Here is a 115,967-nt window from a genome sequence, read left to right on the forward strand (position 1 = left end):
ACAGGACACAGACATTCTGTTGTTTCGCTGAATGTGCAGCACCATTTGATATGGACGTCTTCATCTGCTCATCCACGGCAGAAAGAATAATGTGCATGCTGCTTTGACTAGAGTATTGTTTCAGGTAAACTTGAGTAAATGGAGAGAAGAGTTCAGGAAGATGAGCCCATAGAGGTTTATGAACTCTCGAGATCATCTCCCAGTTGTACATGCATGGATCTGACCCTAAATACTAGTAGCATACCATAGACTTAGAACTGCCCTAAGAAATAGATCATCACCCGGGTCCCAGGCTGGCCACTGGGTGGCACATATATGCAGTCGATCTGAATAGCACTACAAAGACTTTGAAGAGGGAACTGATGTTGAAAATAATCCACAGTAGGTTGTTCAGAACTTGGGACCTGAACCAAAACAAGTCAGTTGCCTCCTAACACAAAAATATCAACATTTTCCATAAGGTTTAAACAACAACCATGATCTCATATGTCCAAGACACAATCCAAAATTGCTTTGCATATGAAGAATCAGGAAATCTCAACTTACATGTGAAAAAAATAAGTCAACAAATACCAATGCCCAAATGCCACAGATGTTGGAAGTTATCGGAAAAAGACATTAAAGCAGCTATTCTAAAAATGTCATTGGTAAGTATGAACACTTGAAATTAATGAAAAGTCACAGTGATGAAATAGAAAATATGAAGAAATGAATGGAAATATTCGAACTGAAAAATATAACCCAACATTTTTAGACTACTGCTCTGAATTAATTTTCTATTGCTGCTGTAGCAAATTACTACAAATATTATGGCTTAACACAAAACAAATATAGTATGTTACTGTTCCAGGGTCAGAAGTCTGAAATAAAACAGAGTTAAAGTCAAGATGTCAGTGGCATTGCTTTTTTCTTGAGATTCCAGGGAAGAATCCATCTCCTTGCCTTTTCCAGCTTCTGCGTTCCTTGGCTCATGGTCCCTTCCTCCATCTTCAAAGCCCATCGCTCCAATCTCTGTTGTCGATCTCCTTTCTTTTGCCTCAGTCCTGTCTCCCTTCTATAAGGACCTTGTGATTATATTGGGCCCACTAAAATAATCCAGGGTAATCTCCCATCTCAAACCCTTAACTGAGCACCTGTTGTTCATGACAGGGAGAAAAAAAGATTGAAAAACTGAACAAAGTCATGGTGGGGGTGTCTATGGGAAAATACCAAAAAGCCTAAAATTTGTGTCATTTGAGACCAAGAAAAAGAAGAGAAGGAATATGGTGCAGGAAAAAATATCTGAAAAAATAATAGCTGAAATGCTCAAATTTGATGGAAAACATAAACCTGCAGAAAAAGCTCAGTGAATCCAAAACAAGATGAGTCTGAAGAACACCCAGCTTAGACTCACTGTAACTGCCAAAGACTAAAGATTTAACACACACACAAAAAAAAAACAAACAAAAAAAACTTGAAAGCAGCCAAGGAGAAATAATACATTATTTATAGGGAGGAAATGAATCAAATGACTGTGGATTTTGCATCAGAAACCATGAAAGCCAGACACATGTGCCAGAGTGAATCTCAGATTTTCAGACCTGTGCGGCACAGGCGCCTCCCCACCCCCCTTCACTCCCGGGGCTCGGAGGTCTCTCTGGATGGTAAAATTACCATCCTGCCTTCCCACCCAGGACTGGACTTACCAAGACTGATCTCACCCTAGCCGGTTTGGCTCAGTTCAGTGGATAGAGCGTCAGCCTATGGACTGAAGGGTTCTGGGTTCAATTCCAGTCAAGGGCACATCAATGTTTCTCTCTGTATGTTTCTCCCCCTCCCGTCTAGTCTCTCTAAAATTCAATGGAACATATATAATACTCTTTGTAATACTTTAAGCAATAAAACAATTTAATTTAAATAAAATTCAATGGAAAAATATCCTCAGGTGAGGATTAACAAAGTAATAATAATAATAAAATAAGACTGATCTTACCTGAGAAAGAAACAAAGAAGAAGAGAAAGCGGAGCCAGAAACCTAGAAGAGAAACCAAGGGGTGTGGCCATGGGGTTCTCTCAGGAGGAGTAGGCACTCCTGGACCCTGCTCAGAGAACCTTGTCCAGGGACATGATGTTGGAGAACAACAGGAACCTTCTCTCCTTGGATAACTTCCTTCCAGAAATCACAGGGATTCATCATCTTGCACTCATGGTCACCCCTTCATTCATTACTATATTCTTGGCCATTTCATTGCACCTGCACATGTATGGACAGAGTGAATTGATTCATTCATTCTCCTCTTGATGCCTCATAAGAACATTTTTTATACATGTTTCATGGAATATATATGTAGCACTCTCTTGAGTATATGCCTACAAGGATAGAAATCCAAGGATATTAAATTTGGTAAATTTCAGGGAAAATCCTATATAATAAAAGCCTAATATGCTAAGTGTCCGGTTGGCCTGTCGCCCATTCAATCAAAGCAGAATATGCTAATGATACGCTAAGCCCTCTCAACCGCTCACTATGATGTGCACTGACCACCAGGGGGCAGACGCTCCGACCGGTAGGTTAGGTTACTGCTGGCGTCTGGCCAACTGAGCGAGATGGGCTGGACATGCCCTGGAGCTCTCCTGCGGTCCCTCCCCGACTGGCCAACCTCCCGCGTCCCTTCCCAGCCCTGATTGTGCACCAGTGGGGGTCCCTTGGCCTGGCCTGGGCCCTCCCACAATCTGGGACCCCTCGGGGGATGTCGAAGCCAGTTTTGGCCCAATCCCACTAGTGCACGAATTTGTGCACCAGGCCTCTAGTATTATAATAAAGTTAGACCTATATTCCTTTAAAAGGAAGGAAGGGAGGGACGGAGGGAGGGAGGAAAAGGAAGAAACCATGAATGCCAGAAGGAGTGAAACAACATTTGCAAAGTACTACAAAGGCCATCTAATTTAACTCTTTCATTTTATTGACATGAAAACAAGTCTAGAAAGATGAGTCGTCTTGAATTCCTTTAATCCACATGAGGCCCTTTAATCCTATATCTTAAATAATAACCACTTTTCCACCATCACAGCTTCCTTGGCTTTTCTGAGCATGTGTCAACACACATTCCTTTAGCTGCAAATAACAGAAACATGGTCTCACTCCTTCAAGCAAAAAGAGAAATGATGAAAAGAAGTTGGGCTCTCTGATGGAATTCAAGATCAGGAGTGCGAATGAGCATCAGGAATAAAATAAAGTTAAAACAAGGACCTCCCTTCATGTTTGTTTCTGTTTCTGTCTACACTTTAGCTTCACTTTTCCTTTGAGCTCAGACCGTTTCTCCATTCTCATGACAGAAAACCAGTAGCTGCTGAGTTTTACATGTTGCGGGTCCAACTTCAGGCGCTCACTAGGTCCCTGTTACAAAATCGCTGCAGTTGGGGGGCTGGGTAACCTGTATGAGATGATTTCCACAGTAAACTGTAATTACGGGTAAAGGACAGTTTCTAGGAAGTGAGTCAGAAAATAAGTGGAGGGAAAAAAAGGAAAGAAGTGGAACATAAGCAGAAACAGGGGTTTCCAGTACACATACCTACTATTTTTTGCCCTTGACGCATTTGTAGGGCTTCTAACAAGGTGTTCAGAAATATTTTCTAGGTTTACTAATTTTAAAAAATTTATATATTTTGTCATTAGATAAATGTTTTCTTTTCAGCTTTCTCACTAGAATTTAAAATAAGTTTTGTTGTAATCACTGCATGGTGTTAGCTAGGAATGCTTATTCCTTTTTTTTTTTTTTTTTTTTTTCCCATTTCCACAGAGGGGAGGGAACTTCTGCTCCCCAGAGGAATATAGTCTCTATTCCCTCTCCTTTCCCCCAAGCAAAATGTGACTTATCTGACTGGGAAGACCAGGAGAATGAACTCTGGGTGCTCCCTCTTTTGAAGGGGCCAATCCTCTGGGCTCATTGTCAGCTCCCCCTTCCCCAAAAGGGAGGCCTGGAGGTGGCCCGCTGTGTCAGTGTCTGGGTGAGTAAATTCAGTTCAGGGTGGATGCCTGAGAGGTGCATCTGGCTGAGATTTAAACCACCTTCTCCTGCCCAGCTTTCCAGTAATGAAGCTGGTTTTGATCTCCAGCTGGCTGGCTCCAGCTTTCCCATTAGTGACCCTTTCTCAAACCTGAACCTGCAGTTCTTTGCTCATAGAAAAAAAAAAATCATGCTTCTTTCATGGAGTAATATTACCATTTTGTAGTCTTTTGTGATTTGTATAAGATCTCTCACATTCTTCATACTCGAAGCAGTCATCTTGTCCTACATATTTTCAGGATTTCATTTCATGCTTAGCTACGCCACCTTACACCTCCAAAATTATAAAACTATTTTAATAGATGGGTCTACATAGATAGAGGATGTTGCTTAACAGATACATTGTGGGGCATGGCTACAGTGTTTTGGCCAGGCTCAAGCCTCGAACTAATGAAAGGACAGGGTCCTCTCATTGCCACGTGCAAGTCCCAGCTGGAGGGCAGGGCGCCCCCAGCACAATCATAGCCAACGGCTGTGGTTGTAAGCTTGAACCTATGGTCCAAACACATAGCCCCACGTGCCTTGTGATAGGGTTTGGGTGCATGTAATTGAGTAAGGTTGGAGCTCACGAGAATGCTGTAAACAACGTGATCACGCCCCTACTTTGCCTCGTGGCATCTGCTATAAAATAAAGACACGGCTTGTGGGCGCTGGCGCTGTCTCCTCATCAGGGAGGCAGCGTCCCACCGAGGCCCAGCTATTATTCTCTTGTCTGTTTTTTCTCAATCCTTTCACCCCCCGCCCCCCGCCCTCCCCCACTTAGGATCACCTTTGGCCATAACAATACATAAGCTTATTAAGATTTTGACAGCCTGAATTATACATTAAAATCAGATAGGCCCCTGGTTTAGAGGATTTGAAATTATTGTACCTAGAAGAAAAAATTCTGTTCTACTCTCATGTCCTGGTCTTCCCCACATCTTGTAGGAGTCAAAGATAGCATCAGAAACTCCATGAGTTTCTTCAACTTCTCTAAGCTGTGCTTTGGGGCAAATACTTTAACATAAATGCTGAGGCAGGGTTTTCTGTACTATCCCAGACGGTGAGTATGGGGTCTCATTCTAGGATCCAGAGTTAGATGCTGAAGTCCTATGAGATCAGAAATTCTTACTACTTATCTGAATCGTTTTATACCACTTTTTTTTTTTTGAGAGTAGATTTATTAAAACTGGGTCAATAAAACAAGAGGGTTTAGGATAGAAGAAGCAACAGAAGTGCTGAGGTGGGGCTGCTTTGGTTCACTGGAAAGTCAGAGAAAAGAAGGCCTTGGAGACAGGTGCACGGATTTAGCTGCCGCTGCCCATCACGCCCCTGGTTGCAAGTCGGGTGGGAACCCTTAGAGTTGAGGAGGGAAGAAAGGTGTGTGCATGCTCTTGAGAGGCAGAGCACTTTAAATTCTTGATGTCATAAGTGTCATTTTTTATGAAGAGATATATAGCACCTGGCTTTGTGTTAATCCTTCTTATTGTCACATATTTCACAGATCATGCATTTCATGGCATCAAACAATTTTTTTTTCTTTTTCTCTCTTTGGCATCAAACAATCTTAAACAAGTACTTTCTATATTAGAACTTTCTCCCCCAGTGATTAGCTAATTAGCTGTTACTGTAATTGGGTAAACAGCTGTGTGCTCTCTGTTCCTCTGCACACTGTCAAAATACCATATTTCATAATGTCATGATCTCTGTGCCCAAATCATATTTTGGCAAATGCACCAAGATATATTCAGTTGTGGGGTCAGAAGTGTGTGTTAAGTGATACATGTGTGAGAGTTCTCTCTCCTAGCTTCCTGACTTTTTTAAAAATTGATCTTTATTGTTGAGATTATTTCAGATGTCCCTCTTTTTTCCTCCTATAGCTCCCCTCCATCCAGTTCCCATCCCATCCCAGGCCCTCGCCACCCTATTGTCTGTGTCCATAGGTAATGCATACATGTATATAAGATCTTTAATCTCTTCCCACACCCCCTTCCCTCTGAGAATCGTCAGTCTATTCCATTTCCCTGACTCTTTTTAAAATGAGGTTTTATTTGTTTTCACAAATACAATATGATCTTTTACCTATTGCTCTTATATCCTTGTAACTTTGCTGAACTTTAATTAGTAATAATAGTTTTTTGAGTGGATTTCATAGAATGTTCTAAATAATTTTACTTTTATTTTCCAATCTGGATGCCTTTTAGTTCTTTTTCTTGCCAAATGGATCCAGCTACACCCTTTCAGTACAATATCTCTATGGCCTTTGGTTCCTTGTAGATCTCAGCTGCATTCCAAATGGTCCATTTGCTGATTTAAGGACTTCTAGATAAGGTATTCATGAGGCGACTTTCCATAAAGCTTTTTTGAAGTACTGCCTTCCTTGAGAATGAAATTCTATCTTATATTATTTTTAATTAATTTTTGTAGCCAGAATTTTCTATTATTCTGTATTTAAATTGCTCTGTCTTAATTCCCTCCATCTAGATTCCCTAGACTCAAAGTCAGAAGACCTGGTCTTCAGTCTTTAAGTCCTGCCATTTACTAGCTGTGTGATATCTGACTAGTCAGTTTCCCCTCTTGGCTCCTCCTTTTCTGAAAAGGGAGAGTTGAAGTAGATGATATCTCAGCTAAAGTCCCTTCCCACTCTAACAACCGATCATTTAATATTCTAATAACTTAATGCCATAAATAAGAAGTTAGGATTCATATGGGATAAAGGTCTAAACAACTTTTATTAGTTAGTAACCTGTTAAGAGTTTACATAGTAAAGGAAGTTTTCAGATAACTTGTTGGGATCCAGATAAGAGAAGCCTGGATTGCAGACCTTTGTTATTAGAGACCCAGCTGGCGTGGCCTGAAGGATCAGAGCAGAGAGCAATAGAAAGGGAACTTTCTTTGACCAGCGTGCAACTCAGAGCTCAGAGAAGCTGTCAGCAGGGGGAACATTATTGGTTTCAAAAGATCATCCTGTCTGTAGAGAGACAAAGGTCAGTAGCCTTATGGTTGACCGTGGACTTGGGAGTAGGTAGGTGGCAGGAATAAGTACCTGTCTGAACCCCACCCTAGGCCTAAGACCTGATTCACCCCTGTGGGTGCTTCCTGACAACCGGTGACACCTGGGCATAACTGAAGGACTCTGAACTTGGTCGGTATATGAGAAAGAAGTTGAGGCTGTAAGATCTGATATTTTTATTGAGGTTTTTCCCATTATAGAACACAAAATTGAAAAATACAGAAAAGTGGAAAAGGATATAAATCCTACCATTTAGTTACAACCACTGTTAGTGTCTTGATGGGTTTCATTCATTTAATACAAATATTACTTAAGGCCTCTTACAGTTACTTCCCCCAATGTTCTTTGTTTGGAAATTCAATATTTACTTAACCTATCCCTTTGGAATGGAGAGAATTCACTTGCTGCCACAGACAACTCTGCCTTGAATATCCTTATACACATTTTTGTGCTCATGTGCAAGTACATTTTTGTCAACACTGAATATAATCAATATCTTGTCTTTTGATAATTGGTAGCTGACAGTATTTTCTTATTAATCTTTTTTATAATATATTTTTATTGATTTCAGAGAGGAAGGGAGAAGGAGAAAGAGATAGAAACATCAGTGATGGCCCTATTCGGCTTGACTCAGTGGATAGAGCGTCAGCCTGCGGACCGATGGTCCCAGGTTCGATTCCGGCCAAGGGCACATGCCGGGTTGTGGGCTCAATCCTCAGTAGGGGGTCTGCAGGAGGCAGCTGATCAATGATTCTCTCTCATCATTGATGTTTCTATCTCTCTCTCCTCCCTTCCTCTCTGAAATCAATAAAGAAATATATTTTTTTTAAAAAAGAAACATCAGTGATGATAGAGAATCATTGATTGGCTGCCTCCTGCACACCCCCTACTGTGGAATCTAAAAAACAAACAAAACAGACTGATAGATACAGAGAACAGGTTGCCAGGTGGGATGAGGGGCTGGGTAAAAAAGGTGAAGGGATTAAGAAGTACAACTTGGCAATTAGAAGCTAGACACATGGATGTAAATACAGCATAAGGAATATATTGTGCTGTGTATGGTGCCGCGTGTGTACTAAACTTATCAGGGAGATCACTTTGTAAGTTATATAAATGCCTAACCACTCTGCTGTACACCTGAAACTAATTACTATTGAATGTCAAGTGCAATTGAAAAATTAAAAAATAAGATTAGCCGTTATGTAATCATTATGCTAGAAATCTGTTGTTTTTTGCCTTTCTACCTTATCATCCTTCTCATCCCAAACTGAAATCTTGTTAGACAGTCTAATTTATTTCCATTCTGGCTTCTGGGCTTTGTGTCTTGTTTAGAAAAGGCTGATTCTTCACTTCAAAATCATTTTGTGAAATTACTTGATACTTTTTCCTAGTATTTTTCCAGATTTTTGATACACTTCTGTTTCTAGTCTATCTGGAAGTTATTTGAAGATAACAATCAGCTCTAACGTTTGTCTTTTCTAACCTTGACTCTGTGCTCAATGATCCCTCTTCCTGGGAGTTTCAGAACAACCCAGATCTCCTAGATCAGTAATGGTGAGCCTATGACACGCGTGTCAGCGGTGACACGCGAACTCATTTTTTTGGTTGATTTTTCTGTGTTAAATGGCATTTAAATATATAAAATAAATATCAAAAATATAAGTCTTTGTTTTACTATGGTTGCAAATATCAAAAAATTTCTATATGTGACACGGCACCAGAGTGAAGTTAGGGTTTTTCAAAATGCTGACACGCCGAGCTCAAAAGGTTCGCCATCACTGGCCTAGATCCTTGGAGACGTGACCAAACTTGACTTAGCGACACATTGCTGGCTGTGATCTAGGACCCCTAAGTCCTCTCCTGCTCGCCGAGTCCTTGGCCCAGACCCCAGGGGCAATCTGGACAGACTCCTCTCACGGGGGCACGGGGGCTCCAGGTGGCCCCACAGTGACCTGGATGCCCATTTGTCTCCGCCACGGGCGGCAGCACTTCCTCTGCACAGTCAGCCCTGGCTCCCTTCCACTCTTCCCTCCCTTCCCGTCTGCGCACCGTCGGGCCAGCTCTTCTCGGAGGAAATTTGCATCATGCAGCAGAGGGAGGGCTCTTGAGGACTGCTTCACTGAGCCATGGTCTGTTCGGCGGCCCCCGTGCTACTCCTGGCCGTGACTCTCCCCCTCGTGGGGCCACCAGTGGCCCGAGCAGCCCAACCTGTGAGTAAGACTGGGGTAAGGACCCTGGGAAAGTGCAGAGGCAACACTGGGGACCCCTGGGTGTGAGAGGCAGCGAGGAGTGGGGTGAAATGGCAGGTGGAGGGGAAAGGGCTGGCGATCTGGCTGGTTATCGGGTCTCCGGGACCTCCATCTTCCATTCCGGAGTGCGGGATGGCTGTGTTTCTCTGTTTGAGTCCCTGTGAACTCCAGTGATGCCTGCCCACTCTGGATAAAGGCTGTTCCAGTCAAGCTTACAATTTTGAAAATGAAAAGAAAAACTTTCCAGATTTGGGACCCACTGGCATAGAGGACAGGAGAGAACCTGGGAAAGATGGCTGAGTGTAGATTCGTACTTTCTCATCTTTGTTTGCTCCCAGGAGGTTTTCTCTCTCTCTCTCTCTCTCTCTCTCTCTCTCTCTCTCTCTCTCTCTCTCTCTCTCTGTGTGTGTGTGTGTGTCTCCTTGTCTCTATCCATATCTGTTTTTAGGTAGATATCCACATACATATAAAATTTTGAGCAAAGCAGGAGTCGGTGAGGAATAATTTACAGGAACCAGAGACTGAGGGAAGATGCTGCCTCTGCCACCCCAGTGGCAATTCTTAGGGAGGGAATGGAAGCCCGAGCCTCTGGGCCCAGCCAGCTCTGCCCAGCCCGCCCCCTGGAGCCCCAGACCCAGCCATTTCAGTTAGCCCAGAGGCCCAGGGACAGGCAAACTCAGGAAAGAATTAAGCAAAGCATGTTGACTCTCTGGGGTGTGCCTGGCTCCTGGGTTCCGGCCCTGGCAGGTCCCTGAGGCTGCATCCCTCGCACCTCCTGCCACAGCCTACTTTCTCCTCCCGATGTCCCGCTTAATTCCAGGAAAACGAGGACCCCCAAAGGGACTGTATCCTGCCAGCACAGCCAGGCGGCCCCTGAGCCACTTGGAGAAGGAAGTGTCCCTCAGAGAGGGGTCAGCCTCTCCTAGGAAGCCTCTCCTCTTTGCTCTGTCCTAGGGACCCAGTCAGGCAGGAGGGGAAACTGGGCAGCAGCTGGACCAAGAGAGCGGAGCAGGTGGTGAGTGGACGGAGGAGGAGGCAGCGAGGGAGCAGGAAATGAGGCGAGAGAGGCCTGGAAGAGGCCAGGAGGGGTTGGCAAGTGGGGTAAAGAGAGAGGACTGGGTCTGAGCTGGTCAGGTAGGTACCTACGCTGCCTCTCTAGCTGTGCGGCCTGGAGAAAATCATCTTTAAATGGGGTTGTTGGGAGGGTGACATAAAACATGTTTCATAGCTAAATGAGGCGGTATATCCCCGAGTCCTGGCTGTGCCTCGACGGGCTGTGGGAGGTGTGATCTGCTGCGGGTTCTTGGCAGAGACCAGCTCAGTGCGGGATGCAAAGGGGAGCTGGCCCCTGGCCTTGCTGCCTCCCTCTCCAGCCGCCCTGCTTCTCCTGCAGAATCAGCCCTGCTCTCGGTCCATGTCCAGCTGGTCTTCTCACATGGGGGCTGGCCAGCAGCACTCTCCAGGCCCCTGCCTCTGCCCCCTGCCTCTGCTTCCTCTTCCCCGGGAACTCTCGCTGGCCTCAGCCTCACGACAGGTAGGGGAAGTTCCCCCGCCTCCTGCCTCTGCCGGCCCTGCACCCCCTGCACGGGCAGGGCTCAGAGTGAAGGGGACGTGGGTGCCCACCCCTCCCGCAGCCCCTGGCCTGAGACGCTCCCTGTTTCCTGGAGGGTCTGCATGGCCCAGCTCCCCCTCACCTCCCACCAGACAGACCCTGCGCCTCCTGCTCCATCTTCTAAATGGGGGCCCAAGGCACAGACAGCGGTGGGCCTAGACTTCTCCACCCACCCCTGATGCTTTGAAACCTGGCTGAGGAGGCAGTCCCAGGTGGGTGGGTGTGGCTGAGGGGCCTGTGACTTGGGGATTATTCCGGACACCCAGCCCCAGAGCCTCTCAGGCATCAGGCAGTTGTGGATCCTGCCGAGCTGGCTTCCCCAGAAGCCTGCCCCCTTCTCCTTCCCCTCCCCTCTGTTGCAGAGTGTAATGTCAAGCCGGATGGGCTTACCTATTGTGCCTGCCTGTCTGGATACCAGTGGAACGCCAGCATCTGCTCCCGTCACCAGCTCTGCCAGCCCCCCCACAACCACCGGCCCTGCGGCTGCCTGGTCTTGAGCCCTCCTGAAGCTGGGTACTGCCAGGTGCTGCCACCTGGTGAGGAGAGTTGAGAACTTGAAGAGCAATGGGCCCAAGTGAAAGGAGCTTGCTCTGTGTGTTTTTCCTCTCTGACTCTGCATTTCTGCCAGCTGGCCCAAGCCCAGCGGCCCCTCGGGTTGGGAGAAGTCTCCAGCCATCACCGCAGATCAGGGGCCCGAGCTTGGGTCCTGAGGAGTGAGGCTCATGAACGGCAGGCAGGGCCCTGGAGACAAACCGACAAGGAGAGAAACCTTCCTCGCTGGGGGAGGGGCAGTCATCGGCCAACAAGGTTCCCTGTTTGGTTCCCAATGACAGATGGGGTCTTCCAGGCGGCAGCCACACTCCTCCAGGGACAAAGCAAAATAAAAAATGCTAGGTGGGCCCTAACCTGTTTGGCTCAATGGATAGAGCGTCGGCCTGCGGACTGAAGGGTCCCAGGTTCGATTCTAGTCAAGGGCATGTACCTTGGTTGCGGGCACATCCCCAGTGGGGGGTGTGCAGGAGGCAGCTGGTCGATGTTTCTCTCATCGATGTTTCTAACTCTCTACCCCTCTCCCTTCCTCTACCTCTCTGCCCCTCTCCCTTCCTCTCTGTAAAAAATCAATAAAATATATTTTTTAAAAAAATGCTAGGTGGGGAGGGAGAGAGGAGGGATGGGCTTCAGAAGCCGGAGAAGCCGGTAGGGGGAGGGGGACGGGACAGGAAGAGCTTAACCCAAGAACATATGTGTATATATGCATCACGTATGGAATAGACAATAGTATGGGGAAGGCCTGGGTGAGGCTGGGCTTGGGTGGAGGCGGGCAAAAAGGGAGAAAATAGGATACATCTGTAATACTGTCAACACAATCAATCAATCATTCAATAAAAATGATGGAGAAGCGTTTCAGCGTCGCTGCACGTCAGCCCACAAGTTCAAGTTCCTGCCGCAGACCCCTGTCTCTTGCCTCCCTGCAGTCCCGGGCAGCCTGAGCCTGGACTCCTGGCTGCAGGTGCCTGGCCACACGCTGAACCTGACCCTCCACACGAGCCAGGAGACCACCAGCCTGAACTGGTTCCTGCGGCGGCACACGGGGAGCCCCGGGCCCATCCCTCTGCAGCCGGGGACACAGGTGTCCCTGACGTCGAGCCAGGGCCAGGCTGTCCTCAGCATCCGCAACGTCTCACACGAGTGGGAAGGTAGCCAGCCTGTTCTTCCCTCCGCCTCTCTTCCCCTTCACTCCTCCTCCCTTCTCTTTCCTCCTCCTCTTCTCCCTTTCCGTCTATTCATTCTGGGACATAATGGGGAAGAGGCCCGTTGACATGGACATTTGTGAAGGAAGAGTGCTGAAAGTAGGGTCTCCGTTTTAACTGAGAACAGATGAGTGCTTTTCTTCCAGCTGGTGAAATGGCAGGGATGGTGCAGGAAGGGCATCTCCTGGAGGGAAGGAGGGAGGTGCACTTTGGAATTCATGGCGACCGGCTCATCAGAAAGGGTCAGGGGCCTCCTCTCCAGACCTCTTCCCGCCCAGGAATCCCTTTGCGGGCAGGGGTCTTTCTTGCTGACGTTAGCAGAAGCTAGTCCAAGATGGCCACCCTAGGTTGTAGCTTGGGAACAGCAGAGCTTCTGTGGTGCAGGTGGGGGCCGGAGGAGCCCGGAGCCACGGCAGGTGTGTGTATGTCTGCAGGTGAGTACATGTGCTGCTTCGAGGCCCAGGGATTCCGGTGGGAGCTGTACCAGTTGGTGAGGGTGCCCCTGCAGGCGACAGACGTGGCTCGGCTTCCAGACCGGCTCTCCGTCTCCTGTGCCACCTCCCCGCGCTTCCAGCTGAGCTGCTGCATCCCCTACACACCCCTGGGCTACATGGCTTCCTGGAGCCCTGGAGAGGGCAGCGAAGGTACGAAAGGGCCGGCTGGCAGGGGCAGGGGAGAGGGGCAGCGCTCCGCCAGGCAGCCGGCTCTCCAACTCAGCAGAAGCAGAGGCTGCAGTTCCACCTGGGAGTTCTAGGCCCAACTCCAGCACTGTGTTTGCCCGATAGGGCAGTCATTTCCAACCTTTTCCATCCCATGGCACATAAACTAGTCCCCAAAGTTCTGTGGCACACCAAAAAAATACAGGATATATTTTGCCGGTCTGATTTTAAAAAATAGGTATAATTTTTATTCATTCACACCCGGTGACTATGGTGTTGGTGGTTGTCATTTTTTTTATTTGACAGTCTAAGAGAAAAGAGGTCAGTGCCCCTGATTAAATAGTCGGGTATTGCATGTTTTAAAATCCCTGCGGCACACCAGTTGAAAATCTCGGCTACGGAGCAATGCCAGTTCTATGAATACAGCGGCAGCCACCACTACGAAATGCCCTTCTCCACACAAGCTCCTTAAACGCTCGCAATACACTCTGTGAGGGTCATCTGATGACAGTTCATTCTGTGGCTTCAAGTCCCCGGGCGAGTTAGCGGCCCCCAGTGTCCTTCCCCAGAATCTGAGCTCTGCCTTGGGCAATTGGGTGCCCTCGTACCCCTCTGCTCTTCCCCTGCTGCATCGACTTCTGAAATCGCTAGAAACGCTGACACGACAGATCTGGGCCTGCTGGGTCTGGGTCTCTTCCTGGCCTGTGACAGCTCCCTTCTCTCATCTCACCCTCAGCCTCCTTATTCAACACACCAGGCGACCAGTGCCTCGTGCTGGCCACTCAGCACTGCCCTGCAGCTGACATCACATACACTTGTGACCTGCAGAGCCCAGGACTGACTCCTCTCAGGGTCCCCGTCTCTGTCACCATCATCCAGGGTACGTGGGGCTTACGGTCCGGCTGGCCCACCCCTCACCTGCTTGCCCTGGGAGCGCCCCCTCGGCATTTCCCGACACGGGGCCAGCCTCCAGAGCCTGCGTGGTTTCTGCCCAAGGAAAGCCTTGGGAGAGACTGCGGTTGCTGAGCCGTCCCTGACATCATTCTTCAGATGGAGACACTACCTGCCCTGAGGACTCTGCAATTGTTGCCTGGAATGTCACCAAGGCTGGCCATGTGGCACAGGCCCCCTGTCCCGCGAACAGGACGGGCGTGGTGAAGAGGACTTGTGGGCCTGACGGGGCCTGGGGGCCCATCCACAGCAGCTGCACAGACACCAGGCTGCTGGCCTTGCTTCGGAGAGCCCAGGTACAGCTCTGGCCCTGCTGCCCACATGCCACGGCCTCCACGAACCGCCCTTCCTCACGCAGGACCAGCCCAGAGTCCCTCCTCCTGAGGCCCAGAGGTGGTTCAGCTTCTCTGAACGGGATCCCTAGCAGGGCCCGGAAGTGGGTGTGGGGGCTTAGAGTGGCCAGGACTCTCATGGCGGGAGTGTGCCAGTCTCAAACCTGAATCTGGCAAGGGCCCATCCCCTAACATTGGTGTCAGCTCCTTCCACATGGCTCACTCCGCTCTCTGCTTCCTGATCCCCTGGGAAGGGATGTGGCTACCTGGAGGAAGGACTGGATGGGGGGGAAGTGACCCCTTTCTCCTGAGGACTGGCATTCTTCACCCCCACCCCCATCCCACCCCACCCTGTCCTGTCTGGATCAGCTGCTGTGGGCCGGCCAGGGCTGGCCTGCCGAAGAGGTGCCACAGAGCCTGGCACAGCTGCTGGAGCAGACAGAGGTGGTGAGCTCACCCTCTGACTTATTGGCACTGCTGGGCACCATGACATTCCTGGCCAAGGTGGTGGCAGACACCGGAATACCACTTCGCCGCAGTGCCCTGGAGGTAAGCTCTCTGAGCCACAGCAGGAGCCAGCTGGGTGGAGGAGGTAGAAGCTCTTCGTCATTGGCACTCTGTCCTCTGACATCACCGTGGGCTGTCACATGACAGACCTCTCTAGAGTGCAGTGTCTGCTCCTGGGGTCCGTCTCTCCTCTTTGGACACCAGTCTCTAAGGCCATGGAATGTGGAGGTTCGATGCTGGTAGGAAGGGGTAGGTAGACATGAGTTCAGAGGCGTACATTGCATTCACATGCAGACATGTGGATGTGATGTGAATCCCCCGTGCACACATATGTGCACACACAATACCTACATGAAGAAACTCTAACACAGTTGGCTTTGCTTCACTCCCCAAGCCAGCTCTCAGTATAGGCATCAACTGGTGACCCGTAGGCCACAGACAAAAGAATAACTAGGAGTTATGACACTACACACTCTTCCATGTCTGGGAATATGTGTCACATGTTGGTATACAGACATGCACATGGCTCTGATTTGAACATGGTGCCTCTACCACCATTCCTAGCTTGCAGACGGGTAGGGGTCAAGAAATTGAAGAGGGGCCCCCTTAGGGCCTTGATGACCCCCAAGGGATGGAGGGGGAAGAAGGGTTGTCAGAGGGGTAGAATGTGCTTCAGGAGACCACAGTGTTGAAGATGTCCCAGTGGTTAGCTGAACAGCCCCCATTCTTCCGGTACAGAAACTCTCCCCTCATAGTCCTGTCTTCTCCCCTTTCTCTCTAACCTTGAGCCTTGCAGTGAACGAGGAAAGGTAGGTTTGGGGATCTGTAGTTCCCGGTGCCCCAGCTCAGTGCTGTGGGTACTAGCAGCGAGGCCTCATCTCTCTGTTGGGTGCCACAGGCTCTCCTGAAAACCACGGACAAGGTCCTAGACATGGACACCAGTTCTCTGTGGACCCCAGCCCAGGCCCAGAAGCCCTCGGCAGCCTCCGATCTCCTGCTGGCAGTGGAGACCCTGGCACACAGCCTGTGCCCACAGGATCACCCCTTCTCCTTCAGCCTGCCCAGTGTGCAGCTGCAGACCCAGCTCCTCACACCCACAGTTCCTGCTGACTACAGAGTCTCCTTCTCCACTCAGCCCCCACTCTGGGCACAGATTCCCAGACGCTCACTGGCCCCACTGGACACTAGCAATAGTAACATCACGATTACTAGCCTGGTGCTGCGAAAACTGGACCACCTCCTACCCTCAAACTATGGACAAGAGCTGGGGGACTCCCTCTACGCCACTCCCGGTCTGGTCCTCTCCATCTCCATCATGGCAGGTGGCCAGGCCTTCAACCAGGGAGAAGTCACCATGGACTTTGGGGACAGAGATAACCCCTTTCACTGTGTCTTCTGGGATCACCATCTTTTCCAGGGCAGCGGGGGCTGGTCAGGTGAAGGGTGCCAGGTGCAGGCAGCCAATGCCAGCGCCACCACTCAGTGCATCTGTCGGCATCTCACTGCCTTCTCCATCCTCATGTCCCGACACACTGTTCCAGGAAACCCCACCCTGGAGCTGCTGAGTCAGGTGGGCTTGGGGGCCTCCATTCTGGCGCTGCTTGTGTGCCTGGGCGTGTACAGGCTGGTGTGGAGAGTCGTAGTACGGAACAAACTTGCCTACTTGCGCCACGCAGCCCTGCTCAACGTGGTGCTCTGCCTGCTGGCCGCGGACACCTGCTTCCTGGGAGCCCCCCTGCTTCCTCCGGGGCCCCGCAGCCCACTCTGCCTGGCTGCTGCCTTCCTCTGTCATTTCCTCTACCTGGCCACCTTTTTCTGGATGCTGGCTCAGGCCCTGATGTTGGCCCACCAGTTGCTTTTTGTCTTCCATCAGCTGTCCAAGCGCCGAGTCCTCTCCCTGATGGTGGTTCTCGGCTACCTGTTCCCGATGGGGTTTGCAGGGGCCGCCCTGGGCCTCTACCTACCCCGAGGGCAATACCTGGAGGAGGGGGTGTGCTGGTTGGATGGGAAGGGAGGGGCGCGCTACACCTTCGTGGGGCCGGTGCTGGTCATCGTGGGCCTCAACGGGCTGGTACTAGCCATGGCCATGCTGAAGCTGTTGAGACCGTCGCTGTCAGAGGGACCCCAGGCGGAGAAGCGCCAGGCCCTTCTGGGGGTGATGAAAGCCCTGCTCATTCTCACACCCATCTTCGGCCTCACCTGGGGGCTGGGCCTGGCCACTCTGCTCGAGGAAGTCTCCGTGGTCCCTCACTACATCTTCACGATTCTCAACACCTGCCAGGTGAGTGGCTGTGCTCGCTGCCATTCTAGATGCTCTAAGTCACGGCCACTCCCTTCTCGGTGGCATCATGATGGGGCAGAAGAAACATAGCTGGGGAGTCTTAGAAGGCGGAGGTTTGGATCCCAGCTCCTCCTCGCTGGATAACTTGGGACAAACCTCTCTGAGCTTTGGTTTTCTTATCTGTAAAATAATGTCTGGTTTTGCCAGAGAAGTCGGGGGATTGTAGGTTCCCCATCCTCTGCACCGTGCGCAGTAAGAAAAGCACTGAACGGCCCCGCACAGCAATGGTGCTGAGGTACAGAGCCCGAGGGGGGCCTCAGCACCGATGGACAAGAGGAGGGAGGGGCACGAAGAGGAGAGGAACGGCTGATCCCTTCCTCGCTGACTCACTCATCCCCATATCCCTCTTTTCAGGGGGTCTTCATTTTGCTGTTTGGCTGCCTGATGGACAAGAAAGTGAGTCTGCCCACCGAATCCCCGCCTGACTCACATCCGAAGGCAGGGACTTTGGCTGCCATAGCCAGGCATTTCTCTCTCCTGCAGGTACAAGAGGCTTTACTCAAACGCTTCGGCTGTGCCCAGCCCCCCAACTCCACCATCTCCTTGGTGAGTCAAATCCTTAGTTCTAGCTGCCCCCACCTCCCCCCCCCCCCCCCCCCGCCGCACACCACCGCCCCGGAGAGCAGGTCAGAAGCAGGAGGCCCGCAGCCTACCTAGAGGAGATGGGCACAACTAGGAGCTGAGAGAAGATGGGGTTGTTTTCTAGATTGAGCATGGTTCCGGGTTCAAGCTCTCCACAATGCAGACAGCAGCCCTGTCAGAAAAGTCAGGTTCTTGGGCCCCTGATTATAACCTGGACGCCTGGTGACTCTCTCGTCCCTGGTTTCTCCATCTGAAAATCTGCCTCCCGTCGCTATGTGAAGGGAAAAGCTAGGATGGGTGTGCATGGGCATCACTGTCGCTGAGAGCAAAGTTCCTAGGATTACTGTGATCCCGGCAGGAGGGCAGGTGAGGGTGTGAAAAGGGACACAACCTTGTTAAAGGAGAGTCAGCAATCATAATCATCGCCCTGCAATTGGGCCTTTCCGCCCCTTCCCAGGCCACAAATGAAAGCCACCTCCCGGAACCCAGCAGAGGGAGAAGTGACAATGCCAGGTGAGGATGGAGTGTCTTGGGAACAGAGTAAGCGGCTTCCTGGCCAAGCTCTTGACAGAAAGCCCCCCACACCTGCTCCAGCCCAAAGGGAGGGGAACAGACTTTGCCAGGGTGGATGTTTCTAGACGAGCTAGGAAGGTGAAGGCCGTAGAGCAGAAATTGTGGCATCTACTATTGCTTTCCCAGAAAGCTCCAGGGAGTTTGACCACCAACAACCCCTGCCTCAGTTCACCCTGAAGATTCCCTCTCACACTATCAAATGTTTAATTATCCTGAAAAATCCTTGTTTTCAAGGAATTGCCATTGGTGAGCGTGGTGTCCAGAAGGGAGGGCAATCTGCAAAAGTGGGCAAGGTCTCCTCCCACCAGCCCTGGCGACAGGGCACGCTCTGGTGGGGAAGGCAAGAGCTTTGAGAGACCACACACAGGACCCGTGTTCCTCCAGGGGAGCGTAGGGTGTGTGCTTGAATCCACCAGGATGGGCCTTCGTCCAATGCCCTGCACCCTTCCCCGCTCCCAGAATTCAGCCCTCCCAAAAGACAGGCTATGCTCCCATTAGTCACACTCATTTCTCTTGTACTCATCTGTCCCCACCCCTACACTACCCAAGCAAGAAGAGCAGGAAAAACTAGTTGAAGCTATCAAATGAACAAAGCTGCCTTTGCTGGAAAAATAATGAAGATAACAAAGTTCAAAATAATTGCAAGTAAAACTGTCTCAACCAATTTTTAACTAGTCAACTGTTTATGTTACAGATATCGTTGATAAAAATGGTTTGAACTAGTCAGTGATTTCTGATTATTTCTTCTCTACAGTTATGAAGAAAAGATGACTTAATTGACAGGAACTCTGATCTTCCGAACATTAGAGGTGAAGGGCAGAATTTGGTTTGCTTATTTTCAAAGTTTAGGAAAAGTGAAGTTAATGAGACCTCCTTCTTTAACTTTTAAAAATATTAATATAAAATTTTTGTACATATACACATGTATACAAAAAGTCACTGATTTGAGCATATTTGTAAGAAAGCACAAGAAATTTTAGAGAGAAAGGTATCACAGACTGCCACAAATTACGAAGACAAGATGAAACACATTTAAAAGTGGCAGGATCAAGCTAAGACTAGACATAGAGAAGAAAGATTTCAGAAAAGCCTCTAGGAGACAACAAGACATCAAGCGGAATTAATGTATGGAATTCACAAGCGGTAATGACAGGATTCAGAAAAAATGTTAAACTAGGTAAATGAAAAAAAATGTTGATAAATGAATGTGTAAATTACAAATTTCATGAATATTTTTATAAAATGGAATAGGGACATTTTCTGCTGGGGAAAAAAATGAGTACCACATGCTGTTGAACACATTTTTAAATAAACATTATTTGTGTGCATGTTTTTTGCGTGCGTGAATGTTTTGTGTATAATCTGGCCAAAGTAGATTCGATTATTCTTCCAATAGAAGATACCAACTCACCAGGACAGTTGCGGTGTTTCTATGCCTCGGTTCTGTTTCAGCCCCCAGGGAGGCAGGCAGCCACTGAAACAGTGAAGACTTTGCCTTGCTGGTTTCCCGGTAACATGTCTCAATGTCACTATCACTTCATTAGTATTTACAATCTTGATTGAATTATAAATTTTTAAAATAATTCAAATATTACACTTTAAAAGCAGCAGAGACTCCTTTTCTGAGTATGCTTTGTAGAAATGTTTTCATTTTCCTTCTCAAACAATTGCACATACTCAATCTATGCTTTGCTGTAAAGTGTAAAAACATTTTAGAATCCATAAATGAAATGACATGAAGCCTTTGTTCACTTGGCTCTCTCATAAAAAAACAAACAAAAAAAACCCCCACAATGGACTTAAAAAGGCACTGGAAGTAACTCTGAGATTTAGAGGCAATTCCATTACTAGAAAGTTATCTTCTTAGAAGAAATGTCTATTCAAATTCCTTGCCCATTTGAAAATTGAGTTTTTTTTCAGGTTGTTAAATTGTAGGTTTTCTTTATATATTCTGGATATTAACCCCTTATTGAATATATGATTTGCAAATATTTTCTATTCCAAAGGTTGCCTTTTCACTCCATCCTTTGATGCAATTTTTAATTTTTATTTTCTTCCTTTCTTTCCCGTGTTTTTGGTGTCATGTCCAACAATTCTGATGTCATGTAGCTTTTCCCATTTTCTTTTAAGAGTTATATAAGTTTAACTCTTACATTTAGGTCTTTGATCCATTTTGAGCTAATTTTTGGATATGGTGAAAGGTGGGAGTCCAACTTCATTCTTTTGCAGGTGGATATACAACTTTCCCAGCATGACTTGTTGACAACTGTTCTTACCTCGTTAGTTTTGACCGTCTTGTCAAAAAATAATTTGACCATACATGTGAGGCTTTAAAAAAAAAACCCAAAAAAACTATTAACTCCAGATTTATTCAGATTTCATCAGCTTTTCCATTAATGTCCATTTTCTAGTTCAGAATACAGCCCAAGAAACTTCACATTTAATTGTCATGTCTCCTTAGCCCCCTCTGGTGTGTGACTGGTTCTCAGCATTCTTTCTTTTCATGACCTTGGGTTGTTCTGAGTAAGGTCAAGACGTTTTCTCATGATTCAACTGGGTTGGAGGTATTTGGAGAGAAGACCACTGAGGTGAAACAGCCCCTTGATTGCATCATACCAGGGGGTATGCCATAGCACATGACGGCGCTGATAATGTTGACCTAGGACAGTGATGGCGAACCTTTTGAGCTCGGCGTGTCAGCATTTTGAAAAACCCTAACTTAACTCTGGTGCCGTGTCACATATAGAAATTTTTTGATATTTGCAACCATAGTAAAACAAAGACTTATATTTTTGATATTTATTTTATATATTTAAATGCCATTTAACAAAGAAAAATCAACCAAAAAAATGAGTTTGCGTGTCACCGCTGACACGCGTGTCATAGGTTCACCATCGCTGACCTAGGCACTCAGTTAAGCTGGTGCTTGCCATGTTTCTCCACTATGGGGTAACTTGTTTTCCTTTTCACACTCTAGTCACTGGAATTGGGTGACTGAGTCCAGCCCACATTCAAGTAGGGAGAAACATGCTCCCTACTTGAGCATGGTGTCTGCATATATTATTTGGAATTCTTTACGAATTAATCCCAGGAATGTACTTAGTTTTGCTTGTTTTTGAAACTTGCCTGTCCGTGAACATTATTTACAATATTTTGCTGCTATCTCCTACTACTAGTCATGTGCGAAGTTCTGTAGGAAAGATACCTAAGAGTAGAAATGCTGGGTTATAGACGATGTGTTATAGTCAAATGTACAAGCCAGTGCCAGACTGTTTTCCCAAGTGTTGTATCGATTTGCATTCTCACCAGCAGTGTATAAAAGTTCCCATTGTTCCACATCCTCACCAACACTTGCTAGTCTTCGTCTTATTCATTTTTGCTGGTCTGGTAGGCATAAAATGATATCTTATTATGACCTTAATTTGGTTTTTCTAAATTACCAATGAGAATTTTTTCATGTTTATTCTCCATTTGTACATTTTCAAAAAATACCTGTTAATATCTTTTGTCATTTTTTACTGCGTTATCTTTCTTATTGATTATAAGAATTCTTTCTAGTGCTTGCTTCAGCAGCACATATACTAAAATTGGAACAATAGAGATTAACACGGCCCCTGAGCAAGGATGACACACACATTCATGAAGCGTTCCATAAAATAATTCTCTATATATCCTGTATCCTTTGTAAGCTACATCTGTATCATATATGACATATATATATATATATATATATATATATATATATATGAGATATATCTTTCATAAGATACATCTTTCATAAGGTACATCATTATCTTTGCCCCATTTCTGGCTTGTCTTTCCACTCCATCTTATACAATACGAAAGTTTTGATTTGACATTTATAGCTCTTTTATGATAGCACTTGAATGTCTTAAGAAATCCTCCAGGGGTGGGAGGGCCGAGGGGGTTAATGAGGAAAATATCACTAATACTTTCAACAATAAAGATAAATTTTAAAAATAAAAGAGGTCCAATTGTTTTAAACAGAAAAAAAAAATCCCAATCTAAGGTCATAATGGTATTTTTTTTCTAAATTTTAATACGTTTTTTATATTTAACTTATTTATAGTTGATTTTTGCAATATGTATGTAAATATAAAGGTTTTCAGTAATAAAATTTCACATTATGTTGAAATTACCAATGAAATCACAGGGGGAATGATGCTGGAACTCTTAAATGCTCTTTTTTTTTAAAATATATTTTATTGATTTTTTTTACAGAGAGTAAGGAGAGGGATAGAGAGTTAGAAACATCAATGAGAGAGAAACATTGATCAGCTGCCTCTTGCACACTCCCTACTGGGTATGTGCCTGCAAGCAAGGTACACATGCCCTTGACCAGAATCGAACCTGGGTCCCTTCAGTCCACTGGCTGACGCTCTATCCACTGAGCCAAACCGGTTAGGGCTTAAATGCTCTTTTAAGAGGTCCGCACTTACTCCCTTGCCCAATCCGTCCCTGCACTAGAGGATGCCTCTGATTGCCAGTGACTTTCATAGACCTAAGCAACATTCACATAAAGGTTGCAATTTAGATTTTTGCTCCTTTAAAGCACTAGTATACATGTTATTTAGTGTAGTTTGGTTGTCAAAAAACAAAGGATTTTTAGGATGTTGATCGAAAATTTAAAATTTCTTTTCACTTTACTTAAATCCTGGCAAACAGAAGTATCTCCTAATAGTGAAATAAATTTACTTCAATTCAGCAATGGGGTGGGGGTGGGGGGTATTATTCTAAAGTAGAATCCTCTTTATGTTCCTAACAGCCTCATGGTTGACTGAAATAGTTAGAAGTTACAAATGAGGAATCAAAGGCAAAAATCTGCCCCTAAGCCAAGAAAACCAACTTTTTTCTCAATAAAAAATAAGGCAAACAGTTCTCCAATACCTCTCCACTTTATTAAGGTTAACCAACATAGTATTTAAAGTACCTGAACATTTACTGTAAGTTTTCAGTCATGTTTATATTCTGAATTATCTTTCCATAATTAAGTCAATATAGGCACATTGGTATTTTATAGAAAACACTTAGCTTTAGGAATAGGAATGAGTATAATTTGCAAATGTTACAAAAATGATTCCAAATCTTAACTAACCTCTTTTCCAAATTACCACTTGTTCAGTCTTTAATGAAAACACGGCCCAAAAACAAATGCTTAAATATATCCCGTGTTAGAGTCTGGTGATTAAGAAATCCCTGAAGGAGTATAAGCCATATTACTGGAAAGCTCAGAGCACTGGCAAGGCTTAATTGCAAAGCACTTAACAGAAGGCCACAAATTTTGTTTTCTTAAGAGGAGCTAGGAACTCTAGGTGTCATTCAGTAATGCATTGAAATGGCATTGCCTCATGTTGAGTGTCGCACAAAAACTCCAGGTCGCTGCTTCTTGATCTATTATTTTGGATAAGCTTCCACTATCATAGCATGGCCCTGTGAAGGAAGAATAAGTTCAGTTAGAGAAATGAACAATAAATCCAGCCGTACAGAGGCAGCAGAGAACGATGGGAAAAGTACAGGCTTTGGAGTTTGAGGTTGGCTCTGCCATTTAAATGCCGGGCAATCTTGGGATAGCCATTCTGAACCTCAAGTTCATCTATAGAATGGATCATGCTGTCTACTTCCTAGTGTTTTTGTAAGCATTAAATTAGATAGCATATAATACACACACACACACAATTCTGTACATACATACATATATACATGTACACATACACACATCAGAGTCTGTCTAGTAGAGTCTGATTCCTAGTAGATGCTCCATAAGTGACTGCTATTAAAATAAGAAGCCACAGAGGTTTTTAGCTGTATAAAAATAAACATAATACAATGAATGCCAACAACAGTAAATTTCTAGATTAGAAAACTGAGGCTTTGAAAGGTTAAGTTGCTCATCTAAATCTACAACACTGTCTGGCCGGCATGGCTCAGCGGTTGGGTGTCAATCTATGAACCAGGAGGTCAGGGTTTGGTTCCCGGTCAGGGCATGTGCCCAGGTTGCGGGCTCAATCCCCAGGGGATCATTGATGTTTCTCTCTCTCCTTCTCCCTTCCTCTCTGAAATAAATACAAATATATATTTTAAAAAATAAATAAATCTACAACACTATAAAATAATAGGGCCAGGATTTGAAACCAGTTCTAGATGGATCCAAAGACTCTTCGTCCCTGTCCTACTCAGGTGAAGGGCCCACAAGGTAAGAAGGTAGAAAACCCCTTCTCCAGCACTATGCATGGTGCTGTGCACTAGTTACCTCCCTAGTTGAAATCATGCATAGAAACTTATAATTTCATGAGTCTAAATCCTATCTGATAATCACAGCCAGTCTATTGTTGGACTGGGATCAAACCACTTAATAGCCTAACTACTGCTGGGCTACTTGGTTCAATCCCCATCAATACTTGTTAAGAAACTATTGTTTCTAAGCTGCACACGGTGTGTACAAGGCTTTGCTACAGGGTGCCTGTCCCCAATTTATTACACACTGTAATTCAAATCAAACCAAGTACCTTGATACAGGGACAAGGAAACAAAAAGGAACAGGGATGGAAAGATTTGACTAGCTGGCGTTACCCTTGAGGGGCTCATGATAAGGCAGAAATTTCCTTCTCCAGCTTTATTTAAAATGCACTGGTCTCACGTTCCCAATCTTTCAGATTGCTCTACATCAGTGGTTCTCGACTGGAGGCGTTTTGCTCCTTCCCTTCCCAGAGGACATTTAGCAATGTCTGGAGATGTTTTTGGTTGTCCCAACTGTGTGTACATGGGGCAGGGGATGTTGCTACTGCTATCTAGTGGGTAGAGACCATGCTAAACATCCTACAACACATAGCATACTTCCCACAACAAAGAATTATCTGGTCCACAATGTTTCTACATGCTGCTGAAGCTGAAACCCTGCTCTAGATTCACAAGGACGGATTCCTCCTCTGATCAAATCATGCTTATCTCACTCATTTGCTCTGGATGAAACAATGCCGAATTTAGTTTCTAAGATGCATCATCTTTCTCCTTATACTGTAAACTTCTAGAGGGTTTGTTCATCCACAAAAGCATCTAGTATTGTGTTATTCATACTCTACTTGTGAGATAAGAAGTTAGGGGACAGATACTGAAAACCAAAGGACACTTGAACTATGCACTCCACACAGTGCTGTGCACTAGTCTCTTCCTCAGGTAAGCCTGGCACAGAAAGATAAGAGGGAGGGCTCTGGTCCTAACTGACTATGGCTTTTGGTAAAAAAGTTACAGAATACAAAACGCTTTTGATCATGAAGTCTAAAATGTTCCAATCTATAAATAACTGACTCCTCGATTCTTCAAAGTCTCAGAGGAAAAGCCATAAATAAAGGCTTGCAAATGTAAAAAGTTTATACTTTAACATATCTTATTTCTTCATCTTGATCAGCAACAGGAAGTTTCTATAATCTGAAGGAAAAGCAAATCTGTTTCGATCATGTTTTTAAAAAAAGATTATAGGCAGCCTTCCTTTTGGATATTATTCCGAGTGAAATGCTATAGCAGATAGGAAGTTGCCTCTGTACTACAAGTAAAACAGGTAGAAAAAATCTGTAGAATAATATCATTTCCCCCAGCTAAATAGAATTAAGTTATCCAGAAGTAAATTAATTATCCAATTAAGGTATTATTCAGTTCTCAAGAAAGATAGTTTATCTTTGGAGAAACTTTATAGCTAAGTCTCATATAGAGAAGTGACTAGATAAATAAATAAAATTTTATTATTAAAGAAGAAAATCTATCAAAGTGTGAATAATGAATGTCTGGGGAGGGAATGACAAGTGATCTAATTTTTTTCTATATATATTTTATATTTTCCGTAATTGTCATAATGAGCACATACTACTTTTATACACAAAAAATGTAGACATTACTTTAGGGAAAAAATAGCTTCGATTTAAATAGCATCTTCTTTCCAAAGTACTGTCAGAATTAAAGCTTGCTTTTTTTCTGGTGGCCTATCATCAGAAATATTGTTCTAAGAGTGTTTCTAAATAAACTCAATCAGACAGTCTTAGATGAGCTTGTTTGGTTTTCAAGAAAAGGACTTTCTAGAAGCTCCTGTCAGGCTGCTGTGATATACCTGTCCTCCAGCGGCACACGCAGCCACCAAACCAAACTGGCCTCCTTCCTTCCGTAATCTGTTGGCAGCTGCCATGACCAACCGACAGCCAGTGGCTCCAAATGGGTGTCCCAGGGACAGCGATCCCCCCCAGTTATTGAACTTCTCCAAGGGGGGCGCTCCAACCTGGTCATATGAAAACAGACACAGATATAACAAAAATGAGTTTACTTAAGATAAGCATCAGGCCAGGCCCTTAGTAATAAGAAGCAACAGAACTAGAGGAAAATAACTAACAAGATGCATCACAAATTATTTTACTGCAAAAGAAAAATTCTAGGTCAATTGTGAAAGCCGAGGGTACATTTCTTTTTCTTTTTATTTTTTTGTGATGGAATGTCTTCATAGATTTCATCTCAGTACCCCCAAATTTATGTATTTCTTTTTTCATCTAACATCAGAATGGGAAGAATAAAAAAAAACAACGTAACATTTTGCTTTTTATTTTTTCTAAAGAATTTCCAGGAATATTTTACAGCTAAGAAACATTATTTAATGAAGCACTAAATTCTTCATCGGAGAAGCTATCCACCTCATACTTTTACTGTCAGGTAACTAAGCTCCAAATATTAAAGTGCTTTGGAAATTCAAGCATATTTTTATTTTTTAAATCTTTACTGTTAAAAGTATTACACATGTCCCCTTCAAGCATATTTTTAATCAGAAACTTACCTTGGTTTTTCTACCCATGTAGTTTTGTGCAAACCAATCAGAATCCATGGCTTTAAAATTAGCCAAAATCTGACCCTAGAAGGGAAAAGAATTCAATAAGGACCTTGTTATTAATGTCTCTCGAGGCTTTCTTTTACACATGAGTTATTTAAAACTGAGCAAATTGTTAAATCAGTTTTCACTGAAAATTTTCTAAAGAAAAAATTTGGTACTTTTGAAAGGCCTTTAAGGGATAGCCTCAAAAGGTAGGTCTTTCCACACTGTCCATGTGGCCCTGGATTCTCTGCCTGGCGCCCCTGCCAGCAGTGTAAGTTGGTACCGTAGAGATAAAGCTCCACTTCCGTTTTATTCATATTATAAACCACGCCTACTCTCTCCCACAATGACCATTATATTACTACGGTTTTTTAAATGACTTACTGAGAAAGCTTCATGAAATTCAAAAGCATCAATATCCTTCAGTGTTAATCCTGCCTTTTCTAGAACTTTTGGAGTAGCATATGTTGGTCTGAAAAGAAAAAATAAGCAGTATGTTAAAACTTTAACTTTTTTTTTTTTAAATATATTTTATTGATTTTTTACAGAGAGGAAGGGAGAGTGATTGAGAGTTAAAAACATCAATGAGAGACCAGCTGCCTCCTGCATACCCCCTACTGGGGATGTGCCCGCAACCAAGGTACATGCCCTTGACCGGAATCGAACCTGGGACCCTTCAGTCCGCAGGCCGACACTCTATCCGCTGAGCCAAACCGGTCAGGGCTAAAACTTTAACTTTTAACCTAAGAGCTCCTTCATAGTCCCCAAATTGAGTTTTACATAGGTATGAGCATGTCTCCACTGGTCCATGGATTCTACTGTACAAACAGTAATTAAGTGCTGGGGATATAACAGTGCACTAAATAGACTTGGCCTCTACCCCTATGCAGTTTATATTCCGGTCAGGGAAATGGCTAATAAACAAACAATGAAAGAGAAAGATGAACTAATAACGTGAAGAGCTAGAACAGAGTTCAAAAGGCAAAGCATAGAAAGGACATGGCTAGTTTGAAGGACATAATGGAGGCCAATTGGGTAGAGTCTTGTGAGAGAGGGGGTTTTCTAAAACAAGGAGGCTTTTCATGAAAGGCTCTTTTAAGATTACGCAGCACAGTATGTAGCAATATGAAAAAATACTTATACAGGTATATATAGCTATATATATAACTATAAGAAGAAATTATAGGAACAAGTAGAAAAGAATTCAAAACTATAAAGTGATATACCAACACTGCTTCTTGGCTTTTTGTTAAGATCAAGTATAAAATGATATACCAATATAGAGGATTATTATTGTTTTTTAAAATCTAACACACAGTCGGGGGAAGGGGGGGTGGTTAGAGAGTAACCAAAGGACTTGTATGCATGCATATTAGCATAGCCAATGGACACAGACACTGGGGCGGTGGGGGTTTGCCAGGGTGGGAATGGCTGGGGGGTAGGGGGGATCAATTGGGAAAAAAGGAGACATATGTAAAACTTTAGACAAAAAAAAAAAAAAAATCCAACACACAAACCAATTATGAACTCAGCGCTTCACATACTTTAAAATCTGTGTAATAAATATGGGTAATCAAATACTTTTGATTATAGTCCAAAGATTTATACACTGCCACCTACCCAAGTAACAGTTGATCTTTTGGATCTTGAGACACATACACAAAATCCCTAGATAAAAAACAGAGAGGTTAGCCCCAGTAATAAAATGAAGAAACCAGAGGTAATTTATTTAAACATTTCCTTTACCTCAAGTACGCCTTTGGCTTATAACCCATGGCCAGAGCTTTGTCCTCTGCCATAATCAGCATTGCAGATGCACCATCAGTCTAAAATGTTAATCAGAACAATAATGTTAAATTCTTCAGCCTGTCTGGAGGTCTTTCTATAGCTTCTTCTATGTCCTTTTCTGAATCTACCAACTAATTATAGTTATATGGTGATTCTACATAACAAAACCTTTTCATTTTATTCATCATTAATCACAATTCAAACATCCACATTACAGAGTGTTTGACCCATTTTTGGAAGATGTTCAAAAAGTACTATAATTACCAAAATAGGCAAAGAGAATAGGTATAAATATATACATATTTAGAAAAATGTATTCATAATAAACTTAAACCAAAAGTTTTTGCTTTGGGCACAGAATATGATAAATTTTATGCATTAAAACAATCTGATTTACTTATTTATTTTTACATTTTCTGGACTGTTTCTCAGCTGCTTCCTGCCTATAGCTTCTAGGTGATATTCTTCAACTAGTAGTTTCCAAAACAGGCAAACCAACAGGAGAACAGAAAGAGGCAGGCTAGGAGCATCAGAACCACGGCCTTCTCTCTATGAGCACACCCATGTGCCTTTTCCCAACTGCTAACGGAGAAGTTAAGGAACAAAGAGGAACCACTGAAAAAAGCCCTTCACCATGACTTTAAAAGAGCTAAAAAACAAAAACACCAAAATTCCAGAGAAAAAGAAACTACTCTGTAGAGCTTGCAAAATAAAAACAATTTCTACCACATTCTACCACCTATATCTATAGATATAACAGCCTGACAGAAAGCCACTCTATTGACACAGCGAAGCATAACAAATGCCGAGACAAAGGAACAGGACACAAATGACAGAAATGGAGAAAAGCAAACTACTGGATATAGAGTTCAAAACCACACTTTTAAGGTTTTTCAAGAATTTTCTAGAAACCGCCGATAAACTTAATGAGACCCTTAAGAAATCTAGTGAGACCCTCGATGTTGTGATAAAGGACCAACTAGAAATTAAGCATACACTGACTGAAATGAAGGATATTATACAGACTCCCAACGGCAGACCAGAGGATCGCAAGAATCAAGTCAAAGATTTGAAATACGAAGAAGCAAAAAACACCCAACCGGAAAAGCAAAATGTAAAAAGAATCCAAAAATATGAAGATAGTGTAAGGAGCCTCTGGGACAGCTTCAAGCGTACCAACATCAGAATTATAGGGGTGCCAGAAGATGAGAGAGACCAAGATATTGAAAACCTATTTGAAGAAATAATGACAGAAAACTTCCCCCACCTGGTGAAAGAAATAGACTTACAAGTCCAGGAAGCACAGAGAACCCCAAACAAAAGGAATCCAAAGAGGACCATACCAAGACACATCATAATTAAAATGCTAAGAGCAAAAGACAAAGAGAGAATCCTAAAAGCAGCAAGAGAAAGAAAGTCAGTTACCTAAAAAGGGAGTACCCATACGACTGTCAGCTGATTTCTCAACAGAAACTTTGCAGGCCAGAAGGGAATGGCAAGAAATATTCAAAGTGATGAATGCCAAGAACCTACAACCAAGATTACTTTATCCAGCAAAGCTATCATTCAGAATTGAAGGTCAGATAAAGAGCTTCACATATAAGAAAAGCTAAAGGAGTTCATCACCACCAAACCAGTATTATATGAAATGCTGAAAGGTATCTTTTAAAAAGAGGAAGAAGAAGAAAAAGGTAAAGATACAAATTATGAACAACAAATACACATCTATCAACAAGTGAATCTAAAAATCAAGTGAATAAATAATCTGATGAACAGAATGAACTGGTGATTATAATAGAATCAAGGACATAGAAAGGAAATGGACTGACTATTCTTGGGAGGGGAAAGGGGTGTGTGGATGCGGGAAGAGACTGGACGGAAGTCGTATACCTATGGATGAGGACAGTGGGTGGGGAGTGAGGGCGGAGGGTGGGGTGGGAACTGGGTGGAAGGGAGTTGGGGGGGGGGGGAAAGAGGAACAAATGTAATAATCTGAACAATAAAGATTTAATTTAAAAAATAAAAATAATAATAAAAATAAAAGCCTAAGCGATTGTTTGACCAGTAGCTAGGACATGCACTGACCACCAGGGGGCAGACGCTCAACGCACCGGCATGGAAACATGGAACAGACTGATGAATCTCAGAGGGAAGGGGGAAGTGGGAAGGGTGGGAAGAGATTAACCAAAGATCTTATATGCATACTAGAGGCCTGGTGCATACATTCATGCATCAGTGGGGTCCCTCAGTCTGGCCTGCGGGGATTGGGCGAGGGGTACCAGATTATGAGAGGGCGCAGGCCAGGCCGAGGGACCACACCAGTGCATGGATGCGTGCACCGGGTCTCTAGTATTGGTATAACTCTGAAGAGACTATGTAGGCACCATCAATAGGGTAGCCATAGAGTCTGGAAATATAGTTAACTATACATATATAGTTTTTGGACATTACATTAACAATATTTTCAATGCACCACTGGGCAAAATTACAATAAATGTATTACATTAACACATTTCCAGAAACCCATATATCTATGGTGTATTATCTCTGATGATTTGTGTTTCTGATTTTCAATAAAGAGAACAGCACACTCCAGAGTAATCAAGGGGAATCAGATCTGGCAATAGTGTAGCCCATGCCACATGGCCCTCTCATATCCAATTTGGTTTTGGAAATGACCACCTCACCAGCACTTCACCACTCAGGCTTAACGGGGTGGTACACCATCCTGTTGGAACTACCCTAGGCACTTTTCCAAGACCAAGCATGTCAAACTCACGGCCTGTGGCCCACATGTGGCCCACAATGAATATTTTTGCAGCCCAGCCAATATAACAGTGTGTAAGAAACGTTTTTATAAAAATTGTGTAACTTAATTTTTACAATCACCTGTTTTTTTATCTCCAGTGCCTAGCATAGGCATTCAACACTTTCTGACTGGTTAAGTGTTTGAAGAGAACAGCTTTTTGTATCAGAATGGTGGCTGGATCAGATAACTTCTAAGGCCTAAAAAATTCTGATTCCATTTTAACACAATCTTTTTAATGAATATCTCTTAAGCCTCTATTACTAATACTAGCAGATAGGCCTACTGTAGCCTTTTCTATTGAGAGCACACAAATATAAGCCCTGGCTGGGTAACTCTTGGTAGGAGCAACATCCCAATGTGCCAAGTTCAATCCCTGGTCAGGACACATACAGGACTCAACTGATGAATGCATAAATGGGATTGTTTGGAGATGATTTCTCTCTCTCTCCAAAAAAAAAAAAAAAAAGGGAGAGAGAGATACACAAATATAAAAGTTACTGCCAAACACATAAAACACATAGAGCACTCACTTACCAGGAAAGAGGAGTTTGCAGCTGTCACTGTGCCATAGGGCTTGACGAACGCAGGTTTTAGTTTGGCCATCTGCTCCAGAGAGGAAGGACGAATGCCATTATCTTTGGTAACTGTTTCTTTTCCTATAAAAATATAAACTTTTTAACTCTAAGAAACTACAAGCATTAATATCTTCTCTAGAGGAATATGCTTTAAAAAATTACAAGAATAAATGAAATGCAAACCATACCAATTCACTAAAAAGAAAGCCTTTTACTAGTATAGTTATCAAGATATCAAATTTTAAACTAAATTCTTCAGATATTTGGGAAAAAATCTAAATAATTTAACAAAAAGAGACACTCTATTTTCTTAAGATATTCATTCACATTTGGCTATTGTGTACAGAAATCATATGAACAAAGAATTTCAAAAATAGGTAGGTACATAAGAACTAAAATATATCAGGAAGATGTTGAAGGAAACTCTTATAAAAACTTCTCTTTAAAACATTTACCTACTCTTAAACATAAATTAAAACTTGAGTCCCTGCTTATGCATAAAAGGGTGAGTATTTTGGAAACAGAACCAAAATACTGAAAAGTCATTTGGGTTTTTGGAGTTTTAAAGCAATTCAGACCAGCCTAACAAGTATAATGAAGCAGTCCCTTTCACATGGAGTTTTAGGAGCCGTTCATACCACCCTGACAAGTAGCATGAAGCAGTCCCTTTCACATGGAGTTTTAGGAGCCGTTCACACCACCCTGACAAGTAGCATGAAGCAGTCCCTTTCACATGGAGTTTTAGGAGCCGTTCACACCACCCTGACAAGTAGCATGAAGCAGTCCCCTTCACATGGAGTTTTAGGAGCCGTTCACACCACCCTGACAAGTAGCATGAAGCAGTCCCCTTCACATGGAGTTTTCGGAGCCGTTCACACCACCCTGACAAGTAGCATGAAGCAGTCCCTTTCACATGGAGTTTTCGGAGCCGTTCACACCACCCTGAGAAGTATCATGAAGCAGTCCCCTTCACATGGAGTTTTAGGAACCATTCACACCACCCTGATAAGTATCATGAAGCAGTCCCTTTCACATGGAGTTTTCGGAGCCGTTCACACCCCCTGGCAAGTAGCATGAAGCAGTCCCCTTCACAAAGCAGAGCACACTGTCTTACCTGGTACTTTGAAGGGTACAACATCAGAAAGGAGCCCTTCATCCTGCGCCTTCTTGGCCAGCCTATGTGAGCGCAGGGCATACTCATCCTGTTCCAGCCGAGAAACAGCAAAGGAAGCAGCCAGTCTGTCTGCAGAGTGGCCCATGGTCTCACTGGTGGAGAACTCGGCCACCGCAGGGAGCTGGGAAAGGAGACACACAGAATCAGGTACAGTGGGGCCTTGACTTACGAGTTTAATTCATTCCATGACGGAGCTTGTAACTCAAATTACTCGTATGTCAAATCAAAATGAACAAGTGAGACACGTGATGCTGGGCTGATGTTGTGGCGTTCACTGTGACATTTGCTGCGTCAACTAGCGGTGGGGTATCTGAAGCTGGCTCGTAACCCGAATTTTAGCTCACAACTCAAAGCAAAAAATCGGCCGAGAGACGGCTCATATCTAGAAAAACTCATTAGTCGGGAGACTAGTAAGTCAAGGCCCCACTGTACACTGTTAACAGGTGTTATACCACATGGATGGTTATTTGAGAAAATTAAAATCTTTCAATCAAGACCAAGACAAAAGAAGCTCTATGGTTTCAGAGATCTCTAAAGAGGGCTTACAAATTCAAATTTTCCAATCACTGTCTTTTTTCCCTACCTTCTCCAAACAATTAGCCATGCCCTGTAACTACTAGAGCATAACTGAACCCATGCCGTCATACCTCATTCTAAATCTCTGCAGTGGGATGCTTTGGAAACACAAGTCTTTATGTAAAAGTTCACAAGTCTTACCTCGGGTGTTAGGAAATTCAACCTGAATTTAGAGATTAAAGATAGTCGTTGACCCAATGTCTTGGCTTTGTTGAGATCAAGCATCATTTTCCTCATGTTCCTTGAATGACGAATAGGGACATCGGACATTAACTCTACACCACCTGCCACAATCACATCAGACTGGCCAGAAGCAATCAAACCGACACCTACAGGGCACAGGTCAATGTACATGAACATATTTTGCAGAAATTAACAGGCCACTGATAAATTTAAACTTCCTGATTTAAAAGTTGTGTGACAGTCAACAGCACTGTACAACGTCTGTAATTGAGGTTTTTATCTTTTCAGAGGGATTAAGATGATTTAAATATATATATATTTGTATTGATTTTAGAGAGGAAGGGAGAGGGAGAGAGAGATAGAAATATCAATGAGAGAGAACCATTGATTGACTGCCTCCCACAAACCCCCCACCAGGAAATCAAGCCTGCAACCCAGGCATGTGCCCAATCATCAAATAAAAGACAAACCAGAATTACCATGGACCTTCTTCTTTCAGAAAAACGTACCTGTGGTCATGGCTTGATTGGCAGAGATGCAAGCCATGGTGACAGTGTGAGCAGGAGTCTTGTCAGAGAAGCCAGCTCCAAGGGCAGCCTTCAGAAAACAGTGAATGAAACCATGTTACAGTAAGTGACATTTTGAGTGTTACTTCTCTGTGTGGTGAATCAGGAAAGGGTTTGAGTTTAATATTCTACACAGTAATGTTTAAAATAAAATGAAGCCCATCACAGAAATGTTTTATTCGTTTTTCATCTAGCTATTAATTGACAATCACTCTGCAAAATTCTTGGTAGTGAATTTCTAGTATGATGTAAAAACCTACATCTCACCCAATTTCTTAACAATGCTTTTGCTCAGAACCCTTAAAGATATGAATACATAATTTGATTTCAATGTATTTAAATTTTCAAATAAACAAAGTAAACCTGTTAAAAACATATATATATATATATCTCATATGTATCATTGGGTGGGCTCCTCAAACACGAAAATAAGTTCTAAAGAACTGACCACTCATAAACAGTTCTCACTATATCCCTGCCCATTTTACACTTGTCTCCACTCATTGTCAGCCAGTCCCTCTCACTGATACTTCAGATGGCACTCTGTAGATTCAATGCAAAGTCAAATGGAAAAACTTGCCAAATATGCAGGAGTTCAAGTCGATTAAAGGAACTTTGAAAAACTGCCTTAGCCACAGTGAGCCTCTGACAAGTAAGGAGACCAGTTAACAACTGGAAAAGAGAAAACTGGCCAGGATGATGGCACAATTGAAAAGCAATTTGAGGAACCTTGAGAAAAACTGAGACCCTCTGTGAATTTTGAAAAAATGGCCTCTGTTATGATGGCACAGTAAAGTTAAACATGAAATGGACACATCATTTATTTTATCATACTATTTATTGGGGCTATTAGGCTGCCAATAAACCATCAATGCCAGATTCCACTGTTTATGTAAAGAATTAATGCATACGCGCAACAATAAAATACTATTATAATTAAAGTTTCATTATAAAAATAACACTCTCAACTCCCCCTGCTCTTCTTACCACTATTTACTATGAAATTCTGGTTCCCATTCAGGAAATTCATTTTTAGTGGTCTTTTTCTGAAACTATTTAAAGATCATCAGAATCCAAGCTCTCCTATAATTTGGTAAAATAAACATGTTCCCAAAGTCTAGATTAGAGGTTGAATATTACCTTCCTTTATATTTACACAATCTGTACAGAATTTACCATAATCTATCGAAATATAACTATGCCTCAGTAGTATACATGCCACACGATCTTACTCTGGTCTCCAGACAGGCCTGATACTGAGTGCCCAACCTATTTTGCTAAAAACTACTCCCTGCCAACTGCACATCAACCTCTCCATGTAAGCCAATCCAAATGAAGAGAGGCAACTCTTCAGGGGGCAGGGGAGAACGCCCTAGGCTAGTGATGGCAAACCTATGACACGCGTGTCAGAGGTGAAACACGAACTCTTTTTTTGGTTGATTTTTCTTTGTTAAATGGCATTTAAATATATAAAATAAATATCAAAAATATAAGTCTTTGTTTTACTATGGTTGCAAATATCAAAAAATTTCTATATGTGACACGGCACCAGAGTTAAGTTAGGGTTTTTCAAAATGCTGACACGCCGAGCTCAAAAGGTTCGCCATCACTGCCCTAGTCACTAGTGGGGCAAGTGTAAAGGGCACTCAGGTCATAACAGCCAATACTCACGAGGTCCTTTCTAGCATGTGTAATACCCTTGGCCCCAGCTGCCTCTCTGGACAGAAGGAGCTTTAAATAGAAGTGGCTGCTGGTGAACCTTGTCCACATGCTTCTTCTATTTAAAGTTTAAATAGCTCTGACAGCAAGCATAGGCTCTGGAATAGTACACTAAGGAGAAAGGGGAAAGGTGCCTCCTAGTTACGTTGGAGAGCAGGGAAATAGGCTTCAGTAAAGTCAGGCTCCTGTGAACTCAGCACAGAAGCTTTTTAGGATTTCATGTTAATTTTGTTAATACAGACAACAGGTCCTAAAGAAATTCTCTAGCTTGAGGTTATGTTAGCTGTTAGGTTACTATCTCAATCTTTCCCTGTATCCACTGCAAACATTACCCGCAGTGCAATGCAACTGATGTCAGTATAGGGCAGCGAAAGGGAATCTACCTCATGTTAACCAATAGCTGAGATCTGCATATGGAGATAAAATTTTCAGAAAAAATTTCAGGGAAAAACATTATGGCTTTAGAGTTAGGACAGAATAGAAATATACAGAAAATGGGAACAGTTTTAATATTTATTTCTGAAGTGCTCTTATAGGAGTCACCTTGTTTTTTCAGAATATAGAAGTTGAAATGTATTATGAATAGCTTGATGTACTAATGAAATTATCATATTCAATACATTTAAAATTGTGAAGGTTGGAAAAACATAAAAACCAGAGGAGGGGGAAAACAACAACCTCTTAACCTCTTCCTGTTCTTACTTCTCTCCTGACAACAAAGAGGTGATTTTTGTGGGCTGCAGTAACGCCAGGCCCTCCACAGTTACAGCTTTACTGACAGGCGAAAAGGTGAGGCAGAACAAATGCTGCAGTCCTGCCCATTTCCCCTTCTCTGGGCTGACAGTGATGGAGCAATTGGCCCTACAACTATACTGAACACAGTAACAGCAGGCAGAGCCTAGAAATAAAGAAAATGATTAGCACACTGAAATGTGCTTTGGAGCCAATGTTACCCAAATAATCACTTTCAAATTAGGGAGCTCAGCAGACCTGTTAGACATGACACAAATTCCATTATCTTGGTTACCCAATAAACACTACATGGAGTCATGCCAACTAGGGTAAAAGCAAACTCCTGTGAAATAGTTGTGTGTGTTTTTTTGTAAACACTCCTACGTATCATCTAGTCAATGGAAAAAAATGAATAAGCAAGGCTACCTCTAACAAAAACCATGTTATCAGATAAGTCATTTGCAAAATGTTATAATGTTAAGTTAATTAGAAGCCATGCTCTAACATTACTAAAACTCATATCAGCCACACTCTGCCATAATATGTATTCCCAAACCAGCTCAAATGACTTTTTGTATAGTATAAATATGTAGAGTACAGTGTACATCATTTGATTTATACAATAATTCTTTTAAATATTAAATAACATTCATTATTCAAGTTATAAAATCACATTATAAGTCAAATATAACTTTACTTAATGGATTTTAATAGCTTTTAAAGAGTAAATTTTATTAGTTGAAGTTCAAATTGACTCTAGTATCAATTTCTTAAACAACATAAAGTTTGTTTTACTCACCTCTCTAGCCACATTGCTTGTTTTCACTTCCTGTATAACTGTGCCAAAGATGATGTAATCAACAACTTCCTTTGGGACATTGGTCCGATGCAATAAACCCCTGAGAGCAGAAACAGTCCAAAGCAAAGAAATAGTTAACACATCAAGGTAGTGTGATAGATCATTTAAAACACTGCACTTCTTTCTAAAGATTAACCTTGAATTTAAAAGAGCAGAAACTGTATCTTTCCCTTAATTTGACAAGCATGTGGCTGGCACCTTATCAAAGAAGAAATGAACGAAAAGCGATTTAAAAAGTCAACATGTGCCCTGACCGGTTTGGCTCACTGGATAGAGCGTCGGCCTGGGGACTGAAGGGTCCCAGGTTCTATTCTGGTCAAGGGCATGTACCTAAGTTGCAGGCACCTCCCCAGTGGGGGGTGTGCAGGAGGCAGCTGATCAATGCTTCTCTCTCATCCATGTTTCTGACTCTCTATCCCTCTCCCTTCCTCTCTGTAAAAAATCAATAAAATATATTTTTTTAAAAAAAGTCAACATGTGATGCTCAACTGGCAATGAGAATTTATACAAAGAGAATAAAAAATAATATGGAATAAAATAAAACAGATAAGTAAACATAGTAATGTTGGGAACCAAGTTTTCAGTCAAAAGAGACAAATATAAAATAAAAAAGTAAAATCCAGATATGTTAAATTTAAATTTGAAATATCAACATAAATGCATGATTTAAATAATATATAATAATACAGTTCTTTTAATTTTATTGTGCATTTGACATTTTTTAAAATAAGAAGTTGAGGAAAAACTTACAAATTCCAGCCTGGGACCATAATAGAAATAGGAAAATAAGCTGGAAAAGATCATTTGATCATTTGAGGAAAAGACCATTTTTATTTTTGACATGTTGAGCCTGAGGTAGCAAAGAAAGGTCAAATTTAGAGACTTGTGAGTTCTCTACATAAAACAATAAAGATTAAATAGATGAGATATTTAAGAAAAAAACATGTACGCAGAGACATGCAAAGCTCTAAGAACTGAAATTTGCAAAACACTTTAAAAAAGAGAGAGGAAGAATTCTAGATTTAAAAAAAAAATAGAGAAGAATCTGTCAGGAGATGGAAGGGAAATCGTAAAGACATAATATTAAGAATATTCAAGTGGTAGGGTCAAATGCTACAGAATATAAAGAGAGTGATGCCTCAGAAAAGATTGGTGCACTTCATGATCACAAAGTCACTAGTACTAAGAGAAGCTTCCGAAGTATAATTACTGTAGAATAATGGGAATGGAAATGATTATTATGAGATCAAGGAGAATAAATGGAATAGTAGAAAAAGAGAAGCAACTGTTGCTTTCATTCATTCTTTTATTTTTTTTTAATATACTTTTATTGATTTCAGAGAGGAAGGAAGAGGGAGAGAGAGATAGAAACATCAATGACAGGGAACCATTGATCAGCTGCCTCTTGCACGCCCTACACTGAGGATCAAGCCTGCAACCCGGGCATGTGCCCTGACCGGGAACTGAACCCTGAATTCCTGGTACATAGGTCGATGCTCAACCGTTGAGCCACACCGACTGGGCGCTTTCATTCATCTTAAAATCTGGCAGGAAGAAAAGAATCAGAACAGATGGGCAGAAAGGTCAAATAAAGGGTGGCTGGCTGAAGACACAAAGGCAAAGAAAGCATCAATGGAAAATGAATGAGATAATGCCTTACATCCATCAGCTGCTTGAATTTGTGCAGCACATATGGCTAAAATCAAGAATAAATGAATCTTGTAAAAGCTAATAAGTGTTTTCTATTATGACCACATAAAAGTCAATATATCCTAGATATGGAAATTCTCTTAAACATGCTATTTCAAGTGTGAAAACGGGAGAAAAGTGCTTTAATGAAACTGCATTTACTTACGAAAGTGCTGCTCTAGCCAAATCATGTGGCATCAGGTCTTTATATCTGGGGAAAGAAAATAAATAATTTAAACCCAAAGCCTAGACATTTACTAATTTTTTTTTTCATTTTATTTGAAATATCTAAAGAAATCCTCTAACATATGCCATTGCAGATGCATTTAACTTTATTATCTTAGGTAGTCCATCATTTCAAAGGAAGAAATAGTGTGATTTTTTTTCCTACTTGTCATCCTTAAATATTTGGCGAGCCTTAACTTAGACTGAGCTGGCTAAGAATCTAACAAAATTTTACCCAATATCTTATTGTTCAGCATAACATATTGTTAAATATTCTTTAAATCCCATCTTTTGAGTTCTCCTTTTTTTTTCTTTTTTTTAATATATATTTTATTAATTTTTTTACAGAGAGGAAGGGACAGGGATAGAGAGTCAGAAACATCGATGAGAGGAAAACACCGATCAGCTGCCTCCCGGACACTCCCCACCAGGAATGTGCCCGCAACCAAGGTACATGCCCTTGGCTGGAATCGAACCTGGGACCCTTCAGTCCGCAGGCCGACGCTCTATCCACTGAGCCAAACCGGCCAGGGCTGAGTTCTCCTTTTTAAAAATATAGTATTTATTTATTGATGCCTAAAAGGACATGAAGGATATATTAGGATATTTTAAGAACCTTTTTGTTTTGAAGTAATTTAAAATTTACAAAAGGGGGGGGGTTAGGTTGGGGGTTAATGGGGGGGATGAGGACACATTTGTAATACCTTAATTAATAATAATAATAAAAAAAGATTTACAAAAGAAATGGAAAGACAGAACAGAGGTCCTGTATACCCTTTACTCCTCTTCCTCTAATGCTAATATCCTAAATATATAACCATGAAGTACTTGTCAAAACTAAAAAATTAACATTGGCACGATACAGTCACTAAGCTATAACGTTATCTGGCCCTCACTAGCACCTTCTACTGTTCTGTTCCAGAGTCTAATCCATGCATTTCGTTTTCATGCCTCCTTAGTCTCCTCCAATCTATGACAGTTTCTCAATCTTTCCTTATCTTTCATGACCTTGACACTTGAAGATTAGGGTTATGGATCTGGGGAAAGAATATCACAGAGGTAATGTGCTCTTTTCATTGCTTCATATCAGGGTGTACATACTATCAATATGACTTATTAATGGTGATGTTAACTCGATCACTTGGCTAACGGGGCCTTAGCCAGTTTTCGGGCTGGTCCAGTACCATTCTGGTTCTATATTCTTGGGGTTGTGCTATGCTGAGGTTTGGACCAGCCCATCAACTCCAATTCTGATAATTTCCAAGAGGCCAAAGCAGTGGATTAAAGGCCCTTCAGAATGCCCATGGTCCCACATCCTCAGTACCAAATTTCTGAAGAGGCACAGAAACAATGTACTAATCTCCAGACAGGAAAGGATATCTCTGCTGGAAGCAAGCTATCTGGACCCGCATTAGGTTTTCATAGGGCTAGTTCAATCTAACAATACACTAGGCCAGTGGTCGGCAAACTGCGGCTCGCGAGCCACACGCGGCTCTTTGGTCCCTTGAGTGTGACTCTTCCACAAAATACCGACTTCTGCGCATGGGCCACGAAGTTTCAATCGCACTGTATGTGTGCGCCCGCATGTGGTATTTTGTGGAAGAGCCACACTCAAGGGGCCAAAGAGCCGCATGTGGCTCGCGTGCTGCAGTTTGCCGACCACTGCACTAGGCTTGTTCATGAGAAAGGATGAAAAACAAATTCGCCATATTTTTTCACCAGTGGCTTGACTTATTCTGTATTAATTTCTGAAAATGTTATCCCTATATTAAGTAGTCCACTAACAACAATATTACCTACTGGGTTACATTTACAAAGACCAGTTTTTAAAATACATGTTTTTCTTACTGACTTCAGAGAGGAAGGGAGAGAGAAACATTGATGAGAGAATCACTGTTCAGCTGCCTCCTGCATGCCCCACACTGGGGATTGAGCCTGCAACCTGGGTATATGCCCTGACTGGGAATTAAACCATGACCTCCAGGTTCATAGGTCGACACTCAGCCACAGAGCCACACCGGCTGGGCAAAGACCACTTTTAAGGAATACATAAACTATGTGGAGTGATGGATGTGTTAACTTGATTGTGGTAATCATTTTACAATGTATATTAAATTGACTCATTGTATACCTTTTTAAAAATCACAACCTAAATTGATACAGTTTTTATGTGTCAGTAAAGATGGGGGTGACACACAATCATTTCATACTTACGAAGTGCCTGACAACAAAAATGGAATGCGAACACCATCCACCACCACGATATTTCTCACATTGGGTTTTGCCAAGGTTTTCTTCGTACTAGTCTGAGCAGCTTTAAAATAAAGTTCAAAGAACTATTACTTAACAAACATAAAGTCAGATGACTTTTTACATTTTTAAAGACAGACATTCTAAGAAGTACATCATTCAATGCCATTCACCAAACCACTTGTGTGTGTGTGTGTGTGTGTGTGTGTGTGTGTGTGTAAAGGCTAAGAAACTAACATTTATAATATATTTAAGGTAAATAATATAATTTTTATAATATAAATCCAAATATTTAAGGTAAATAGAGATTATACCTAATGATGTGGGTATTTGTGCCATTAATAAACTTGTTTATTTTTATCAAGTGTTTGACAATCTATTACAACTGACAGCAACCAATGTGACACATAGCCTGTCCTTAATATTAGAAGTCAAAATAAATGATGTTGTTTCTCTTTACACATCTTAATATTCTTGCTTTTCTATGTAGAAACAAAGGCCATTTGGTTGATGACTATTGCCACTCTGCAAAAACCTAAATGTTTGACTCAAAAAAAACCTGATTCTGTTTGACTCAAATTGTCTAATTATTTTCTATCATCAAAACAGTAACCTTCCTCTAAATTTTTAATTAAAAAAATAAAACATGAATATATGCTTGTGGTAAAAAAATAAATAAATAAACCATACTAAAATATGGATAGTAAAACCTCTTTATGCCCTCCTCCACCAAATTATTTCCTTCCCAGAGGTAAATACTATTAACTTGGTGTATATTTTTTCAAACTTTTGTGCTTTTAATTTATATACATGTACACACTTGTGTTTTATATACATTTTTCTAACCTAATATAGCTTGACAATCTTTTTGTGTTGATCTAAAGCTATCTCATTCTTTTGTTGTTATACTGAAATAACCATGTATAATCAACAAATTTTCTTCTTCATTTCATATTGACCAATCTTCTTTTATTAACACATTGCGTACCACATAGAAATCTCTAAGATATATGCCAGGGACCACACGTTTCTGGGCAAACTGCACGTTATTTAAATCATCATAATGCACTTTAGGTGTTATTTTTCAATAATTATAACATTTTTATTTACAAAAACAATTAAACAATTAAAACAATTAAAGTTCCTAGTACTTTTTTAACGTATGGTACTGCGTAAAACATTTTCCTCTATGAAGAGGGACCAAACAAAATTTGCATAAGTATCTAGATTAGCCGCTCCCTTTTCCACGGGCGTGAAAAACGAGAACACTCGTGAGCGGTCCTTAACAGATGGCACGCGAAACACGAGAAAACTCCTGAGCGGTACGAAATGTGTTAACTAGTTTCCCAGTTACCCTATTCCAGGAATGGTTCCTCTTGTATATGGGACAAGAAGACATCCAAAATAGAGAAGCCTGTCACTAACTGCAGATTTAAAATGTTAGCTTTTAGCTCTACAACAGTCTCAAGAGTGTTAGCTAATCACCTCTAGGACCGACAGCCAGTAGGTGAGTAAACCAACCAGCAAGGTTCATGGAATCTCCATGACTCCATTAGGCTCCGAACCCCAGAAAGCAGCCTCCTGTCAACATCCTTGAGCCCAACCCTACACCATGTAATAGCATTACTGACTGGCCTTATATTATTTGAATTGAAAGGCAATGGTGATAGCCATGTTGCTCATAAAAGAGGGAAATATAGGAAATTAATTTTGGTTTTCATTAAGAATTCACAAATCTCGAATCTAATATTTAAATCAAAAATTTTTACTTTATAAATTACTATACCTGGGGCAGCTCGTAGCTGGGAGGAGCAACTCAAAGGTCTTAGAGCTGGAAGACAAAATACAGTGTTTACAAAAAGCAATACAATTCTATGTCTGTATAAGATGCTTATAAATCCAAAGCTATTGTTAAAAAAGAAAGCACAAATTAAACTTACAAAATCTGAGGGCCCATGCTGATGTACTGGGAAGGTTTTTAAAAGTGTAAGTCAAGATGGAAGTCATTTTGAAATCTGAAAAAAAGGACAAAAATATATCCTGGGTTATTTGTATCTGTATAAAATATCCCTAAAAGTAGAAATAAAATGTTAAAATAAAGGATGGCTGGAAGGAAGGAAACTGAGTAAATGGGGATCAGGTGTAAGAAAGACTTGCCATCATATACTTCTCAATTTTGAAACATGTTTTAACCTAAAATAAGAAAAGAACTGGCAAGTTTTGCCTACGAAGGCTGTGGGAGCCAGCCTCTAAGATAGCATGCCCCATAAAACAATCTCCATGTTTTATAATTCAACCTTTGTGCAGTCACCTCCCACATAGTACCACAATCGGTCTGTGTAAACAAAGGAATGTGTCAGAAGGGGTGGGATGCCACTTCTGCGATGAGGCTATAGGCCATCCTGCAGCTTCAGCCTTGGTCACTCTCTGAGATCACTGGCTCGGGGGAAGCCAGCCGGCATGTCTCCCCTGCACTAGCCCTGTGGATGTGGAGAGGCTCACGTGGTGAGGAACTGCTGCCTCCTGCCAACAGCCATGTGAGTGCACTTGGAAGTGGATCCTCTAGCACAGGCAGCTTTCAGATGACAACAGCCGTGGCCAACATGCTGACTACAACCTCATGAGAAACTCTAAGTTAGAACAATGCAGTTAACTTGCCACCAGAAACTGTATGAGATAATACATTTTTATTGTTCTAAACTGCTAAATTATAGGGTAACTTGTACCCCATAATTACCCCAAATATAATAGATAACATAAAAGCCTTGTTTAACTTCCCTTGGTTAGACTAAAAAGAGGACACCGTATGGCTTCAAAAGAGAAAAAAATATATATTTTTCCAAATATGTGGATTGAAAAGAGATGAAGGAATCCAAGCTGTCGGCTCATCAGCCTAGGAATGGATATTCAAGGGACTCTGGCCGAGGAGACACAAATTGGCACCATTGTTTCCAGGAGCTACATATGATGCCACATGAGTCTGATATACAAATTTCCTTAAATAAAGTTCATCATGAAATAAAATTCATAAAAGATAGTCAAGAAAATGTCGATAGAGAAAAAGGGGGACTTTGCACTAATAGATATCAAAACTTTCTACAAAACACCAGTAATTCAGCAGTGCAATTCTGGCACAGGAATAAATAAAACTAATCAACAGAATAGGATGTAGCAAGTTCGGAAGCATACTCATGTGCATGAGGATTTAGTTAATAATAGGGATAACATTTCAATAAGTGGAAGATGAATTATTCAATAGATTTGTTGGGGAAATGGCTAACCATTTAGGAAAAAATTTAAGTTCATAAATCACACCTTAATAAATAAATTCCAGATGGACTAATCTAAATACCTATCTATCTATTTTAAACTATAAAAGTACTCAAAGCTAATAGAGAATACACACACACACACACACACACACACACATACACACAGTGGGGCCTTGACTTACGAGTTTAATTCGTTCCGAGACCGAACTCGTTAAGGAGCTCGTTAACTCAAATTACTCTGTCAACTCAAAACAAAAAATCAGCCGAGAGACAGCTGGTATCTCAAAAAACTCTCGTTAGTCGGGACACTCGTAAGTCAAGGCCCCACTGTGTGTGTGTGTGTGTGTGTGTGTGTGTGTGTGTGTGTGTGTGTATAAAAGCCTAAGCAACCGAACGACCGGTCAACCTGTCACTATGACATGCACTGACCACCAGGGGGAAGATGCTCAATGTAGGAGCTGCCCCCTGGTGGTCAGTGCACTCCCACAGTGGGAGCGCCGCTCAGCTGACTGATGGGTGCCAGACACCAGGCTCATGGATGGCAAGTGCAGCTGCAGCGCCGTGAGCTTCTCCTGCCTCCATAGCAGCACTACCGAACAGCGGCCACAGTAGGCACAGTGGGGCTGGGATGAGTGGGAGCAGTGCAACGTCCAGCCCAGTCTCGGGCTCCTCCCTGGCCACCTGCCGGTTTGCACACTACTACATCCCCCTAGGGGTCCGGGATTGCGAGAGGGCGCAGGCCAGGCTGAGGGACCCCACCAGTGCACAAATCTGTGCACCAGGCCTCTAGTATTCTTTATAATCTTAGATGGGGAAAGGCTTCCAATATATAGCATAAAGCCCAGAGACCATCATAGAGAAGACTAACTAATAGATCTGATTAGATACACATTTACAATATCTACAGAGCAAAAGACACTAAAAGGTAAAAGTAGAACAACAGATTCAGAGAAAATATTTGTAATATGTAAAACACACAAAGGGTTAATATTCATATTCATAAAGAACTTTTATAAATTATAGGAGAAACACTCTATAATGAAATCTGATTTTTCACCCCAACATCCCTTCACCCCATTATATAGTTGCCATATGTAGTTTCTATGGGATTGAATCCAGCCCAACTCCAGGGTTTAAACCAATCAGAATAATTTAATTCTCTTCGCCAAGGTCACTGGTTCAGGTGATGAAGGTCTAAAACAATCCTGCATGCTCAATCTCTCTCTCTCTCTGCCCCTTGCCCTCTGAAATCAATAAAAATTTTAAAAATATGTTAAAACAGCCCTGTATGTATTGCCTTGATCACTGGTATTGATTTGGGAATAGTTAACCTGACATTCAAGTCTTCCGCCTGGAATTCTGGAACACAAATCTTTCCTTCTGAGGCATCCAGCCATAGCAGTTAGAAAACATGAAAAAAAAAGCCATCCTACAGACAGAAGTGACCACAAAAGAAGACAGAACCAAGAATCTCAGAAAAAGAAACTAGAGCGCTGATTGAGTCACATCTGAAACTCATCCTCCCACTGTCAATAAATCCCTTTAATAAGTCAGTTTGAATAGAATTTACTCTTATTTACATGTGAAAAACCTCCTGATATATGACCAAAAGGAAAATGAGCAACTCACATAAAAAATAAAAATGTCAAATAAAAAAATGTTGGGGAGAACCAAGATGGCGGCATAGGTTAAGGCCGGAGTTTGCTGCTTTGAACAACTACTTCAAAAGTGAAACCAAAAAACGGAAGGGACATCACCCAGAACCACAGGAACGCTGGCTGAGTGGAAGTCCTACAACTAGGAGGAAAGAGAAACGCATACGGACACTCAGAGGAGGCGCAGTGCTGAAGTCAAATTCTGAGGTGCGGAGTGCGCGGAGCGGGCTGGCAGCGGAGGGCGCGGTTGGCGTTTTCAATCGGGAGGGAGTCGCAGACTCTGAGCTCCAGATCCGGGTGAGTCTTTAGGGACCCAGACTCAAACGGGAGAAGCGGGACTGTCTGGCTTCGGTCAGAGCGAGTGCAGCTTTCTCTCCGAGGTTTGCAGCCATTGCTGGGACTCAGAGAGGCAGAGCCCCTGGGGACAGGACTGAGAGCCGCCATCACTGCTCTCTCTGGCCCACCCTACCCGCCCCACCCAAGCCCTGCAGAGAGGCATTTGCCGGATAGCCTCAGGCAAAGGCTAGATTAGCACCTCCCTAGAGGACAGAAGTTCTCTCACTGCAGACACAGCTGATTCTCATAGCCACTTGGCCTGGAGGTCAAACCCTCCCTGGTATTAGCTACAACAATCAAGGTTTATAAGACTGCGCACAAAGACCACTAGGGGGTGCACCAAGGAAGCATAACAAAATGCGGAGACAAAGAAACAGGACAAAATTGTCAATGGAAGATATAGAGTTCAGAACCACACTTTTAAGGTCTCTCAAGAACTGTTTAGAAGCCGCCGATAAACTTAATGAGATCTACAAGAAAACTAATGAGACCCTCGATCGTATATTGGGGAACCACCTAGAAATTAAGCATACACGGACTGAAATAACGAATATTATACAGACTCCCGACAGCAGACCAGAGGAGCGCAAGAATCAAGTCAATGATTTGAAATGCGAGGAAGCAAAAAACACCCAACCAGAAAAGCAAAATGAAAAAAGAATCCAAAAATGCGAGGATAGTGTAAGGAGCCTCTGGGACAGCTTCAAGCGTACCAACATCAGAATTATAGGGGTGCCAGAAGATGAGAGAGAGCAAGATATTGAAAACCTATTTGAAGAAATAATGACAGAAAACTTCCCCCACCTGGTGAAAGAAATGGACTTACAGGTCCAAGAAGCGCGGAGAACCCCAAACAAAAGGAATCCAAAGAGGACCACACCAAGACACATCATAATTAAAATGCCAAGAGCAAAAGACAAAGAGAGAATCTTAAAAACAGCAAGAGAAAGAAACTCAGTTACCTACAAGGGAATACCCATACGACTGTCAGCTGATTTCTCAACAGAAACTTTGCAGGCCAGAAGGGAGTGGCAAGAAATATTCAAAGTGATGAATACCAAGAACCTACAACCAAGATTACTTTATCCAGCAAAGCTATCATTCAGAATTGAAGGTCAGATAAAGTGCTTCACAGATAAGGAAAAGCTAAAGGAGTTCATCACCACCAAACCAGGATTATATGAAATGCTGAAAGGTATCCTTTAAGAAGAGTAAGAGGAAGAAAAAGGTAAAGATACAAATTATGAACAACAAATATGCATCTATCAACAAGTGAATCTAAGAATCAAGTGAATAAATAATCTGATGAACAGAATGAACTGTTGATTATAATAGAATCAGGGACATAGAAAGGGAATGGACTGACTATTCTTGGGGGGGAAAGGGGTATGGGAGATGCAGGAAGAGACTGGACAAAAATCGTGCACCTATGGATGAGGACAGTGGGTGGGGAGTGAGGGCGGAGGGTGGGGTGGGAACTGGGAGGAGGGGAGTTATGGGGGGGAAAAAAGAGGAACAAATGTAATAATCTGAACAATAAAGATTTAATTAAAAGAAAAAAAAAAAAATGTTAAAAGTCCAACCTCACTAACAATAAAAAAGTTAATTAAAAAAAGGCTTCATTTTGAGTTTATCAGATTAGCAAAAATTTTAAATATGGTTAATATACAATTCTAGTAAGAATGGGTCTATTTGGGCACTTTTAAATTCAGCTGCTAGAAGTATAAACTGCTAAGGCCTTTTTGGGAGGCAATTTTCAGTTGTCTATCAAAATTTGAATTGTGATTTTCTGAGCCCAATAATTCCTCTTCTGGTCTTTAACTTACAGAAATATTCAAGATGTGGAGAAACTAAGATGGCGGCATAGATAAACACCGGGAAATAGTCGCCTCCCACAACAATTGAAAATTAGCCTAAAGGACGGAGCAAACATCGTCCAAAACAACAGGAAGGCTGGCTGAGTGTAATTTCTACAACTAGAAGAAAAGAAAAGCACGCTGAGAGCCAGAGGAGCTGCGGAGGCTGAGTGCAGAGGTACGGCGGCGGCTCGCGCGCGCGGAAAGGGGGTGGCACCTGAGGACGCGGCTGTCTTTTTGAATCACAAGCTCCCGACTGCTCTGAACTCCGGTTCCGGGAAGTCTCTGGGGACCCAGGTCTCATACGGGGAGAGGCGGCTCTCTCAGGCGGCAGCGGGCGAACTTGAGGGCCGCTTTCCCTCAGAGGTGCTTGCAGCCGTTACCGGGACACTGAGACGCGCGACTCCGGGCGCGGAGAATCAGCCATTGCTTCTTTCTACGCCCTTTGACTACCTGAGACCACGCCCCACCCGGGCTGCGGCAGAGGCTTTTGCATGTGAATGCCCCAGAACTTTGCAACCTGATAATTACCTAACTGCAGCCGGGCCAGCCAGACCCGGAACTTCCAAGAGAAGGCCCAAGGCCCCCGCAGCGGCTTGCATTGCTTCACAGCTGAGCCTCTTCATAGTTCCTGCTGTGTGGCCTCAGGCAGGGGCTGAATTAGCACCTCCTTAGATCCAGGAGCCACTGTACCCAGTGGTCAGAGGGGGACCATTCTCCCACTTCAGACACAGCTGCTTCCCACAGCCAATTAGCCTGGAGGTCAATTCCTCCCAGTGATCCTACAACTAGCGAGGCACCAAGAGTGCACCAAGAGTGTCCACCCCAGGTAACTGGGGAGGCTGAGCCACTGGGCCCTACAGGACACCTCGCGCGCAGGCCACTCTATCAACACAGGGAAGCAGCCAAAATGCGGAGACAAAGAAACAGGTCACAATTGGCAGAAACGGAGGAGGCCAGACGACTGGATTTAGAGTTCAAGGCCACGTTTATAAGGTTTGTCAAGAATTTTATGGAAACCGCCTATAAATTTAATGAATCCCTCAAGGAATATGGTGAGACCATGGAGGTCATGAAAAAGGACCAATTAGAAATTATGCATACACTGACTGAAATAAAGAATACTTTACAGAGATCCAACAGCAGACAAGAGGATCCCAAGAATCAAGTCAAAGATTTGAAATGCAAAGAAACAAAAAATACCCAACCGAAAAAGAAAAAAGAAAAGAGATTCAAAAAATATGAAGATAGTGTAAGGAACCTCTGGGACAACTTCAAGCGTACCAACATCAGAATTATAGGGGTACCAGAAGGAGAGAGAGGGCAAGATATTGAAAACCTTTTTGAAGAAATAATGACAGAAAACTTCCCCCACCTGGTGAAAGAAATGGACTTACAAGTCCAGGAAGCGCAGAGAACCCCAAACAAAAGGAATCCAAAGAGGACCACACCAAGACACATCATAATTAAAATGCCAAGAGCAAAAGATAAAGAGAGAATCTTAAAAGCAGCAAGAGAAAGACAGTCAGTTACCTACAAGGGAGTACCCATCCGACTGTCAGCTGATTTCTCAACAGAAACCATGCAGGCCAGAAGAGAGTGGCAAGAAATATTCAAAGAGATGAATAGCAAGAACCTGCAACCAAGATTACTTTATCCAGCAAAGCTATCATTCAGAATGGAAGGTCAGATAAAGAGCTTCACGGATAAGAAAAAGCTAAAGGAGTTCATCACCACCAAACCAGCATTATATGAAATGCTGAAAGGTATTCTTTAAGAAGAGGAAGAAGAAAAAGGAACTCTTACCATTTGCCACAGCATGGATGGAACTGGAGAGCGGATAAATACCACAAGATCTCACTTATTTGTGGAATATAATGAACAACATAAACTGATGAACAAGGACTGATCCAGAGACGGAGAGGCATTGATTGGACTGTCGGGCCTTGGAGGGAAGGTAGGGGAGGGTGGGGGCAAGGGGGAAAGATCAACCAAAGGACTTATGTGCAAGCATATAGGCCTAACCAATGGACACGGACAACGGGGGGGTGAGGGGGTGAGCGGGGAGAGGGGGGGTAGAGGGTACACATATGTAATATCTTAATCAATAAAAAATATTAAAAAAAAAGAAATATTCAAGATGTATGTGTAGCATACATGGATCTCTAACTATAGAAATACTTAAGATACTCATTGTAGCATTGTTTACATTTGTGGAAAACTGAAACTAATCTAAATGCACATCAGTAGGAAATGGTTAAATAAATTATAGTACTGAAACTAATACAAAATAATATTGAATGTAAACTGTAACAGAAAAATCAAATTTACAAAATTATAGTATAAACATAGTATGAAATACTGTGCAGCAGTTTGGAAAGAATTGAAACATACTGATATACATGTGTGTACTGATATCCATGTATATATCCACAACATATATTAATGAAAAAGCAAGCTGCAAAGTAGTATGTACAGTAAGACTCGATATGACACAGAGAGAGAGAAAAGAGAGCCCATAAAGCTGAGTCTAGCCAGACAGGCGTGGCTCAGTGGTTGAGCATTAACCTATGAACCAGGAGACCACGGTTCGGTTTGCAGCCAGGGCACATAGCCAGTTTTCAGTTTGTGGGCTCGATCCCCCAGTGTAGGGCGTGCAAGAGGCAGCAATGATTCTCTCTCATCATTGATGTTTCTACCTGTCTCTGAAATAAAAAAAAAATTTTTTTTTTTTAAAAAGCTGAGTCTATAAATGGAAGAGGTAGAGGCTTTCATTTTATATTCTTCTGTCTTCTTAACATTTTTAAATGAGAATTTTTATGTACAGTATAATTTTTATTTAAAATCTATGTATATTAATATTTATATAGATATGTAAAAATGTAGAAATGCATAAAAATGTTCAAAAAATACATATAAAAATGTGACTGTTATCTCTGAGTGGTGGAATTATAAGTGTATTTTTCTTTAGACTTTTCTGTAGTTTCTGAAAAAAAGTACATAGAATATATATTCCATCAATAATAAATAAGGAGATATTTTAAAAGAAAGAGGGACTAAGCAAACTACTCTATGGGAGGACTGACTCTTACTGTCACTTGCTCTAAGGTTTAGGAAATAAACATTTTGACCTAAGGATAAAGTAGGCTCTACTGAATGTGGACCTATGGAAAGATGCTTGAAGCTGCAGGGACCTGGGAACAAGGGAAAGAAGGGGCCTGGCAAGTAATGAAAATAAGATAAATTGGCTCCAACAGCTCATGATTACAATATCATTAAGACACAATGTTCCTGGCCTGTGGGGCTCAACTGGTTGAGTGTCCTTCCATGCACCAAAAGGTCACCAGTTCAATTCCCGGTCAAGGCACATGCCCTGGTTTGGGACTTGATCCCCAGGAGTGCAGGAGGCAGCAGATGGATGTTTTTCTCTCCCTCTCCCTTCCTCTCTCTAAAATCAATAAAAGTATATTTAATAATAATAAAGACACACTGTAATGCCCTGACCTTTAAGCAAGTTACTTAACCTTTCCTCTGCTTTAGAATTAAGATACAGAGCCCTAGCCGGTTTGGCTCAGTGGAGTACGTGCAGGAGGCAACCAATCCATGTTTCTGTTCTCTGTCTCTCTCCTCCTTCCTTCCCCTCTTTCTAGAAATCAATGGGAAAATATCCTCAGATGAGGAGTAACAAAAAACAAAAGATCTGTAAAATGGATCTATAAGATATAGGTAATTTCAGTACTTACCTCAGAGGATTGTTGAGGAATAACTAAATTAATATACATAAAGCACTTAGAACAGTGCCTGACACACAGTCAGGGGCATCCATGTATTTGCTACTAAAATCAGTGGGTGGGGTAGTTTCCCTCTAAGTACACCATAGTGAGAAACATAACATTTCCGCCTTACTATTTTGTTGCAAATACAGGGAACAAAAAAAGTCAAGAGCCAAACTACAACCCATGGGCCTCTAGCTAATAAGAGCTGTTACATTTTTAAAGAGATGCAGAACAAAACAAAAATATATATATGACAAGAGATCACTGTGGGTTTGCAAAGCTACTTACTATCTGGCCCTTTACAGAAAAAGCCTGCCACCCCTGATGTAAGCAATAGGTGCGACAAAAACCTTCTGAGTTGGAGGGCCTTTGGAGGTCACCAAGAATCCTTTCTGGAAATTAAATGACCACTGGTCATCCAGTTGCTGCTTAAAGGGCTCCGAATGATGGAGGACTGTTTGACCTGAGCTTTAAACGAAAACCTCTCTTCTTTCTTTCCACACTCATTTCAGTCTCAACCTCCCTGCCCCTTGCCCCTGCTCCTTCCTGCTTCCTCTGTGAGCTCAGATTTATGTCTCAAATCCTGGCTCTGCCGCAGAACCAGAAAATTGACATAAGCTCTGAGCCTCTCAACCTTCTGGCCCTTTAAATACAGTTCCTCATGTTGTGACCCAACCATGAAATTATTTTCGTTGCTACTTCATAACTGTAATGTTGCTACTGTTATGAATCGTAATGTAAATATCTGATATGCAGAATGGTCTCAGGCGACCCCTGTGAAAGGGTCGTTCGACCGCCAAAGGGGTTGCGACCCACAGGTTGAGAACCGCTGGTCTAGAACATGCAAATAACAATGTGGGGATTGTGAGGATTAAGTGAGATGGCGTGAAAGCGCCTAGAGCAGTGGTTCTCAACCTTGGCTGCACATTAGAATCACCTGGGAATCTTCTTAAAATCCTGATTTCTGGGCCTCATCCTCCGGAAATTCTGTTTCTTTGTTACTAATGTTGTGGCCCCACCCCATAACAAAGAAACAGAATTTCCGGAGGATGAGGCCCAGAAATCAGGATTTTAAAAAGATTCCCAGGTGATTCTAATGTGCAGCCAAGGTTGAGAACCACTGGCCTAGAGGACCCTCGATGTTACCAATCAGCTACTTTGAGGACTTAAGCCCATCTTTCCCGAACAAAAACAGCTACTGTCCAATGCAGAGCTCTTGGCGAGAAGTTAGTAGGACATACTACGCTCTAGTCCCGTTTCTTCCACCTGCGGCCGTGAGCAAAATTACTCACGCTGTGATTCACGGGCCTGTTTTCTCACCGATAAAATGAAGGGGATGAATGACCAGACAAACGGCCAGGTCCCTTCTGGGTTAGAAAACCCTCTGAAACACTGGCTTTCCGAACAGGATGGAGGAATGTCTCCTTCCACAATCGGAGTCACGAAGCTCAAAGGACCGAGAGTCACCCCTGGAAGCAGGATTCGGGGGAAACCCGTGGGCCCGTTCTGGCTACCCGCAACGTCGGTGAAACGGTAACAAATACTGCAACATAGCCCAGCGCTTTAAGCGCGCGCGAGCGCACGCACACACACACGCACGCACACACATACCCCACCCGCGAACAGTTGGTTCACGCGCGGTGATAAATTAACCCGTCCAAGTTACTGCACTAATTGCTTTGGTATAGGAGACCGCGTCCCGGAGCTTCCTTCCGCTGGCCGAGCTCCACTCCCCTAGGGAGGGGGCAGCCGCGGGCGGGAAAGAAGTGCGGGTCTCGCCGAGGGGGAAAGGGCCGGGCGAAGAGTCCAGCGCACCCGCCGTCTCACCTGCGTTCGCGTCCGCTAAGGCTCCCGCAGTTGGCAAGGTTCACACCCTAATGACAGAATCCAGAGGGGCCGGGGGCGGGGCCAGTCTGGAAAGGACCCCTCACGTCAGCCGGCGGTTCCGCGGGCTTCGCTGGTCTCGCGGCTGCCCGCTGGCCGCCTGACTGGAAAACTCGGCACGGTACCCTCTTCTCGATGGGCCGCCTTCCTTCCAGCAAGGAAAGGGTCCTTTTCGTCCCATTATCCGGGAACGAAGGGCAGGGTTAAGGGACCCGCGGCAACTCAGCGTCGGGATTTTAGTCAGGCAATGCGTCAGGCGCCTGCCTGGGGCCGGGCTGCGAGAAAGAAAAGTCTTGGGCCTGGCCCCCCAGCACTTGAAGCTCTTTCCACTTTCGTCCTCTTCTGCTCAAGATGGTGGCCTCCCGCGCAATCGGTTGCCTCAGACGCTTCACAAATGCCTCCAGGACGCTCCACTGCTCAGGTGAGGCCTGGCTGAGGCTGCCCCGGACCCCGGGTATAACGCCTGAGGAGAGTAGGGCGGCCTCGGACCCGCGTCCCCCACTCGCTGCCCCCTCCCTGACCCCGCCCGGGGCCCCAGCCCTGGGTTAGGGGGGGGCAGGGGAGATGCTGCCCTGCGACCCGGTCTCCCGTGTCCTTGGGAAAGGACTGCCACTTCCTCTCTCATGACTCCGAGCCGAGTACGGGTTTCAGGCTCCGTAACCTCTAACGTTCCCGAGTCCTGAGCACCGGCCTGGCACTTGCCGCGCTTCTCCCCGCCGCACGTCTGGGCTCACGCCCCTCTCACCTCCGGTAACGGCGGCCTTGAACCTGCCCTACCGGACCGGGGGGGGGGGGGGGGAGGGGGGGGTCCAGGACCGGGACACTCCGGTCGGTCACGCCTCTGTGTCTCCACGACAGCTTGCCCGTACCAAGAGCCACCCTAAAAGCTGCTTGGACAGAATTCACCAGCCTTTTTTACACTTTTTAATAGGGAGCTCAACCGTTGCCGTTCAATAATCCCAGCGTGTTGAATTTCAAGGGGAGGTTCTGCAACCGGCTATAAGAAACATTTTTAAAATAACGCCAACGCGTGTATTTTATGGGATAAAATGTGATAGATACCCTGTTAGCTTTCATGCGCTTTGCCTTTCTCTCTCCAAGCTGTCAGTGAAAGTGGGTAATTGTGGAAATTCAAGCGTTTTCCTTCCATGCCAGATCTGTAAGCTGAAATGTGACTAACTTTTCTCATTGTGTGTTCTCCTACATGCGGATGATTTCACGAGAGATTTCATTTGCATTGTGCCGTCCTCCCTAATCACAGGGGTAGAATGCTGATTTTAGACAGGTAGCTGGAGCTTCCCTTTATTTTAAGGGATTAATTTTGAATGATTGAACCTTTTATTTTTCTCTTCTATTTTCTTATTTCAGCCACCGTTTTTAGTCTGCACAGGACAGCTGTGTGTGTGTACATGTGTGTTGTGTATGTGTGTGCACATGCACACGCCTGTGTGGGTATGCGCCAATCACAATAACAAAATTGAAATATAAAGATTGGGGAAAGGGGTTAAGAGAAAAGAACCACACATTCTCTTAACTATTTACCACATAGCTACTGTTAATATTTGGCCATGTTACCTTACAGCTTTGTTTTCTGTTTTCCACATTTATTGCTTAACACTGTAGAAAAATTGAATGTATATTTTTTAACCTGCACTTGCATTGGTTTTAAGGTACTTCTTATGGATTAGCAGTGGGTATAACACTTGAGTTGATAATCAAGTCGTGTGTTTTCTAGTCACTACCTGTGTGACTGGCCAAATACCTTAATGTAATGGGTTTTATTTTCTTCAACTGTAAAATGAATGGTTGAGACTATGGATTTACTTTGAAATGAGAAAGTATGACAGAGGAGTTTGGATTTCATTCTGGCCCTGCCTTTTATGCTCTGATGACCTTGGGAGTAAAACAGAGAATAATCTCACCTTGTGAGCTTTAAAGGAGTTATTCTAGATGTAAAGCAGTTTTTTATGGAGAAAGTGCTCAGTAAATGTTAGCTATTAACTAACTTCTGCCCTGAGAAACTGTGATTCTGTATAACTGAGAATTCTTAAAATAATTTTTACATTTTACATGTGTAATTAAAAGTTACAAGCTTAGTTTTTTTATATTTTAATATAGAAATATATGCACATATAAATATTTGCATTATGTTTTCACAAGTAAGAAACTATGGCTCGCCCTAACCGGTTTGGCTCAGTAGATAGAGCATCAGCCTGCGGACCCAAGGGTCCCAGGTTTGATTCCGGCCAAGGGCATGTACCTTGGATGCGGGCACATGCCCAGTAGGGAGTGTGCAGGAGGCAGCTGATCGATGTTTCTCTCATCGATGTTTCTAACTCTCTATCCCTCTCCCTTCCTCTCTGTAAAAAATCAATAAAATATATTAAGAAGAAACAAGAAACTATGGCTCGTCCTATATAATAAAAGCTTAATATGCAAATCGACCTAACAGGGGAACGACTGGTGGAACGACCAGTCGCTATGATGTTCACTGACCACCAGGGGGCAGATGTTCAATGCAGGAGCTGCCCCCAGCCTGCTGGCCCCAGGCCAGCCAAGGCGGGTGCTAGCAGGGGACCCCCTCCCCCAGCCCCCCCAATTGTCCCGCAGTCACCCCACAGAGGGAAGCGACTGGCAGCAGCGGTGGTGGACAGGGCTAATGATCGGGCAGCGCCAGGCCAGCCAAGGTGGGTGTCAGCGCGGGCCCCCCTGGTTGTCCTGCTGGTTACCCCACTGATTGGCCCTGATTGCTGGCCAGGCCTAGGGACCCTACCCATGCACAAATTTCATGCACCGGGCCTCTAGTCATTTGAAAAAATGTCTAGAAAGTGAATTTAAATTTACCTACATAGTGGATTGCCATCTAGACTCAATAGAGTCCTTCATCCTACAAGTCTGTGCAAGTTGTAATGAGATTATGACATTTACTGGTAGGTGATTAAAATCTCTTGAAACTGATTTGTAATTCTAGGAGTTTTATTTTTTTATTTTTTTAAAAATTTTTTTTAATTGATTTCAGAGAGGAAGGGAGAAAGAGATCGAAACACCAACGATGAGAGAGAATCACTAATTGGCTGCCTCCTGCATGCCATGCTGGCTGCGTTAATTCTTGGAGTTTTAAACCATTCCTTCTCTACAAGTGCTATAATCCTATATAATAAAAGCCTAATATGTAAATTGACTGAACCTCAGAACACCAGTTGGCGGGGGGTGGGGCTGGCGAGTGGGTGACGCCAGGCCAGCCAAGTCGGGTGCCAGAGGGGTGATTGGGGGACAGGGCCAGCTGCTAGCAGAGGGAGGCCACTAGTGGTGGCGTGATGGTGGGAGGGGTCAGCCGCTTGCCAGCTGATCAGCCTGCTAGTCGCCTCTTGCAGAGGGAGGCCAGACTGCAGCTTAGGCCCGCTCCCCATGGGAAGCGTCAGTCGGACATTGCCTGAGGGTTCCCAGACTGCAAGAGGGCACAGGCCTGGCTGAGGGACAACTCCCCCCCCCCCCCCAGTGCACGAATTTTTGTGCACCAGGCCTCTAGTTCTGAATATAACTATCTAATGAAAAATCACATCTGGACCAAAGTATCTTGTTTAATTTCCACACCTACCCTAAATCTAAATTCCTAATTATGTAAATGGTCAAATAATTTCACAGGAAATGGATTAAAGGCAAATACTTTAGAAGATGGTGTATATTTAAATTTGACTCTCACATCCTTAGTTCTATCCCTTTTTTTTTCTGTCTCTTTCTTGACCCTCTCCCTTTGACTATTGAGAAAACCTGTTGTTACAACCAGTGTAACATTTTCATATTGAAATTTGTGTTAGCATAATCCAACTTTCTCCACTGCTATAGTTTCAGATCTTGTAGGTATCTTTTTGAGTTACATTATTAAAATGGTTAAAAAGTGGGACAAAGGTTTCGCTCTCTTTTGCTGGCTTAGTAGAATATAGGCTAAAGTTCACCCGGCGGCTCTGACATAAGCTCTGCTGATTAGGTAGTAGGTAAGGCTAGATTCCAGAAGCAAAGCTGCCTTGTACTCCAACTTGATTTCGTTGACTGTGGTTTGGAATTTTTTTCCAGATTTTTTTTTTTTTAACGTGTACTACTTTTTCTCAGCTTTTTGTCTGGGTTAATTTAGAGGAGGTTTTGTGTATATGCTTATAGGTGTGTGTGCAGCAAAGGTAGATTAGTGGGTAAGAGTTTAAAATGGTTTAATCTGTAAGCTAATGAGCACCACCTGTCTTATGTACATATTTGTTTCTTTTTTTGTTTCTTCTTCTTCTTTTTTTTTTTTTTGGTCTGTCTGTATTTATCCCTCCCACTGTGCGTTCCCAACCAGTTCGTTCCCCACTCTAATCCACTTTACCCTATTTAGCTAGACCTGCCTATTCCTTGGCTCCCCTCCCACTGGAATTTGTACTTTATAGGCAAACTCCTTTTTATACCAGCCTAATTCTCACCTCTTATTTATCTCTACTGAGAATTAATTCTTCCTAGATACCATTTCACCTGCTGCCATAGAATGTAAACTCCACAAAGACAGGGATTTTTGTCTTTGTTTACTCCAAGTGCCTAGAATGTGTGGCGTTTGGTAGGCCACAGTAAATTTTTTGCTGTATGAAAAATGACTGTGAGCTGATGGTGGAAGAGATTACGGTTTAGTTGGGGAAGCACCTGCTACAGATGCAATGATTAGACAACAAAACAATAGTTAAGAAAGAGAAAAATTTTAGCAGAGAAGAGAAAGATCGGTATAGATGGAATCTCAAAATAAGGCATTGTGGAAAAGGTTGGAGCCATATAAATATAAAGAAGGAAGAGTGATAAATACAGATTATACAGATTTCAAATGATGGAAAAGCAAAAAAGGGAAGTGTATCATTAGAGAAGTAGAAGCACAAGGAATTGAGGAGATAGCTGGCTTCTCTTAATTTACTTGTTGTAGCACTTTGACTTGAGAACACTGAAATGCACTAAAAGAGTTGTTCCTGGCCATTCAACTAGTAAGTTATAAACCTGATGATTCAGCCCAAGTCTTTTGTCTCCCTCTGTCTTTACACTAGGGGCTGACTTGGATTGCTTAAAGAAGAAATGCAAATGAAACCAGAGGTCACCCCATTGTGGTTCTGGCACCATCTACAGTTTTCTTTTCTTTTTCAATAATATATTGCTTTGCCTTCAAACCAGCAAGATCCTTGGCCACTATTTATGGTCCTCTCCTAACCCACTCCACCACCAGTGGGTTCACATCCCTGGTTCCCATGTGCCCATATGTTTGCTGTATACTTCGGTTACCTTTTTAAAAAATACAGATGCTGAAGCTCAGCCCCTTTAAATTCTGATTCCGTGATTCCAGGTTGTCTGTCACTCAGGAATTTGTGGGTATATTTGCGCCTCCCCACCTGATTCTAATACCTAACATAGTTCTGGAATCACTTTTCAATACTGCCAAGTGAATCCCATTTCGGCTGGATATTTGAATAGTCTTACGTGTAATAGTTCACTCCAGAAGGGTTGCTACCTTCTGGTCAAATATAGACCATTCTTACTTGGAAACTGGGCATGGTTCTAAAGTTTGTTTCTAAACCATGTAGAAAATATGTTATTTTTAAATCCAGATAAAACTTTTTCCTAAGATTATCGGACAAAACTTGGAAGATGTAGGTAGGGAGAAGAGTGAGGAGTTAGAGGTGCATAGGAAATATGGTTGGTCATTAATATGAAAACAAGGGAAGAAAGAGCAGGGTGTTGTGCGTTTTTTAATTGAAAGTGGTACCCTAGCTGGTTTGGCTCAGTGGGCTGAGTGTCAGCCTGCAGACCGAAGGGTCCCGGGTTCAGAGATTCTGGTCGAGGGCATGTACCTTGGTTGCCGGCTCCTCCCGGGCCCAGGCCCTGGTCTGGGCGTGTGCAGGAGGCAACCAATCACAGTGTTTCTCTCACATCGATATTTCTTTCTGTCTTTCCCTCTCTCTTCACTCTCTCTAAAAATCAGTGGAAAGATATCCTCAGGTGAGGATTAAAAAGAATAAATAAATTGGAAGTTATAATTATGGGCTGTTGACCCTATGCTAGACAACTTGGTTATAGCCTATAATAAGGTTTTTGGATAAGAGCAGGGCAAAGGTGAGTGTTTAATGCTAGAAAGGAGGCAGGGTAATGCCCAGAATAACTTGGAATTTTTGCCTAGAATTCCCCAATGTTCCTTATTTCTATCCAGAGTCCAAATTGAAAGACCCTCTGTTGGGACTTCTGTTGTGATGGCTTTTGCTCAAAAGATCATCTCATCACCATGCTGGAGAGCCTCAAGTAGTGAAGTGGCTGGGAAGGAGGAAGAATAGCTGGTCTTTGTTATCCCTAGGGTAGGGGTATTCTTGGCGGAGTGCGCTATAGACTTATTCTGTGAGAAAGGCTGAAAATAACGTGATGTGGACTCTTTTATTTATAACTAGAGGCCCAATGCACAAAAATTTGTGCAAGAGTAGACCTTCCTTCCTCCTGCTGCCGGCACCGGCTTCCCTTTGGCACCTGGGACCTGGGCTGCCGGCACCAGCTTCCCTCCTCCAGTCGCCAGCAGGCACCTGGGACTTGGGACCCAGGCTGGCTTCCCCTGGTCCACCTGCAGGCACCCGGGACCCCGGCTGGCTTCCCTCCAGCCCTGGCTTCATCAGGAAGGATGTCCGGAATGACGTCGGGTCTAATGAGCATATTACCCTTTTATTATTATAGATATACACTAGTGCCCCTTGATTTGATAACATTGGAAACTCCATCTCTCCATAGAAATGTAAGCAGATGTGGCTGAGGAACATGGCTGAGATATATTTGGAATACATTTGGAACTGACATTACGGATTGTTTTGTAGATAACTTATTTCTTAGTGTATGCATTTCCTATTGTTGCCATAACATATTTCCACAAACTTACAATACAAACACTAATTTATGCTCTTACAGTTGTTTCAGAAATGAGTCTCACTGGGCTAAAACCAATGGTGTTGGCAAGGCTGTTTCATTCTGGGTGCTGGAAGGGAGAATCTATTCTTTGCCTTTTCTAGAGGCTGCCTGCATTTCTCAACTTCTTCAAAGCCAGCAAAATGGGACCAAGTTCTTTTCATGCTGCCATCTCTCTGGTTCTCTTTGCCTCTCTCTTCCCTCTTGTGATTACATTGGGCCCAACTGGATAACCCAGGATAATCTTCTATGTTACGGTCAGCTCATTAGCAATCTTAGTTCCATGTGCAGCCTTTATTCCCCTTTGCCATGTAACCTAACATATTCATAGTTACTAGGGACGCGGGCATTTTTGAGGAGCTATTCTTCCACCTCCCACATTTAGTATCCAGATAATCATATGACCTGGTAATTGAAAAAAAAACATATGGTAGTGGTCACAATAATAGCCTAGAACATGTTGTTCTAATTTTGTTTTTTTGTTGTTATAAATTCCAGCTTTGTTATATATAACAGGTACTACAGAAATGCTGTTTTGTAAAATAATTAATTTTGAAATCCCTTTTTCTTATAGGTTATATTTCCCGCAACTTTACAGCGTCCTCTGCTTTGCTGGGTAAGTTTAATTTCTTGTTATCATGTTTACATCGCTTTTCAGATTTATTTTGCAATAAAACTGTTTACAAATAAATTTTTCTTCTCTTTTTAGCCAGAACTCATATTAACTATGGAATCAAAGAGGATGTGGCAGTTATTCGAATTAACTCACCCAATTCAAAGGTACCTACTTTAACTTGCTGCAGTTTATTTCTACTAACTACATTCATGAATCCAGTCTTGAATGGGAAAGAAATCCACCAATCTGGCAGTAATCTTATCATATAAATTTACACTTTTTTTTTTTAAATATATTTTATTGATTTTTCACAGAGAGGAAGGGAGAGAGATAGAAAGTTAGAAACATCGATGAGAGAGAAACATCGATCAGCTGCCTCCTGCACATCTCCCACTGGGGATGTGCCCGCAACCCAGGTACATGCCCTTGACCGGAATCGAACCTGGGACCTTTCAGTCCGCAGGCCGACGCTCTATCCACTGAGCCAAACCAGTTTCGGCTAAATTTACACTTTTGATAGTTAAATTAGTTAGTTGGACAAGTTGCCCAAGGAATGGAGTTTTCTGAAGCAGAGGTCCTTATTCAAGAATTCCTTCTCATTGCCCTAGCTGGTTTGGCTCAGTGGCTAGAGCATCGGCCTGCGAACTGAAGGGTCCCGGGTTTGATTCCAGTCAAGGCACATGCCCAGGTTGTGGGCTCAATCCCCAGTAGGGGGCATGTAGGAGGCAGCCGATCAACGATTCTCATCATTGATGTTTCTCTCTCTGTACCTCTCTCTCTTCCTCTCTCTCCCCTTTCCTCTTTGAAATCAATAAAAATATATATTTTTTTAAAAAGAATTCCTTCTAGTTAACCTAGGTGTCAGGTTACCATCAAGGATTAATAAAACTAGCCTTCTGTCATAGTGTAGAATGATGACTTATTAGATAAGGACCAAAATACAAGCTTTGTTTATAAGAATCAAACTACCCATCTTAACTATGAGGTTATTGAATCTGGTTTCTTCATTACCTGCTTGACATTAGTTATTATCTATAAGTTAGCTGGGTTAAATGTGGTTGTTAAGCTTCCTGAGGGATGTGAATGACTTCGTGCTAGTCACATATTGGAGGTCAAGTTCTGTTCGAAGTGGAGCTTTATTTGTTTTGGGCAACTTCAACAAAGCAGATAGCATTCATCCAGTCTTTTGCCAAGAGGAGCTTTATTGCAGGAGCTCATGGTTTTCCCCCATCTAAAATTGGTGTAAAGGTTTTTTATTCAGAAATCTTGTTACCAGAAGCCCAGGAAGACCTAGATGGAAGCAATCAACTATCACAAATTAAGGAAAACAGGAGATAGTTCCCATCTCTAGAGCCATCTCTAGAGTAAATCTTCGCACTCACTGACCAGTGATTCAAACTTAAGATATTTTTTCAGAATTTTCTAAGTTGAACATTTTTCATGAGCACAAAAAAAATAACATATGGCTATTGTAGGAATTTTTTCAAAAATATATTTTATTGATCTTTTTTACAGAGAGGAAGGGAGAGGAATAGAGAGTTAGAAACATTGATGCGAGAGAAACATCAACAGCTGCCTCCTGCACACCCCCCGCTGGGTATGTGCCCGCAACCAAGGTACATGCCCTTGACTGGAATCGAACCTGGGACCCTTCAGTCCGCAGGCCGATGCTCTATCCACTGAGCCAAACCAATCCGGCAAGCTATTGTAGGAAATTTTAAAACTACAGTAGGTCCTCGGGTTATGTCGGAGATCCGTTCCTACGGTGCAACATAAGGCGATTTTCGCCGTAAGTCGGAACCCACCCACATAAGCACCTACGTCACTCACGTGGGCACATACACAGCAGTAATGAAGTGAAACAGTAAAAAGAAATTTAAAAGAAAGATAACAATTCCTGACCTTTACTTGTGGTAAATAAATAATAAAAAACATAAAGCACATATGTTGAAATGCTGGAACTTTTTTTTTTATAAATGGAAAATGGCGATGTAACCACAAAATGACATATGTCGAATCGGACGTAACCCAAGGACTGTCTGTATAAAGAAAATATAATTATTTATATTCCAAACCCAAAAATAACTACTGTTAACATTTCATCCAGTTTCAACAGTGTTTATGAAATTAAGATCATACTATGTATCTAATTTTGATTCTTTTTTTCCTTAATGTTACATAAATTTTTTCCATGTCAGAAATGTTTGTAGACTTATCAACCAGGCTGAGTAGACCTATTTTTAAAGGGTGGTTTGCTTATAGCTGACTGAATAGAAAACTACAGGCATTTGGTTTTTTACAAGAAACCCCGCCTCCCTTTCTTGCTTCTAGCAGTGTATTTCTGGCGGATAAACATATTTTCTACCATCAGAATAGCACCTGATAGTGACTTGCACATCTGGTTCTTCAATTTACACCCTTGGATTTATACGTATTTCTCTTTGACAGGTAAATACACTGAATAAAGAACTACAGGCAGAGTTCATGGAAGTAATGAATGAAATCTGGGCTAGTGATCAAGTCAGAAGTGCTGTCCTTATCTCATCAAAGCCAGGCTGCTTTATTGCAGGTGCTGATATCAAGTAAGTTTTATTAGAGTTGATTTAAAAAGAGGGGCTTGTTGCGTAAGCCATGTAAGACTAAAAATAGCCTTTTCTTAAAGCAGTTGAAAACAGTTCAAATTCCTATCTCAGTAGAATAAAAATATTATAAAATTAAGCCAACAATGAGATGCTATTTAAAAGTTTGAAAATTATCATGTTAGCAAGCCCTTGGAGAAATGAGAAAGTTAATATATTACTAATTGGAATGCCAGTTGTACAGCCACTTTGGAGAGCAATTGGCAGCATTTAGTAAAATTGAAAATGCATGTACCATAAAATCCAGTGATGCCTCTTCTAGGTATATATGCTAGACAAATCCCACCCTTATGTTTAAGAACCCATGCGCAAGGATGTTCAGTTCTGTGTAGTTTAAAATAGAATTTGAAACAAGCTAAATGTCAGTCATTTGGAAAATGGATAATTAAAATGTGAAATATTCACATGATAAAATACTACAAAACAGTTCAAAGGAATTAACTAGATCCACAACATAACATTAGAGCTCAAAAACATAATGTGAAGTTAGAAATAAAAGGCAAGTTATTGAATGTTCCTGCAGAATGTAGTTTATGTAAATGTTTTTAAGCCATACGCGAAATATTCTTTATATTTTTTGTGGACACAGATAAGTAGTTGCTCTGGAAGGATACAATACAAACATGAAAATGGTTGTTTCAGGGTAAATGAAGTGGCTGGTAGGACTTGAGGTTGTCAAAGGGAACTTTATTGATGCAACTAAAACTTTCTTTTTTTAAGTGGTAGATTGTATACCTGTAAAACTTGTTTACAATTCTTTAAGACATATACAGTATAAGCAGAAGAAATTATATCTTAGTGTTAGTTTAATGGGTTAAAATGTGAACAGTTGCCGAAACCGGTTTGGCTCAGTGGATAGAGTGTCGGCCTGCGGACTGAAAGGTCCCAGGTTCGATTCTGTACCTGGGTTGCGGGCACATCCCCAGTAGTAGATGTGCAGGAGGCGGCTAATCGATGTTTCTCTCTCATCGATATTTCTAACTTTCTATCTCTCTCCCTTCCTCTCTGTAAAAAAATCAATAAAAAATATATATATTAAAAAAAAATGTGAACAGTTAATTCTGTCAAAATATGGGTATTTATTATTCTTTGTGCTTTGGGCAATGCTGGCCAATATTATAGGCTTAATAATTTGCACTTAAGGTGTTTGTATATTTTTAAACCTTGCTGTAACATTGTGTATCCATTTTTGTTTGTGTAACTAAAAATTTGTAAATATTCTGTTTAATGTTTATTTTTTAAGAAAAGATTATGTGTATTGAGTGCTTTGTTTCCTAGTTCAGTTATTTGAGACTAGTGAGACACTACTATACCTGGCAGTAGTTAGCTACATCCATAAGAAAATACTTTTGGCTTCCATAAGGCTAGTTGAGCAATTCCCAGCATATAAAATGACAGAAAAATAGTTGTCTTTGGTCAGAAGTACAGAATTCACAACTTAAATGTTATCAGAAACAAAGTAAGTAGGAAATGAAACAAACTAAAATTAAAGGGCATGGTTTACATTATTGCAGCAGACCTTTTTTGATCGTTAGGGGATCTATTTAAGATTTTAGATCCCTCTAAACAACTTGAAAGCTTTTTTCCCCCTGCCATTTTGACTGCTGTTTAATCTGAAAGCTACCTCATAGTGGAAATATTTACTAGAAGATGATTTTTCTCATGTTCAGAGCTTTTTAATCTAATAATTAGTTATTGAAGTGAAAATAAATTGTGCCACATGTTTTGTTTCATGTTCTCTGTATCCAGAAACTTAACACTCTTTTTAGAGAGACGATGTCACTGATATTAGTGCTATCTGAGGCAGATCCATACTTAAACTTGTATTTAAAGATTCACCACCACACATTGATATATGATAGGATCGAGGATATAGTAGATGAAGTATTTAACAAAGTGGGCTACAGTTTCATCTTTGATTTTTTTCTGTTCTCGGCTTTCATGTTTACTGCAGCATGATAGCCGCTTGCAAGACCCCTCAAGAGGTAACACGGCTTTCACAAGAAGGACAGAAAATGTTTGAGAAACTTGAGAAGTCTAATAAGCCTGTTGTGGCTGCCATCAGTGGATCCTGCTTAGGAGGAGGACTCGAGGTATGGGTTTATTACAGAGTCACTGTTTAGCCCAGTGTTAGGACTCGCCCACTGTAAACTTTTATAGGCTAGTTTTGCCTGGGAAAGTTCTCAAAAATCAGCTTTCTTTTTAGTTATCAAACTTCTGGATCTGTTTTAATCCTTAATCTCATGGCTCAGCATGTGAACCAAGTGTGATGTTTTCATTTATAAATTGAGAAGGTTTGAGCTAGATCTCTTAGCTGCCTTTCAGTTCTAAAAACCTGGTTAAAGTTTGCAGGGCAAAGATTCAGAAGTACAATGCATGTTCATGAGCTAAAGTCTAGTTGAGATACACAAAGCATAATTACAAGTGCTTTGTGAGTAGTAAAGGTGGTTAAAACTAAAAGATTTGAGAGAAGAGATGCTTATTAGAGTAGAGCGTGTGGGAAAGAAGAAAGGAAAAAGAAAATAATATTTATCGAGCATTTCTCACATGCTGGCTTCTATGCTAGCCACTTTCACAACAATTAATTAATTAAGGAAAGCTGTGCCTGGTCCTAAAAGATAGGCAGAATTTGATTAACCAGAACGGGGGACGTGGGGGGCATTCCACATATGGTGAGGTGTGAGCAAAATAAGAGAAGCCTATGAGGACATCACAGGTAGAACTGCTTGATTGAAAAGGAGTCTGTAGGGTAACGGGCTTCTTAAGCTGGGCTGCATGTACAATTGCGTGTGCATTTTTCTATGGAGAGCTCCCATAGCTTTCAGCAGATTTTTAAGGAAATCTTCAGCCCAGAAAGAAGTTATTAAATTAGGGGAAAGTATGAAATAAGGCTGGAAGGGTAAATTGTAGAAAGCATTAAATGCCAGCCTAAGAAATTACAGTTTATTCTGTGGGCACATTCCTGGTCTAAAGAAGTAATCTTTGGACCCTCACAGATCCTAAGCTGTTATAAGATTACATTTTCTAACATTCCAATTTTCTTTTCATTTGTTCGAAGCTTGCCATTTCATGCCAATACAGAATAGCAACAAAAGATAAAAAGACAGTATTAGGTGTCCCTGAAGTCTTGCTGGGGATCTTACCAGGAGCAGGAGGCACACAAAGGCTACCCCAAATGGTGAGTTAAGACCCCCCTCCCCCACTGTGAACTTCAGAACCTTGGTACTTATGTGCCCCTTTGGTAATACAAAAGGCGTAGTATTGGGTATTCATTGTAGGATTTAGAAATCAAATATTTAGGATCAATATTTAGGATCAATAGCAGATTTTTCCTGGTATTTATATTTTTCAATTTATTTTTTAATTTATTTTTTCAGTTTCTTGGGTTAAAATTATTAATCAAGGTTCTTTGTTAGTCCCTGAGGAAGGATAAAGATAAATAAGATACATGTCTTGCCTCTTTGAAGCTTATAATTTAATCAGCTCCTTCTCTGCATAGTAACATCTTACCAGTTTTGCAAATCCATGGGTCATATTTCATGATAAATATAAAGGCAGACCTTTCCCCTGATTTGGATGATCTCATTGTTGTATTGTATAGAACCAAAAGAGGCTGATTGCAGAAGTTACCTAAATGTGTATTAGTATGTAAAATATAAGATAAAATATAACAGATTGATAAATAGCAGGGGTTAGTCTTTCCTCACTTTATTATTTATTTTGCTCAGTTGAAGGATTTATAAACTGTAATTGTTACTCTGATATTTTTTCCCCTATGTTCTGATCCTTACTTGCATGTTAGGTGGGTATACCTGCTGCTTTTGACATGATGCTGACTGGTAGGAACATTCGTGCGGACAGAGCAAAGAAAATGGGATTGGTTGACCAATTGGTGGAACCGCTGGGTACGTGTTAGCATGTCTCAGAGTTGGGCCTTATGAAATTATTTATTTCCTTAAAGAGTTAATATCTTGCATATTGATTAGAGTGGAACTCATACTCTTAAGGAATGAGTCATCATTCTGAAGAGTGAAGTTTTCTAAAAATTATAATATTGCCCAGCCAACATAGCTCTGCAGTTGAGTGTTGACCTGTGAACCAGAAGATCATGGTTTGATCCCCGTCAGGGCACATGTCTGGGTTGCAGGCTCGATCCCCAGTAAAGGGGTGTACAAGAGGCAGCCGATCAATGATCCTCTCTTATCACTGATGTTTCTATCTCTCCTCCTCCCTTCTTTGAAATTAATAAAAAATATACTTAAGCCCTAACCGGTTTGGCTCAGTGGATAGAGCGTCAGCCTGCGGATTGAAGAGTCCCATGTTCGATTTCGGTCAAGGGCATATACCTTGGTTGCGGGCACATCCCCAGGAAGGGGTGTGCAGGAGGCAGCTGATCGATGTTTCTAAGTCTCTATTCCTCTCTGTAAAAAAAAAAAAATCAATAAAATATATATTAAAAAAAAAAATATATATATATATATATATATATACTTAAAGTGATAATAATAATAATAAACAAATAAACAGATATCCTCCTGTTGTGGATTTCTAGTTTAATTTTGTGGTCAGAGTACAATTAGTCCTATTTGCAGTTTCCCCATCTGTGAGTGCATAGGTCATGATTCCTCCACCCACCAGTGTCTGGTCTGACGTGGAGAGCTGTGCGGAAAGTGGGTGCTAGAGCCTTTGGCTTCGGCATGCCTAGGTTTTTGCCTACCTGGGACTCGTCTAAACCTGACTTGCATTCCAGTCTCTTGTGTTTGTTTTTGCAGGACCAGGAATCAAACCTCCAGAGGAACGGACCATTGAATACCTAGAAGAAATTGCAGTTACTTTTGCCAAAGGACTAGCTGATAAGAAAATATCTTTAAAGAGAAGCAAAGGATTGATGGAAAGTGAGTGTTGTTATTAAAGAATAAAGGCAAAGCTTCTTTCCAGGGAGTTTCATTTTATTTGCTGTAAATTTTAAGTGAGGATAGGGTAAATGCATTATTTTCTGGAAGCATAAAGTTAACCTTAAGGGATATAACAACTCTGCTCCAGGGTCAAGTTCTGAACCTTATACTCGTAAGTTAAAACTATTTTTTTTAACTTTTTATTTTGGAACATTTTAAACATTAATACAAAAGAATTCTGTAACAGTGTATATTATACTATTACAACGCCCAGCTGAAGCACTTATCACATAATGAAGCTGTTTGAAGCTGTGCTTAAGTTGAAATGTAGATTTTGTATATCAGAGTAAAGAGCAGTTCTTTCAGAACTATTGAATTTTTATGGAGTTTACAGAACAAACTAACAAGAAATGCTTATTGCCAATAAGTATCTAAAAGCTTTTTACCTTACAGGATTGACATCGTACGCCATGGGTATTCCATTTGTCAGGCAACAGGTTTACAAAAAGGTGGAAGAACAAGTACGAAAGCAGACCAAAGGCCTCTATCCTGCACCTCTGAAAATAATCGACGTGAGTCTTTTCCCCTCTCAGATTTCTTATATTTTCCTCCTTTGATTAGCACAGTACTCTTTAATAGCACAATACTCTTTATTGCCATTCTGGACTATATATGCCAGTACAGAAGTTTTTAATTCTGCTATTAAAGTGCTTACCAAAAATAAGGATTCATATAAATTGATATATTTGGGGATAATAGGTGCCAGGCATATTTATTAGTTGATGAGTTTAAAGCTGTCACTTATTATTTTTTTTAAAATATATTTTATTGATTTTTTTACAGAGAGGAAGGGAGAGAGATAGAGAGTCAGAAACATCAATGAGAGAGAAACATCGATCAGCCGCCTCCTGCACATCCCCCACCAGGGATGTGCCCGCAACCCAGGTACATGCCCTTGACCGGAATCGAACCTGGGGCCTTTCAGTCCGCAGGCCTACGCTCTATCCACTGAGCCAAACCGGTTTTGGCTAAAGCTGTCACTTATAAACCAGGATGGAACCTATGTCATATCAATATATCAAGGCCAGTAAAATATTGAGCATTTATAAAGAGTTGAAACAAAACTGATGGCTATATTCTATCCTTAGTTGAAACCATTGTCCGTACCTACAGTGTCTCACTGACTTCCCCATTGCCATAATTTAATTATACAAGAGATGTAATGATATAGGAAAGTTCCAAAAAGAACAAAGAATAGGTGAAATGATCAGAGGGTTAAAGAAACTTCTACCTAAAGATAGACTTTAAAACAGAACTCTCCGATCTGGAAAGTCTGAGATTAAGAGAGCGTATAATTAAAGACCTCAAAATTGGAGAATGGATTAGCCAACAGATATATTTTGGGCAGAAGACACCAAAGAACATAAAATATGAAACATAATCCCCTACCTCCATTCATCTCACAGTCGGGGCTGGGGAGATTAGACATGCATATGTGGTAAGGCAGATAACAGTGTGAGGGACATTATAAAGCAGCATAGGACTACTGCCAGATACATGGGACGGAGGAAAACTGCTGAGTGCTCAGAGGAGGGAATAATCACTGTGAACCAAAGAGGTCAGGAAGAGCAGGATTTGCCCTGAGCCCTGAGAAATGGGTAGAGAGTAGGTGAAAGGAAAGTGGGGCCAGGTCAGGTGGGCATTTTGAGTATAAAGTTTCAGAAGGTGGGAAGCACCAAGCTCTTCAAGGAACTTTATTGAGATTAGGTGTTGTAGGAGGACAGTGAGCTGTCTGCAGAAAGGCAGATCAAAGCTAGCTTGCAGAAGCTTGGTCAATAATGAGTTTAGAAATTTGTTCTGGCCCTGGCCGGTTGCTCAGTGGTTAGAGTGTCAGCCTGCACGCTGGAGGCCCATGGGTTCCATTCCTGGTTAATGGCACATACCTGGGTTACGAGTTCGCTCCAATCTAGTCTTTAAAAACTAACAACACTAGTCCTGGCCAGTGTGGCTCAATTGGTTGGGTGTCATCCTGGTCACTGAAAGGTTCCCTGTTAAATTCCAGGTTGGGTCACATGCCCGGGTTATGGGCTTAGTCCCTGGTAGGGGTTGTGCAGAAGGCAGCTGATAGATGTTTTGGCCTCACATCAATGTTTCTCTCTGTTACTCTCCCTTAAAAATCACATAAACTTTTCTTTAAAATAAGTGAAGAAAGAAGCGAAAAATAAAAATTAACAACACTAGGCTGGCTTGGCTCAGTGGTTGAGCGTCGACCTGTGAACCAGGAGGTTACAGTTTAATTCCCTGTCAGGGCACATGCCTGGGTTGCTGGCACAATCCCCAGTGAGGGGTGTGCAGGAGGCAGCCTATCAATGATTCTCTCTCATCCTTAATGTTTCTATCTCTCTCTCCCTCTCCCTTTCTCTCTGAAATCAATTTGAAATATTTATATATATATATGTGTGTGTGTGTGTGTGTGTTTAAACAAAAACTAACAACACTAGTAATTTTATTCAGCCTTCTCTGAATAAATCCACTCCAACAGTGAACAAGTATTTTGTATGTTTTTTAGGTGGTTAAGACTGGACTTGAGGAAGGAAAAGAAGCTGGCTATCTCTCTGAATCTCAGGTAAAGTTTTTTCTTGTGATTTTTGCTTATTAGATATAAGAAAACCAAAGATCTGAGAATGTACAAAACTGAAAAAAGAAAAAGTATTCAAAGCCTAGTAAAACATTTCCTCCGGTGGTTATCATTTTTTCTGATTAATCTCAGTAGGCAAGTAGATGCAAGAAAACCTGGTGGTCCCCAACTATTTGAACTTGCTCTCAATTACGAAGGTATAACAAGGAAGAGCAGGGGCAGAGTTACAATTCTTTCAAATGAATAGTTTGGACATTTTGTTCTGAAGTCAGTCTGATTGTATTGTGATAAAATGATACATTGATAGAAAAGTATAGTCCTTACTTGTTAGGGCCTAGCAATAAAACTTTGAATTAGAAAATGAAAGGAAATGTTTTTTTGCACCCACTAAGAAAAAAAAGAGAAAGAAAAAAAATAAATTAATTAAAAAAAAATAAATGAAAGAAGAGAAGGGATACAGGAACCAGCCTCGCTCCTTTTACTTTCTGAGTTGGTGATACGGCAAATTTTCAGTGGTTTGGGTTGTTTGTAAGTTCTAAGCAATCATTGAAGAATGATTGCTCTTTGGTAATAGGAAAAAAGGTATGGGAAGAGCTTAGGACAAGTTCCAAAGAAAACATGTCTGTATTTACTGCTTACTGCAGTGCACTTCTCATTTATTCTCTTCCATCAGTAAAATGGAAGCATATTTTATGCATCAATAATTGTCCACCCTGCATGTGTTGTACTAGGTATTTCCTGTCTATTCTACTTAGCACTACCCGTTAAATTCATGAACACTGATGGATTTCTACCCACACTTTTGAAAATCACTGGTTTATGGAATCACTGCTAAATCAAGATTAGTAAAGCATTGATTCTGTAGAGCAGTGTTTCATGTTTTATGAGGACATGATAGCAACTTCATTAGAGGGATTCCTTCTTTGGAATACTATTTGGAACCTTGTAATTATAACAATAAATTCTAGTAATATTGGTGATGACAATAGCTAACATTGAGACCCTAGTCATTTACTAGTGTTCTCATTTAATCCCCACAATACTGTTAAAAGAGGCATTGTTTTCCCATTTTAAGGATGAAGAAAGCTTCACAACTGAGAAATGCAGAGCCAGGATTCAAACCCCGTTCTGTCAGACCAGACTCTAAAGCCCGTGCTCCTCACCACTAAGTTGAGACTTGTTCTCCATAAGTGGTGATATACTTTTTAAAGTGGTAGGTCCCGTGTGGGCCACCTGCTACAGTGGCAAGAGAACTGGAGTTGAAAGTCATACTGCTTGGGTTCAGGTTCCATTTCTGCCACTCTGAGGCAGTGTGACTGTGAACAAGGCCATTTAATTTTTCTGGGCCTCCTCTTCCCTATCTTTAAGCCAAGAGGGTGGCTTGAGATGATCATGCAGATCCATTTTGGCTCTGACACACTAATGCTATGAAAAGGGTTACCATGACTCTAGAGAATGAGCTCAGTTCTATCCAGCACCTTTGAAAGCAGTAGTCGGAAAGTGCTGCAGATGAGAAGGGCAAAGAGAAGACACGTCCATAGGAGACAGATGCCAGCACAGGCACCGCTGAGACCCCGAGGACCTGTGGCTTTGCTTGTGTGACCTCTGTTCCCCAGAGAAACCACACGGAAGGAATCCATATCACGGATACCGTGAAGTTCTACTTTTCCTTGTTCTTTTGTACATTTCAGAAATTTGGAGAGCTTGCGATGACCAGAGAATCAAAGGCCTTGATAGGGCTGTACCATGGTCAGGTCCTGTGCAAGAAGAATAAATTTGGAATGCCACAGAAGGAGGTTAAGTAAGTTAAACTCTACCCAGGAAGCCCTGTGGACTTCCCCACGTGCTAAGCTTGTAGATGTCTTTGGAGAAGATCTACAGAGCTAGATTTATGTCTTCAGTCTTGCCATAAACTACCTCTGTCCTGGGCACGTTAGATCCCTATTCCTACCAAGAACTTTTTGGCTTTCTTTTCAGTGATCTCAGCATGATTGAAGATCAATATGATTCGATCTTCTTGGGTAGTCCAATTCTTATAGACCTAAAGGATTTTTGAATTTAACTTTGAAAATCAGTCATTTATTAAAGGTGTATTTTTATAAATAATTATTTGAAATACCTTATGATTGTGTCTGCTTTAGTTGGTTTATTGGATGATAACTTGGGCATTCTCCTGCTTTTACGGAAATGATTAAAAGTTGTTTACTAGAAGTCATTTTATCCTTGCCTTTCAGGCACATCGCTGTTCTTGGTGCAGGGCTGATGGGAGCTGGCATTGCCCAAGTCTCTGTGGACAAGGGCCTACAGACAATACTTAAAGATGCTACGCTAACCGGACTGGGCCGAGGACAGCAACAAGTGTTCAAAGGGTAAGCCTGCTTTCTGCCATTGCCAGGAGTTAGAATGGTTTTAGTGGTTTTTTGCCATCATTGATTCCTTTTTGCTGAACATGATGAGTACTAGATGCTCCATAGTTGAGCTATGTTTCCTTTGATCTTGTTGTTGTTAATCCTCACCTGAGGATATTTTTCCATTGACTTTTAAAGAGAGTGGAAGGGAGAGAGAAACATCAATGTGAGAGATGAATAAATTTGGAACACATTGATTGGTTGCCTCCTGCAGGGATCAGGCCTACAACCGAGGTACGTGCCCTTGACTGGAATTGAGCCTGTGACCCTTCAACTGTGGAGGCTCTATGCACTGAGCCAAACCGGCTAGGGCTGATTTTTTGAAATGCTAATTCCTTCCTTTATTTCATGTTGTCACAGATATTATAAACTATTAGTATTATTAGACTCTGTAGTCTTTGAGTGCAGAAGAAAAATCTTTATCTATTAGATATTTTTAAATGACATTTATTTATTTATTTTTTTAAATATATTTTATTGATTTTTTACAGAGAGGAAGGGAGAGAGATAGAGTCAGAAATATCGATGAGAGAGAAACATCGATCAGCTGCCTCCTGCACATCTCCCACTGGGGATATGCCCGCAACCCAGGCACAGGCCCTTGACCGGAATCGAACCTGGGACCTTTCAGTCCGCAGGCCAACGCTCTATCCACTGAGCCAAACCGGTTTCGGCAATGACATTTATTTTGTACTTTGGTATCAGACTGAAAATTGTGAATTTGATAGTTTCCATGTAATAGCTTATTGTTATGGCCTGTCTTTGTGGAGAGGTTAGGAATGAGGAAATGTGAGTCACTGCACATTGAAGGTAGCACTGGGACCAGAACTCTTGAGCCTTGTTGACTGGCGTGACTGTGGAGAAGCAGTTGATTGGTTTGGTTCCACAGTGCCTGAGGCTTTATAAGACTGTCTCCATCTTACCTCTGAATTAATAAAGAGTAAATATTATTCTCCCTCTGCTCACCTAACCCTCTCTCCACACACACTTGCTGCCTGTTTTTCAGAGGGGAGTAGTGGAGCAGCAGCTTCTCCAGATGGGAATTGGTTTCAGCTCAGTTCTCTGCTCCGCTGCAATGGACAGGCTGGCTGCACTTAGAATACCTGCATGTGACTTTTAGCTGAGTGAGCATTTTTTTGTTTCTCAAGTGGATTAGATAGCTTAAAGCATGTTTTTACCCCTTTTCTGCAGAGAAGCTCATCTATTGCCACCAGGGACCTGGCAGATTTAATCATTTTGGCAGATTATTTTAAAATAACAAGGAGTTGGAGCAAAAGAAAGCACGTGTGCTAGACATCAGCATCGCTCTTAGACTAGCCTGCAAGCGCCCCACAGCATTTCATAGTCACCTAGTGAGAAACTGCTACTCTAGAACAGCTTCCTCCCTGGATCTCTTTTGGGTCCAGGTGTCCTGGTTTCCCTTTTACCTTAGAAACACCAGGCTCTGGTGAATGCCCCTCACCAGACTGCTGGCTTGGGACCTACATGGATCCTGTCCTCCCTCAGAAATAGTTTCATTAGGCATTGGCATTAGAGCAACTGATTATATCTTGAACTCTGACAAGTTGTATTGTTTGCTGACATGGTTTTCAGAAACCAGGAGGTTTGAACCCATACTTTTAAGACTTGCATACTTCTTTGAACTTACCTTGTGGCTTTAATTTTTCTTTTTGGTAAAGGAAATTAGTGGAGGGGCTTTAGCTTCATTCTTCATTCAAAGGAAAACTCTAGGTCATTTATTCTGAAAGTATGGTCAGATGAAAACCTAAGAGAACCTGTTTTCCTTGGCAATCTATAATAATGAAAGTATAATATGCTAATTAGACTAGACAGCCAAACGACCTTCCAGACGACCTTCCCAACAAAGATGGGGCTGCAAGGGCCTAGCTCCTTGCACAAATTTCGTGCATCAGGCCTCTAGTAAAAAATAATCAGATAAATGTTTGAGTAGCAGAAATCCTTTTAGCTCTCAGTGGGAAAGAAGAAACCTTGAGTTAATATTTTATGTGATCAATACAATATGCTACTAGGTATTGACTGGAAAGTTGGTTAAGAATATAAGAAATAATTCTTGGTCTCTGTCCTCTAGAAAATTATAAATACAGAATAACCAAATGATTTTTAAGCAAGTATAAAGCCATATGGTCTAGGGACATGGGTTGGCTGAGAGCTGCTCTTAGTTTTGCCATTCTAGTATTTGTGTTTACTCCTCATGGCAAAACTGTTTTATGAATGATACAGTTTATGTAAATTGGGCTCTGAGAGGCATCTTGTAAGAGAAGAATGTGGACTTGGGGGTTAGCTGTCTTTGAATCCTTGTGCCCTAGGTACCCTGGTACCTAGCTCTTTGACCACAAGTCGCTCTGAGTCTTTTTGAGCAAGTCAGCTCCCTCAAAATGGGAATAAGACCTCACAGAGTTGGTGGAAAACATAATATACTCTCTGGCCCATGGACAGTCAATAAATGTTAGTTTCCTACTCTTCCCTTTTGACTAGAAATTTTTTTTTCTAGACTGAACGATAAAGTGAAGAAGAAAACTCTAACATCATTTGAAAGAGACTTCATTTTCAACAACTTGACTGGGCAGCTTGATTACCAGGGTTTTGAAAAGGCCGACATGGTGATTGAAGCTGTTTTTGAGGACATTAATCTTAAGCACAAAGTACTGAAGGAAGTAGAAGCGGTAAGTAAGGGGCCTGAGTACTTGAATCCTAGTATAGTGAGTGGAGGACACAGATATGGGGTTTAAGGAACTACAGGAAACTGATTGTTCTTTTTATGAAGAGCTCAAGCCTAAGTTTTTATGTGCGCTCATGCACGCTGTATGTTGTAAATGTCAAATGTAAGTCCTATGGGAGGAAAATCAAGTAGCTTATTATCCTAAGCACAGGTTTTGTTAGCCATATATGGGAGTTCAGTCACCCAAGCATACAAATAACCTCATGGAGTAGAGGCAGATTTCTCACCATTTTGGGTTGACCGTAAGCCATAACAGAAGTTCTTCAGGTCTAGGCAGCAAAGGAAATAGGGAGAAACAATTTCAACAGGCAGGATTCAAATGCCTGCTTTGTGGAAATACTGCTTTTTTAAACATACATACATACATATACATATATATATATATATATATATATATATGTATGTATATGTATGTATATACACACACACACACACACACACATATATATATGTTATTGATTTCAGAGAGGAAGAGAGAGGGAGAGAGAAATAGAAACATCAATGATGAGAGAGAAGCATTGATCGGTTGCCTCCTGCATGCCCCACACAGGGGATCGAGCCTGAAACCTGGGCATGTGCCCTGACCAGGAATTGAACCGTGACCTCCTGGTTCATAGGTCAACGCTCAACCACTGAGTCATGCCAGCTGGGCTGCTTTGGTCTTTATCCCAAATGCTCTTTGTCACAGTTCTTGAGATGGGATGACTGAAACAAAACAAGTACTTGTAATATAAAGAAAGAGCCCAGAAAAGAAGAAATGGCAGTAATCCAGGCATGAGATAGAGCTGATGCCTAGACTAGCCTACAGTTAGACAAACAGAGCGTGGGCTAATACATGATATAAATAACATGGTGCTGACTTGACAACACTCTAGGTGTTTTGAGTAGTGAGCATTGCTATTAGATGACCGTCTAACCCACTCCTTTGACATTCTTCACAATCCTTCTCTCCAAATTTCTCACTGTCTTGGTTGTCCCTTTAGTATCTTCATCATGTCTCAGTGCTCTGTTGCCATATGACAAACCACGTGAAAACAATTCACAGTTCTGCAGTTTGGATAGGGCTTACTGGAGGCGGCTGGTCCTTAACCATGTGGTTTCACTCAGCGTCACTCATATGACTGCATTCAGCAGAAAGCTTGGTTGGAGCGCCTCCCAGTGGCCTCCCTCTGCTGGTGGCCTCCCGCACTAGCAGTCAGACAGAACTTCTCTACAGCATGGCTGCTGCCTTCCTAGAGGGCAAACACAGAAGCTACTGGGCTTAAGGCTAGGCCTGGAACTGGCAGTCACTTCTGCTGCATTCCATTGGTCAAAGCAAGTCGCAGGCCAGCTCAGATTCAGGGGAGGGAAATAGACTCTTCTCCTGGATGGAGGACCAGCAGACATGTACAAGAGGGTAAGAGTTCTTGCCAGCCATCTTTGGAGACATTGGTTTGTTCTTCATAAAGAATTTTGCCACCAGCATTGGACACTGTACCACCGTATTGTAAGTGGAGACTGCGGTAGCTTTCTTACAGTCATGCTCTGCTGTCAACTCACATTATACTTTGATGAACTAAAATCCTGGGACCTTTATCAGGGGATCACTGCCAGTTCAGGTCTTGTTCATCAGGTGCCCGTTTAGTTCTTTTTTTCCCTTTTTAAAAAATCTTAGTGCAATACTTTATCCCCATTCTAATTTATCTTGTTTTACACTCAGCTTTCAGTGTGTTGAATATATCTTGAACCTCGATTTTCATCTTTGATGTTAGGCTTCTGCCTGTCCCAGATTTGCACAAATGCCACAGGTGTGCTTTCCATGTTTTCATCCAGGCATCTGAATTACAAACATGAATAATTTGGGATCATGGACAGAACGCTGAGAAGGGTCTACATTATAGCCTATTCTGCAGGTTGATAAAGCTGATAGTTAATAGTATTCATGTACTGTAGATATAATTATAGTGGTGTATCGCTTTTTAGTGGCACAGTGTATAAAATGAGGTAGGCATGCACTTTATGGCTTAGTCTTATAAAGGTGAAGGGCGGGGGTGTCATAAGCTTTCAGACTTGAGGGCAGATCCAAACAAGAAGAGGACTGACAGCCATGCTGGATACTGAAATGACTGAGTTTTGATTCAAGGTCACCTTTTTTCAGTGTTTATCTGAAGTGACTTATTTACGTAACTGTTGGGGTGTAGTCTCCAGGTTAGGATTAGGTGACCTTAGGATGGGCCGTAACTGGAAGGCAAATGGAAAAGAGAACAAGGCCGACACATTCCTCAACACATGCCCTGGAAGTCGGAAATGTCATGCCAGTGTGTGCAGCCCGCGCAGTTCTGGGTGAGAGGATGGCTGGGCCCGAGTGTCACTCATTAGCTTGACTTTGGACTCTAGTCACCTCCCAGGCCCACGTGACACATTCTTCAATGCTTTTCCCCTGCAGGTGATTCCAGCTCATTGTGTTTTTGCCAGTAACACATCGGCTCTCCCAATCAATGAAATTGCTTCTGTCAGCAAAAGACCTGAGAAGGTAAATTTTGAAGAGAAAAACCCTGAAATGTCTTATAGCCTCAGACTCATTGAGAAGGGACTGGTGTGGATTATGAAGTGGGTGGGGCTGACAACGTATTCCTCAAAACTGGGCACAAAAAAGCTAGTACTATGATCGGTGTGTTATGCAGGAACAAGTAAAGTACAACTAAAAATGCTTCTATAGGTGATTTGCATCCTCATGGGTATAATTATTCAGGTTCAGACTATGAAACCCACCTTTATTACAATTAGGTATTGAAAGATAGGCCCTAAGAAGGGATGCTCCAAAATATCACTTCATCTACATAGCAGACTCTGGTGACTGACTGTCCAGAACAGGTTTGGTTCCAGTTCCAGACTCAGGAATGAGGATCGGGGGGTGTGGTAGGATGTCTCTATCTGTGGGGGTTACTTAGACCTTTGACCCAGGACATGAAAGGGGTGGGTGTGGAAGGACTTTCAGCGATTTGAAATGAGGACCACAGATTGATCTTTGGGCTTCTGCTATCCACCAGAGTAAAATCAAGGGAAAGTGAAATGAAACACCTCACCTCTTAGGAGGACCCAGTTGGCCTCATCCAACCAGAACCAGCCAAAGGTAGGCAGGAAGTGGAAAAGACTTGAAGGATTTGAAAGGTTAACACATTATCCATGTACTAAAAACACAAAAGCCTCTTTATTCCTATTTTAATAGTTTGCTAGTTTCCTAGCACACAGCAGATTAGGGCCGGATAGAGGCCGGCTCAGTGATGCAGGAAAAAGTCACAGAAGTGGCAGCTGACAGTGTGACACGAGGGGAAGACACAACACAGTGCGAAGGCAGGTGGACAGTCTGGCATTGTCACCACACGCAGAGCAACTCCGCAGCATTTAAAGTCAGCAGAGGAGCCCTCTTGTTCCTTTGCTGCCACCTCTCGTTCTCCCCAGTGGAGAGGAGCAAGCATCGCGCTTTGCAGTCTAGCCTGCAGGATCTCAGATAATTCTCATCACCTGATGTCATTCGTATGCAAGTAAGGCCAAAGGGACCAACCATCTCAGTTTGCCCAGAACTGACGGCGTCCTGTCTGTCCCTTCTCCCCCCAAAAAGTAGACCCTCTCACCTAAACCGTCAGCATTAATACAAGTGGACCCTCCATTCTTCCCTGATAACTCTAATTTGGCCTTTAGCCATGATTTTGGTACCAGTTGTGGTAGGACCAATTGCCCTCAGTGAAAAGCCCTAGAAGCAGATGGAAGAGGATCCAGTAAGCCCTCTCTGAACATACTGAACTTCTGACCAAAGAACCATGGACCAAACCACTTGACTCTGCCAGGCCGTGCTCCTGGATCACACCGCTTTTCTTTCCAGTGCTGCCCAGCGAGAGAAGCTGCTACGTTTCCTCCTCAGTGAACTGTTGGCTTTTGTTCCCCTGCCAGGTGATTGGCATGCACTACTTCTCTCCTGTGGACAAGATGCAGCTGCTGGAGATTATCACAACCGAGAAGACGTCCAAGGACACGACTGCGTCCGCTGTAGCAGTTGGTCTCAAGCAGGGGAAGGTCATCATTGTAGTTAAGGTGAGGAGCTGTGGGACAAAGCGGCAGACTTGGATAAGTTTTATTAAGACTCCTCCTCCCTCCAGGCGTATTTATAACTCGTTCCTTTTGATAGGACTTCCCCTTGATTGTGTACAGTATAGATAGTGGTGTTGACTGTACCACTGAGTCAGGGTTGGAGTGGGGCAGGTCTGGGACGTGGCAGGTTCCCAGCCTTTCGGTGGCCACGAAACCGCATGCTGTGCTCTTGGATTCCAGCCCTGCTGCTCCTGGCTGTGGCTTCCCTTGCCATTTCATTTTAAGGATTCTGATTGAGGTTATGATCACCTTGAACTCTGAAATGATATCTGGGAAAGGGAGGCTGCTTTCAGACTTGGGTAGTATCTGCAACAGAGGGGCCCCGAGTTCATGTTCTCCCCCTTGGCAGGATGGACCTGGCTTCTATACCACGAGGTGTCTTGCACCCATGATGTCTGAAGTCATCAGAATTCTCCAGGTTGGTATTGCTCTTGGAATGTTTGAGGCCTCTTCCACACCTTAAACCAGTCCCCTGAACCGCTGATGTCAGGATGAGGAGAAGCTTCCTTCTAATGCACTACCCCTGACTCTTCTCCAAGAAGGCCCTTTCGTGGCATCCCTTTCTGCACGGGAGTGGGGAGGCATAGGCTCTGCTCCATTAGTCCACAGGCCTCCCAGCATGCTCTTCTGTGCTGTTTCTGCATCCCCTTAGCGGCAAGGGCCATCCAGAACAGAGCCTGCATGGTCTGATTGGTGTTGTGTCTGCTTCTGTGCAAGCCCATCCCCCCGGTGGCCCTACAGGTCATTCACAGGCACTTAGACACAGGGTCCCGGGCTCTGCAGCACTGCTTCTTGGACTCTCTCTCCTCTCAGTCCTGGGAACCAGCCCTGTCTGCCATGGAATCTTCTGGTTATTGAGATTCAGAATTGCAGACAAGGAAATGAATACCTTTCATCTCTAGACTTCCTTAAAGGTTAGGGAAGGCTCAGACTTTTTGCCTGTGTGACTCCCAAACCTCTTGTGTTTCCCTGACTGAAACAGTCCCAGTCCTGGGCCTGGCCAGGTGGCAGCCAGAAGAGAAGTGGCTGTTGCACAGGGAACCCGTGTGGGGGACCAGGGATGGCCTTCCCCTGAGGTCCCTGCTTTCCTTCCCATTCAGGAAGGCGTTGGCCCTAAGAAGCTGGATTCCCTGACCACAGGCTTTGGCTTTCCTGTGGGTGCTGCCACACTGGTGGATGAAGTTGGTGTTGATGTAGCAAAACATGTAGCAGAAGACCTAGGCAAAGCCTTTGGGGAGAGGTTTGCAGGTGGAAGCCTGGAGCTGCTGAAACAGATGGTGGCCAAGGGCTTCCTGGGTGAGTATCCTCAAAGAAACACAACGAGCTCCATCAGTCACAAGTTCCGAACAGCTTCTGGAGACCAAGGAGTTACAGAGGCCCGTGTGTGTTTCCTGGTATCATAGGGAATTTCAAAAATGACTGCATGACAACCTCTCCTTAGTGTGGGCCTGTGGATTATGGACAAAAGGTAAAACCCTGGCCTTCTGAAGCTCCGCCTCTACCTGGCCCCAGTTACGCCAGATCGACGAGTATTTTCCTCCTGCCCAGGGCCTCAGACATCTGTGACCTGCATTACCATGCTGCTGGCCACCTGTGTGGAGAAAGTAGCTCTGCCTACAGAGTGTACAGTTGAGGCCCACCGAGAGGTGGCTTTCTCTTTTGAAAGTAGCAGCAAAAAGCAGCAAAATCAGTGCCAGGACCTGGGCATCCCAGGTTCTGGTGTTGCACATCTGGGCATTAAAACTCACCCAGCTGGCCTTTCCCATACAGATACAAAGATGTCCAAACCCTAAGACCTCTCTTCTTGCTCTGTGAGCTCTCTGACAAACACCAGATGTCTGGGGTTAGCTAGATTCAAAACTCGGGAACACAGGCGAGAGGCAGGAGAGGCGGGAGCTTTACCGCAGACCAGCAGGGAGGGAAGTGATTTCTCAGGCCCGGGCTCGAAGAATTTTAACTCTACCTTTTCCTGCTTCTAGGTCGCAAGTCTGGGAAGGGCTTTTACGTCTACAAGGAGGGTGTGAAGAGTAAGGATTTGAATTCTGAAATGGATAGTGTTTTGGCAGGCCTGCAGGTGTCTCCTAAGCCTGAAGTGTAAGTCAATTGGAGTGGCTTATGGCATGGAAACGTTCCTCATCAGCCAAAGCTTCTCAGCCCCTCTTCCGTCTCTGTTATGGTCACCGTACCTGACCGTGGACACCCCCGATGCTGGCACAGTGCTCTGTACTTTTGCCTTCTGCACGCCACCTCATTCTCCGCCCGCATCAGGGGAGAACTGCCGCCCAGCCTTCCCTCTGAAGGTCCCAGAGAGCAGCTAGAAAGACCATTGTCCCAGGCCCCTTCCGGCTCCACTCCCTTTAGTATCGTTTGTAATTGGCCATTGCTGATACCTAGAGGTGCTTATCTAGTCTGTTGCAGACCCTGTTCTAGGTGCTGTTTCTGGTTAATCAGGGCAAGTTGCTCTACCCAGTCTTTTTCCCGGGAAAGGCTGGCCTGTTACTGCAAAACTCAGTCCCTGGTCGTGCGCCATTTGTGGCCGCATGACCAAGGGTGATTCCTAGTCGGGGGGTGAGAGGATTGAGAAAAGACAGACAAGAGAATGAAAGCTGGGTCTCGGTGAGATGCTGCCTCCCTGATGAGGAGACAGCGCCAGCGCCCACAAGCCGTGTCTTTATTTTATAGCAGATGCCACGAGGCAAAGTAGGGGCGTGATCACGTTGTTTACAGCATTCTCGTGAGTTTCAACCTCACTCAACTACATGCACCTGAACTCTAGCACAAGGCACGTGGGGCCATGTGTTTGGACCATAGGTTCAAGCTTACAACCACAGCCGTTGGCTATAATTGCGCTGGGGGGGCCCTGCCCTCCAGCTGGGACTTGCACGTGGCATTGAGAGGACCCTGTCCTTTCATTAGTCTGAGGCTTGAACCTGGCCAAAACACCGTACCCGCGCCCCACACTGGCCTCCCGGCAGCACCTTCTCTAGAGTTGGAGGCCGGCTCTCATCCCTGTGTGGCTCCTGCAACCCTCCCCTCCTGCTCTTCTCTGCCTGAATGCCCCTCCCTGTTGGCAGCTCCTCTGACGAAGACATCCAGTACCGCCTGGTGTCGCGGTTCGTGAACGAGGCCGCCATGTGCCTGCAGGAAGAGATCTTGGCCACACCTGCAGAGGGAGACATCGGAGCGGTCTTTGGACTCGGCTTCCCCCCCTGTCTTGGAGGTGGGCCTTGGAGGTTGGGGAGGTAGCTTGCTTTATCTTAGAGCTCGTATGGCTGTCTCCTTCAACAAAGTCCTGCTTCCCCCGCAGGGCCCTTCCGCTTCGTGGATCTGTATGGTGCTCAGAAGATAGTGGACCGGCTCAAGAGGTACGAGGCTGCCTACGGGAAACAGTTCACCCCATGCCAGCTGCTGATCGACCAGGCTAGCGCTAACAAGAAGTTTTACCAGTGAGCAGCTCACACCTGCTCGCTCCCCACTAACCCACCTGCCGCGGTGCTGGTCTCCAACAGTGGCACCTAGATTTATCCGTAACCGGAAGGAAGACAAACACTGGCATTGGGTGTGTGCCTTGATTAAAGTGCCTTCGGCTAAGACGGTCTCTTCCTCCCGGTGAAGTCTGGCTGTGTTTGCACTTCCTGTTGGAAGGTGGAACCCACTGTGCTCACGAATCTATGAGCCCAAAGACCCAAAGTGGCAGCGTTCCTCCCAGGAAGCCAGTGGTGGCGAGGGCAGTCACACACTCAGCCAAACACAGGATAATAAAAACCAAACTTATTTATCAGCCTCCCTGCCTGCTTGTTCCTTTTTCTACTGTCTTTGCCCTTCTGGTTTAAACCCCTCCTTCAGGGAGTGGGCTGGGAGAAAGCCCTATGCTTTGGGGTAAGAACGTTGAGTTCTGAGCAGCGCCTGAAGAGAGACTGTGATATAGAGGGTGGGACTTTCTGAGGCTAAAGCCTTTTATTTATTTGTTTTTTAAATACGTTTATTGATTTTTTACAGAGAGGAAGGGAGAGGGATAGAGAGTAAGAAACATCGATCAGCTGCCTCCCGCACACCCCCCATCAGGGATGTGCCCGCAACCAAGGCACATGCCCCTGACCAGAATCGAACCCGGAACCCTTGAGTCTGCAGGCTGACGCTCTATCCACTGAGCCAAATTGGTTAGGGCCTAAAGCCTTTTAAACCTGACTATTTAAATGCTTTGGCTGGGCTTCTGCTTACAGTGGGAAGTGGCCCTGACTAACCAGGTATGGAGGACCAGGATAAAACAAGCTCTCCCTAAACTGCATTCCCTCGTTGCAGTTTTACCCAGTTTTTTCTTGGTGTGACACATTCACACATGCTTCTCGGGGTGTTTGTGGGAAGGTTGGCATTAATCAGAGGAGACCACATTTTCCTGGTCACCGATTCCTGCACCTCTCAGCTGCACCTCAGCATGGGAAATGCCTGCACGTGTGAGTGTACAGGGGATGCTGAGTCAGCCCACCGCCTCCTCCACTCTGCGAGACCCTCCCCTCCTCCCCTAGCCCTGCCCTCTGCTGTGGGAAGTCCCTGCGCTCACGTTCTGGCAGCAGCAGGGCCCAGTCTGGGTAAACAGCATCGAGGCTCTTAGCTCGTTCTGGCAGAAGGACCCACGCTGAGTGTGCGCGGAATCACGTCCCATCACTGTGCCTTCTCAGCTTTGAGAAGTACCGGCTCCTCCTGCCTCTGTGCCAGTTTGAGTGCAACAAGTACTTCAGACATTGCCTGGTCCAGTTCTGTTCTTGGGACTGCCAGGCAAGGGCCTTAACTGGCTCTACTAAACACTGACGGTTGCTAGGAAGCCAGGCTCTAAACCAAGTCGTCTCTGAGTTGGGGTTTTCCGATGACCAGTCCGCAGGTAGGGAACTGATCCTTGCACCACAGCCATTAACAGGCTTCAGGCCCTCGCTAGTTTGGCTCAGTGGATAGAGCGTCAGCCTGTGGACTGAAGGGTTCCGGGTTCGATTCTAGTCAAGGGCACATGCCCGGGTTGCAGGCTCAATCCCCAGTAGGGGGTGTGCAGGAGGCAGTGGATCAATGAGTCTCTCTCATCACTGATGTTTCTATCTGCCTCTCCCTTCTCTAATATCAATAAAAAAAATCTTTTTAAAAAAAAGAAAACAGGCTTTAGAACATGGGGCTCTGAGCACCTCCAGGCAGGCGGTCTGCCAGCGCAGGAAGTTGAGCCTGGGCCTGGGCTGGTGGCATGGAGCTTTGAAGTGTGGTCCTTCCACTGAGCAGCACTAGGTAGGTGTGAATTCCGTTGGAGCAGCTGTGGGAGCTGAAAAGTTCTTTAGGGCAGGGGCTGTGAGGGGCTCTCAGCAGGGAATCAGGGCAGCACTACCAGCCTTTTCTGGGGACACTTGGATGGGCTGCAGGCACACACCATCCCAAGTCCTCTCCTGCGGGGCATGCCCACCATTCCTTCACGGGAAGAAAGCAGCCGACAGCGGAGTTGCACCGGCACTGTCCTCAGCGTCTAGCGTTTATTTCACGAGTCCTCGGGGATTCATTACCTGATCAGCCAGGAAACCCAATGTCTCCACATCGGTCTCTGTGCTGTTTCCTGACTCCCTTCCCTCAGAGCTGAGGCCTGCTTGGGGCACAGGCACCGGCATGGCTTTGCTATTCTCAAGGCAGGAAATAAATATCTAGGTCGGCTGGGTAAGGCAGAAGGCTGGTACCTCTGGGGCCTGGCCCTAGTGAGCATGAGAAGTAATGTGGTCTGGGCAGGTGAGACGGGAAGAGCATGGGGGACGGGCAGTTGCACACAACGACCACCCTGCCCTGGGTGCCACGGACCACCATGCTCGAGATCCAGGGCCCAAAGGCCTGTCCGAAAGCACGTGAGCAAGAGCAGGTCTTCCCAAGCCACTGTGCTGCCTCCCACCCATCCCGCCTGCGACTATTGACAGGAAACCAGGGGACACCAGGTGTTTGCCAGAGTCAAGTGATGGAGGCAGGAGCCCAGTGCAGGTGGGAGTGATTGAAAGCCACTTGTCAGAATCAAGGAGCAGCTGACCGATCAGCCTGCTCTTCCGTGGGGTCTGAGTCTTCGCAGACTGGGCCCACCCTGGCAGGATGAGGGCTAGTTGCACTGAGCTCAGGAGAACCCAGGGTGCCAGTAGGCACCTGCCTCCCTAATGAGCTACGTCCATTAACAGCAGCGCTGTGCTCTTCCAAAGTCAGCGCCCGCGAACCAGAACCCGGAGCGGGGCTCTGAGGTGAAAGGCACGGGCTTGTACTGGATACACCTGTGCTCAGGGCCAGGGACCTACTCAAGGTGCAGCAGAGGGGGGGAGGGAAGGGCATCGCAGCGCAGAGGTCCTGAAATTGGCACCCCGACCCTGGGGCAGCTTAGGCCAAAAGCCCCCAGAGCACAGAGGAGAGAGGGCACTTGGGGGATTTGTGCTTAAATTACGGACTCCCTTCCTGCTAACCGGCACCTACAAACGGGAGAAGTGCGAGTTGTCTGTGAGGATCTTCAGAGTGTGGGACGGTGTTAGGTCACCATGAGGCCAGCTCTTGACCCCACCATGGGAGTCGCAGCCAGTGCCTCACCAGGTGCAGGTGCGGCACACTGTCCTCTGCACACCAAGGCAAGCCGTCCCCATGCAGGGGTCTGGTCCCAGAGGACCCCATTTCCAAGTGTGGCTCCCCTGGATTCACAGTGGCTACCTGGCACCCTCACAGGCAGCACTGTCCCCTGCAGACCGTGGCTGGCCTCGGGCCTCTGTGCCAGCCTTCCGGTTGCGCAGCTACAAGCTGGGAAGGTCAGATCTTGGGCCGCCAGCCTTTGATGAACTGCATGATCTTCTTGACCTGAAGCTTGGTGAGGTGGAAGTCGTCAGCCAGGATGTCCTCACTGAGCTGCACAAAGATACTGCCATCGATCCGTTCTCGGGCAAAGAAGCTCACCACGTCCTCGGAGAGCCCGATGAAACGCAGGCTGCGAGAGACCTCCTCCAGAGAGAGCGCAGACAGGTCGGCGGGGGGCTGCCAGGAGGCCTCCCGGCCGCCCCAGCCTGTGGCGCCCTCCCGAGGACTGGCAGGAGGCCCTTCCAGGCGCCCTTGGGTGAGAAGGAGGCGTGCTCCACCTGCCTTGGGCCCCTTCGGGGCCGCTGGTGACAGTGGAGTGGGGACCTGCCGTAGCACTAACCCTTCAGGCTCAAAAGCCTTGGGGGGTCCAAGAGGTGAAAGGCGGGGTCCAGGCCCGGGTACCCCCACAGCTCTGGGCTCCTGACAGCGCAGCAACTCCGGCTCTGGAGAACCTCCCTGCCCCAGCTCAAAGGGGTCAAAGGGCTCCAGGGCCGATTCCTGCCACTCAGAGGAGGAGGAGGAGGAGGTGGGACAGGAGGAGGTGGGTGCAGCCGAATAGGCCGGGCCTGGGGAGCCCGGGCCTGGGGAGCACGCAGGGCTGGAGGTAGCCAGGGCGGCCGAGACGGTCGTGGGCCCCGAAGAGGAGGCCGCTGAAGGGCCTGAGGAGTAGGCAGGCCCAGAAAAGGGGTTGAGGGCTCCAAACGGAGCAAAGCGTTTCTGGGGGTGAGAGGGCTTGAGAAGGGGGGGCGGGCAGCCGTGGTAGGTCTTGGCAGGGGCGTCAGCCCCCAAGAGGGAGGCAGCTCGACTGCTCAGGGGCTCTGCGAGGGCCCGTGGGGCCTGGCTGGGCTGCGTGGTGGAGGGCAGGGGTCCCGGCGGTGGGGGGCGGCTAGAGGACTCGCCCACTTTGCAGTCTCCCCAGGTGCACGGGTAGCAATAGAGGGAGTAGGCATCTGGTGACGGGGAGCCACTGCCACTGCGGGAACCCGTCCTGTTGGCAGAGACAGACACATACGGAGGGTAAGACAGAGCAAGAGGGAAACACGCCAGGTCACACCCATGGCCCTGCAAACCCCCACTCTGCTGGCCACAGAGGCCGCCAGTCCGATCTCGGCAACACAGGCCCCTACCCCAGCCCTCAAGGCCCGGGACCTCTGGGGTTGCTCCATTCTTTCTTCAGGCATCCCCAACCCCAGGAAAAAGTCAATGAAACTGAATTAGGGGAAAAATGTTAACTAGCAAGGAACACTTCATCCTGGGGCAGAGTCCCCGCCTGGAAGGAACCAGCGCAATGTTCCCGTCCAATCCTCACATTTAGGAAAACAGCGAACTGAAGCAGGACCGTGGAGAGCAGTGACTGGGCCCCAGCCCCCCACCGAGTGCCCTCCCCTCGGTACCGCTCAAGGACCTGCACCCGCTGAACCCCCAGCCTGCAGTCTTCCCTTCCTCGGCCTGGACTCCCTTCCTCTTTCCCCTGCCTCAACCCACCACAGGAGAACGGGGCCAGGAGCGGAAAGGGCTCACCCATCCTGGAGGCCAGAGGAGTAGTAGGAGAGGCTGGAGCTGGGCGAGTGGACAGGCTGCAGCTTGGGGAAGCGTGGGGGCACCGGGGGGCTGCCAGGGAGCCAGGCGCTGCCACTGCCACCCCGGGGCGGCACGGGCGGGGCGTTGAGAAGCCGGCACTCCTCCTTCACCTGCAAGCAGAGGGCATGACTCCACCTCCGTCCCCAGGCAGCTGACCTCCTTCTTTCTCTTTCCGAGACTCTTTGCCCCACTTTGCCAAGAGGCTGCCTGGCCTCACGCCCCACCTCCTCCACCAGCCACCTACCCTACCCACCCCACCCCCCTCCTCTCTCCAGCCTGTTTCACTTCTCAAGAGCCCACAACATACACAGTCTTCTACTGCCTTGGAAATCTATAAAGAATGTCAGAAAAAGAATATAGAAAAATAGATTAAAAAACAATCAGAAAGCCCTCGCTGGTTTGGCTCAATGGATGGAGCATCAGTTTACGGACTGAAGGGTCCCAGGTTCGATTCCGTGTAGGGCGCATGCCCGGATTGCCGCCTTGATTTCCAGTGTGGGGTGTGCAGGAGGCAGCCGATCAACGGTTCTCTCTCATCATTGATGTTTCTATCTCTCTCTCCCTCCCTCTCTCTTCCTTTCTGAAATCAATAAAAAAAATTTTTTTCTAAAAAGTAGAGCCCTTGCCCTAACCGGTTTAGCTCAGTGGATAGAGCATCGGCCTGCAGACTGAAGGGTCCCGGTTTGATTCCGGTCAAGGGCATGTACCTTGGTTGCGGGCACATCCCCAGTGGGGGGTGTGCAGGAGGCAGCTGATCAGTGTTTCTCTCTCATCGATGTTTCTAACTCTCCCTCTCCCTTCCTTTCTGTAAAAGGTCAATAAAATATATTTAAAAAAAAAAAAAAAGTAGAGCCCTGTCTTACTCTTAAAAAAAAAAATCAGAAAAACAGACATTCCCTCCACACACAAAAAGGAAAAAAGAGGGAAGAGGCATTGTGGGAGGGGATTAACGTGTCTGTAAAGTATCTGCCATCTGCATCTCCTACTCAAAGGTCAAATACTCAAAGTGGCCTCCATGGGTGTTAATAGGCGTTGTCCATATTCTGCGCACATGTAAGCTGGGAAATTCTGCGTTAAATACAGATAAGCAGGTTTCCTCAGCGCAGGTCTTCTCAGAGCCTTAATGTTCCAATCGCTGTCACTCCAAAGTGGAGAAGAGTGGAGGGCTGGAGGTCCTACACACGTTTTCTAAACTCATTTCACCATGGAACCTACTTTTCACTGGGCAACTTCAAAGACTGTTCCGTGAAACCGTCTGGGTCCCGCTGTGCTAGGCATCTTTGTCCCACGGCCCCCAGGCCGCCGTCCCTGGTGTCCCCAAGTACAAGCGCTCTTGCCACCCTGTCCCCACGCACCGGCCACCTCTGCCCCTCCCACACTCCAAGAGCCGGCCACCCAGGGGGATCTGCTTCCAAGGCCCAAGCGGAGCCCCCTGGCTGGCCCCTCCCCGGAGGCCAGAGCGACAGAGCTCCGCGCCCCGCCGGCCACTCACAGCTTCGGACTTGGGAGGGACGGGAGGCGGCGGCGCCTCGGGCTCCAGGCGGGGCGGGCCGGTCCCGAAGTTGATGAGGTCGGGGCCCGGGGGCGGCCGGGGGCGGCCCTCCGCCAGGCCCTCGGCCGCCTGGTGCGCCCACAGCTCCTCGTAGGGGATCTCGGCGGGCGAGGCGGCGGGCTCGGGCGCGCCGGCCCAGTCGGGGCTCACGTACTCCTGGTCGCCGTCGCCGGGCGGGCTGGGCGCGCGGGCGGGCGCGGGGCCCCGCGGGGGCGCGGGCAGGCAGAGGCGCGCGCGGCGCGGGCTGGCGCCGTCGTCGGCCAGCTCGGCGGGCGCCTCGCGCACGGCCGTGGAGTACTCGTCGGGGTCGAAGCGCTCGCGGCAGTAGGAGGCGCTGTCGCGCACCAGGCGCTCCACGCGCGGGTCCCCCGCCAGCAGGCCCTGCGGCAGCGCGAAGCGCGGCGTGTCGGTGAGCAGCAGGAAGTGCAGCGGCGCCGGGCCCTCGCGGCGCAGCGCCAGCCCCAGCACCACGGTCTTGGAGATGATGCTGACCAGCTTGTAGCAGTGGCCCTCGCGCACCGGGTGCAGGTCGTAGGGGTTGCGCGGCGGCCGGCTGGGCACCAGCACGTTCACCGGCAGCCGCACGCGCTCGATGATGGCGCGCACCGTGTGCTCGCCCTCCTGCATCTGCAGCTCCAGCGGGCTGCGCGTGCTGAAGCGGCCCTGGCACTGGAAGGGCAGGCTCAGGCTCTCGTTGGTGCGGTGGTTCATGCAGATGAGGCAGGGCATCTTGCCTTTGACCGGCCGGGCGCCCCCGCCCGCGGCCCCGGCGCCGCCCGGCCCGCCCACCCCGGCCAGCGCCCCCGCCCGGCCCAGCTTGCGCAGCAAGGAGGTGAAGCGCGAGCGCTCCTTGGTGGTCTTGGCGCACAGGATCTCCGCCTGGCCCATGAGCGTGAGCTCGTCGCCCGCGTGCAGCGTGAAGTTGTACACCTCGCTGTCCTCGCTGAACTCTCCCGACACCACCTGGGGATCCCGAACATGGTGAGGCCCCAGCCAGGGCCCCAGGGAAAGCCAGCCCTGGGAGGCTCTCCCGGACCCCGGAGGGCAGCCCCAGGGCTGAGACCAGACAAGAGCACTTGACTGGGGGGGGGGGGGGGGTGTCAGGGAGGCACGTTCCACCCCAGAGAGGCCACATGGTTATCTCATCTAATAGCTTACTTGGAAAAGTTGCTCTAAGGATTAAATAGACTCTATGTATAGTGACATACTTTGAAAATATTCAGTAAGTGATAACTTTTATCATTATCTTTATAATTTGGGTGATAATGCTCCACCCATTCAACAAGGCTACTGAGAAGTAATGGATAAGAAAAGCTTTTATGAAGAGCTATCTGTACACAAGTGGGGGACTGTTTGCACTCTGTCGCCACCCCTCCACCACCCCTACCAGTGGATGCAAGGATACACTTCCCTGAAAGGTCTCCAAGTCAGGGCACGGCCCTCCACACACTTCCTCCTGCTTCATAGCTTTTGCAGGAAGTTCTTCAGCCCAGAAGGTCATACATCCAGCTCATCTGTCGTGGCCCTTTTGTGCCAAGGGCCCTCAAGAGGCAGTCAGAAGTGACACTGTGACACCTTCTGGACCCCACCAGGGTCAGAGTAGCTCTGAAGGGAAGGGGACAGCATGGGGGCACCATGCCTGGGACCAGAAGGACTGACCTTGACACTGAAGGTGATGGCTTCCATCACAAAGATGCGGTCAGGAAAGACGCTGGCCACCTCCTCCACGCTGCTGAAGTACCTCACTGGCTCCCGCACATCCCGGGCCTGTTCCAGGAGCTTGAACTTCCCTGCACAGGGGGAGATGCAGGCTGCTAGGGTGGGCCCACTTGCCGGGAGCCTGGCAAGAGACCTCGGGGTCCTCACGTATTGCTCCCCTCGTCTCAGCCAGCCCCCCTGGCACTCAGGTGGGCAGAAGGGCAGGTTTGTAGCAGCGTGGGTCAACTGGCTCAGACCTCAGGGGGAGGTGAGCATAGATCTCTAGCCACTAGCCCAGCCCTCACCGCATGGAGAGCTGTGGGTGTGTGCTGAGGCTAGCAGCTGCCTCCCCAGAGAAACCCAAGTGCAAACTAGAACCCACATACTTGGACGCAGAGTTGGTCTCTGACCGAACACCACTGGGGATGCTGGCGTCTAGCTTGGTCCCAGCCCCACTCTGGCTCGGTATGCCCATAGACAAGCCCTTTCTCCTCTCTGGGTCTCCAAGTCCTCATCTGAGGATGTGGGGGCAGATGATATTGGGCCCTACCTGGACCCGGCATGCTGTGCATCTACCAGGGGCTGCTGATCCACACTGATGCACTGGGCAGACCAGAGGCCCAGCCCCAGGCCTTGGAGGCCCAGGAAGAGCCACTCTGACCCCAGCTCTGTTCCCAGACCCTGCCCCTGTCCAACATTCAGCTCAACTGTCCCAGAGGCCTCTCATCTGAGCCCAGCAAAGCCATCTGCCCCCTCTCCCCCTCCCTGAGGCCTTCCCAACTTGCAGTCTAGGGCAATGCATGTTGGCTGGCTCAGCAGATGTCCCCAGTGGACTCAGACTTTAAAGAATGGTGATAATTGCCCTAACAGGTTTGGCTCAGCGGATAGAGCATCGGCCTGCGGATCAAGGGTCCCAGGTTCGCTTCCGGTCAAGGACATGTACCTTGGTTGTGGGCACATCCCCAGTGGGGAGTGTGCCGGAGGCAGCTGATGGATGTTTCTCTCTCATCGATGTTTCTAACTCTCTGTCCCTCTCCATTCCTCTCTGTAAAAAAAAAAAAAAAATCAATAAAATATATTTTTAAAAAAAGATTGGTGATCATCAATACAGCAACCTCTGTGGAACTCTCTCACCTCACTGGCCCCACATGCTTTACGTGCCCACTGCGAACCGCCCTGACACCTGGACCGATGGCTTCTTCTCAGGCCCAACACAGAAGAGTGCTGTACAGGGGAGAGGGCAACCGGCTGAGAGAAGACGAGGTGAGTCTTTAGCCTCTGTGGTCTTCCTGGTGGTTGCCTCGGTCATAGTCCATTCATTTGTTCATGCCATGAACACTTATAAAGCACCCACTGTGCGCTAGGCCCAACAGAGGCTGCAAACCTGGGCAAAATACAGTCTGCTTTCCAAGGTTTCCAGATACAGTGGAGGTGACGGTGCGCGCCCAATGATGGCAGCGCAATATGACAAGTGCGACAACAGACTCGTGACAAAAGAGCTAGAGGACCGCTGAGTTGGGGGAAAGCTGCCTGGCAGCTTGAAGGGATCTTAAGAGTGAAAGGAGTTTTACAGAATGGACATGCCACGTGGAAGAAAGAGAAGGAGCAAAAGCAGAGCCACCAAAGCAGACGGCCTGTCCCACATGGTGAGTGCCTGGAGGGTGGGACTGGAGGGAGGATGACAGGAGGTGAAACAGCTTCTCGCTCCAAAAGGCCCTGATGCTGAGAGGCTGTGGAAGGAGACTCGTCAGACTGGAGTGACTTCTGAGGGTCCGGTGGGAAGGAAGGGACTCAGTCCACCGGCCTGGTCAGAAATGGAGCCAGCGGAGCTCTTAGGCAAAACGAAACCCAGGGGTTTGGGTACCGGAGGGTATGGGGGGGATAAATGGTGATGGATGGAGATTGGACTGGGGGTGACAGATGGTGTGTTGTAGAATTGTGCACCTGAAACCTGTGCATCTTTGTGATGGAAGTTAACCAGTGTCACCCCAATAAATTCAATAAAAAGAGAAAACAAAAGAAAAGCACCTGGAAACCTGGAAGAAGCAGGGTGTGGGGCAGCAGCTGGGGGAGCTGGTCAGAAGTACAGGCTGAAGGCCACCGGCCTACGGGAGCAGCTTCGGCTGGGGCAGGTAAGATGGCTCAGAGAAATGCCCACAGTGCGCTCCTAGCATGAACACATACCACTTGGTATACAGTGCAAGGGGTTCCTGGGGCCCCTAAACCCAGAGGCAGCTCCCCCCGCACCCCAGTGCAGGGTATGAGGAGAAGGTCAAGGGCAGCGCCTACAGCACCAACACCTAGACGCAGGAAGAGAAATGAAAGCCAAGGAAAGGAGGGGACAGTGCCCAGGGGAAAGTTGGGACAAGACCCCCTAGGTCCTACCCTACCCAGTCTGAGACCCTGGTGGGAAGAGGCCTGGAATGGGCCACAGCCCTAGAGGGCAGAGGGACAAAGTGGGGAGGGGACCTGGCCGGGAGCAGTGACCTGCGGTCAGGAAGCGGCAATCAGGGTCTGCTACCATCCACCAGTGAGGGGCCCCGCATCACCCCATCTCCTCCCCCATATCCACACACAACCCCCTCCCCCATCACAAGCAGCCAGGCATGGAGAAATGCCCGCTGCCCCCTGTGGGGAGAGCTGGAGCCAAGTCAGGGCTGGAGCCAGGGGAGGATGTGGCAGGGAGGATCGATGTAACCATGGCAGCCAACGCCACCCCCGCCGCCCCCTCGGCTGCAGCCTGGAGCCCAGCACCGGTCATCGCTGCCGGGAGGAAAGAAGGGCGGCCTCCTTCCCAGGAGTGATGCTCCGGCCCCTGGAAGCCTTTTCCTCCCCCTGCAGCCCCTCCGGGGCAGCTTCCTCTCCTGCCTCCCTCTCCGTGAGACCCGAGGTCTCCGCGACTCTGGGGACCTGCTGACGCCGCCTGCCCCTCCCCCTGGCCGCCCGGAACAGGACTGTCCCTTCCAGCGAGAAGCAGTCTTTCCTATCACCCTCCTCCCAGACCTGACCCAGGCAGATGCTCATAAAGGGCAGGTAGATGCAGAGCGTGGAGTCAGGACAGGCCGGGCTGAGCCCCAGCTCTGCCACCACCCAGCTGTGTGAGTGACCTGGGCAAACTGTTTAATCTCTCCGGGCTTCGGGTTCCCGTCTGTAAAATGAAAGATGCTACTTAGCTCCCAGGGCTCATCTGCCGCTGCTCCACGACCCGCCCCCCCTCGCCCCCCAACGCTGGGGAAGCAGCCTGGCCCCAGGCAGGGCGTGGGGGGCTGTCTCAGAGGTGCCAGGTACCCCTACCCCCTGGGCAGTGGGCCCCAGGCAGCACCCCAAGCCCTGCAGCCCAACTCCCCTCCCCCGCCATCGCGGTCCGAGGCCGGCTGCTCCCGCCCGCCCGCCCGCCCTATTATTAATTCATTAAGAGGAACCAGCGAGCTGTGCACTCAGCTTCCTCATTAACCCACCAGCCGGGCAGGCCCCTCTCCCTCCTAGGGGCCTGGACCTCCCTTCCCCCATCCGGGCAGGCCGGAGCCGCCCACCAGAAAGATGGAGTTGGGGCTGCGACATCCCTGCAGCCAGCTGTCACCCGGAGCGCCCTCCCCTCTACACACGCACTCGGGGAGCACCAGAGGCATGGGGAAAGGGCTGGAGCCCCATAGTTCCCTAGAAGGCTCTATGCCCTGGTTTCCCAAATTTTTAATGACGCACACTGAAATGGCACAGCCCCTTAAGTCACACTTCAGTCCCGGAGGACGATTTCTAATCTTTGCTTTTTATCCCAAGAAGAAGACCTGGGACCTCTCCCAGGCTGGGAAGCTTCTGGCTGCAGCGAACCCCCTCCCGGGCTCCAGGCCCAGGCCCAGGTCTGAGAGACCCTGGAGCGTTTCCTAATCTTTTAAGCGGGGTGTGGGACTCCGGGGCACCAACCTCCCAGGGTAGTTTGTAAAGAGCCGAAGCAGGTAAAGGGCCGAGTCCTGTCCCACTGGCTTCGGGGAGACCCAGGCAGGGCCAGAGGGGGAACAGCGGTACCGTGAGGAAGGGGCTGTGAGCCTTCCCCGCCCAAAGGGTCCCCAACATCTGTTGGGGGTGGAGAGGAGGTGGTGGCAGTTAAATCATAGAACTGGGCAAGCTACTGGCGCTCCGGGGCCCGTTTTCCGTGTGAGTTACATGGAGTTGAGAGGACTGTCACAGGTTTGCTGTGAGAATGTGTGGGGCGCGGGTACAGTGTTTTGGCCAGGTTCAAGCCTCTGACTAATGAAAGGACAGGGTCCTCTCAATGCCACGTGCAAGTCCCAGCTGGAGGGCAGGGCCCCCCCAGCACAATCATAGCCAACGGCTGTGGTTGTAAGCTTGAACCTACGGTCCAAACACGTGGCCCCACGTGCCTTGTGCTAGAGTTCAGGTGCATGTAGTTGAGTGAGGCTGAAACTCACGAGAATGCTGTAAACAACGTGATCACGCCCCTACTTTGCCTCGTGGCATCTGCTATAAAATAAAGACACGGCTTGTGGGCGCTGGCGCTGTCTCCTCATCAGGGAGCAGCGTCCCACCGAGACCCAGCTTTCATTCTCTTGTCTGTCTTTTTCTCAATCCTTTCACCCCCCCACTCAGGGTCACTGAACCAGGCTGAGCTGGCATGGCACATAAGGCGCCCTGGGGCTGAGTATGCCATGGCCGTGCCGGTTCCTCAAAAGAATGAAGTGATGAAAGCGCTCAGCCCGGTGTGTGGAATGCTGTGGGATCCTGGGTTCCCATGGGGGCACCTCTGGAGGAGACCACCAGACCCCATCCCTCCCACACAGGGGACAGCAGCCCTGCGTTCCTGGTGCGGTGCAGAATCTTACGTAAGACGTCAACATCATATAGAACACAAATCAAAGTGGAAGTTCATTAGCACAATCTTATTTGAAAGCCTAAAATTTTAACATTCACTTATAAAGTCCATCAATGAAAACAACTGGGAAAATCAAGACTAAAGTTGACAGGTGCAGTCAGATTATCAGCCTGAGCATCTCTTTGTTTCTGACGATTTTTAAAAATGTTTTTATTGATTTGAGAGAGAGAGAGGAAAAAAGAGAAACATTGATGTGAGAGAGACATATCAACTGGTTGCCTCCTGCACACACCCTCGCCTGGGGTGGGGATTGAACCTGAAACCCAGGTAGGTGCCCTTGACCAGGAATCAAACCCAAGATCCTTCAGTGCAAGGGGGCGATGCTCTAATTGCTTAGCCACATTGGCCGGGCCATTTCTGAAGTTTTTTTGGTTGCACAGTACTGAGAAGCTGCTGGCAGGAAATGTTCTGAGGATCTATACAAAAAAGGGTTAATGAGGCGGCTGGAGGTACAATACCAAAGGTCTCTAGCTAGGGTGAAGGTTAGATTTGTAGCATTTTAAAGAGTGTGGATATTTTTAAAATCTGTTTACAATCTATTTTAAAATAAAATGTGAATCAGAGGTTTGCAACCAGAGATCCAGGACTCTACACAAGAGTAGAGAAACCACTGGGCCCTAACTCCAACCCTAACCCTAGTCACCACCCTGCCAGCCCCGTCCTCACGCCTCCCTGGGGCTCTAAGGAAAGGCTGGTCACCAACAGCTTCCCCCAAACCTTCCCTACCCAGTACCCTCCAGCCTACCGCCCCCACCAGCGTTACACCATCTGTCCCTGGCTGGCTCACCTGGGTACTGCAGGGGGATGTCAATCTTGGGCCCGATGACATAGTGGCCTTCCTCCAGGGTGTGGGCCGTCACTGTTGTCCACTGGCGGCAGGAGTGAATGAGCAGGATGTCTCGCTCACTGACGCCCTCAGCATACTCCCCTGGGGAGGGAAAGAAGGACAGAAGAGGAAGGAGAGAAAAAGAGAACATTAGGAGGGCCAGAGAGAACAGGCAAGACGACCTCCTTACCTTCTCCCTAAGACCCTTCCTGAGGACAGCTCCCCATGGCCCCTGCCAGTCAGCAATGCTCTAGGCCAGTGATGGCGAACCTTTTGAGCTCGGCGTGTCAGCATTTTGAAAAACCCTAACTTAACGCTGGTGCCGTGTCACATATAGAAATTTTTTGATATTTGCAACCATAGTAAAACAAAGACTTATATTTTTGATATTTATTTTATATATTTAAATGCCATTTAACAAAGAAAAATCAACCAAAAAAATGAGTTCGCGTGTCACCTCTGACACGCGTGTCATAGGTTCGCCATCACTGCTCTAGGGACAGCCGGGCTGCCAGCTGTGGCCTCACAGCTGAGTCAAGGCCCTCTCTCAGAGCTCAGGCTCCCGATGTGGCCTCAGCAACCAGCCCAGACGCTGTTCTTCATTCATCATCTGATTGGACTGCCTGCTGTCTCAGGCCCTCCTAGCAGATGAGCCCAGTCCCTGCCCTCCAGGACCCCGTAGGCCTGGGGGGAAGTGGAAAGAGGTGTGAACAGAGAATATAGGCAAGTGCGAGGCGCTGAGTGGAGGTTGTCTGGGCTCACAGAAGGGAGCAGCAAACTGGCTGAGGATGGGGTGAGGAAGGGAGACTACTGAGCAGCAGACACTTAAGCTGGGCTCAGAACCACCAGAACTCACAGGAGCGGAATCCTCAGCCCCCATGTCAGTGCCCAGGCCAGGCCAGGCCAGGAGGATCAGGTTGGAGAATGGAGAGAGTCCAGATGGGGCTGCCCATTGTAGGTCCAGCTGTGAGGGCCCCCCCAGAGCCCCGAGTCACTCAGGCCAGGAGAACAGCAGGGCTTAGAGGAGCTGATTCCTGGGTCTTTTATGGGCAGCCCCTCTCCACCCCCTGCCACAGACAGGCTCCTCCCCTCGGGGGACCTCCGAGAAGAGGGGAGAACATCTCAGACACCTACTAGCCCATCTCAGAGAAGCTGCTTCCTGGCTCTCCCCGTCAGCCCTTCCTGCTCCCAGGCTGTGGAACACCGCGGTGGTGGCTGGAGAAGGGGGTGGACTAGAAGCTGGAGGGGGCTAGTCCCGGGGAAGCGGCACTGGGCAGAGGTGCTGAGAGGGGCCTGGGCCCCGGCGGCTCCAACCCCAGCAACGGTTTCCAGGGGAGCCAAGGGCTGGCCCAGCTTGCAGGAGGCGGTGGAGCTGTCTCCTGGCTGCAGCTGGCGGGCAGGGTGGGGGGAGGATGCCTCCTTCCCAGCCCCCGCAGACACGACTCACTAACTGTCCAACCAAATGGGAAATGATTTACTCTGATGGCTGGGAGCTCCATGAAATCTGTGGATTTGTTGAAAGAGGGGTGGGGGGGATAGAATGTGTTCAGGGCTGTGGGGAGACCTGGCTTTCCCGCTGTGTGTGGGTGTAGCCGGGATGGGGGGGGGGTCTGAGCCTTCCTCCTGGGCAGAGGAAGCTCTGCTACTCTGCACCCCACCTCTTAAAGCTCCACTAAGCCCCAGCCCACCCTTCTGACACCCACTGCCATGATCATGGTCACCAGCAGTGGAGCCAGCACAGCCACCCAGCCCACACCCCGATGACTCTGCTCAATCCCATGGCCCCACTGAGGGGCCCCTTCCAAATGCATAAGGCACACGGGGACCTTCAAGACTTCCGGACACACTTCTGATCACATAGTCACACTCACGGTGACCACAGCCACCAGGGTCATAGACAGCCGGGCCATCACACCAGTTGCTCATTCACTCACTCACTCATTCATTCATTCATTCATTCATTCATTCAGCCGGTGGGTCAGTCTGGCCACAATCTTCGTTCGGCAGGATGCCCCCCTCAGGGAGCCTGCAGCCCAGCGTGAAAACAAGGCACTAACCATGGCATTGGGGGCGCACAGTGGGAGACAAGCCAGGGGTGCGAGGAGCATCCGGGGCGCGCAAAGGAGGCCCGAGCACAGTGAGGAGCCCCCGCCCAGGAGCGGGAGCTGCCAGAGGACCGTGGGCAGCGGCCAGCATATTCCACGCGCTCGCGGACATACACAGCCTGCTGCCCACAGGACTGTCTCGGGATCACAGGCCGAGGGGCCGGGGAACGAGGCGCAGGGCTGCGGGGCACCCCTGTCCCACGATTCGGTGCGGTCCAGCCCCGGAGCCCGCTCCCGGTCGCCGGGAGGGGAGAGCGGGGAGCCCGCGGCCGCGGCCCCATTAGCATGCAGGGAAGCGAGTGTGCCAACGCGGCCAAACCCCTATTCTTCTCGCGCACAAAACCCCGGCCTGGCTGCCGGCCCCGCTCCCGCCCCTCCCCCGCCGGCCGCCCTCCTTCCCCAAACAGTCCCCTCGCCCCGCGCGGGGTCCCAGCAGCGGCGCGGCCTCGGCCCGGGCCCTGGGAGGAGCGGGGCCGGCAGCGGAGGGAGGGCCGGGGGTCGGGCACGCCCCGAGGGAGCGCCGCTCGCCCAGGGACCCCAGGGGCTCCCGGGGCGCGAAAGGAGGAGGCGAGAAGGGCCCCGAGAGGGGCTGGGGCGGCGGCGGGAGGACGGAGACCGAGCCCCGGGGTGCGGGGGATGGAGGGCAAAGGGGGGGACAAAGGGACGGGGGGGCGCGGCCGGGAGGGGGTCTGCGGGCGACGGGAAAGGCACTGCACCGACGGGGCGGGCGCGGCGGCCGGCCGGGCTCTGGGTCCCAGCTGGGCCAGAGGACTCTGGCCCGGCCCGGCCCGCTCCCTCCCGGTCCGGGTCTCTGTCTCCGCCCGTCTGCAGGGCCAGGACGAGGCGGACGCCCGGCTCGGGGCCCCCCGGCCCCCCGACTCCCGCGAAGGTGCGCCGGGAGCTGCGCGGGCGCCCGGGGAGCGGCGGGCGGGCAGCTCCGCCGGCCCCGCGGCACCTGCTCGGGAGCCCCCGCCCCCGGCGGCCCCCGGCGTCCTCCCCAGCACCCCCGGTACCTGGCCCGAGGCAGGCGAGCGTGGGCAGGCGGCAGCGGCTGACGATGAGGTCCAGCGGGAAGGCGCCCATGCTCCAGCGCAGGCCGGCCAGCCCGGCCGCCAGCTTCTCCATGGCATGCGCGCCCCGACGGCGGCCGGTCCCGCGCGGCCCGGGCTGCGCGCCCGCCGCCACCTCCGGGGGCCGCCGCGCTCCCCGCCTGGCCGCCCGGCCGGGCCGCGAGCATCACGTGGCCGGACTCCCCGCGGGGCGCCGGCCCCCGCCCCTCGCCCCACCCCCCGGCCCGCTCCCCGGCCTCCGCCAAGTCCCGCCTCCCCGCCGGGGCCCGCGGCCCGCCCTCCGCGAGCGCGCAGGTGACCGCGGGGACCGAGGATCCGGGCGCGAGCCTGGAGAGGAAGGCGAGGGGCGAAGCGGCATCTGCGGGGTCGGGGGGTGGGGGTCGGCCTCCCCGCCCCGCCGAGTGGGTCCGGACCCCCTTCCCCGCCGGGAGCGGCGCCGTCTTCACCCCCTGGTGCCAGGGCCTCCGGGAGTCGCCGCCCAGGACCCGCTTCGCTCCCCAATTCCTGCCCCGAATCCACCCGCTGCCTCTGGGACATCGATCGTCTCCAGCCTCACAGCCCGGCGAGGCCGCCTCACTAACCCATTTACTGATGAGCAAACTGAGGCTCCACCGACGTCAAGTGGCAGCCGAGACTTGGCCCCGAGGATCGACTGCGGATCCTCCTGCCTTCCCCGGCGGCCGCCGCCGCCGCCCGGCCCCCGCGGGGGGGCAGTTTGCACGCTCCCAGCGCGCCCCGGCCGATGGGCACCGGAGCGGCAGCGCACAGCCCGGGACAAGCTCTCATCCCGCCAGCGGGGAACGGAGGTGCGGTGTGACCCGGTGGAGTCCTCTCTCGGGCGGCCCCTTCTCTTAATTTGCTCTCCCTTTTCTGTTCTCCGCACCTCCTCCTTCCAACCCCTGTTTTCCTGGGCTCCATCCTCCCCGAAAGCCCATCCCAGAAGCTGCGGCGGCCTGGGCCTTGTCACCGGGACGGAGGACTCCCTTCCTCCCGGGTGTGTCTGCAGCGCCTCCTGCAGGCGATCGGGGGCTGGTGCGGGCCTGTGTGTCCCGCAAGAAGCGGAAAGGCTCCATGGTCTAGTCCTCAGCCTCAACACACACACACACACACACACACACACACACACACACACACACACACACACCCCAAGAGGAATGACACCAGACAAGATGAACACAGCTTCTCGGCAAGAGGAGACACAGTTCAGCTCATTGTTCAGTCTCCATCTTTCGCGGAGGAAAGAAACCAAGTCTCCAAGAGCAGAAATGCTTTGCTCGAAGGTCACACCCAAGGAAGAAGCAGAGCCGAGACGGGATGCCTCCCAGTCAGTGCTAACTCCAAACCGGGCCTGGCCCAGAACACCCACAGCGGGAAGGCTTTCTCCTCCTGCACCCCCCCGGGGGTGCGACTTTGGGGTAACCTGGATGGACAAGCTCACCTGGGTTTGTGGGGGGTGGACGTGGGTTCTTCCCTAGGGATATGGCCAAAATCAAGGCTTTATCCTGCCCTGACAGGTTTGGCTCAGTGGATAGAGCGTGGGCCCTCAGACTGAAGAGTTGCAGGTTCGATTCTGGTCAGGGCACCTACCTCGGTTGCAGGCTCCTCCCTGTCCAGGCCTCATAGGGGGGCAACAAATCGGTGGCAGACTCCTCCCCGTAAAATAATGACAAAGTCTTTTCAACAAATGGTGCAGGAATAACAGGACATCCACATGGAAAAAAAAAATTCTAGACACAGACCTTACACCCTTCACAAAAATTATTTCAGAATGGACATAGATCTAAATATAAAATACAAAACCATAGAACTTGTAGAAGATAACGTAAGAGAAAATCTAAATGAACGTGAGTTGGGCAATGACTTTTTAGATACATCAAAAGCACAATCCATAAAAAATTGACAAGTCGGACTTCATTAAAATTTAAAACTTCTGCTTTTGCATGGCTTGGACAATATTCCTGTATCTGAGCGTTAGCTTCCTCCCCCAGATTTAAGATCTGAGGCCAAGTGTGGTCTGTGAGAGGTCAGAATGGGGATGGGGCCATGGGGGACATTCTGGGGGCTTTAGTTTTCATTCTGAGTGAGACAGGAAGCCTTTGACGTATTTTCAGAAGAACAGTGACCTGATCTAAATGTTTTCAGGATCATTCTGTCTGCCGCGTTGTGAAGAGCCTGTGGGTGAGGGCTCTTTGGTTACTAATTGCTGGAAACGATGGACATGGACTCGGCAGAGCTGTGGCGGTGATGAGATGTGGTGGGTTCTGGGTATGTCTTGAAGGTAGAACCAATGGGATTTGCTGATGAATTGGATGTGAGGTACGGGAGAAAGAGATCTGAAGGTGGTTAGAGCAGTTGGAAGGATGGCACTGCAGGTGGAGAAGGCTGTGGGGAAGCGTGGGGTTGGGAGACAGGGGTTTGTTTTGGGCCAGTTGAACCAGTGGGGAGTCATGAGGACATACATGGCTTCTAAAGACCAGAACTCGGATGAAGTTCCCTGGGGCCTGAGCGTAGACAAAGGGGAGATGGGGGTCTCCTAACTGAGTTCTGAGACACTGCAACACTTAGCGGTCAAGAAGATGAAGAAGGCACAGCAAGAGTGAGGAGGACGAGTGAGGCAGGTAGAAAGCCGTCTCCTGGAAGGCAGGTGGAGGAAAGGAAATGTTTTAGGAAGGAGAGGGATTCAGGGAGCCAGCATCTCCCATTTAGCACCACTCTGACCTTGGCAAGAGCTATCCTGACGCGGTGGTGGGGTGAGGCCCTAATTTGAACCAACAGAAGAGGGAATGCAGGGGAAGGATTGCAGATTCAAATACAGACAGCTCTTTCGGGGAGTTTGCTGTAAAAGGGAGCAGAGAAATGGGTGGGAGCTGGGGGAAGGGGGTGGGTGTCTGGGATCACGGGAGAGTGCTTTTATTTTTGGTATTAAAGAGATTTCAGCCTGTTTCAAGCCGTTGTTTCTCCTACTCGTGTGTGAAATACTGTGCCCTTAAAAAGAGATTTCCCCAGTAAGAGAGAGAGAGAGAGAGAGAGAGAGAGAGAGAGAGAGAGAGAGAGGGGCAGAGGCCTTCTATTCTAAATGGGGTTTGGAACAACTTCTGTAGAAAGCATTTTCTTTCAGAATCACCCGGTTTTGTCAACACTAAAAATTTACCTGCAGAAACAACTTCCTCTTTAATACCATAGCCAGTTCGAAAAAGCGAAGGGCTTCACATCACACGGCGCCTGCACCTCATTTGCTAGTTCTGCTGCAAGTGCAGAGGCCCGAGATGGAGGAAACAGCCTTGATGGGGAGCAGAGCGGCTGGGCTGCCCCAGCTCAGACATCAGCCGCTGGGACCCTGAGCATGTCGGGCTGCACCGCTGGGTGTCTGTAAATTACAGCACCGAAGTGTGGTTTCTCAGTGACCTATTTGTCCTTGCTTTCTTGAGCACTGGGCTATGCACTTTAATTTATGTTTACCCTGTATTTTCAGATGCCTGCAGCGGGGAAGGGAAGCTGGTCGGCCTTACTGTCGGACCTAAAACACACATGTGAAGCTTGATAAACTGTCACTCATTCACTCACTCACTCAACATTATTTATTGGGCACCTACTCTGTGCCAGGAACAGGTAGGCCGAGCAGAGAGCCTTCTCCCTACCTGATAAAAAAGCGTCCTCATTATTTGCACATGGCCCATCAGCTGTAACACATCAGCACCACCTCCCCCACTTGTTTCCCTGGAGGCCACGGCTTCCAGTTCCTCTCCAGACTGGTTACTTCCTAGGCCAGCTGCACGCCCTCCAGGGCTGGTTTCCTGGGCTCCCTCTTCCTCATGGTCCTTTCCCCTGTTGCTGGAGAATGTCCGCTAATAGATTCCTGCGCAGGCGAACAAGGGAAGACAGCATTCACCTGGATACATGTTTCCTACTTGACAAGTAATTCGAAGGAGAACAGAATTTTACAGGGAAAAGCCTTTTCACTCACAATTTTGAAGCTATTGCCCCATTGTTTTCTAGCTCTCTGCATTACTTTAAGAAAATTTACACCATTTAGGCTCATGATTCTTTGTATGTGACCTATTGTTGTCCCTCTGGGTGCCTTTAAAATATTTTTTTAATCTCTTCTTTTATCCCTGGAGTTCTGAGATGCCATGATAGCAGTCCTTGGTGCAGGAACTCTCTCTCTCTCTCTCTCTCTCTCTCTCTCTCTCTCTCTCTCTGTATTGGCACAGGCCAGGTGTGTGTGTGTGTGTGTGTGTGTGTGTGTGTGTGTGTGTGTTGGCACAGGCCAGGCCCCTTCAATCTGGAAACCAGTATTCCTCAATTCTGGGAGGTTTCCTTATATTCTCTCTCCCATCATCACCTTCCTTCCGCTTTCTTCTCTGTTTTCTTCTTCTGGACCTCTAGTGAATCAAAAAAATTTGACCTTTGGATTAGCTCTCTACATTTCTTATCAATTCCTCCTCTTCTCCATCTCCTTTTGTTGGTCTGTGTGTTTTACTTTCTGGGACATTTCCTTGACTTTTATCTTCTAATTCTTCTCTTAAATCTTTTATTTCCATTGACAGTTCTTATTGTAGTGAATTCTATCTCATTCTTTGTGTGTTTTTTGTACCAAATCCATTAAATATTAAATCCATCCTATTTTTGCCTTATGGATTTAATATTATGGCATATCCAAGAATATTAATTAAAGTGAGTTCAGGGGGCCCTGACAGGTTTGGCTCAGTGGATAGAGTGTCGGTCTGCGGACTGCAGGGTCCCAGGTTTGATTCCAGTCAAGGGCATGTACCTTGGTTGCGGGCACATCCCCAATGGGGGGGGGGGTGCAGGAGGCAGCTGATCGATGTCTCTCTCTCTCTCTCATCGATGTTTCTAACTCTCTATCCTTCTCCCTTCCTCTCTGTAAAAAATCAATTAAAAAAAAAAGAAAAAGAAAATAAAGTGAGTTCAGGGGTTTTCTGCATTTTTTTTTCGTTTCCTTTTTTAAAAAAAATATATTTTATTGATTTTTTTTACAGAGAGGAAGGGAGAAGGAGAGGGATAGAGAGTTAGAAACATCGATGAGAGAGAAACATTGATTCAGCTGCTTCCTGCACACTCCCTACTGGGGATGTGCCCACAACCAAGGTACGTGCCCTTGACCGGAATCGAACCTGGGACCCTTCAGTTCGCAGGCTGACGCTCTATGCACTGAGCCAAACAGGTCAGGGCTCGTTTCCTTTTTTGTTAGTTGTTTATTCTCTCTCTTTTAAAAAAAAATATTATTGATTTCAGAGAGGGGAGTGGGAGAGATAGAAACATCAATGATGAGGGAGAATCATTGGTTGGCTGCCTCCTGCACACCCCCTACTGGGGATTGAGTCTGCAACCCAGGCATGTGCCCTTGACCAGAATCAAACCCAGGACCCTTCACTCCACAGGCCGATACTCTGTCCCCTCAGCCAAACCGGCTAGGGCTCCATTCTCTCTTTTATGTTAAGGTGAAAACACATGACCCATCAGCTGTAACACACAGCTCTAAGGTGAAGAACTGAAGGTCTGACTGAACGCAAATATCTGCTAAATCTGGGTGTCAGGTGTGTGGATTTTCCTTAGTTTTTCTATACTTTTCTACATGTTAGGATGACTTAAAATGTTTTAGGTAGAGTGGAAGCTTTATGTGTGTTCATCTGCCTTAATGACTGAAGACCTTCTACACAGAATAATCTGCAACGACCTGGCCTTTTAATTGGTAAAACTCCAGCCAATGGTATTGTGAGGCTTTTTTCTTATGCCAGGTTCTCCAGAGGAGACATTCCGAACCTTTTACCTGGGTACGTATGCCTGGCTGCCAAACTCCAGGGAAGAGAGAAGGAATGAATCTGAGGAGGCCATCCCTCGAGATGCCACTGCGCACTGAACTCCATGTTTTTGGTCCCTTGCCTCATCCCCACCTTTCCCCGTGCCTGGCGTCCTTGAGCCTGGAGGCTGTCATTCCATTTCTGCAGACAAGGGGTAGGAAGGAACACCTGGGGCTCCCACTATTTTATACAAACTTCCTACCCAACCCCATTTGTAACCGACTGCCTGCCACATGTCTGACCTCCCTATGACAACCGGTGCCTCTGAATCCTGGAACGCTGGGGATGCGGGGCAAATTTGCTCCCTTTTTATTGGCATCCTCCTTTGAGACATGTAGGCTGTAACTTCTGCCCTACAACAGTCAGCTCTGTTTTCCATCTCCCATTTTAAAAAGATTTAGTTCAACAGTTGCTAATTCTCACAGATGCCTCTTGCCTGTTTTGTCTTCATAGTCTTATGCTTTTTAAATTCCTTTTCTTCATTTTAGTGGGGGTTTGGAAAGAGAATTTAATTGTTTTGTGGCTATGTTTACCATAAATTATCTTTTAAAAATATTTTTATTGATTTCAGAGGGGAAGGGAGAGGGAGAGAGAGAAACATCAATGATGAGAAAGAATCATTGATCAGCTGCCTCCTGCACGCCCCCACTGGGGACCAAACACGCAACCAGGGCATGTGCCCTGGACCGGAATCAAACCCGGGACCCTTCAGTCCACAGGCCGACACTCTACCCCCTGAGCCAAAGCAGCTAGAGCTGTCATAAATGGATGGATGGGCTCTGAGGAAGTTTGTGGTGACACACAGGAGACATGCAGTTACCTGGAATGGCCACAAGGCGGCCCAATGACTCCATATTTAATTCATTGCCGCTCCATACCCACCCCCACCAACCCCACAACAGTTAGGAGTCTTGTGAGTGTTGGTTAATCCAGCAGAGGGGAACCACGGAGGCCCCCGACTGTTACAGTGGCCGGAGTCTCCCAGGGCTTTCTACTCCACCTCCTAGCAACGAGAGCCACAGGAGACACCACTGAATCCTGGACCTGGACATAGCTGGTCGGGAGAGGCTTGGGCTTGAGTTTTAAGGTTCTTTTCCAGTTGTATTAGAAGTTGCTTTTAAATTGGGGTATAAGTGTGAGTGCCTGGAAGTGAGGGCGGGACTAGGAGGCCGGCACCACCTCTGCTGAACCTGCTGGACAGAAGGAAGCAGAAAAAGTCACTGGTTCACTCACCACATGAGCTCCTGCTGCGTGGGCAGCCGTGCGGAGTGCTGTGCCGACACAAAGCAGACCAGACAGGGTCCCTGCCCACCAGGGTCTGCAACCTGGAAAGCGGACGAGTCAACAGAGGACAACCATCAGGAACGGACGCTGCCATAAGTGCCCAACACAGATGTAGGTCCAAGTGCCCCTCTGTGTATGGAGGAGGGAGAGAGGTTGCTTCTCTGCTCAGGACGGGGGAACATCCTTGCTGGGGGGTCTTGAGCTGGCCCTGGGAAAAGGGTGTGTAACTGCCCTGGACAAGTTTAGAGGTAGATTCTAATTCAGCAGGGCTGTGTGTGTGTGTCCTGAGACTGTGTAGTCTTAACAAGCTTCCAGTTGATTCCAATGTGGCTAATCTGAAGACCACACTTTGCATGGCAAGGGTGCAGGCATATATAAAAGGCTAAGCGACCGTCCCACGTTTGACCATCTGGTAGGTATGAGGTGCACTGGCCACCAGGGGGCAGACGCTCAAAGCAGGAGCTGCCCATCTGCCGTGACTTGGCAGCGGTGGTTCTCGGGTGATACACCCTGGAACCAGAGAGGAGGGAGCTCTCCCACTCCGGGACCCCTCGGGGGATGTCGGAGAGCCGTTTTGGCCTGGTCCCCGCAGACCGAGGGACCCCACCTGCCAAGGGACCCCACTCACTACGCAGACGCCCTTTGAGCTGCAGTGCCACCCCAAGTGAGGCAGGCCGGGGAAGGGCCATGGGATGTTGGCTCTAGGGTGTGTCCAGCCCATCTCACCCAGTCCCACCCCACTAGCTACCTTCTAATTAATTTCCTTTCAATGTGCACGAATCCGTGCACTGGGCCACTAGTTGGTTTATGAACTTGACTGCACATGGGAATCACACAGGAAGTAAAAAACAAAAGCCACTAAACAGTCCAGTCTCATCCTAGAGATTCTGTGTTAATTGGGCCAGGGTACAACCATGGCACTGGTATTTTTTAAAGCACTTCCCCTGCCGAAACCGGTTTGGCTCAGTGGATAGAGCGTTGGCCTGCGGACTGAAGGGTCCCGGGTTCGATTCCAGTCAAGGGCATGTACCTGGGTTGCGGGCATATCCCCGGTGGGAGATGTGCAGGAGGCAGCTGATCGATGTTTCTCTCTCATCGATGTTTCTAACTCTCTATCTCTCTCCCTTCCTCTCTGTAAAAAATCAATAAAATACATTTTAAAAAAAATTATTAAAGCACTTCCCTGGTGGCTCTTATCTGCAGTTACGTTTGAGCATCAAGAGCGTAGGGGCCATTTGTCATTCTTTTTGTCCACCTGAACCCCCCTTAGGGTCAGATCTCACCCCCCACTACTGAATCTCTCTACCCCGCACTCCCCTGGCATATGGAACATGGGCACCTACTTGGGGCGTCACCAACCAAACCACCCCAGACTTTGCAGCAGAAGCTACTGAGACCAAGAAGCAGAGACCACCCAGTATCAACCTTATGGGCAGGGGTTTGGCATTGGCGGCAGCTACATTGTTTCCAGAGGCAGCAGTGACAATTCCTGGGGCAGGATGTTCAGCAGCAGGGACTGCAGGACCTCAGCTGACCTTGCCAAGCCTGGTTTTGAGCGCTGGTCGTGGCTGCACAGACTCTGAAACTGTTTCTATGGTCCTGGAGATTGTGAACTAGCCCCTATAATTTTAAACACACAGAGCCTTTTATAAAGTGTAAATGTAATACAAAATGTAAAGCCCACACAAAACAAATGTGTAGAGTAATGACTTGTGATGAGGCAAACACTTTTGTAAACAACGTCCAGGCCAGAAGATAGGATTAGGTATCGCAGAAACTCCATTTATAACTCTCTGGCCATTTACAGCTCCTCCCTCCCTGCTAAAAATATCCCCAACCTGACTTGGAGGTTAATCATTTTCTTTATGGTATATTACCTCTGTATTTCTCTAAACACCCTATGCTTTAGTTTTGCCTGATATTTTTTTCCCTTTCAGTCTCTTGTTAATTTATATTCTCTTTCACTCCCCATTGAAATTTAATTATGGAAAACACTGACTCGATTGTCCTGCAAAATTGATCAGGCTGGGTTTTTAAATTGATGTAGTTTAGCCCTAGCTGGTTTGGCTCAGCGGCTAGAGAGTCGGCCTGCAGACTGAAGGGTCCCAGGTTTGATTCCGGTCAGGGGAAGGACCTTGGTTGCAGGCACATCCCCAGTAGGGGGTGTGCAGGAGGCAACTGATCAATGTTTCTAACTCTCTATCTTTCTCCCTTCCTCTCTGTAAAAAGTCAATAAAACATATTTAAAAATAATAATAAATAAATTGATGTAGTTTAATATGTCCCTCTGTCTTCAGGTTTCCTATAAATTGGTAGCTGGATCTAGAACAGAGGTTTGATCTGAGGTTTGATATGTTTTGGCATTGCCTCACCATTGGAAGGACTGTGTTCAAGACACTAAGGTACATGAATGTCTGGATGTCTCTTTTGTTGGATCTCTCTCTTTGTGAGTTAGTAGCCATTGATCATGCCTAGATCCATCGATTCATTAGAGGTTGCAAAATAATAAAATTCTAGCCCTAGCGGGTTTGGCTCAGTGGATAGAGTGGCTGCCTGCAAACTGAAAGGTCCCAGGTTCAATTCCAGTCAGGGGCACATGCCCTGGTTGTGGGCTCAATCCCCGGAGGGGGGGGGGGGGGACTTGCAGGAGGCAGCCAATCCATGATTCTCTCTCATCATGGATGTTTCTATTTCTCTCTCTCCCTCTCCTTCCTTTCTGAAATCAATAAAAATATATTTTAAAAAAATAATAAAATTCTAACTATAACTTCTTCATAGAGAATTCTATGGAGAAACATTACCTTGTTTACTATTGTTGGGAAGAAAAACCTCCCCTACCCTCTTAGGTGCAGTGTTTGGAGGTTTGCAAATTAAACTGACAAAAGACAGATTAGCAAAAACAAAAACAACAGATTTCTATTAACTGTGTATCTGGGAGTTCACAGAAGAATGTGCCTCCTAGAATTGGGGGCGTATATGGTATGTACCACCTTAACAGGGGATGGGGCGGGGTAGAGAGGCACTTCTGAAGAACAGATGACTTCTCATCAGGGCTAGGGGCACGAAGGTCACTCAAAATAAAGGACTTTTGGGAGAGAGAACTGGACCCTTAGAACAGATGAGATAAGAACTCTGAGAGCATGTTTTTGGGTGTGGTACACATCTCTCCAAGAAGAGCTCGGAGTTGCTCCCTAGAGGGTGTTTTATGACACATGAGTTCTTTTGGGAAGTTATGCTTTTAGTCAGATAAGGGATTTGGGGAATCCAATGCCTCAGTCCACAATAATTTATATACACAATAGCTTATTCTGGTCCCCTTCACTGTTTAGTTACTAGTGGTAGAGTCTGTATAGGAGTGTGGATGAAAAGGGGGTTCTATGGATAGTAACCTCAAAGGGTTATCTGATCATAAATTCCTAACTGGGGAGGTCATGGTGGATAGTCACACCCCAGGGATATAACTTCTTTAGTAAAAGGCTTGTCTTTGCCTTTAAGTAAGCCCTGTCCATTGTTTCTGTGCTTCTACGTGAACAACTTGGAAATGCATCTTTTGGGACCCCTCAAGCAAACCCACCCTCAAGAAAGCACATAATCTAATCCAATCCCCACCTTGCCAGATCCGTTTGGAGGCCTACGCACAGCTGAGTGGGTTTGGGGTGGAAGTTAAGGCTCTACCACTAGTAACTAAACAATGGTTTGGGGGCTGGAGAAGGTCCTCAATTGTTGGGTCAGGTTAATGCACTGCTTTACACTCCCCTGGATGCTTGAAGTGACCAACGACGATGGGGCCATGACAGACCCTTGCTGTAGATTCTGGAAAGTGGGTATTTGGAGGATTAACACTCTCATCTGTGCAAGACAGACCGGGGTGTGTGAGGGAGACCGACACCAGCTGATCACTTAGGAAATTAACGTGGTGGTGCAGAGGAGAGGGACTAGTACCAAAACTAGGCAGTGGGGATGCCAAGGGGAAGACGGGAGATAATGTAAGAAAACTGAACGGTACTAGGTGACAGCGAGGGAAGGGTCATCCGTGGTTGAGGTCTCAAAGCTCAGTGATTAGGAAATAAATTTTAAAATTTCAATGTAATCTCCTATATGAGTGACCTAGAACTTAAACTGGAAAAGCCATCCCTACCTATCCTAGGATCTTTAAACAGTTTTCTTCAAACATTTACTTCCTAGGTAACACTCAAGGCCCGTTAGAAGGAAAAACAGCTTAGCCTGTGCTGATTAAGAGGACAAGTAGCTCACAGCACCTAGCAACTGGGTCGTGTTTTCACAGCTGCAGGAATGTGGACCATCGAGAAGGTCACAGAACAGCAACCGGTGTCCCATAAATTACTTCAGATCCGTCTCTCACCCCAGCAAGTGTGGCTCGGGCAGCATCTTCATCCCGGTAGATTCACTCCAACATCTGTCTTGGAAATCTCCCAGGCCCAAATTGTTTCTGTGATTGACGTGAAACTTAAGAGCTTTCATGGAGTCCTTCAGGCGCTTCACAAGAGGCACAGGTGAAAGGCCTCTCTGAGAGTCCCCTCTTTCCATTGTCATATCCACTCCGCTCCCTGCACTTCTGGTGTCTAAAGCAGGTGGACCCTCCTTTTCATTCAGCACTGAAACCCTGCACGTCAGGCGCTCACCGGGGAGCTTCATCTTGGATTGACTAGTCTCACTCCAGTCAAAAGAACAACTCTAATGAGAATGCGAATTACCCTTTTTTTCAGAAGCAGTAAACTGTATATATCAAGTCAAATCACCATAAAGTTACAAACCTAGACTTTATTATTTAAGCTCCCTGTAGAAATGTCACCACTGATTTACAATTTACTCTTGCATTTTTACTGAAATTCAAAAAAATGATAGAGGCATTCATGCAAATATGTGCATTTTAATGAACTTGCATTGGAGACAATTTACTTGCATTGTAAATAACCCTTAATGGTAGAAATTTGTGTGTTTTGTGCTAGAGATTTTCTTTCCTTATCAGCTGTTACGCTCTCTTTAACTGGCTGCAATAGAAATATACCACCCCTCCTATCTTGAGGCTGGAAATCTCAGACCTAAATTCAGTGTCCCAGAAAAGCCCGGGGCCTCCTCTCCCCTCCACAGCTCTTCATATTCAACTGAGTCAGACTAGACCACTAGTCACTGACTTAAACTGTCGCAAGTCCATCTGGGGAGCTGGCACACACTATACCCAGTTGCCTTACTCGTGCCCCCCGCCCCCCGCCTATATTTTGAGTTAGTTCACCACTATTACTCATTCAACAAAGATCTGCTCAAAGTTTCACCTCAAAAAGCCAATTAAGACAATTGTGGAAAGCAACTGCCTTTATTACTTTCAGCCAAAGGATGGTTTCAAGTAGGAGGAAACGGAATTGGCAAAGTGGAGGGGCAGTAAGGTTTAAAGCAAAAACAGTAGTAAACTGAGCCAAGTACGTTTCAAGGGCATTACTCTGTTAGAAGGTACCAGTTAGGCTAAATCAGTGGTTCTCCACCTTGGCTGCACATTAGAATCACCTGGGAATCTTTTTAAAATCCTGATTTCTGGGCCTCATCCTCTGGAAATTCTGTTTCTTCGTTACTAATGTTGTGGCCTCACCCCATCACAAAGAAACAGAATTTCCGGAGGATGAGGCCCAGAAATCAGGATTTTAAAAAGATTCCCAGGTGATTCTAATGTGCAGCCAAGGTTGAGAATCACTGGGCTAAATGGTTACATTAGATAAGACTTCACGACCACTCTGCTTGCTGTTGGCTCTGGCACATTTATTAACCCCATTGTAATCATTATGACCAAACCTTAGGACCTTATCCTGAGAAACTGTATGAGTGGCCACTGGTGTCAGGCTTGGTTTCAAAACCCAACTCCCGTACCAACTGGCTGTGCAATCTTAAATTATT

At 46.0% G+C, this 115,967-nt stretch overlaps 4 protein-coding genes across 5 annotated transcripts; 2 read left to right on the forward strand and 2 right to left on the reverse strand.

The window, feature by feature from the left end:
- Positions 1-9,164: 9,164 nt before the first annotated feature.
- Positions 9,165-19,371, forward strand: ADGRF3 (adhesion G protein-coupled receptor F3; the record flags this gene model as incomplete). The annotated part of the gene is made up of 14 exons (XM_081101639.1): positions 9,165-9,248; positions 10,242-10,302; positions 10,681-10,821; positions 11,262-11,435; positions 12,375-12,596; positions 13,085-13,294; positions 14,046-14,189; positions 14,360-14,556; positions 14,962-15,141; positions 15,998-17,380; positions 17,795-17,836; positions 17,924-17,986; positions 18,480-18,535; positions 19,350-19,371. 14 exons carry the CDS (start codon positions 9,165-9,167, stop codon positions 19,369-19,371), a joined length of 2,979 nt encoding a protein of 992 aa, XP_080957765.1.
- A 4,121-nt stretch (positions 19,372-23,492) lies between these two features.
- HADHB (hydroxyacyl-CoA dehydrogenase trifunctional multienzyme complex subunit beta) lies at positions 23,493-55,395 on the reverse strand (the record flags this gene model as incomplete). 2 transcript variants are annotated; one of them, XM_081101326.1, is made up of 16 exons in its annotated part: positions 23,493-24,046; positions 26,715-26,879; positions 27,426-27,500; positions 27,846-27,933; positions 29,082-29,129; positions 29,208-29,287; positions 32,593-32,714; positions 33,748-33,928; positions 34,525-34,712; positions 35,076-35,163; positions 38,383-38,482; positions 40,298-40,342; positions 42,571-42,670; positions 44,393-44,437; positions 44,547-44,621; positions 55,329-55,395. In XM_081101326.1, 15 exons carry the CDS (start codon positions 44,611-44,613, stop codon positions 24,011-24,013), a joined length of 1,428 nt encoding a protein of 475 aa, XP_080957452.1. The 2 variants fall into 2 exon arrangements, with proteins under 2 accessions (XP_080957452.1, XP_080957451.1); XM_081101325.1 differs by lacking the exons at positions 23,493-24,046; positions 55,329-55,395 and having other exon boundaries at positions 26,667-26,879; positions 44,547-44,613.
- A 262-nt stretch (positions 55,396-55,657) lies between these two features.
- On the forward strand, positions 55,658-86,178 carry HADHA (hydroxyacyl-CoA dehydrogenase trifunctional multienzyme complex subunit alpha). Its single transcript, XM_081100770.1, has 20 exons — positions 55,658-55,806; positions 62,905-62,946; positions 63,040-63,110; positions 65,395-65,528; positions 67,540-67,678; positions 68,644-68,763; positions 69,388-69,490; positions 70,358-70,480; positions 70,934-71,052; positions 73,050-73,106; positions 74,810-74,919; positions 75,353-75,487; positions 78,039-78,210; positions 80,692-80,778; positions 82,197-82,337; positions 82,744-82,812; positions 83,495-83,690; positions 84,374-84,488; positions 85,469-85,614; positions 85,702-86,178. The coding sequence occupies exons 1-20, from the start codon at positions 55,737-55,739 to the stop codon at positions 85,842-85,844; spliced, it is 2,292 nt and encodes a 763-aa protein (XP_080956896.1). The 5' UTR covers positions 55,658-55,736; the 3' UTR covers positions 85,845-86,178.
- A 155-nt stretch (positions 86,179-86,333) lies between these two features.
- On the reverse strand, positions 86,334-103,036 carry GAREM2 (GRB2 associated regulator of MAPK1 subtype 2). The gene is made up of 6 exons (XM_081100860.1): positions 102,898-103,036; positions 99,741-99,881; positions 94,027-94,157; positions 92,308-93,330; positions 90,756-90,925; positions 86,334-90,222 (listed from the first exon to the last, which is right to left on the reverse strand). Exons 1-6 carry the CDS (start codon positions 103,007-103,009, stop codon positions 89,190-89,192), a joined length of 2,610 nt encoding a protein of 869 aa, XP_080956986.1. The 5' UTR covers positions 103,010-103,036; the 3' UTR covers positions 86,334-89,189.
- Between the last annotated feature and the right edge of the window lie 12,931 nt (positions 103,037-115,967).

Source organism: Myotis nattereri (assembly GCF_964212035.1).
Source record: "Myotis nattereri genome assembly, chromosome: 10".
NCBI classification, from domain to species: Eukaryota; Metazoa; Chordata; class Mammalia; order Chiroptera; family Vespertilionidae; genus Myotis; species Myotis nattereri.

What these genes read in the sequence shown, in the direction of transcription:
- GAREM2 (XM_081100860.1), bottom strand. Translation starts at nt 103,009, where the DNA reads ATGGAGAAGCTGGCGGCCGGGCTGGCCGGCCTGCGCTGGAGCATGGGC. An exon ending in CATCCCCCTGCAGTACCCAG is followed by an intron (nt 94,158 to 99,740) that starts GTGAGCCAGCCA and finishes CCCCCTGTGCAG; the next exon opens with GGAAGTTCAAGCTCCTGGAA. An exon ending in TCCTCTGGCCTCCAGGATGG is followed by an intron (nt 90,223 to 90,755) that starts GTGAGCCCTTTC and finishes CTCTGCCAACAG; the next exon opens with GACGGGTTCCCGCAGTGGCA.
- HADHA (XM_081100770.1), top strand. Translation starts at nt 55,737, where the DNA reads ATGGTGGCCTCCCGCGCAATCGGTTGCCTCAGACGCTTCACAAATGCC. An exon ending in TTAACTCACCCAATTCAAAG is followed by an intron (nt 63,111 to 65,394) that starts GTACCTACTTTA and finishes TCTCTTTGACAG; the next exon opens with GTAAATACACTGAATAAAGA. An exon ending in TACTGAAGGAAGTAGAAGCG is followed by an intron (nt 78,211 to 80,691) that starts GTAAGTAAGGGG and finishes TTTCCCCTGCAG; the next exon opens with GTGATTCCAGCTCATTGTGT.